Raw genomic sequence first — 112,121 nt, forward strand, 5'->3', positions numbered from 1 at the left:
GCAATTATTGATTCGTTTATGTAGATACATAATTATTGAATTATTGATGTGAATTCACGTGACTTCTTAGCATCGGCCTGGAGATGGCAGCACTCCTTAGTTTTGCTAATATTCGTAACACTGCCCTCCACCTAAGTCTGATCGTCCCGATCAGACAAATCTCCCAATCTAAACGCCGCTAGCATCTCCAAATGTACCACCCTTCTAATCCGTGGTTTCCCAGTGGTTTGTATGCGGTAGATGGTATCACTGATCTTCTTCACAACTTTGTACGGTCCTTCCCAACTGCACCGTAATTTGGCTGGAACACCTTTCCGCCGGTGAGGGTTGTTTAACAGTACCAAATCTCCCGCCAAGAAACCTTCCGAATTAAAGTTCTTGTCATGCCAGTGTTTCATCTTACTGCTCGTTACCCTGGGCCGTTCCTTCACACTCTGTTGTTTGGTCAATGAACCACTTCGTAGAGCTTGCGCTGGACGGATTTGCTTTGCATAATCGGTATCGTTTCCACATTTCACAACAGTAGTGCGCTCCGGCTTGAAACTACCCTCGCATTCTTTCTCGGAAATTCGTTGCTTTGTTTTCCTGCGTCTTTTAGATTTTGTCAATGCCAGTGTTTCTCTCGCAGGTACTTTTGATTTTGATTTATTTGGCCTATTCGATCTATCAACCTTTGCCTTTGACTTTCGTGGTCTTTGTCGAGTCTTTTCCACCAGTACCCGATTACTGCTGAACCCTTTTTCCAAACTAAAGTTAAGTGGTATGTCCTGGTTCTTATAGCGCATAATTTTTCTCCGCATATCGATCCTGACGTCATGGTCAACCAAGAAGTCCACTCCCAATATGACTTCATCAACGATCTCCGCCACAACGAATTTGTGTAGAACCATGACTTTTCCAATTAATACCTCACATACCACTTCGCCTTGAACTTGGTTATACTCGCTAGTGACCGTACGCAACTTTGCTCCAGGTAACGGTTTTACTCTCCCGTTGACCAAGTCAGATCGGATCAAGGAATGAGATGCGCCCGTATCTACAGTCAGTATTCGTTCGTTGCCATCCACATTCCCTCTGACGGTAAGACTGCTCGATTTTCTACCAATTTGCGACACAGATATCACAGGGCATACAATAGCTGGATCTAGCTCGCTACCTCTTACACGCTCTTGCTCATCTCCTCCAGCTTTGCGTTTACGCCCACCCACATTGTTGGAACTATTAAGGCCAAGATCGCAATGACGTGCAATGTGACCGGAATTCCCGCATTTGAAGCATTTGATAACTTTTTCACTCCGCTTTTGCGATCCTTTCAGCGCCTCCAATATTACGTCTACCCACTCTGGCCTTTCTACTTCCACACGGCGTGCTTTGAAAACTGGCTTACACAGAAGCGACGCTGTTTCCTGAATCAGAGCTTGTGGCATCGTTTCTGCGAATGTTGGCTTTGGGTTTGCGTATGTAGCCCGCTTCGTTTCCACATCTCGTATGCCATTTATGAAGCTCTGGATTTTTACCCTTTCAGTGTATTCCACGGGTGCGTCCGCATTCGCTAAATGTGCTAGCCTTTCAATATCCGACGCAAACTCTTGCAATGTTTCACCAGGCTTCTGGAAGCGGTTCAGCAACTCCATTTGGTATATCTGTCTCCTATGTTCAGTTCCGTATCGTCTCTCTAGAGCGCCCATCAATGCTTCATAACAGTTCCGTTCGCCCTCTGGAATGGTTTGTAAAATCTCAGCTGCAGGCCCTTTCAACGCCATGAACAGTGCAGCAACTTTATCTTCCGCATTCCAGTTGTTCACTGCTGCGGTCTTCTCAAACTGAAGCTTGAAGACCTGGAAAGGAACAGAACCGTCAAAAGATGGAGTTTTTGCCTTTGTATTACTCGCTGAAGCAGTCGGCCGATTTAGTTGCAATTCCTGTATACGACCTCTCAACGCATCCACCTCTGCCTCAAATTTTTCTTCAAACTGCATTATTTTTTCGTCCATGCGCGCTTCGAGTTTTGATGATATACGCACCTCTTGTGCTTCTAGTTGTACTGTTATGCGTGTCTCTTGTTCTTTCAGTTGGGTTGCCATATATGTCTTTTGTTCTTCCAGCTGTGATGACATATTTGTGGATATTTGTGATGACATTTCTGTTATACGTGTTTCTTGTGCTTCAATCTTTGATGTTATTTCTGACGACATTTCTGCAATATGTGTCTTCTGTTCTTCCAATTGTGGTGACATGTTGGTAGATATTTGTGATGACATTTCGGACATTTGTGCCGATATTGCAGCCAATATCATGTTCAGGTCTGTGTTCGCCATTGTCTGCGGTGTTTCATTTTTCTCTTCAATTTTTGTTGTCTCCTCGCCATCAAGATGAAAGACATGCTCTTCCACATCAATTCCTTCTGCTTCCATTGCTTCTCGTAGCCGTGCCTGAAGTTCGAGTTTAACGCCGCTTGTATTCAATCCACGGCTCTCCAACTCCTTCTTCAGTTGCGGGATCTTCAATTCACTTAACTTTGCCATGTCCTTGTTGTCCTCTGGAATTTATTCAACAATTCCTCTCCTGACACCAATTGTAACGAATTTGCTTGCAAATCCTCTTATTTGCAATCCTCTGCTAAGTTCGAATCACTAAACTGTTGAATAAATAACTCCAATATTGAATAATGGAAAAATGGCCTTTATTAAAGTACTTCACAATAACACTTATACTTTGCTACTCGCTGGCTTAATAACCAAACTGATTGATAACTCAAATTAAACTCTACTATTGGCCGCCAGATCGCGTGCTTAATCAATAACTCATTGATTGCTCAACTCAAACTGAATTACTTCTTACTCGCCTGCCCCGCTTTTATAGTTTACGCTGCATACTTCTAGGCTCTTCCATTTCCAGAACTTACCAACTATATTCGTGTGTGTATAGTTCTCATATAGTTTCTACTTGTTTACAATTGTCTACTTTTTTAGCGCTTCTCAGATGTACATATGTGAGTTTGTAGTTTACAGTCTCCCGCACACACATAAGCGTATAAGTAAATTCATCTGTGTGTGACATCTCATCTCTCGCTGCCTTGTATGTAAATGTTGCTCGTCGGAATGTGTATATATGTGTAGACGCAATTATTGATTCGTTTATGTAGATACATAATGATTGAATTATTGATGTGAATTCACGTCACTGCTTAGCATCGGCCTGGAGATGGCAGCACTCCTTAGTTTTGCTAATATTCGTAACAATATTCTTGCAACATGGCAGGAATAATAATAATAGATGAAACAAGCGTACTCAGGTTTGGATCGCACAAATGCGGAATATAAAAGGTACTGGCCACTGAAATCCGAGCTATGACGCCTAACAAAAGCTAGCATTGCATACGACTTAAAAATGCACACATTTGTATGACTTAAAAACGAAAACTTCGAGTCAAATATTACTCCCAAGTCCTTAATTTCACTAACCCGCAACAGGGGCGAGTTTGATATTTGATACACGGTATCATCATGTCGAAAAAGTTATTTGAAAGCACTTTTCAAGGTTAAGTGATAACCGATTATTATTACACCAATTACTTAGTATATCCAAAGCTTCTTGCAACAATACCGCATCATGAGTGCTATGAATAGGCAAGTATATCTTAAGGTCATCTGCATAAAGCAAGAGCGGATATCATTAATAAACAAGCCAAAAAACAGCGGACCCAGGATATTACCTAGTGGAACACCGGAGCAAGCAACGACGATTAATTAATTAGGATTCAATCCAACTCAAAACACTTTCATTTTGGTTCGTGGTTTGCCAATGGTTTGTATGCGGTGCACTACATCGCTGATCCGTTTTACAACTTTGTATGGGCCTTCCCAATTACACTGCAATTTCGGGGATAAACCTTTTTTTCGTTGTGGGTTGTATAACAGCACTAAATCTCCTTCCTGAAACCCTTCCGAATTAATTGCTTTATCGTACCTCGCTTTCATCTTGTCACTCATAATCTTTGATCGTTGCCTTACAAGATCGTGTATCTCTCTCAGCTCTTCTTCCAAGATACCAGTGGATTTCTTAAGATTTCTCTCCGCATCGGCATCTATCCCAAACTTCAAATCAGTTCGCAGTCGAAGGTCATTGCCAAAAATTACCTTTGCGGGAGTTTGGCCCGTTGTCTCATGAACTGCCGATCGGTAAGCCATCAAGAATAATGATATATGTGTATCCCACTCCTTATGGTACTTGTCTACTACTTTCCTTAAATGCTCCTCCAATGTTCTATTGAATCGTTCCACCATACCATCTGACTGAGAATGCAATGCAGTTGTCCGCGTTTTTCGAATTCTCAATGATTTACACATTTCCCGGAGCACAGCTGATTCGAAATTCCTGCCTTGGTCAGAATGTAACTCCATTGGTACACCATACTTTGCAACCCAATTGTTTATAAACACTTCTGCTACTGTTTCCGCTTCTTGATTTGGGATTGGGTATACCTCTGGCCATTTGCTGAAATAATGCATAACCACCAGTACATATTTGTTTCCGCAGTTGCTAGTAGGAAATGGACCTGCGACATCCATAGCGATCCTTTCAAATGGCACACCTGAGTTATATTGCTTCATCTGGACATGACTTCGGGTTTTGGGTCCTTTCACTCCGCTGCAAACCTCGCAGTTCTCAATCCACTCAGTGACCGACTGACGGCAACCAACCCAATAGAATCTCTGTTTAATCTTCTCGAGCGTCTCCGTGATTCCAAGATGACCTCCGCTTGCACCATTATGCAGCTCGCTGAGCACGTCAGGAATCCTCTTTATGGGAACAACTATCAGCTTCTTCTTGCATTGACCATCCTCACTCTCCCATACTAGATGCAAGCAACCGGATATCAATTCTAAACTGTTCCACTGTGCCCAATATGAATTCGCAATGTGACTCTCTGCTGACATCTCTTCTCTGTTTGGTCTTTCATTTCGTTCGATCCCTTGCATAACATGTGACAGATCTGTATCTTCTAGCTGACACTTTAGTTGTTCCTTGTCCCGTTCATCCGTACACGTTATAGCCGTTAGTCGGACATCTATAATGTCTTCTTTAGCCTCGGCCTTTGAACAGTGCTTGCATTCCAAACTACATGGTCTTCGTGACATTGCATCGGCATTCCCATGGGAACTACCTTTCCGATGCTCAATGGAAAAGTCATAGCTTTGTAGCCGCTTGATCCACCGTGACAAATGTCCTTCTGGATTACGGAACTGCAGAAGCCATTTCAACGCTGCGTGATCTGTCCTGACGCGGAATCGCTGGCCGTAGAGGTATTTGTGAAAATGTTTTATGCACTCTACCAATGCCAACAGCTCTCTCTGTGTAACGCAATAGTTCCTCTCTGGTTTTCCAATCGAAAGGCTGTAGTATGCAACTACCTTCTCCTGTCCATCGACCAGTTGTGATAAAACGCCTCCTATAGCAAATCAACTCGCATCTGTATCTAGAATAAAGGTTGCTCCTGGAATCGGATATGCCAACATTGGGGCAGTGCACAAACGCTCTTTCAATGTTTGGAAAGTCACTTCTTGCTCCTTCTTCCATTCAAAAGCTTTATTTTTTCTTGTAAGCTCATGGAGGCTTTAGGCTACGCTGGAAAAGTTTGGTACAAATCGCCGGTAATATGTGCACAGCCCAAGGAAACTTCTTAATTCATGCAAGTTCTGTGGTCTTGGCCAATCCTTTACTGCTTCTATCTTTTCATTCGCTGTACGGATACCTTCTGTCGTTACCTTGTGACCCAAATAATTTACTTCCTTTTTAAACAGCGCACACTTTTTGGGACTTAGTTTCAGACCAGCGCCAGCTATTCTCTGGAAAACTTCCTCCAAGTTTTTAAGATGTTCATCGAAGTTCTTGCCCAATACGATGATGTCGTCCAGGTATACCAAGAATGTTTTCAATGCAGTCCTTTCAATACCTGATCCATGAGTCTCTCAAAAGTATCTGGTGCATTACAAAGTCCAAAAGGCATCACTGTAAATTGCCAAAAACCATCTCCGACGTTAAAGGCTGGTTTTTCTTTGTCTTCCTCCTTCACCTCTACTTGCCCGTAGCCACTTTTCAAGTCCAGTGTGGAAAACCATTTCATACCAGAGAGCGAGTCCAGAGTGTCGTCAATTCTTGGCAATGGGTAGCTATCCTTTTTCGTGACGTCGTTCAACTTGCGGTAGTCCACGCAAAACCTCATTTTCCCATCCTTCTTCTTCACAAGTACCACAGGTGAGGTCCATGGACTAGCTGATGGTTCGATGACGCCGCTGTCGCTCATTTCTTGTATGATTTGACTCACAACTTCCCGCTTCGCCAGTGGAGCACTACGTGGAGCTTGACGGATCGGCCTCGCATCTCCAGAGTCAATTTGATGTTTCACAACATTGGTGCGGCCTGGTTTGGACTGCTTCGGATTTTGGTGGTATTTGCTGACTCTCTTCCACCAGCACTCGCTTACTGCTGTAGCCTCTCTCGTAGCCGAAATTAAGTGGCACATCCATGTTCTTATATCGCATCGTCTTGCTTTGCATATCGATCTTGATGCCTTGGTCGATTAAGAAGTCCACTCCAATTATGATTTCATCAGCAATCTCTGCCACCATAAAATTGTGTACTACCGTGACGTTCCCAATTGCGACTTCACCTAGAACCGTGGTGTCTTCTCCAGTGGCTGTACGCAATCTTGCTCCATGCAATGGTCTTATCTTCTTGTTGACTAAATTCGCTCAAATGATGGAATGAGATGCACCCGTATCTACAGTCAGTAAACGTTCCTTTCCATCCACATGTCCTCCGACAGTAATATTGCTTGACCTTCTTCCAATTTGCGAGATAGAGATTATGGGGCATTCAATTGAGGGAGCCAGCTGTCGCCCCTTGCGGCTAACTCGCTTTAGTTTAACGATTGGGTGGATTTGAAGATTTGCTCATCTCCTTCAGCTCTGCGTTTACGGCCACCTACGTTGCTGGAACTGTTAGGATTGGTACTGCAATAACGTGCAATGTGCCCTGGCTTTCCACATTTAAAGCATTGGCGCCACCATCGTTTTTCTGCTGCGTTCCTTTTAATGCTTCCAAAATTGTGTCAACCCAGTGTGGCCTTTCCAATTCGACGCAATGAGTTTTGTATGCGGGCTTACTCAAAAGTGACGCTGTTTCCTGAGTCAGTGCATACGATACCGTTCCAGCAAATGTTTGCTTTGGTCTTGCGTATGTAGCTCGCTTTGCTTCGACGTCCCATATGCCATTTATAAAACTCTGAATCTTTACCCTTTCAGTGTATTCCACAGGTGCGTCCGCATTTGCAAGATGAGCCAATCTTTCAATGTCTGAAGCAAACTCCTGCAAAGTCTCGTTAGATTTTTGGTAGCGGTTTTGCAATTCTATTTTGTAGATTTGTTTCCTGTGTTCGCTTCCGTAACGTCGTTCTACAGCAGCCATCAATGCATCATAACTGTTCCGTTCGTACTCTGGAATAGTCTGTAAGATTTCGGCAGCTGATCCTTTCAATGCTACGAAGAGTGCAGCGACTTTATCTTCAGCATTCCAGTTGTTCATTGTTGCGGTCTTCTCAAATTGTAGCTTAAAGACCTGGAAAGGAACAGAACCGTCAAAGGATGGTGTTTTTACCTTTGGATTACTCGCTGAAACTGCTGGGCGATTTAGTTGCAACTCTTGTATACGGTCTTTCAAAGCATCCATCTCGGCCTCCATTTTATCTTGTCGCTCACTAAAAGCCTCCAGCTGCGATGAGACTTTTGTTTCCTGTGCCCCCAGCTTCGTTGAGATACGCTCTTCCTGTGCTTCCAGTTGTAATGTTATGCGTGCCTCTTGCTCTTTTAATTGTTCTGCAATTTGTGACGCCATGTGTGTTTTCTGTTCATCCAATTGTGTTTCAATCTTCGATGTGATGCGTGTCTCCTGCGATTCCAGTTGGGATGACATTTGTGACGACATTTCTGAAATGCGTGCCTCCTGTACTTCCAATCATAGATGTTAAGTAATGATTAGATAATGCTAATGATTGCTAATTAACCTTTATTTGCGAAATTCTCTAATTCATTAAATAATTAGAATTAGTTCAACTAATTCCCATTAGATACTTGAAATTTTAATTCCAATGGTAAATCTAATTGCAATTAGTGCCATTAGCAAAAAAATTTTGTTCACCTTTACAATTAGAAATCTAATTGTCTTCTACTAATGCAATTAGGTATTCAATTAGCTCGAATTCGAATCAATTAATTCGAGCTAATTTTATATCTAATTGCATTAGCAGAAGTCAATTAGATTTCTAATTATAAAGGTAACCCAATTTTTTTGCTAATGGCAACTAATTGCATTAAATTTACCATTAGAATAAAAATTTCAATTATCTAATGGGAATTAGTTGAACTATTTCTAATTGTTCAATTAATTAGAGAATATAAACCAATTGCAACAATTGCTAATTCTAATTGGAATTTAACATGTATGCTTCCAATTGTGATACAATATATGTTTTCTGTTCTTCCAGTTGAGTTTCCATCTTGGATGTTATACGTGTCTGCTGTGATTCCAGTTGAGATGTCATTGTCGATGTTTGAGCAGATATTGCAGCCAAAATCATGTTCAAGTCTGTGCTCGTATCTTTCTGCGATGTTTCATTTTTCTCTTCAATTTTTGTTGTCGTCTCGTCGACAACGAGATGAAAGACATACTCTTCCACGTTGATTCCTTCTGCTTCCATTGCCTATCGTAATCGTGCTTGAAGTTCGAGTTTAATGCCGTTTGTATTCAATCCATGGCTCTCCAACTCCTTCTTCAGCTACTGGAACTTCAATTCACCCCACGTTGCCATGTCCAAGTTGTATTCGAAGTCTTCGGAATTTATTCAACAATTCCTCTTCTGACATCAACTGTAACGAATTTACTGCAAATCCTCTTATTTGCAACCTTCTGCTAAGTTCGAATCACTAAACTGTTGAATAAATAACACCACTATTCAATAATGCAAAATGGCCTTTATTAAAGTTCTTCACAATATAACGTACTTCACAACACTACTATTGCTCGCCAGGTGGCTTCTTAAATCAAACCGATTATCGCGCCTCTATTGTTGTTGCCTTTTATACTCTCTGATTTCCCCGTTCGCATCTTCTAGGCGCTTCCATTTCCAGAATCTACTAGTGGGCCATCAGCTATCAAATTTCTCAGCTGTAACTACAGATGCACGATTTTATAGCTTCTCTCATTGCATACTTTCGGGAGTATCTCAGATATATGCATTTGGTTGTGCTTTGCTTCACCGCTGCGTGTACGTACATATGTGTAGACATAATGATTGATTCGCTTATGTAGATACAAGTGACTGTCTGCTTTATTGTTGTTGTGACTTCAGGGATGTGAGTATCACTTAGTGTCACTCATATTCGTCACAATATCAAACCTTTTAGTGGTATCAAGACTGTAAACCAAATTATCCCAATTTATTTCCAGCAAAAGATTGTTTAAATTCGAAAACTCGCATCTCTTAAAATTAAAAGAAAAATTAGAGCTGATAGTACTAGCTTCGGCAAAGAACTAATGGAACATGATGCAAATCGGATTTTTTAATAGGAGAAATACATTCAAAAAGAGAAAAATTTAGATTATTAAATAAAAATATCAAATCCAAAGTACGGCCTGGTCTGTTTGAAAAACGATTAATTTGTTTAATATCAATACTTAAAAACTATCTATTAAATATATTTCGCTGGAGCCATTGACCTCACATGCTATTAAAGCTGAGTTTGATAGAGTCTGTGACCATTTAACATTACACAGATTAAAATCACCCAGCACGCAGAGATCACCACCAACTTTGTTCAATGGCAGTGACATAATGTTATAGATATGTGCAGTGTATAAGTCGTAGCTACTATTAGGCCGTATATATGAAGCACAAAGAAAAACAGGGTCTGATGAGCCTCGACTGCATACACATAGCTGGTCAGGTAGCGCACTATTATTTTCCAGTATGATTTCAGAAGCATGATGTTTGGAATGTACCGCAATGAGAACTCCACCACCTCGTGCACAACCAGTAAGGTTTGAATTTCTATCTTTGCGAAAAACATTGTATAAAATAGGATCAAAATATTCCTCGCTGAGAAAGTTTTCATTTAGCCACGTCTCAATGAAGAGGAAAACATCATATTCCTCATGGGAGCTAAATAGCCGCACCAGCTGGGATTCTGTACTAACAACAGCCATATTCTGCATATAAAAGCTTAGGTGATTATTTCCTCCATCTAACCCAACCGATTGCCGTCGGACATCGGTAGGATTTCGTCGTTTTTTGGCTTGAATTTAAACGGGCGCACAACAATATTTGCAGGCCATAGTTCAGGTCGCAACAACATCGAATATGAGTTGGCATTTACACCTAGCTTGAAATTAAGGTGTCTCAAAGAACTCGGATCAACACCTATCTTGCAAAGACTACTGAAAATAATGGAGTTTTCTTCCATACCAGTATGTACAGCAATATATTTTTTGCCCTGGTCAGCTGTTGCTGAAGTCGAAAAAGGAGATATATGCAGTCACTTTCTTCTGACAACAGCGCGTATCTCATTACTGGAGCTCGACCCAATAACTAAGGGTTTAGTTAATTTCCGAGCGTTTGTATTTTCTGGTGGGTTATCGTTGAAATTTGCCGTGGAATCAGCATTGTTACCTGAGTTTGGCAACAGATTTGAATTTAAATCGCTTTGGATAGATTTTGCTGTTCTAGAACCAGAAGACTTATTTTTGCTTTTATTATACCTCTTTTTTTACGCACAGTATTCCAATCACTTTGGTTATCAACAGATGCAGATGGTTCATCTAAATTAGTTGCAATCGTATGCGTTGGAAACACTGGCGTCGCAGTCGGTGTACCAGTAGCGGGAGCAGCAACATGGGGGGACGACAGCATTGTTTTTTGACCAGCAGAAGCAGAAGAAGAGGTTTAAGCAGAGGAAGTAGTAGTAACTTCACTAGTTGACAAAGCAGCAACGAAGGCGTATGGCATATTTGTTGTTGGAACAGAAGCTGTCTCAGCTGCAGAATAAGAAGCATTGACTGCACTGAGCATGCCATTACCATCATCATTACCATCAGACACAATTATTTCCTTTCCTCTCTCTTTCTCTTTGGCCAAAGGGGCCCTAACAATACCACGCACTTCACTGAATTGAGATAGAAAGTGCTACACAATCGATTTATTTTCAACAAGCATAGAGCGCAGCTCAATGATTTCCTTTTGAAGAGTCCCAGCTTTATTGCGAATATTTGGCCTATATCTCGAGAACCTAGTCACCCAGCGGTATAAAAATTACTCTGTACTAAATCACACATCGACAGGTTCAATTTGATAACCATAATGTAAAAACACATGCTAGTGTTACCCTGGTCCACTTTCTGGCCTATATCTCGAGACCCTAGCCACCCAGCGGTATAAAAATTACTCTGTACTAAATCACACATCGACAGCTTCAATTTGATAACCATAATGTAAAAACACATCCTAGTGTTACCCTGGTCCACGTTTCGCCTATATCTCGAGACCCTAGTCACCCAGGGGTACGAAAATTACTCTGTACTAAAGCACACATCAACAGCTTCAATTTGATACCCATAATGTAAAAACACATCCTAGTGTTACCCTGGTCCACGCTTTGGCCTATATCTCGAGACCCTAGTCACCAATAGGTATGAAAACTACCCTTACTAAAGCACTCATCAAAATCTTTCATTTGTTATTCATATTGTATAAACACATTCTAGGGGTACCCGGGTCCACGTTTTGGCCTATATCTCGAGGCCCTAGTCACTAAGCGGTACAAAAATTACTCTGTACTAAAGCACACATCAACAGCTTCAATTTGATACCCATAATGTAAAAACACATCCTAGTTTTACCCTGGTCCACGTTTTGGCCTATATCTCGAACCCCAGTCACCAATAGGTATGAAAACTACCCTGTATTAAAGCACTCATTAAAAGCTTTATTTGTTATCCATATTCTATAAACACATTCTAGGAGTACCCGGGTCCATGTTTTCGCCTATATCTCAAGACCCTAGTCACCCAGGGGTACGGAAAATACCCCGTATAAAAGTATTGATAAACAGCTTCCATTTGATGCCCATATTGTGCAAACACATCCCAGGATTACCCAGGTCCACGTTTTGATCTCCAGACCCTAGCCAGAACGGGATATAAAGTATTCTATGTCCGTCTCCTGGTTCTAACCTACCTCTCCACCAATTTTCAGCCAAATCGGTTCATCCGTTCTTGAGTTATAAATAGTGTAACTAACACCACTTTCTTTTTTATATATACATCACATTAGAAACTTCAAAAAAAACAGTATTTCTCAACTATTTAATGGATGTTATTATACACATAAACCTTCCTCTTCAATCTTTCTATCTACTTAAAAAAACAGCATCAAAATCCGTTGCGTTGTTTTAAAGGTTTAAGCATTCAAAGCGACATAGCTACAGAAAAGGCGAATTTGTTTTATACTATGTAGTGATGTAGTGATAGTGATTGGGCAATTCTCAAGGTCTCCTATTCGCCGTATATGCTTTGCTTTAACAAAATTTTATATTGAAAACCAAGGAAACAACTCCAACCGTAAAATTTTACATCTATACAACACTATTGTGAATCGCCCATATGTATGTGCCTATATAAAATCATAAAATTTGTTTTGATTAACTTTCGAAAAATATTTGCCCCTAAAAATATCTAAATGATTTCTGTACAAGTTTCATTGAGTTTTATCAGTTTATCGGTCTTTTGTAATAGATAATCCCATTTTTCCATTTTTCCAAATTTCCGATATCGTAAAATGGGTGTGGTTATCGTATGTTTTGAATGTAGACAGACCCTAACCGAACTTGCATCGCGGTGTGAGACAGCTGTTGTATGGGTTCAGGTCATATCGGTGTACCGGGGAACTGTGCTGCCGATGAACTAGCGAGGAAGGCTACTGAACAGACAGAGCTAAGCCAGCTGAAGCACATTTCTCCCCCTCTTGCTTCGTGCAGATACTGGCTAACATCATTTTTCACCAAGAAGGAGAATTCTAGATGGACGCTGGAACCTACATGCGAGGTGTCCAAACAAACCTGGCCTCGCATAAATGAGAATCGAACTGGTTCCTCATTAACCTCAACCGTCACTCCTTGCGTCCACAGATCGGTGTACTAACGGGCCACTGCATGGTGGGAATACACGGTGAACGCATGGGAATTCCAACCAACGATTTTTGTCGGAGCTGCAGGGATGAAGAGAAGATAGAAAGCGTCGAGCACTTCCTAAGTAGATGCCCTGATCTGGCCAGTATACGTATGGAATGTCTGAATAAGTATTTCATCGAGAACTTGGCTCTGCGGAAATAGAAAATATTCTACGCTACATCAGGAGGTCAAATTGGTTCAAATTCCTACACATCTAAAGGAGGAAGGGGTATAGTCCACACAGTGGTATCAAAATGGGCTAGCCGGCCTAAGTGTGTCCCTCACATTTCTGGAGGGTAGCCACTTTAACCTAACCAAACCTAACCTACCGTTTGATTTCGCCCATTTTTAATATTAATCCATTCTGGGTCCAGATAAATATACCAAACTTCGTACGTTCGTCGTTCGGACGGACATTCATGGCTAGTGATAGAACGATACGAGTACTGAGTGAGTAGTATCGATAATTTTCCAAGAAACTTAAAAGTTTTGCCAACCGTTATTCAAAATCCGTTGATATCACTTTGCAATATGGTGAAAATATGGTCTTTGCTATTATAAAAAGATCTGATCTAAAGTGGATAAGGACCACGCCTACTTTAAAGAAAAGGGATTAGAGTTAATCTTATCAAAATTTCCAATATATATGTATATGATACCTAGCATTACTACCAGAAGAGATAGACTTAAAAAAGCTTTTGATATGTACAGTCAAGCACGATACGTTAGTGCAAGACTCGCAAGGGTCTCCTCTTTCTCCTTGTCCCAAAAGGTAGACCGCAAATTATCTGTCTGGTCGGCAGGTATCGGTGCAGTTCAAGAACGTAAATTATATACCCAGAAGAATTAAACACGGTGGTGTTCTATCGCCGCTTTTGTTTAACTTCTAGATATCAAAGCTCTCTTAACCACCAGAAGGAGCTAAGTTAGTGAGGCGAAACTACTCCTCATCAGAGCGAGAAATGAAATGCTGAACAAACAGCTTCTGTTGAAAACAAGGACCCCGCCCCTAGGGTCTTAAGAAGTCATCTCGCAAAAAACACTTGACACGATGTACGTCCGATGAGCTGTGAGTACCCTAAATTATTTTGAACTCTAAAAATTTTATGCATAGAACAAATGCAAAATAGCGACAACAATATCTAAAACTGGGGAAACTTATTTTCTTTCCATAAAATGTGACAAAATAAAAAAAATTACAACGGATTACATAATGTCGAGTTCCATCCGAATTTCTCACTTATCAATTTTAAAAAATTTCCAATTTTAGTAAGTCGAAGCCGTTTCTTTAAAAATTTTGTTTAAATAGGACATTTTCAAAGCGGCAAACTTTCTTTCAACCGACCGGGAAGTCAATAAAACGTTTAATAACATAATTGTGCCTACCTCACCATGATCATTAATTGGCGCTTAACGACCTAAGCGATTTTTGCAGAAAATAAATACTTGCGGCGATCGAATTTGGTAGGTGAGGACAGCAAACGATGGATGTACAGAGCTTTCTGTAATTTAATTAATTACCATGTTTGTATATAGGAAAGGGAAGGAAAGAAAAGGAAACGTAAGTAAAGGAAACACTTTAGAAAGTGTATGTCTGATTTATCGGAGTTTCATCGAAGGGCTAGGTTGAGTCCGTAGTGTTACCAGAAGTTTGTTTTAACGACCAAACTGAAAAACCCTATTAAAAACCAGGACCTATGTTATCAAATAACTCCGTCCTCTTAGCAAATCCTAAAAGCTTCCTAGGACTTAAGACACTTGCTGCTTCTAGATCAGACAGCTGTATCACTCCTAATAGCTGAAGTCTTAGCCTCGCAAGTACAGGGCACGAGCACAGAACGTGCTCGATTGTTTCCTCCTCCAACCCGCACTTCCTACATCTGCTATCTCTGACCAAGCCTAATTTAAAGGCATGTGACGCCAGAAGGCAGTGTCCAGTCAGAATACCCGTCATGTGTATACAGTCCTCTCTTTTTAATGATAGAAGTAACTAAGTTAGTCTAATACTAATTTCACACAGACGGCTTATTGAATAATAAAGGCAATTTTCTACATTAAGACGCTTATTGAGCTCAATCTTCCCTACAAAATTCGAATCTATTATTATTTTATTAGTAGCTAATCGAATGCCTAATGAAGTCAAAAGCACAATGCAACTCTGTTGGCAGCGTTCCGCTTCCGTTTCCGTTTCTTAGTTTTCAAAGCAAATGTCATTGTCTGCATGGCGGAACGATACAAGGTGGCTGCATCGAACAGCTTATTATAACCTTTTTTATTTGATTTAATACATCGACAACCGGCGCAGTACGATTTTGACATTTGTCCATCGAATTTACAAGTACATGGAATTTTGTTTGTTTGTAGGTATGTCACCATGCTCCCACCTTGTATCTTTCCGCCATGATTGTCTGTCTCATCCTTCATACTAATCGAGCAGTTACTTCTGTGTGAAAGCAAAAAATTTACGATTTCATTAGCAGGTGAAATGAGATCATTAAGTTTCTGTGTGAAAACAGTATAAGGTTGTGAGACCTACACATAATCTTCGACACTTGACAGCCCCGCGCTTGAACCCACGCCTTTCCCGCTTGGTCGATCATGTGCACCTCTCGCCTTCGCTTAATCTCGCCCAGTCTAATTGGGACGTCTACAGATCAAGCTTCAAGGGATGCGCCCTTTTTAGCTAGTTCGTCCGGTCTTTTCTTCCCATCTATTCCCATATGCCCTGGAACCCAATATAGATGCATGCTTCTCCCTGCCACGATTCTCTCCGAAGACTGCTTACACTCTAACACGCAAATAGGTGCTGTTTTGTACGAGATTATTGCCTTAATTGCTGCTTGACTGTCAATATAAAAGTTAACACGGTTGCAGCTTAAGCTATTCTCTTCCAGGGTTTCTACTGATTTGGTTACGGGTAATATTTCCGCTTGTAAAATGCTACAGTAATCCGGCAGCCTGTAGGATCTGCTTATTTCCGGATCAGCACAGCGCCCGATCCAGCAAAGAACTAATCGTTGGAAGGCACTTTCCACATATGACAATTGAAACTTCATCTGCGTAAGCCGTAAGTTTTACGGGTCCCTCATCGAATCGCCTGAGCAGTTGGTTGATGACCAGCGTCCACAGCAGAGGTGATAGCACCCCTCGCTGCGGCGTGCCCCTGTCCACTGATTTCGTGGCCTCGTACAATCCCCATTGTGATGTAATCTTTCTGCAATTTAACATGCAGCCGATCCATCTGATTAAGGAAGGATGTACTTTAATATAATTAAGGCCATCCATAATCGCCCATTTTGAAACATTATTGAAAGCTCCGGCAATGTACACGAAGACTCCTAGAGCATACTCCTTATATTCCACGGATTTCTCTGTGCTTATTACCACCCTGTGCAATGCTGGGTCTACCGACTTGCCTTTGGCGTACGCATGCTGTGTTGTGCAGAGCAGCTTTTCATCCACGTTGGACTTTATGTACATTTATATCAGCCTCTCAAAGGTTTTGAGCAGAAATTATGTCAAGCTAATGGGTCTATAGTCTTTGGGATACACGTGACCGATCTTCCCCGCCTTTAGTAGTAAAGCTACACGAGCAGTTCTCCAAGAGTGCGGTACATGATTCAGCCTTATGCACCCATCGAATATTATTTTAAGCCATTCCACAACCGCCATACTTGAAACTTGTAGCATGGCCGGGAATATACCGTCTGGGCCCGGCGATTTAAACTTAGAAAACGTTTTGACTGCCCATTCTATCTTGGTATCGGTCACCAAGCCCGGCGCTACCCGCTCCGTGATCGAAGTGTGAGTGATGTCTGCTGGCTGTTCTAAACCGTCTCCCGATGGGAAATGTGTGTCGAGAAGCACCTCAAGGGATTCCTCACTATTACGTGACCATTCCCCGATCTCATGATCTTTATTAGTCCCTGGACTATGTTTCCTCTTGCTAGGACTTTTTCACCCGTGCTGTTTCGCTGGAGCACTCTATGTCCGTACAGAAACTTTTCCATGTGTTTCTCTTCGCCCTGGTAATTTCACGCTTGTAGATCTTCAGTAGATCCCTGTACTTGGCCCGACACGCTTCGCTTTCCGCGGTCTTTGCGAGCTTAAACATTTATTTTACCTGTCTTCTTAGAAGGCTCAGCACATTGCTCCACCATGGCGGCTTTGCTTTTCCTCTGAATCTTCTTAGAGGGCAAGCTCTGTTATACGCAGTCATAAGCATCCTTGTTTGGAATTCATTCGACTTCTCCAGTTCCTCCACATTGGCAACCTCTTTGGGTTGTCCCAGTTTTGTTTCTACATGTTTCTGGAATTTAGTCCAGTTCGTTGACCTAGGGTTTCTAAAGGTTCCTCCCTTCTCTACCCTCTTTAGGGGGATGGTGAAGCTGATATACGCATGATCGGAGAAGGATGGTCTATCAAGAACCATCCAATCATACCTTGATATATCACGCTCGGAGCTCAATGTAATATTCAGAACATTGTTGGATGTTGGACCAATGTATGTAGGTACATTTCACCTGTTGACTATCTACAAATTGGTTTGCAGGATGTAACAAAATAGAGATTCGCCTCTCTCGTTCGCATCTGCTCCTCCCCATGCATTGTGGTGCGCATTTGCATCTGCGCGTATGACCAACCGCCCTTTGCGCCCTTCCTCCTGTACTAGCGTTTTGCACTCCATCGGTGGAACCTCCGCAGCATGGGCCATGTAGCAGGACGCCAGGATAAATGCCTGCTTATCCTTTTGCTCAATGGCCACCGTTGCGAGGTCTTCAGTGGCGTAACTAGGCAGCATATATGAATGCAGCTGTTTCCTTATCATTACTACAGCTCGCACCCGTCCTTCCGTTTGCGCGTAGTAAACGCCAAACCCGCGCGCGATAAGTCCAGAAACCTTTCCTCCCGATGAGAGCCACGGCTTCTGGATCAGCGCCACGTCAAACGAACCCTCCTCAAGGGTTAGGAGGAGTTCACTCGACGCCACTTTACTGTGTTGGATGTTTATCTATAGGACTCGCAGCACCATTGGGCTGTTGGTCCCCCTCCAGCACCTTCGTCGTAACGTCGTCGTCCTCCCTTGCCCTTTTGGTTTAGAGTATTCGAGGCCCCCTTCAGCCTCTAGTGACTGTTGTGCCGGGTATTCCTCTGTGCGAGTCACAGCACAGGCGGTTGGTCCTCTTCTAACACCTTCGCTGTGTCGTCGGGGACCTCCACCTGTCTTTTTTCCCTTAGGCTTTTGAGGTCCTTTTCGTGTTAGGGTTTTTATCCTCGGGACTTCTTTTCCTGAGTCGCATGTAAATTTTGCCATTGCCAAAGGAAATTTTGCCAAGCTGCGTGTACAAAATATCCTCCGCCTGTTTGTTTATTTGGAAGATGTAGAACTGACAATCCCCGGTAGGTGGAGATACAGTAAGTACCTTCCAATCCTGTGTCGGTATGTTCGGATTCTGATACTTCAGAAGTTGCAGTGTATCCTCCGACTTCATCATGCATGGTATCCATACCTTAACTTTAAGTACCGTGGGGATTTGAGCTTTATCCACCACCTCAAACCGCGCGTTCGTGCCTTGTCTTTGGAGGTTTGGAACCCCTTCCTCCAGCCACCGCAAGCTCGCGATGTTGTCGCACGCTATCATCTTCACAACATTATATCATCCCCACGAATCAAAGGTTGGAAGGGGCTTACTTGGTTGTTCCCGCATCATCTTACGCATTAAGCTTATAAGCTCCCTTTCCACAGATCTCCACCTTTCAGTAAACATCTGTCCGAAAGGACTGCTATGATCAACCAGCGCCACAGTCAGTGACTGCTTTGCCACATCACTCATCTTCTCACGAAAAGCCGGAGTCTTAGTGTTATCTCCCTTTGGCACCTCCGAGAAAGCCTCAGTCTTAGCGTTAACCCCCTTTAGCGCCTCCGAGAAAGCCTCAGTCTTAGCGTTATCTCCCTTTGGCTTATCTCCTACTTCCGTAGTTGGAACTTCTCTCTGACTCGCAGCTTTCGAGGTAGTTGCTACCTCGCTATTGGGACCCAACTCTCTTACAGCTTTGGGCCTATTTGTCTTGTCTATGCGACTGCCCTGCCTCGCGGCTCTAGGACTGAGACCTTTTTGCCTCTTGAAAGAAGGCTTGTCGCCTTCCGCCGAACGTTGCCTCTTCATTTTGCCATTCGACGCTTTTTCCTCCTCGTACCGGTTGCAGAACCGAGGGTTTCTCGCAGCAAACCTTTTCAACTGCCTTCGACCTACTTCTACCGCCTCATGGGGCCATTCCAAGCGCTCGATCTCCACTTATGTTGGGTCGACCACTGCTCCCAAGCGTTGTACAATTCTTAGGCGGGCTCAGCGGTTCAGTATTATATACGGCGAAAGAACTGTCCGCTACAGCAGCGCCCCTTACTGTGGTAAGGCCATAAATACTTCCCGAGGTAGCCCGTTATCGGGAAGGCTCCGTTCGAATACAGTCGAATTTATCCCCTGGCTGCAAATCGTCCAATAGGCACGATCCGCATAACACCCTGGATTAGGGGGTTGGCAGTTCTTGGTCACTGACATCCCGCCGCCCTCTTATGAGGCTAAACGGCGTAGATGTCAGTCCTAAACAGCTCCGCCTCATAGTCAGGCGCTATGGAGTTCGGCTAAGCCCTCGCACCAACGACAAGGTGCCTACCCTAGTGAGGGCATCGAAAAGCTATCGGTTTGTTAACTAAAAATAATCGATTAACAATCTACATGTTATCAAAAAGTAATCAATTTGTTATCGAAAAGTTTTCGGTTTGTAAGCGGAATGTTATCAATTTGGTTTGGCGTATTTTCGACGACTCATCGGTTTGTTATAAAAAGAAACCTATAAAACTTCAACATAAAAGCGATGACACATCTGTAACTCGTCGATAATAAATCGTTAAGAACCCAATAAGAAGGCGCTGACTCTGTGATACGTAGCAATTTTTTCTCCAAAGCTCAGATGCAAAAGACATGACTTCGCGTGTCACTTTACTCAAGTTCTCATGTAAGTGAACATTTGCATAGCCTGGCATGTCAATATCGGCGAGTGTGAGAGGCCTCTTACGGGATTTATACAGTGCAAAATTGCCTTTAAGAGCTGAGTTCGGTCGTTGGAAGAGAACAGCTTGACTATAATTGGCGCGCTTTTGCTGTTTTGCTGTTTTGCTGTTTTTCTTTACCGCTTCGTATTCTAAATATGTACATCGCTCAGCGGGGGTGTTTTGTGTTGTGCTACTCTACATAGCTTACCAAAGATCTCAGGCAAATTCTCATCAGAAGTTTGGAAAATATCACTGATTACGACGTCAGTGGCGACTGCTCTATTTTGCAGCTGTAATAATTGAGTGCAAGCCTCAGCTTTCGATAATAAGCCTATAATAACGAAGTCAAAATGCGCCGATTCTTTCTTGTATGACAGAAAGTACTTCTTTTTGTCTTCAGTAGATACCACTTACAGTTAAAAAACTGTACTTTTAAGGTTAAGTTTTAAATTACTCCAGATCAATACCTTTTAAAAATATTTTATTAGATGCCTTAAATCATAGTACGTTTTATGAGTACGATCAAAAAACATCGATATTTTTTATCGTTACACCCTATTGTACTTGAGTACATATGGCACGCCTAGATCGATAGGGAGCCAAGTTGAAAATCTGAAATTTTGAAACTATGTATACTACTGGCCTTTCCAATTCTCCTATCGATCTATAAACTCAATTCAATATTAGTTCCACTACTCACCCAAAGAGGGCTTGGTAAAACTAAAACCTGCAGTGGAATATGTGGGCAAGTCTTTGCTTTCTTTTAACATTGCGATTTTTGAGTTGACCGCTCTTTTGGTCGACGTGTGTGATATGTACTTACAAATTTGTTTCAGCTTAAAAATACTTAATAATAAGGTTGGTAATCGTAAAAAGCTATTTGGTATCTTGGCTTTGGTTATTTACTTTTTTTTATTTATTTATAAAAATACGTTTCCTTCTTTCAGCTTATTGGACGGGCAAGCAAGAAGCAACATACTCGAAGAGTGGAGTACATGTGGCAAATCCAATATATAGGCACGGCGCAACAATACTCTCAAAGTTCAATTCAGCTCTAGCATGAGTTCCATGTGCAAAACTCCAACCCAAATATACAAGCCAAACAAGTATTCCCGAAGCAATTTTCTGTGTACTGGACTTATGACATGCCTGAGCCTGGTTATGCAAGTAATAGGTATTTAGGTACTTGGTTGTAGTATTCAATCATTGTATATTTTTCATAAGACTTCTGACTTTTGACCTCAAATTTTTCCAGCCGCTTTTTATCACTCGCTCCAACAATCGTCATCATCACCATTTCCATCCTCTTTGAAATCGCATAAATTTAAATCTTCGTTGAAGAGATCATCGCTCCCCGAGGACTGTGATTGTCATCTATTTAAATTGACGCGTGTCGGTATGGTAACAACATTATTTGGTGGACGTGGTATACGTATTGTTGTTGTTGTAGCATTTGTATTATCTGCAACACTAGGGATTGGTTGTTCTTGTATACTACCACCACTTTGTTTAAAACAACCACAACACCAGTTATCACATCGTAAAACCATAATAATACCAGCAATGAACCAAACCAATATCGCTGGCCAAGAATAATACGAACTGGCACCAAATAGCACCCCACCAAGCAAAAGTGAGGAAGAGCAAAGTACTGGATTAACATTGATCACGGTACCACTGTGACTTGGAAGCAGCGACATCATAGAACTTATAAGTGTGACGCCTGAAAATGAGATAAGAAGATAATAATTATTAGGTCAACACTAGGACTGTGCTCTATTTTCAAGGAAGGATTACAATTAATCTTCCTAGGAAGTTTTAAATTATATCTCTGCAAACTTGGCAAGTTGAGACCACATTGCCATACCTCTTTCCGAACCTAAAATTTAGCTGATGGCATGGAATCATTGCTGACATCTCGGAGAAACTAGAAGATGTGCCGAAAACCGCACTTTCGATCCCTGGCTGCTTCTAGATACCTTGAGAAAGACTGTCGTAATGTATTCTACAGTAAAGACCCCGACGAGAAAGAGGTAGGCTGATATCCTTTGGTAGCATTGTCCCGAAGTGATTTTCCGCGACACTGGCTGACCTGTTAACAAATAGGGCTATGGGTTTCCTAGAATTTGAAGAGTGCTTTGAACACAAAACAAAAAACACACAGCCTCGATCACGTGGTCAAATCTCCAACGCACTTCCGTACCACACTCCAGGATATTTAAAGTACTTGAAGCACATGGCTTACCGGGTAAAATTAGCAGCGCAATTAGGTAGAACGGCAACTGATCACGAAACAGCTCAAGATGGCAGAGGGCACCTCATCTCCCATAAACATGCATGTGGCAGTACGTCAGGGATTTTCATCGAAACCTTTAGTGCGCGATCTGATCCTGGAGGTCATTATACCGCTCGTTGGCCCAAGAAGGGCTCAGATACAAACACCCTTATTAATGGCTTTATATAAGCCGACAATGTGATGCCAATCGCGGACACTGCGGCCAACATACGAAAACTGCTTGAAAAAAAGAAGAGCGAGAGCTATTGGACTAAGCTGTAATGCAGCCAAGGATGCACCGCTCCAGATACCAGGGTGGAGGAACGATGCAACTCCTACCAACTCTATTTTAAGGTCAGTATATTCAAGCATTGGGGAAAAAAGAGTAATACGATCACCTTTTAATACCCAGTGGCTTCCAGATTAGGCAGACTACGGTGAGCACCTTGCCTGGCTTCTTTAAATGCTGAACTCGAAGGAACACGTCGTCCGCACTATAGAAATATCATCGCCAAGGCAAGGGAAGCCAGCATGCGAGTTACCTTTCAAACGAATCCAACCTGCGCCGCTCAAACAACCTCGCTAATTACTGGACAAAGCGGCGGGAGGCATCAGCCAGAATCAACAGCAAGGTGAAATAAAGTTGAGCACGATCCTCACCGCCTGATCCTGATTTCACTGTTCCCCCTTCCCTCTTCCGCGACTGCCGCTTTATACACAGGGCATGAGAATAAGTGCTGTCACATATGCGGAAGAGACTTGTAGAACCCTGCCCAACGTACTCAACTTTTGCGTTTACAGACTTGAACCCTGGATTTTCGGCGGAGCACGCTATCATACCATGACCCTTCTAGGTCGTCCAACCCCCCGTTTCTCGTCGAGGAACTTAAATAGGCTTGGACATACATACTCAGGTGGTGAACCCTAGTGAAGAGTCGGATAGACCACTACTTTAATACATTTCCTTCTATTCCTCCTTCTTATTCCTGTTCTTCATTTATTCCATTTTTCTCCGTTCCATTCTCACGCCACTCCCACTCCTACTCCTAGTACTCTTACTTATCCAGAATCAACCATAACATACGCAATGTATGTCCTGCAATGCAACCCTGTTGAACCTGCAAGTTCTCTTGAACATCCGTTAGATGATATCGATAGTAACTTGTGAGTAACTGTACCTTTGGACGGGGCGAAGCACAGCTAAATCACTCACTTCCTCGCTTATTATTTACCCAGAAAAATACCGGGGATCACGTGAATCTACTGTTAAAATGTTTATAAGTTGTGGATAAAGATACTAACCGCAACAGTAAGTGAAAATCGCAAACGGTTGCTTTAACGCAACACCCAAGTGAGTCAAAAATACGCTAGAAATAATTAAAATAATGCCGAATGAAGCAAAATGCCAAGATCTGCTCGACGGCACACGCAACACACGTTCCGTTGGACCAGCCGTTGTGACCTTGAATAAAAGTAAAATATTAAGTTAGTAATACGCTGAAAATTATAAAATACTTTAATTACCTTAATTTTCTGTCGATACTCATCAACTATGTCATCAATATCGGTTGAAGTATCTGAGTCGCTCTTTTCAAATTTATCAGGATACTCAAAATCGGAGGGCTTTAAGGAAGCATGTCAAAGTTGGAATTATATTTTAATTGCAGATAAACTTCGTAATTCTTACCGCTGGTTCACTATCCGATAGAATCGTAGATTCCACATCTCTTGACTCGCGCGCAGGACAGGGCGAAGTGGGCTCACCCAACAAAAGCCACTCCTTCTCTAACTCTTTCTTTGGTTTTTGATTCATTCTACCAGCTTGTTTATGTAAACTAATATTCAACAAGCTGCGTTTTGTGCGGCTATACGAAGACGAACTACTAACGCAAGCAGTTGGTGCAGTCGAAAGACGGCTATAGGAAAGTGTGGAATTCGAATCTGAAATTGGGAAGTGAAATTAAATATAACTCTCATTTGAAGGATCGACTACTTACTGCTAGGTTGCGCGAATCGTGGACGATAGGGCGAGTACAATAAATAGAACGATCTAAAGAGGCCCGCACAGAGATGACTAGCCGCCAGTATATAGCTGAGATTTTGCATTGGACATGCAAATGCGAACATGGCGCAGAGGCTGCCTGTAATTTCACAATCAGCACAAACAAGTTCATTATCAAACCCAAATCACAATAAACTCACCTCCAATAAAAATAGCCAATACAGGATTTCCACTCTCTGAGCTTTCATAGCTTATATGACGCGAAAACAATTTCCACTCAGAGGTAGCAAAACGTACGATGAAACCATAGAGCTCGGGAAAGAGATCCAAATAAGCGGTTGAGGAGCATAGCATCAACAAGCAGGCCGCTACGGGAATAAGTTGATGAAAGTCATGTTCGTTGAGCATCGTGAATACTGGAATGGCAATATACTCGCTCACAGCCCTTTAGTTTGATAAACAAATTGCTTAGATTAGCCTATTTGTTACCATATAAGCTTATTTCTATTCATTACCTATAATGTACTAGGCTTGTGTAACTGAGAGCCGTCAGCATCAAAGAAATAAAAGCCAAAAGAATATGTGAAAATGCTGCCAAACATTGAATGCCAGAACGATGAGCCGGATAGTCGCCAGGATAGGTAAAGGTAAGTAGCGCTGCTGCTGTGAGGAACTGTGAAGAGAGAAAAAAGTAATGTACTAAATTGTATTTTATAAAAGGTTTAACAATTGTTTTCTATGCCTAGCATGCAGAGTGGATATAGTTCTGATCTATGAGCCGTGGAGGACGGGCGGCTGAAATCTTATTACAGTAATGACTAAGTCACAACTGTTAGCTTAAAGAGTGGGAATAGGAGGCCATGGCTAACTTCGGCGTATTTGGCTGATGAAGATGTATCGGGGCCGCAAGAGCTAGTAGAACAGGTGGAGTAATTGACGTCGAAGTCGACGATTGCTCGCATTATGTCGTGTGGGACAGCTTGAATACCAACGCAAAAGGTGAGCTGCTTTTTTTAGCGCAACCCTTTCAGAGGGCTATAGGCCCGAGAGATTGAAAAAAATTTCTTGAGGACGCCTGATATTTTTGGGCAGTTGAGGGATATTTGATAGCTATTCAGCGAGAGCGGGATATATCCTTTAAGTTTGTCAATGACAATCACTTTCTCGATGGTCCGGCTGCTGAGAAGTTCGTTTAAGTAAGCCCTAAAATTTAAAAGAGTATGATGGCATAGTTGATGTGCAGCTGCAGGGATACCTGGTGCAGCTTCTATATACAGCGACTACCGTGGAATCGGGCTATTTTCCCAATTCTTGGAATTCGGTCAAAGTCACCTTTATTCTGAAAGCAGAGGAGAGCTCCCACCTAGCTCTGTAGTCGCTGAGTGGGAAAGATAAACTTACAAACAATGAAGATATCGGGAGCTAAATGCATCCCGACCAAGCATCACATCGTTCTCGCAAAGACTAGACAGCTGAGCATAAAGTTAGTGAATGATTCAACCTCTTCCATACAAACCAACGGCCGCTGACTGACCAGAAGGATATGAACACCTTGCAACTGTTGGTGTCAGCCACCTGTCCAGACGCAGTGTGCAAGTGTCTAGCGGAGTCCAGAAGTCTGTAGTGACTGCCCCTATCTGTTTAACACTGCATGCTCGGGTTTAAGAAGATAATTTTACAAATACTTATGCAGTAGGTTTTAAAGCAGGCTGTTCACAACCGCAGCCGAAAGCACGGCGAAGAGAGCACCTCCCTGGATGTACCCCTTCTTGCTATTCTCTAAGTCGTACCGTGTAATTTTTTTGAAGAAAACGAGATATGAGCTTTTCTCGCTACTAAAATATAGGTATCCTTTACTTGGGAACATAGCCTAACCTCAAAAAGTTAGTGTACATGGAAGCCAGCTAGATGCAAGGCCGTCAGTAAAGTTTTGGCTCGGCGGGAGAAATATGCTTACATAGCTCATTAATTATTCATTCTTCTTTGGTGTTTTACCGTTCAGATGACTTTACACAATTTGTTTCAATCACTACTCCTCATTACGGGATTTATTTAGCACTGCTACAACAACAACAACGGGATTTATTTACACATACTAAGCACTTTACTGAACACGACACTGCATCAGTTAATTAAAACCCTATCCTATCATCAAACTGCAAACAATAGAGCAAAGAAAATCGCAATCATTATTGCAAGTTAATTGTTTAATTAAGATATTGAATGCCAGACCCCCATCGACATCAGAGGGAGGTTGGTTGGTTGGTTTATGTGGCAAATCCCATCTAACTACAGTTTGTTCTAATGCGCCGTTTTGACAACACACCATGTGAATTAATTAATGCAAAATATTCTACACCGTCCCACTACAACAAATCCCAAGGGGTTAGAATATTTGAGATGCTAATTTTCTTTAGTTCTGGGAGGTATTCGAAAATGCCTCGTGATAGCGAAGATCTCGGATTAAAACGCGCTCGCTGAGTTCGAAGGACACATAAATATAGACTTGTCCGCTCCGTAGGCCATTGTAAAGTTGGCACTGAGACGGTGAAATTCGGAATAAGCTCCTTGTCCTTCAAATCCTTACTATTGGTAAAGAGAAATCAACTATATTGTTTGGGAGACTGTGAAAAATAAATGCAGATCCTTTTTGTTGCGATATAGAAGTTACTTACATTGAACAGAATACGATCGGGCCATGTATGTGTTTTTCAGAGGTTAGCTGATCAAGTTTTATGGCAATGTAACACGCCGTTTCCTTGTTTTATAATCAGAAGGTCCCGACTGGTATCTATCATAATAGTGGGATTGGATTGATGAGTTTTGAATTTAATTTTAGCTCAACCGGTGCAGATAGTCCCGTAGACTCTTTTGACGTTCTACACCCAACCGTTCAGCTTTCTTACTGATCGCCGACATGATTCCGCTATTTGCCTTGTTCAAAAGTATTACTACAAAGGCAACCACCAATTTAACCCTACTTCCCTTGAGTTCTTTACAACCGAGGGAGATTAGCAGGCGGGTATAGCTACTCGATCGGCACACGATGATCGAAAGATAGAAAATTGCTTTTGATGGAAGTCTAGTATTGGACTAGTAAGTTAGCAAACAAAACTAGGAGCTCTGTACTTTGTAAAGTTTGAAATCAAAGAATAAATTTTCTAAAGACAATTCCATGGCTGATCCTAGGACGTCTTACAATTCTCACAAAAAATTTCTCAGAATCAGTATCGTGATTTCGTTCACTTTACTTCGCATTTTTAAGCAAGTAAATCGTCGCCGCCCCCATCGAACCAATCACCGTAAGGTGCACAGTGGGAAAATATTCATGACCCTGTGATTTTGTAACAGCGACTCTAAGATAAAAAATACTTAATAATAATGGCAATCACAAACACACGGCTCTCGTCAAAGGAACAACTAAAGGGAAAATCTGAAGCAAAGAGCCTGCTGTGCTGTAACTACGTAACACTAGATGCCGTCCTAAATTGCTGCATTAGTATCTATCTACCTAAACGCCCTCGAAAACAATGAAGCCGTGATTTGTGGTATTATCTATTGCTAGATGTCGCAGGAAGCTGCAGGTGATGACGCTTGCATAGTCACCTAACTACGTATTCATTGATTCATATTGCCACAGCTAATTGCTCTACTGTGAGGTGAGCTGAGTTCGGGTCTCTCATTGCGATTATTGATAAGCTCTAGATCATATTTCACTTCTTTCACTGCATAGCCACTTTGCTCCTCAAAAACTTCGGCATTGGTCAGCTCTGTAATGAGCCGATGTATACCGGATTTAGTCCGCTAACATTAAATCAGTCTACTTACACTACTTATCCCATTCGGTCGAAAATAATATCGAGTCCACTCTTGCAAATCGACCGTCCATGCTGTCAAAACACCAGTAAATATAGATATCACCATCAAAGCTACCAGCATGACCATGGTGAAGACTCTTGAGTTCTGTTGATAGAGATACAAAATTGATGTAATATATTGCTTCTGCTTTTTGAGAAAATTCAGGTTAAGTACATATGACTCCTGAGAAAAATATTCCTATATATGTCGGCATTGTCTTTTGGGTATCATGCATTAAAAGCAACCATTCCTTCGCGCGGTATACTGAGTAAAATATAGGTAATTTACTGATGAAATTGAGTCTATGAAAATGCTTACTTTTTGAGCATACTGCCCATAGTGTTTTTTCACATTGCCGGCTTCGTTTCCAGATTTAAGGAAAGCAAAAACTCCAAACGCAAGTAAATGCCTATTGTCAAATTAAGTCTTTAGAAAGCAATTTAAAGATAAGCTCGGCCTATATCTCTTTATTTATTAGAAACACCAGTAATACATTTTCCCCTGGGAGCAAGTTCGTTGAAAAAATTAGACTTTAAATAAATAAATAAATGAAACGCGCGATAATCTCCAGAGGCATTTAAGGCCGAGCTTCTCTTCCAATTCCTTTAAATTATCCCCAAAAATTTGGGGGACGTGACCTGCTTGCTTCATGCCGACTCCGAGCGGCATCTGCAAAGCAGATGAGTTTTCACTGAGAGCTTTTCATGGCATAAGTACACTCGGAGCGCTTGCCAAACACTGCCGAGGGGCGACTCCGCTTAGAAAAATTGTCTTCTAATTGAAAAACCTTATTTATAAATTTCGATGTTGCTTTGCCCGTGGTGTGAACCCAGGGCATACGGTGTAGTAGGCGGAGCACGCTACCATCACACCACAAAATTTTAAAATTCAACATAAAAAGTATTTTGCATAAAAAACATTACTTAACGATTCTAAGGAATATGTTTAAATAAAGTGGAAAAGAGAAGCTAAGGTTCGGTTGTAATGGTTTTACCTCAGCATAGCAGAGGGGTAGAACTATGCCGGTTGGCTCAATACTATTTATCCCCTTTTGGTACCCACACGTTGTATCTGGCGTATTAATACCCCAATCAAAGCACCAAGGAAGAGACGATTAAGATTTATAAGAACCCCAGATCGTTCTTTTCAGTTATGAGGAGACAAGTTTTTCAGTGCAACTCATATGTGGTTTCTCCTGACCATGTGACCATAACTTTCTTGGTGAAAACAAATGAGCCAGTATTTACACGCATTTGGAGGAGGTGATATGTCACTAATTAATTAACTTCTGTTCGTACAGTAGCCTTCCTCGTTAGTTTGAAGACACCACAGGAATCACTATTGCAACCTGTAAATTATTGCTTTTTTCTATAAGGTATTGCTGTCTATAGGGGCGATCTATGTTGTTTGACTGCTAGAGTAAATAGCCCTTGATATGAGACTCTTAGATAGCACACATCGAGCGGCCTGCTTTCAGGCTCTTAATTCCGCCCAAAAAATACTACAATAGCTCAGCGGCCCTGTACTCTAGAAGAAGATTACAAGACCTTCAGAATAGATACCACATCACACATTACCCTTGAACTTGTAGCCGTACATGAAAAGGGCATGGATTCTAAGTCTTGAATAGGTATATCATCCCATTTAAATCTGTGGAATTCTCCCTCTGGAAATATAAAAAGTTTTAGTTAGGTATATTTCGAAAATGATCCTTAGATTGCTGGCATGGCGAAATCTGGTATCAAAACAAGGTAGGGCTGCATGCAATATTTCCAATCTTTCTTCAGCTCAGCATACAATCGATCTAATTTGTTAAGTCTGGATGCACTTCAGTCGACTTCAGACAGTCCATTATAACCCTTTACGAGATATTATTTGAGGGCCTAGCTTTTTCTGTGTTCATACCCTCCTATGGAAATGCGGCCGATTTTGCTTTAGTGTTAGGTTGTTGTGCTGAATAGAAGAGCTTTACCTTTAGGCTTTTAAGAAAAAGAAAACATGCTGAACTTATGGGCCTCAAGTCTTTGGATTGCAGATTACTGATTTTCCACGCCTGTGTTACGAGGACTACATGAGAAGTTCTTCAAGAGTAAAGCATATGGTTTAGTGCTTTATGCACCCGTCAAGGATTATCTCTAGCGATGCTACAATCGTTCTGCCTGCCATCTGCAACTATGAAGGGGATATCCCATCTGGACTTTTCGATTTAAACTTGAAAAATGTGTATATTTTGACACTTGTAACCAACCTTAGCAATGGTTATTCTGTACTTGGAGGGAAGATGTTTTTTTCCATCTCTTTGAATCACCTCTCAATTGGAAATGTTTTTCAAGGTTTGGATGCGCTTCTTCACTACTAAGTGACCATTCTCCGTGCTTTAGCCTTGTTGATTCCACTTTTAAAGATGCTCAATAGATGCATATATTCGCCCCAACATCCTTGGCTTAAAGTTTTAGTGCCTGACCACCAATTTTTATACCTTACCCCCAAGTCGGCTTTGGTTTCTGCTGAATCTTCTTATAGGGCAATGCTCACACGCTGTTTACATGTGAAGAGAAAGCCTACAAGTGTCTAAGCTGGGTCAATCATTTGCTTGTCCCAGGACTCTTTGAAGAAAAAGCGCAGCCGGAGGAGAACATCAAATTTGTCCCATTAATCTTTAAAATGTAAGGCGCGATAACCTCCGAAGAGATCTAAGGCCGAGCTTCTCTTCCAATTTGCGTCGTGCTCCTCTTGATTTTTCCCTACAAATTGGCCGGACGGGACCTACATGTTTTATGCCGACTCCGAACGGCATCTGCAAGGCAGATGAGTTTTCACTGAGAGCTTTTTCATGCCAGAAATACAATCGGAGCGCTTGCCAGACACTGCCGAGGGGCGACCCCGCTTAAAAAAATTTTCTTCTAATTGAAAAATCTTATTTCTAAAATTTTTATATTGCTTTGCCCGGGAGTTGAACCCAGGGCATACGGTGTGATAGGCGGAGCACGCTACCATCACACCACGGTGGCCGCCAATTTATCTTTAACATGGAAGAAAAAAGCCGACAATTTTCTTTCTTTTTACTTTGATACAAAGCTTGAATTAAAAATTCTGATTAAAAAATAATTAAATTAATGAAATTTCATTTAAATTCACTTACTTCCAAGCCAAACATAAACATGCCGGTCACTAATAAGACAACCGCAACACCCAACACATCCGGCCAAGGTTCATTTTCTGATGAATTTCGGCCTAGAATTATGCAATAATTTTAAATTAATAAAATCAATCAACTTGTTGTTGGTTACAGTGTTGCCAAAAAATTGACTACAATTCCAATCACATACTTTTAGTTTTTGCACTTACCCAAAATGAAAATTCGCGCCATTCCACCAGTCATCGCATCCAAACACGTGCTCATTGTACGCGCCAACATCGCACAAGCACACAGCACAGCCAACGCATCCATCCAAGTGGCAAGAAAGAGGCAGGTAAAATCAAATTTATTGCTGGCACGTACGTAAGGTATTTGGAGGGCTCGTAATTTTGTTTTACAGTAAGCTTTAAGGGAAACGAAAATGAAAGCAAGAGAAAAAATGTGTATACGATTATAATCAGCCCCATTCTGTATTTCGACTTGGATTGGAATTTTTTCGTTTTGGCAATTTTGGTATTCTGTGTTCCAACCTCTTTCGATCCAACTTCGAATCGTTCGTGTATTCTGCATTTCGATCGTAGTTCCGTTTTTCTAAGCTGCAAATTTGTTGGCGGAAAAATATTTTTTTTTTATTATACTCAGTTGAGCAGAGCTCACAGAGTATATTAACTTTGATGGCATAACGGTTGGTTGTACAGGTATAAAGGAATCGAGATAGATATAGACTTCCATATATCAAAATCATCAGTATCGAAAAAAAATTTGATTGAGCCATGTCCGTCCGTCCGTCCCTCCGTCCGTTAACACGATAACTTGAGTAAATTTTGAGGTATCTTGATGAAATTTGGTATGTAGGTTCCTGAGCACTCATCTCAGATCGTTATTTAAAATGAACGATATCGGACTATAACCACGCCCACTTTTTCGATATAGAAAACTTCGAAAACCCGAAAAAGTGCGATAATTCATTACCAAAGACGGATAAAGCGATGAAACTTGGTAGGTGAGTTTTACTTATGACGCAGAATTGAAAATAAGTAAAATTTTGGACAATAGACGTGGCACCGCCCACTTTTAAAAGAAGGTAATTTAGAAGTTTTGCAAGCTGTAATTTGGCAGTCGTTGAAGATATCATGATGAAATTTGGCAGGAACGTTACTCCTATTACTATATGTGTGCTAAATATAATTAGCAAAACCGGAGCACGAACACGCCCACTTTAAAAAAATTTGTTTTTTAAAGTGAAATTTTTACAAAAAATTTAATATCTTTACAGTATATAAGTAAATTATGTCAACATTCAACTCCAGTAATGATATGGTGCAACAAAATACAAAAACAAAAGAAAATTTTAAAATGGGCGTTGTCTAGGATACATTTAATGCCATAAGTCGAACAAATATTTACCAATCCTTATGAAATTTGGTAGGCGCTTAGATTCTAGGAGGATAACTGTTTTCTGTGAAAAAGGGCGAAATATTGAAGCCACGCCCAGTTTTTATACACAGTATATCGTCTGTCCTTCCGCTCGGCCGTTAACACGATAACTTGAGCAAAAATCGATATATCTTTACTAAACTCAGTTCACGTAATTATCTGAACTCACTTTGTATTGGTGTAAAAAATGGCCGAAATCTGACTATGACCACGCCCACTTTTTCGATATCGAAAATTACGAAAAATGAAAAAAGTGCCATAATTCTATACCAAATACGAAAAAAAGGTTGAAACATGGTAATTGGATTGGTTTATTGACGCAAAATATAACTTTAGAAAAAAACTTTGTAAAATGGGTGTGACACCTACCATATTAAGTAGAAAAAATTAAAAAGTTCTGCAGGGCGAAATCGAAAGCCCTTCGAATCATGGCAGGAATACTGTTCCTGGTATTACATATATAAATAAATTAGCGGTACCCGACAGATGATGTTCTGGGTCACCCTGGTCCACATTTTGGTCGAAATCTCGAAAACGCCTTCACATATACAACTACCACAACTTCCTTTTAAAATTCTTATTAATACCTTTAAGTTGACACCCATATTGTACAAACGCATTCTAGAGTCAACCCTGGTCCACCTTTATAACGATATCCCGAAAAGGCGTCCACCTATAGACCTAAGGCCCACTTCCTTTTAAAATACTCATTAACACCTTTCATTTGATACCCATATCGTACACACAAATTCTAGAGTCACCCCTGGTCCACCTTTATGGCGATATCACGAAAAGGCGTCCACCCATAGAACTAAGGCCCACTCACTTTTAAAATACTCATTAACACCTTTCATTTGATACCCATATCGTACAAACAAATTCTAGAGTCACCCCTGGTCCACCTTTATGTCGATATCTCGAAAAGGCGTCCACCCGTAGAACTAAGGCCCACTCCCTTTTAAAATACTCATTAACACCTTTCGTTTGATACCCATATTGTATAAACGCATTCTAGAGTCATCCTTGGTCCACCTTTATGGCGATATGTCGAAAAGGCGTCGACCTATAAAACTAAGGCCCACTCCCTTTTAAAATACTCATTAACACCTTTCATTTGATACCCATATCGTACACACAAATTCTAGAGTCACCCCTGGTCCACCTTTATGGCGATATCTCGAAAAGGCGTCCACCCATAGAACTAAGGCCCACTCCCTTTTAAAATACTCATTAACACCTTTCATTTGATACCCATATTGTATAAACGCGTTCTAGAGTCACCCCTGGTCCACCTTTATGTCGATATCTCGAAAAGGCGTCCACCCGTAGAACTAAGGCCCACTCCCTTTTAAAATACTCATTAACACCTTTCGTTTGATACCCATATTGTATAAACGCGTTCTAGAGTCACCCCTGGTCCACCTTTATAACGATATCCCGAAAAGGCGTCCACCTATAGAGCTAAGGCCCACTTCCTTTTAAAATACTCATTAACACCTTTCATTTGATACCCATATCGTACAAACAAATTCTAGAGTCACCCCTGGTCCACCTTTATGGCGATATCTCGAAAAGGCGTCCACCTATAGAGATAAGGCCCACTCCCTTTTAAAATATTCATTAACAGCTTTCATTTGATACCCATATCGTACAAACAACACATTCCAGGGTTACCCTAGGTCCATTTTCCTACATAGTGATTTTCCCTTATTTTGTCTCCATAGCTCTCAACTGAGTATGTAATGTTCGGTTACACCCGAACTTAACCTTCCTTACTTGTTTTTTTATTAATTTATAACAGAATTTTAACCAAAATGTAAGTAAAACTTGTTGAGAAACGTAAAAGGCTTGATGGTGATTGTTTTTTTATATGTTTCCAACACAAGTGCAGTATGAGACGTTGGCTAATATATGGCATCAAAGTGGGGTATGATGACTCCTGGGAAGCCAGCCTTCGCATAAAATGCTTGCTTCGCTTGTATTTTCTCTTCAGTTTGTTCAAATGTTATCCACTGAGGGTAAAATTTTGGTTGCATTACATCCAGAAACGTAGACAGTGACTTTGATACTGTTGACTCTCCCATTTCTACATTATAATCCGCACCTATTCCATGCTGGTAACTGCCTCCTGCAAAAAATCTCAAAGCTGCTACTACAATGTTAAGGGCAGATGTCGATGCCGAAGTCCTTGGACGAATTTGCCCCGCAAAAGTATCTAACACATACTTGAAAGCATCTTTATTAAGTCGAAAGTTTTTTTTGAATCTAAATAAGAAAATGAGTCATTAAACTTTACCACTTTTAAGTTCAATTTCTTACAATTCGTCACTCATCTAAAATAGATTAAACAAATCGCGCAATATTTACCTTTCCATTCTCGCCTGGCCATTTTCGTATGCGTTGCTTTCCAACTCCACAAATAATGCCGCGGCTATTGATTCCATAGACAGCTATAATTTGTGTACGTTCGTTGGGTCCAGCTATATTCCAAAGCAAGCTGCCGGAGTAAAGGAAGGTGAAGCGAAAACGTAAACAATCCTTGCGGAAAGAATAAATAAATCTTCATAAAGTATTTTAGGCCAGTGCAAAGAAATTAGCATCCATAAAATTAAGAAAATGTCAACTATATTCGTGCAGGAATCCGTTTTAACAAAACTTGGTGGCCACGGCGAGGAATTGGCCAAAAGAACGACAAAAACACACTTTATGAAAGAACTTCACTCAAAAAAATATAATACTACGGCAGTATATTCTATTGCTTTTTTTGTACAAAATGGGGTGGATAATCAAATATAAACGTTTTTCAGTGTTTTTTACAAATTTTCTTTATTTTATTTTGTTGCAATGTTCACACATTCCGTACTAACAGCTGATTTCGAAAAATCAAATCTCGTTACGATTCCGTCGTAATGCAGAATAGCCAACTTCGATTAAAGCGGAGCGTAGAACGGGAACGCAATCGAAATGCAGAATAGCAGGCATGCTTAACCAACGAACCGATATCATTTCGTTTCGTTTATTAACGTTCATTATCGTAACGAAATGATATCGGAATAGGGGTGAATATTAAATGTAATTAAAGGGTGCCACTTTACGTTAAGAGCTTAGAAGCCTAAAAGCTTAGAGTAGCTGTGATTAAAAATATTTTTGAACATATATATGTGTGTATGTATCCACTTCTTACCTGCCATGGCACCATAGACGAGTGCCAAAAAATTGGCAAACAAAACAGCTGTGGCACAAGCCTCATTGTAAACGATCAGACTGACAAGGATGGTGCTACCGACCACCAATCGACCGCCTGTAAAAGTAGGTTCACTGAAAAGGAAATGAAATATAAAGCAATTTTTATCTTACCTAATTCATACAGCTTTGGTGCTTTTATGCGTCATGTTTAAATATACATATATTAAGAGAAAAATCATTTCCATTTTGAAGAAAACTCAAAGATGAGATAGTAAAATGTATGAAAAATGTAATCCAGACATGCCAAGGGCCTGTTTGATTCTCGAAACGGAGATATATTTTTTTCATAAATAAAGACTTGACAAGGGACGTGTGGGCATTGGAGCGTTATCGAGACGAGAGTAGTAAGTAAATCTCGCCAAGTACTTTCTTTGTTTAATTAGATTTGGTATATGGTATCTTGCGAAAAAAAAGCTTTAGAAGTTTTTACGCAAAGCCCCTTTGTGACTACTTGGTTCCTTTGAGACGCTGTAAGTTTTTATTTTAGATTTACGGCTGAATTCTGTAATTCAGTCTCATCTCAAGTCTCTAAATTTGAGATTTTCCTTTATAGACAATTTTTGTGACTTGAGATGATTTCGGTATTCAGTAAACGAAAGTCACAAAACCAATTCACCATATCAACGAAATTGACCAAAATGACAATTTACTCATACATTGAACAAATAATATAGCATTGCATTTTGTCAACGAAATGTTGAGTGGTGTTGTGGCTGAGCTCGATAAGACGCCGTTCACAACTTTTATAGAAAAACCCAAAGTGTGTAGGTTCGAATCTCAGCGGCGCCACATAGAGTTCGATGTTTTCTTAAGTATTTTCTGTTTTTTTAATTTTTTCTATGTTTATTTTAATTTGAGGAATAAAAAAAAATATATTTAAAGCGTTTTTCGCAAATAATTTTCATACTTTTTCTGAAATTTTCACGTTTGTGATCTGCCCCGGCCCAGCTCACAAATTAGTGATTGCTTTTGTGAGGCTGGAGACACGAGACAGCTTACAGAATGGCAAATTGTCTCAAAAGTGATTTTCACCCCAAATTGTCTCTAACAGTGACTAGAGACGGCTTACTGAATTCAGCTATTAGATTGTATAAACAATCACAAGACGCCAGAAATAAAAGAAGTAGTTGAGCGTGGCTGCTCACGTGTACAATCCGTCGCATAACATTTAAAGTTTGGAGGCATCATTTGGCTAGATTTTCTAAGGTGGCACTACTAACAAAAGGCAATCTATGTTGAAAATACGGTAAAAATTTGACTAAAAAGCTGCTGGCCTTAGCTATCTTATAGGTTCAAATATGCCCTCCAAATTTGTGTATATGCCTGCAGGAAGTGACCTTACTTACTATCGCTTAATATTCAAATAGGTACAGGAAGAAAAAACAAATTTTATATATTTCTGCCCTATTTTGAAAAAATTATGCAAAATTTGTTTAGAGCCCTTTTAATCTTTTTCTAAGGAATTTTTGATGTTAGCTATCCCGTCACTTCAATATGAACCCTCCGCACATTACTATATCAGGGAATAGTTGAATGTTGTCTCTTTTTTCTCTTCCAACTTTTCTTTCTTCCCCTCTTCTTGAACTTCTAGTTCTCATTATTATCATCAAGCCTCCTAAGCCACTACTTTTCGTTTCTTTTAATTTTTTCATCTTTTCCTTTTGTTATACAAATATGAATATCTTGTAGGGCCTATTACCCAAACACTCTCATTGGGTGCAGCCACACAAAAAAGGCTGCGTTAGCCAGTGCAACAAGGCTTAATGTCTCGGGACAGCTTGAGTGCTAGCCGTATAGCGATAGCAGTATAGCGCCATCTAATGCCTCTAATGTTAGGCAAACGGAATATATGGTCCCGTGCCTGAGCTTGAAAAGAGTTCTGCGGCTCACAATTTAGTCGGAGGGTTACCTGAACGTAACGGATCTGCATCCGGCAAAGGACCATCAACAACGATGATACTCCCCAAGGCCTTCGGGGTGTGTCCTTATCGCTACAACAACAACGACAATAACAACCTTGGTAACCCTCCTCTTACTCAAAATGAAACACATTTTATATAAATATGAATGTATATGTATATTAAGACGGTCGTTTTAAATGAGATTAACGATTTTTTACAGTCACACCCCTTCACATAGCAATACATATGTAGTCGAAAATATCGGATATAAATTTTGGTTCAAATTGTAGGTGGTAAAGGGAAGTTGCAAGGCTAAGATTGCTCTAAAGTATTAAAACTTAAATTTATAATACCGTAATTGGTCATACTATCGTTGGCGATATCACATATAAATCTGGTGCCCATAAGAAACGTTTAAGGGGTTGTAGTTTCCATAGAGGAATCTTAACTTTGCCCATGTACGACACCCTCTAACCGCCTTAAGTCAGAATCAAAATTTTAAGAGAAGATGAGACTGGTCAAAATCGTTTGTTAGATTTATAAGGACCACCTTAATGTACATTAATAAATATTAATATAATCAAGTTCATAACAAAGTGGCCCCATTCAACTGCCTTACCTAAATCCCCCAACATTGGCTAGTATGAATACTTTATTACGCTTTTCATAGCATTTCTTTATATTTTCACACCCTCTTTATGTATGTATGTATGTATGGTTATGATGAAATTTGTATCATTGTTTATACTTCGCTTTTTCACCCCTCAGTTTCATAGTATCATAACGGATTTCCGTAATTCTCATGAATACATATCCGCAGCTCAGGTTGCTCATACGACAGGGAGAACACTTGAACGAGTATTGTGAAAACAAACAAACTGCAAAGGTGAGTAACCACCAGTGTTGCCAGGTGATGCAAAAAAAAAGAAGCTAGATTGGCAAAAAAAAAAGGTTAGAAAAGGCTAAATTTAGAAAAAAAAGAAGCTAAAAAAAAGGCCATACATTTTTTGGTTAATTCATAAAATTTTTGTTATATTTTAGTTTACACATTTGTAACTAAAAACTTATAAACATAACTTAAGCATAACTTGCCGTTTCAAAACATATCAGGCACATTTTCTTTGACTAGCATATGGAATTACTTTAAATGATTGCATATGTGTATATACATAAAAAAAATATTACAAACTAATTATTTATATTGTAACGAATTTGCTTGCAAATCCTCTTATTTGCCTTTTTGCTAAGTTCGTATCACTAAACTGTTGAATAAATAACTCCAATATTGAATAACGGAAAAATGGCCTTTATTAAAGTACTTCACAATAACACTTATACTTTGCACCTAACTGGCTTAATAACCAAACTGATAGCTTAAATGAAACTGACTTTCAAAATAATGCTGCTATTGCTCGCTAGATATCGTCTTAATCGAAACTCAAATCAAACTGAACTCCAGCGCCTCTACAACTGCCGCCTTTTATACTCTTTGATTTCAACCTTCGCATCTTCTAGGCGCTTCCAGAATCTACTAGTCCAGCAGCTCTCAAACTTCTCAGCTGTAATTACAATTGCACAATTTTATAGTTTTTCTCATTGCATACTTATAGGAGTATCTCAGATATATGCATGTGTTTGTGCATTGACTCTCCGCTGCTCGTATACTTACATGGTACATATATGTAGACGCAGTTATTTTTTCGTTTATGTAGATATATAATGATTGAATTATTGATGTGCATTCACATCACTGCTTAGCATCGGCTTAGAGACGATAGCATCGCTCAGTGCTGCTAACATTCGTTACAATATAAAACTAGCAGACCCGGCAGACGTTGTTCTGCCCCAAATTTGGCCTATCTGCATACATGCGACTAAATCGAATATCACAATGAACTTCAGAGCTCTAAGCAACAGCTTTCATTTGATATCCATAATACACACACATTATAGGGGTATCCGGGTCCATGTTTTGGCCTATTTTTCGAGACCGTAGTCACTCAGCGGTGTAAAACTTACTCTGTATTATAGCACACATCAACAGCTTTCATTTGATATCCATAATACACACACATTCTAGGTGTATCCGGGTCCATGTTTTGGCCTATATCTCGAGACCGTAGTCACCCAGCGGTGTAAAATTTACTCTGTACTAAAGCATACATCAACAGCTTCAATGGGTATCAAACCATAATGTAAAAACACATTCTAGGTCTATCCGGGTCCACGTTTTGGGCTATATCTCAAGACCCTATCCTCCCAGTTGTATGAAAATTATCCTGTACTATAGCACTCATCAACAGCTTTCATTTGATATCCATATTGTATAAACACATTCTAGGGGTACCCGGGTCCACGTTTTGATCTCAAGACCCTAGACACGTAGCGAAAAAAAGATAGACGTTGGCCGATTCTCAGACCTACCCAATATGCTCACAAAATTTCATGAGAATCGGTTCAGCCGCTTCGGAGGAGTTCAGCCTCTAAAACTGTGACAGAAGAATTTTATATATTAGATATTCCCCGTCTGAAGAATCAGAAGAGGGTATAAAGTTTGGCTATTTACCATAGATATGAGATCATCGGTAATTTCAAAGTCATTACAACATTTAGATAAGCGTTTTAACGAGCATCCAATATTAAGCAGCGCATTAAGCATTTTAATTTGACTTAAAAAAATGTTTTTTTTAAAAGTGGGCGTGGTCGTTCTCCGATTCTGCTAATTTTTATTAGGCATACATATAGTAGTAAGGGTAACGTTCCTGCCAAATTTCATCATGATATCTTCAACGACTGCCAATTACAGCTTGCAAAACTTCTAAATTACCTTCTTTTAAAGTGGGCGGTGCCACGCCCATTGTCCAAAGTTTTACTAACTTTATATTTTGCGTCATAAGGTCAACCCACCTACCAAGTTTCATCGCTTTATTCGTCTTTGGTAATGAATTATCGCACTTTTTCTGTTTTTCGAAATTTTCGATATCGAAAAAGTGGGCGTGGTTATAGTCCGATATTGTGCATTTTAAATAGCGATCTGAGATGAGTGCCCAGGAACCTACATACCAAATTTCATCAAGATACCTCAAAATTTACTCAAGTTATCGTGTAAACGGACAGACGGACGGACGGACATGGCTCAATCGAAGTTTTTTTCGATACTGATGATTTTGATATATGGAAGTCTATATCTATCTCGATTCCTTTATACCTGTACAACCAACCGTTATCCAATCAACGTTAATATACTCTGTGAGCTCTGCTCAACTGAATAGAAAATTAGTAAAATTTTGGACAAAGGGCGTGGCACTGCCCACTTTTAAAAGAAGGTAATTTAAAACTTTTGCAAGCTGTAATTTGGCAGTCGTTGTAGATATCATGATGAAATTTGGCAGGAACGTTACTCCTATTACTATATGTATGTTTAATAAAAATTAGCAAAATCGGAGAACGACAACGCCCACTTTTAAAATTTTTTTTTATACTCAGTTGAGCAGAGCTCACAGAGTATATTAAGTTTGATTGGATAACGGTTGGTTGTACATATATAAAGGAATCGAGATAGATATAGACTTCCATATATCAAAATAATCAGGATCAAAAAAAAATTTGATTGAGCCATGTCCGTCCGTCCGTCCGTCCGTCCGTCCGTCCGTCCGTTAACACGATAACTTGAGTAAATTTTGAGGTATCTTGATGAAATTTGGTATGTAGGTTCCTGAGCACTCATCTCAGATCGCTATTTAAAATGAACGATATCGGACTATAACCACGCCCACTTTTTCGATATCGAAAATTTCGAAAAATCGAAAAAGTGCGATAATTCATTACAAAAGACAGATAAAGCGACGAAACTTGGTAGATGAGTTGAAATTATGACGCAAAATATAAAATTAGTAAAATTTTGGACAATGGGCGTGGCACCGCCCACTTTTTAAAGAAGGTAATTTAAAACTTTTGCAAGCTGTAATTTGGCAGTCGTTGAAGATATCATGATGTAATTTGGCAGGAACGTTACCCTTATTACTGTATGTACGCTTAATAAAAATTAGCAAAATCGGAGAAGGACCACGCCCACTTTTAAAAAAAAAATTTTTTTAAAGTAAAATTTTAACAAAAAATTTAATATCTTTACAGTATATAAGTAAATTATGTCAAGATTCAACTCCAGTAATGATATGGTGCAACAAAATACAAAAATAAAAGAAAATTTAAAAATGGGCGTGGCTCCGCCCTTTTTCATTTAATTTGTCTAGGATACTTTTAATGCCATAAATCGAACAAAAATTAACCAATCCTTTTGAAATTTGGTAGGGGCATAGATTTTATGGCTTTAACTGTTTTCTGTGAAAATGGGCGAAATCGGTTGATGCCACGCCCAGTTTTTATACACAGTCGTCCGTCTGTCCTTCCGCATGGCCGTTAACACGATAACTTGAGCAAAAATCGATATATCTTTACTAAACTCAGTTAACGTACTTATCTGAACCCACTTTACCTTGGTATGAAAAATGAACGATATCGGACTATGACCACGCCCACTTTTTCGATATCGAAAATTGCGAAAAATGAAAAAAATGCCATAATTCTATACCAAATACGAAAAAAGGGGTGAAACATGGTAAGGTAATTGGATTGTTTTATTGACGCGAAATATAACATTAGAAAAAACTTTATAAAATGGTTGTGACACCTACCATATTAAGTAGAAGAAAATGAAAAAGTTCTGCAGGGCGAAATAAAACACCCTTAAAATCTTGCCAGGTATTACATATATAAATAAATTAGCGGTATCCAACCGATAATGTTCTGGGTCACCCTAGTCCACATTTTGGTCGATATCTGGAAAACGCCTTCACATATACAACTACCACCACTCCCTTTTAAAACTCTCATTAATACCTTTATTTGATACCCATATCGTACAAACTCATTCTAGAGTCACCCCTGGTCCACCTTTATGGCGATATCTCGAAAAGGCGTCCACCTATAGAACTATGCCCTACACCCTTTTAAAATACTCATTAACACCTTTCTTTTGATACCCATATTGTACAAACAAATTCTAGGGTCACCCCTGGTCCACCTTTATGGCGATATCTCGAAACGGCGTCCACCTATGGAACTAAGGATTACTCCCTTTTAAAATACTCATTAACACCTTTCTTTTGATACCCATATTGTACAAACAAATTCTAGGGTCACCCCTGGTCCACCTTTATGGCGATATCTCGAAACGGCGTCCACCTATGGAACTAAGGATTACTCCCTTTTAAAATACCCATTAATACCTTTAATTTGATATCCATATCGTACAAACGCATTCTAGAGTCACCCCTGGTCCACCTTTATGGCGATATTTCGAAAAGGCGACCACCTATACAACAACCACCAGTCCCTTTTAAAATCCTCATTAATACCTTTAATTTGATATCCATATCGTACAAACACATTCTAGAGTCACCCCTGGTCCACTTTTATGGCGATATTTCGAAACGGCATCCACCTATAGAACTAAGGCCCACTCCCTTTTAAAATACTCATTAACACCTTTCTTTTGATACCCATATTGTACAAACAAATTCTAGGGTCACCCCTGGTCCACCTTTATGGCGATATCTCGAAACGGCGTCCACCTATGGAAATAAGGATTACTCCCTTTTAAAATACTCATTAACACCTTTCATTTGATACCCATATCATACAAACGCATTCTAGAGTCACCCCTGGTCCACCTTTATGACGATATCTCGAAACGGCGTCCACCTATAGAACTACGGCCCACTCCCTTTTAAAATACTCATTAACACCTTTCGTTTGATACCCATATCGTACAAACAAATTCTAGAGTCACCCCTGGTCCACCTTTATGTCGATATCTCGAAAAGGCGTCCACCCGTAGAACTAAGGCCCACTCCCTTTTAAAATACTCATTAACACCTTTCGTTTGATACCCATATTGTATAAACGCATTCTAGAGTCACCCCTGGTCCATCTTTACGGCGATATCTCGAAAAGGCGTCCATCTATAGAACTTAGGTCCACGCCATTTTAAAATACTCATTAATACCTTTCATTTGATACCCATATCGTACAAACGCATTCTAGAGTCAACCCTGATCCACCTTTATGGCTATATCCCTAAATGGCGTCCACCTATAGAACTATGGTGCACTCCCTCATAAAATACTCTTTAATGCCTTTCATTTGATACACATGTCATACAAACACATTCCAGGGTTTCCCTCGGTTCATTTTCCTACATGGTTATTTTCCCTTATGTTGTCACCATAGCTCTCAACTGAGTATGTAATGTTCGGTTACACCCGAACTTAACCTTCCTTACTTGTTTTAAGTCAAATTTTAACAAAAAATTTAATATCTTTACAGTATATAAGTAAATTATGTCAACATTCAACTCCAGTAATGATATGGTGCAACAAAATGCAAAAATAAAAGAAAATTTGAAAATGGGCGTGGCTCCGCCCTTTTTCATTTAATTTGTCTAGGATACTTTTAATGCCATAAGTCGAACAAAAATTTACCAATCCTTGTGAAATTTGGAAGTGGCTTAGATTCTGGGACGATAACTTATTTCTGTGAAAAAGGGCGAAATCGGTTGAAGCCACGCCCAGTTTTTATACACAGTCGACCGTTTGTCCTTCCGCTCGGCCGTTAACACGATAACTTGAGCAAAAATCGATATATCTTTACTAAACTCAGTTCACGTACTTATATGAACTCACTTTGTATTGGTATAAAAATTGGCCGAAATCGGACTATGACCACGCCCACTTTTTCGATATCGAAAATTACGAAAAACGAAAAAAATGCCATAATTCTATACCAAATACGAAAAAAGGGATGAAACATGGTATTTGGGTTAGTTTATTGACGCAAAATATAACTTTAGAAAAAAGCTTTGTAAAATGGGTGTGACACCTACCATATTAAGTAGAATGAAATGAAAAAGTTCTGCAGGGCGAAATAAAAAACCCTCAAAATCTTGGCAGGAATACTGTTCGTGGTATTATATATATAAATAAATTAGCGGTATCCAACAGATGATGTTCTGGGTCACCCTGTTCCACATTTTGGTCAATATCTGGAAAACGCCTTCACATATACAACTACCACCACTCCCTTTTAAAAGCCTCATTAATACCTCTAATTTGATACCCATATCGTACAAACACATTCTAGAGTCACCCCTGATCCACCTTTATGGCGATATCTCGAAAAGGCGTCCACCTATAGAACTAAGCCCCACGCCCTTTTAAAATACTCATTAACACCTTTCATTTGATACCCATATCGTACAAACATATTCTAGGGCCACCCCTGGTCCACCTTTATGGCTATATCTCGAGAAGGCGTTCACCTATGGAACTGGGGCCCACTCCCTTTTAAAATACTCATTAATACCTTTCGTTTGATACCCATATTGTACAAACGCATTCTAGAGCCACCCCTGGTCCACCTTTATGCCGATATCTCGAAAAGGCGACCACCTATACAACTACCACCACTCCCATTTAAAACCCTCATTAATACCTTTAGTTTGATACCGAAATCGTACAAACACATTCTAGAGTCACCCCTGGTCTACCTTTATGGCGATATCTCGAAAAGGCGTCCACCTATAGAACTAAGCCCCACGCCCTTTTAAAATACTCATTAACACCTTTCGTTTGATATCCATATTGTACAAACGCATTCTAGAGTCACCCCTGGTCCACCTTTATGGCGATATCTCGAAAAGGCGTTCACCTATAGAACTAAGGCCCACTCCCTTTTAAAATGCTCATTAGCCCCTTTCATTTGATACCCATATCGTACAAACAAATTCTAGGGTCACCCCTGGTCCACCTTTATGGCGATATCTCGAAACGGCGTCCACCTATGGAAATAAGGATCACTCCCTTTTAAAATACTCATTAATACCTTTCATTTGATGCCCATATCGTACAAACAAATTCTAGAGTCAACCCCGATCCACCTTTATGGCGATATCCCTAAATGGCGTCCACCTATAGAACTATGGCCCACTCCCTCTTAAAATACTCTATAATACCTGTCATTTGAAACCCATGTCATACAAACACTTTCCAGGGTTACCCTCGGTTCATTTTCCTACATGGTTATTTTCCCATATGTTGCCACCATAGCTCTCAACTGAGTATGTAATGTTCGGTTACACCCGAACTTAATCTTCCTTACTTGTTATTATTTTTTGTTTCTTTTTGAGGATGTCCTACTGAACGAAATGAAAATGATTACCTGTTTTATGAGTGAACTTGAATTATTTTTGCTAAAGAGAGAAATTTGTTGTAGACATTTAACGATTTGCTTAATTATTTTTTGTCATCTATTATTATTTGTTACCCGCAAATATTACAGTTAGTGTTGGGTGGAGTGCTCATTCGTGTGTACTCACCACACTTCCACTCGACAACAATTATCCAGAAAAAAACCCCCAAATAACCCCGGAATAAGCTCCAAGTGATCGGGAGAATAATCCAAAGTGCTCCCTAAGTAAACCATGATACCATATCTCAATTTCCCTTAAATAATCTCAAAATTACCCCAAAATGAACCTGATATTACAAACGCCCCATGGAACATTTATCAATAAATTTTTTTATTGCTCTATATAATAGCACAGCCCTTTTCATGTTCAGGCCCAGAGCAGTAGCAGAAAACTCCAGAATATAATAAAATTTTCAATCAGTGGTGTGGTGTATCCATATAAGAACCCACCTTTGCTAGAGGAGGGTAGAAACCGCCGTTTGGGTACCGGATACTACCTAATTTGTCTTCAATAAACCACTTGATTTTCCATATGAACTTAAATAGGAGCAAACGATCTACTTTCCTTACCTCCACCGGACTGTCGAAAAACCGTGCGTCCAGAAATCGGAGTCATATTGTACGCATTACTGGGCATCGGCAACGAAATCGATAAATCTTCTCCTATTCCTTCTTCTTCCGACCACTTATACAGAGGGATCTTGTTGGCTATTATAGAAACATCGGTGAAGCAATACAGTAAGCTCTGATGACAATCAAGAGAACTCTCACTATAGATATAAAAGTAACAAAAGGAAGGTTGATAGATTCCTATCTATACATGATCTCAAGAGGTATGGGCCTACCCGACTATTAATTAATATTCATTTGGGAAGATTCTCTGAAAAGGAATTAATAAAAAAAAACACAGAGGTAAATCCCGCAATAAACTTGTTTTCGGCACCTGCGTACGATATTTGATTTCATCAAGTTGGATTGTAATGTCTTTAGGATCGTTACATTGATTTATGATAGTATACTGTGCTGCTGCATTCTAGCTTTTCATTATATGACATCTACGATCGTCATGAAGACAGTGCAAGAGTCAGGAAGTTTATAGGACTGATTGATCCACCGCTGCTACGAGTACTACTTAATCCAAGTTTCATTTACAGTTTTTTATTCTTCTAAATAAACTATAATGGCGGTACTACTGTCGCAAACTTACTTCATTTCAACAAAACAGTCGAAGAACTGTATAATGCAGCAAATAAAATCGATTTCGTTTTCTAAGTCAGGTTATACGATTGAATTAAGTACCTGCTGTCTTGATAGTGTTGCTATAGTACCTAGCTGTGGCAATGGTGGGAGAAAATGCAGTTGAGGGTGATCTTTCTTATTTCCAATTGGCTTGGGTCCCCTTTCGATCCCGGGCAGTTGACATTAAAACTTTAATTCTATAGATGGGTCAGGTTGAATTGGCCTGTGAATAAAAACCTCGAATAGGCTGCACGTGTTTATAATGTCACCAGAATTTGTTCCATTATCAATCGGAAGAGCTCAATAAGGTATCGGGACTTATGTTATAAAAAATTCCCCTTCCTCTTGGCAGTCCCTAGAAGTTTTCAAGAATCCAGCTTAATAGCTGCCTCGAAATCTGGCAACTCTGCTGCACCTAGTAGCTGGTGCTGCTATTTTATTCACGGCTATGTTTTTCGCCTGAAAGACACTGCAGAAATCTGGAAGGCTGAAGAGTTCACTCATTTTAGGATCGACATAGTAAACAGCAAACTCGACCACTCCCGTTAATTTGAAACCACCGGTTTAGCCTAGATATGATGATGCCAGAATCCCGGATTCTCTGGATCCTGGTCTGTTTCAAATCCCCAAAATCTTGGTATAGCATTTTTATTAATTAAAATTTCTTCCACAAATATATTATATTAATTTATTTAAGTTGAGTCTTTGAATTTATAGATTCTTACATACAATATTATGCAAATTTTTACATTATTTTAATGCTAAGAAAAATAAGATCTTGAAGAAATTGTTAATTAAAGCAGCGTAAGGAAAAGTACAGTTAGCATCTGAGAAGTTAAAAAACATATTCAGATCAGCACAAGCCCTATAAATAGGACCATTTACACCATAAATAGTCCTGGAAACCCCAATTTTTTAGGGTTCAACTGTCGGAAATTTCTGCATGGTACATTAAACTGAATTTTATCAAGAAGTGATGGACAATCAACGGTCCAATGACAAATCAGCATTTTGAGATATTCGAATCTAAAAGTAAAACAAAAAACAGTTTTGAGGTCACTCCCACTTAGACAATTTTTTTGTTTTTGGATAGTTATTCTACCTGCTAGCGGCCTCCGTGGTGTAGTGGTATGTTCTGCCTACCACAGCGAAGATCCTAGTTTAAAGTCCCGGCTAAAGAAACATCAACATCAAGATTTTTCAATTAAAATCCGAGTTTATTTCTTCCATGAAAAGCTTTTCAGTGAAAACTCATCTGCCTTGCAGACGCCGCTCTGAATCGGCGTAAAACATGTAGGTCCAGTCCCTCCAATTTTTCGGAAAAATTAAATGGAACGAGATGCAAATTGGAAGAGAAACTTTCCCCTAATCCCTTCTAAGGTGTATCGTGCCCTGTATTTATTTTTATTCTACCCGAAAGTAATACCCCTACTCTTCAAAATGCATTTCAAGTTTTTAGAAAATCTTCTTTATCTTTTTAGAAATCGTCCTTTGAAATTATTAGTTTGGCAAAATCGTAAATGTATGAATTTTTTCTCGAAACGTGCGCAAAACTAAGCTTAAAATTTTGAAATTGTTGTTTATCGGCCTATTTGATTTGCATGGTCTTTGGTTCGAAACGAGCTTAAGGTTTAACAATCATTTTTTATCAATCCTTGCAGTCAAATCAACTAGTTGTATACTAGAAGAATACAGGTTTGCCAAAAATCTCAGCTAGTTAGAGTTCTATTTTTTCAAATAGCAAATGGTATTTTTAACACGCCAATGTCCTAAGAAATATCCATTCCCAGAATCTACAACAGCATCAAACTTCTTAACAAACTAGTCATTATATACATCAATATGATATCATATGTCATACTAGTTAGTTTATGCAACAGTATATTGATAACAGCGTTCACCGGGAGTGACTTAGCGAAAGTATTTGCTTACTCAGTGGGGATTAGGCTAAGGTCGCCCTTATGTTTATTTGGATCAACCGTCTGAGTTGATAGGCGCCGTATCTCATCGTAGTACTTACGGAGATGTTTCCTTATCCCTCTGGGAGACGCTAAATAAAGCAGTTGTTTTCTCAGATCAGGCTCGACGAGAGGGGTGGGGGAAAGGAGGATGCCCACCCCGGGCCCGGGGTTTCCCGGTTTCCGGCCGAATAATTAGGCAATGCACGCCAAGGCTACCCTCCACCCAGCCCCTTGTTTATACATATATATATATATATATATTTATTTATTTACAAATTTTGTTATTTATGTATGTATGTATATTAGAGTGGCCCTTATTTGTATGGAAAAAATTTTTTTTAATTTTTAAGGTCTTACCTGAAATGATTATATATAAGGAGCAAATAATCCTCACAAAATTTTGACTTAATTGACCAACGTAAACTCGTGTCACAAAAGTGTTGAAATAATGAGCCAAGCCATTGACCACGCTTGGGTGCTGATATGAAGGTGATTCAACAAACATATATGTTTACATATTACAGAAATTAGATCCTCTCAACTTTTCATTTATATAACAACAAATAACTCATGTACATATAGGTAAAAAAATGTATAAAATAATTAACTTAAATCCTGCTGAAGCTTCATTGAAAGCGTTTGTTTTTGATAATTTGGATACTTTTTTCTGTAATCCGACGGCTGAGTCATTTACAACCTTAATTTTTTATCAATTTTTTTCGCCTCTCTATACTCTTTATTCTACTCCCATCCGAAGGCTGATTCATTTAAAAAAGAGGCAGTTATACCAAATCGATTAAAAAATAATTTTGTTGCTGGACAAGTAAACTGATGCGGTCCTTTGTTTATAACGTCTGTTACATCCGAACGTGTAATCATTACTCTTTTAGGTGGCCGCATTTCTTCTTCCGGTTCAACTACATTATTTATGTTTGTTTGCATCTTCTCCTTCGTTTCAAAGTTAATTTCATCATCAAATAAGGAAAATGCCATTGCTTCAGGACTTAGATACCATAGGTGATTAAGCAATTTACCTAAAACTGTACACGGTAATTCTTCATCCACATTTCTAAACTCATGCAAATCAATAATAAGCTTAAAGTCAGTTTGTGGCGCTTTCGTAGAAAGTTGACATAAAAACCAATACTCCACATAAATTTTTAATATGAAGATGCAAAGGTCACGTAACGCTGAAGAAGTAGAAGCATTCATCTTAAATTCAGTTCTAAGTAGATATGATTTTAAAGTATAAATGGCCATGGATATCCACTGAGCGTGATGCATTGCTCCTGACTTAAAGCTTATATTTTTCTTTGGAAATTCGCCCAAGAAAATCAAACAAAGCACAGAAAATTCTTCATAACCATTTCGAGTAAAATTGTGTAAGGATCTCAAAAACTGCACTGCCGTGCATTTATCGACATTGAAAATATCAGATATTTGTTTTTCTTCAACTACAGGTAAGAATTTGCTTTTGTCAATATTTGGCCAGGCATCTTGAAATCTTTTAAACAGTGGAACATTTGGACCAGACGATTTGGGAAGTTTACACTGAAAAGCTGCTCTTAACAATATTTCACTTATATGATGTCTACAGGGCAGGTAAAGAAGTTGTCTTTCTAGAGTGCACCAGTGTTGGTCGCAGTTGTGTCGAAACAACAAGCTTTTACAGAACTATCCAAACCCCAGTCAGACAAGGCGTGAAATACAGCTTCTGCTTGCATTATCCCAGTACCATTTTCAAGAGACGACACATGTAGAATTTGTTCTATATCCCCATTAGTTATAATAACCGAAAGTCTGTCAACTATTTCACGACCCATTAATCCAGGTAAGAGCTTTCCATCCCAGTGAACTACTGCCGCATTCAGATCAATGTTATTGAACATCTTTTTTATTTTTTCAGCTTTTTTCTTTCGAAGTGCCCGCCGGCAGCTTTGAAAGGATGTTCTATTAAACTCCAAAGTATTCAAATCATGGCCCAGCGCATCAGCAATAGCGGAAATTAAGTGCATTGCTTCTCGATCACTTATTTTCTACTTGTCTAGGGCACAAATCACACGTTCATTGATCACCTGCTTTATCCATGTCTTCTTTGTGGAACATATTCCTCAATTTTGCTATCTAATGGTTTTCTGACACAAATTATAGCTTCACTTTCGCTTGTATCATAAAGGTCAACTTCTCTTCTGCTAAAAAATTGTATTGCGTCATAATCAGAATAAGACTTATTTGTCACGGAAAGCCGATACAACTTACCTGACTCCTCCAATATTTGATTCCACCTCTCATTATTTTCAATAATTTCAGCTTGCTCTTGCCTTGCTAGTTCATGGTCAATTCCGTGCATATAACCTGGACATCCCTTTTCCCACTGTTTTTTCACTTTGAGCAGGTATTCTTGTTTTTTCCCAAAACAGCAAAGCTTCTCGTATCGCTTACCTCGCACTGTCTTTCAATTTAGATTTTACAACTCTTAAATTAAAAAATAATACTTTCAGTACTTGTCTTTTTGATGGTAATTTGCTACCAATAATTTGGGAAGAAAATGTTCCTATAAACAATATCTCCGAATCTTTGCGCAAATTTCTTCTTGAAGATTTAACAAAAGGCACTTTATGTTTCAACGCGCGCACTTTAAGTCTCACAACAACGCGTACTGAGCAACCATTGTACAGGTTTACAAGTATGATATGTATGAGAGGGAAACAATTTCTTTCCCTTTCTAACACACGGCAGTTTGACACTTCGGTCAGTGTCAAACTAGCGTGGAACCCAGTGGAATCTGCGTGGAACATGAGTTTTGACACTGAACGAAGTGTCAAAAGTACCGGGGTTGCTTCGTCGAAAGCGACACAGGGAAGCAAAAAAGGGATCGGAATATCAGATATGGGTTGCTGTGATGGTAAATTTCTTTTAACGAATTTAGTAGGAAATTTTAAGTGCACCCATGAGGGTCCTTCAGAAAATTATAAAAAAGTCTTTAATTGGGGTATCTGAGGACGCGTAGTTATTTCAGTAGTAAGAATACAAACACGGGAGTTAAGTTTTTCTACCCGTTTAAAAGTTCTCCGCGAAAAACAGTTTGAAACCGAGGTCGACTGTAATAAACCGTCCAAAAAAGCGGAAAGAAAAATGAATAGACGCGTTTTGTCCTGTTGTCAATAGTCCGAAGAGAAAAAGTATTCGAATTATTGGAAGCGAGGCAAAAACGCGTCTATTAATACTTCCCCCGACGGTTTTGGTCGTGTTTTAGCAATCGTCCCCGTAAAAAAGTATCACAATTTGTTAATTAAAATTGTCCAAAATATATGGTTATTAAAGAGAGATGTAATTAAGTGTTCGTTTGAAAGTAAATAAGTATATTTCATTGTAATATAAGAAAAAAAAATTTTAAGCAGTTTTCGATAGCAGCTACTAAACTTTGTTTGGTCCTAAGAAGTACAACAGTGCCAAATAGCATCCACAAAAAAAACGAACAAGAACAAGTATTTTATCAGGTGAGCGTGGCTGTGTATGTGCGTGCTGCTACATATCCTACTTGTAGACCTGTACAATGCTGAGCAACGACTGAAAGTTAATTTCTTAAGCTGTAGTCATTGTTGCCGTTTGTCGCATCGCTGTAGTCGTATCCCTAACGTAATCAGCTGTTTATCGTTACGACGGTAAACCAAAACCCAATGGGTTGGCTACGATACGGTTAAGCCGGAGTCATTGGTGCCGTATGTCGTATCGCTGTATCCGTATCCCTAACGTAATCAGCTGTTTATCGTTACGACGGTAAACCAAAACCCAATTGGTTGGCTATGATATGGTTACGACCTTAGCGGCACCAATAATCGATTGCATTGATTCTCATAAGGTTGGTCGAATCAGCTGTTAAAAGGTTACCGATACGGTTACCGATAAAGTACCAATGTCTCCAGCTTTACGACCTTAGCGGCACCGTCTTAACGATAAACAGCTGATTACGTTAGGGATACGACTACAGCGATACGACATACGGCACCAATGACTCTCGCTTTATAAAGAACTCAGCGTTTGTTTTGCATGCAGTGTTACCATTTTGGTAGAAATCTGCCAATATTGGTAAAAAAATTTTAATTTTGTAGAAAGATCAGATATTTCCATTTTATAGATTTTTTGTAATTTTACAAAAAGAATATTACAATAAGTTTATACGATATGGATTAAAAAAAGCTGTTTTCTTGAATTAACCCATTAATGCACGGCATCAAATCTGCCGGCAGGAATACCTTTTTACACAGTTAATTAACTTTTGGTTAAATAATAAATTAAACACAAAAAATATATTTTTTTCCAATTTCCAGCAAATGGGTGTTCCCACAAAGGGTTCAGGGGCATCTGAAACTGATTAATTCACCTGCGTTCTAAGCCGTTTATGTCATAGTTGTAGCAACATTATATGTCTTCGAAGTTTAAAATGCAGTTTTCGATATTTGAAGAGGTGTGCTCGTATGGGTACAATGGGCGTTAATAGGTTAACTGATATATAGATACGGCTAGATTTTTTCCAAATTTGAAAGTTTTTTTTCATGAATGATAGATCATTTTTCTTTACAGGCACCCCTGTTTGCAGCGAAATGTTTGCGTGACTAGGCAAAACAGCACTTACTAGAAGTGATGCAGCCAATGCTCGAAATTCGGGCGGTTTGTGGTACGGGTTAGAGTTGTTCAATCGGGTGGAAATTTTTAGAGAACTCTTCTTTTATCACATACAACCATTTCAGGGGGTAAGACCTAGACATTTCCGATTTCGCAAAATAAGAGCCACTCTAATGTATATATTTATGTATGAAATATGCAATATATAAAAAATCAAATATATTGTTACGAATGTTAGTAACACTAAGGGGTACTGCCATCTCTAAGCCGATGCTAAGCAGTGACGTGAATGCACATCAATAATTTAATCATTTTGTCTACACCCATGTACGTACACGCAGTGGAGAAGAGATGTACAAACACATGCAGATATCTTATCTGAGATGCTCCTAAGGGTATACAATTATAATTGTGGAAGTGTCGCTCACACATACAAGCACATGGGGTATAAGAGAAGCTATAAAAATTATACATCTGAGTTGTAGCTGAGAAATTTATAACTAGTAAGTTCTGGAATTAGAAAAGCCTAGAAATATGCAACGAGGAAGTCAGACAGTATAAAAAGGTGACAACAGTAGAGGCGAGAATCAGCTTCCTTTAAGCTATCAGTCAGCTTGGTTATTAAGCAAGCTAGTTGCAAAGTATAAGTGTTGTTGTGAAGTACTTTAATAAAGGCCATTTTTCCATTATTCAATATTGGAGTTATTTATTCAACAGTTTAGTGATTCGAACTTAGCAGAAGGTTGCAAATAAGAGGTTTTATAGTAAATTTGTTACAATATATTGCATAAATATGTTCCAACGATTCAAAAACACGCCTTTTCTATATCGCAAAAGCTGATGCTATCAGAAATATGTAAAATGTGAGGATTTTTGAAATAGGAGCAGCTAGGATTTCAAATGCAACGAATTCTTCAGCTATTATCTTCACCAAATACAACTCCGCTTTTCTTTTTTGTCGCCATTTTCTTGCAAGCTATCGTTGCTTCCTGCCCACCGTGTGTAGCTAGTGCAGAACCTTCCTTCAGTGTCCTTTCAAGAATCAAAAGCTTTCATAGATCGTGTTCATCTAAAGAGCGAGTTTGAGAACTTGCCACGCTTTGTGTTGAATCCGTTTTGGGAAGACATATTTTGATATTATTATAAAAAAATTTGCAGCGAAAAAAGCAGGAAAAGACACTCTTTGATATCCTTCTATATTGAATAATTAAAATTTATAAGCCTCATTAAATTTATCAGAAATGTATTAAAATATTTGGTAACACAGATTACTAGAAAAGATTATTTGAAACAATATGTGGCTATTAAAAGAGAATTTTATTTCTACGTTTCAATAAAACAGTATAAATAGTAAATATTCTGTGTTAATTTTATTTTCAGCTCTTAGTCCAAAAATCATTTAGTTGATGTGGCAAACATTTTTTTTTTTTTTGTAATCCATCAATAATCAATCAAATGTATTAGCGGATTTTTCATAGGGGTCCGTAAATTGTTTAGTCCCGGGTCCGGATTTTCTCTCTACGGCCCTGGCTCAGATGTCTTCAGACTTTTCCAATGTGTGTGTAATAAGTCGGGCAACCAAACAAACGACGCGTAGTACATGAGCGGCCGATCAACTGTTTGTTAAGTTGTGCTGCCGGCAAGCGTTCTTTGTGTGACTGACAGTTGGTAGCGCAACACCATCGAGTTGAATGCAGAAGTAACGGTGGGGTTTTATGTGTGTGTTTATGTGCCCGTCGATTTGTACGGCATCTTAGCTTTTGAACTAAAGTATGCATTGCAAATTGCCGGCGGAAAGCATTCGCGCATTTCATTGAATCGATCTAGGCATCCATTGTACAGGTCTACAAGTAGGATATGTAGCAGCACGCACATACACAGCCACGCTCACCTGATAAAATGCTTGTTCTTGTTCGTTTTTTTTGTGGATGCTATTTGGCACTGTTGTACTTCTTAGGACAAAAAAAGTTTAGTAGCTGCTATCGAAAACTGCTTAAAATTTTTTTTCTTATATTACAAAGAAATATACTTATTTACTTTCAAACGAGCACTTAATTACATCTCTCTTTAATAACCATATATTTTGGACAATTTTAATTAACAAATTGTGATACTTTATTACCGGGGACGATTGCTAAAACACGACCAAAACCATCGGGGGAGTTATTAATAGACGCGTTTTGGCCTCGCTTCCAATAATTCGAATACTTTTTCTCCTCGGACTATTGACAACAGGTCAAAACGCGTCTATTCATTTTTCTTTCCGCTTTTTTGGACGGGTTATTGCAGTCGACCTCGGTTTCAACGGTTTTTCGCGGAGAACTCTTGAACGGGTAGAAAAACTTAACTCACGTGTTTGTATTCTTAATTCTGAAATAACTACGTGTCCTCAGATACCCCAATTGAAGACTTTTTTATAATTTTCTGAAGGACCCATATGGGTGCACTTAAAATTTCCTACTAAATTCGTTCAAAAAAATTTACCATCACAGCAACCCATATCTGATATTCCGATCCCTTTTTTGCTTCCCTGTGTCGCTTTCGACGAAGCAACCCCGGTAATTTTGACACTTCGTTCAGTGTCAAAACTCATGTTCCACGCAGGTTCCACTGGGTTCCACGCTAGTTTGACACTGACCGAAGTGTCAAACTGCCGTGTGTTAGAAAGGGAAAGAAATTATTTCCCTCTCATACATATCATACTTGTAAACCTGTACAATGCTAGGCATCAGCTGAACACTGTTTGAATACTAGTCGAAACATATATCAGCATCTAACTAGTTTTTGGTACTATAGTCCTTTTTATTGAAAAATTACACGAAAATTGCTAAATTAGCTAAAACTAATTTTGCTTCCAAGTCAATTATGAAATATAAAACATGTATATCAATATATCCTCAAAACTCTAGTCATTAAACTATTCAAATACTAACTAGTATGAATAAGCCCACGCAATTATAATTATTAAACCCGAATATTTGTTGATTACTTTTGCTTTTGACTGCAGTGTTATGATTGTTGTGTTTAATTTTTCCTGATGGAAAATATTTTTAATTTAATAGCCATAGCTGGTGATATCAAAAGCGTAGTGCGGGGGGGGGAGGTCATCTTGCAACGGGAGGTACTCACAGCGGGGCCCCAAATGGTCCGCAAAGCAGAACTTCCTGGATAATTTGTATTTTTATTATAACTGATTTCTGGAAAAGGTTTCGATACTAAAAAATCCATGCATATATCCAGAACACTTGCGACAGGTTGTGGAATAATTGAAAGCATATATCTTTTTTCTCATATTGAACGTTACGATAGAAATTACTAAAACATGCTTTAACAAAAACTGTCAAACGTGAATCTGAAATTCTAGACTTTCTGTAAAAAGCAATAGAAAAAGCGAAGTACCTTTTTGATAAATGGGATATTGACATAGTAAAACGTGTAAGATGGCGCCGCAAAATGCCTGGATAATCGGCTAGAGATGTTGGTCTTTTCGCAGAATGTGATTTCTCGCGTCATGAAAAGTGTTCTCGATCGTCTCCAACGAAAAATACATACAAGACTTACACGACTAAATTATATTTGGATTTCTCTTAGAAGTTGGAAATTTGGTAAACAGGGATAATAACGACGAAATTGTAAGAACTTGGGTGAATTTTATAATACATATTTCGATGTAACAGAACTTTTTATCGAAATATGGAGAAGATGTTTTTCCAATCTTGACTATCTCAGTATTACTAATTTATTTTATTACTAATGTATTATAATCATATTATTATGTATTATAATTATTATATTATTATTAAATATGTATTTGAGTCTACTCTCAGGCTCGGTGCCTCGGGGCAGCTTGAGCGCCGACCATATGGCCATAGTTGTATAGCGTCATCAGTCACAAGACGAACAGACTACCTGATTCCCTATCTGCGCTTCGAGGGAGATCTTAAGGCCACAATAGAGGTGGACGGTTGGCGCAACGGCACGCAAATGGCGGACGAGGCGATACATATGTACACAGATGGTTCCAAAGTAGTGGAAGGAGTAGGGGTTGCGGTATACTGTGCTGATCCGGAAATAAGCGGATCCTGCAGGCTGCCGGATTACTGTAGCATTTTCCAAGCGGAAATATTAGCCGTAACCAAAGCAGTAGAAACCCTGGAAGAGAATAGCTTAAGCTGCAACCGTGTTAACTTTTATATTGACAGTCAAGCAGCAATTAAGGAAATAATCTCGCATAGCACAGCATCTAAATGCGTGTTAGAGTGTAAGCAGCTTCAGGAGAGAATCGGGACAGGGAGAAGCATACATTTATATTGGGTTCCAGGGCATATGGGAATATATGGGAATGAAAAAGCAGATGAACTAGCTAAAAAGGGCGCATCCCTCGAAGCTTGCTCCGTAGACGTCCCAATTAGACTGGGCGAGATTAAGCGAAGGCGAGAGGTGCGCATGATGGACCAAGTGGGAAAGGCGTGGCTTCAAGCGCGAGACTGTAAAGTGTCGAAGATCATGTGTAGGCCTTACAACCTTAGAATAAAAAAGTTGCTTCTATCATTAAAAAGAGAGGACTATAGACTCACGACGGGTATTCTGACTGGACACTGCCTTCTTGCGTCACATGCCTTTAAATTAGGCTTGGTCAGTGATAGCAGATGTAGGAAGTGCAGGTTGGAGGAGGAAACGATCGACCACGTTCTGTGCTCGTGCCCTGCACTTGCCAGGCTAAGACTCCAGCTATTAGGAGTGATACAGCTGTCAGATCTAGAATCAGCAAGTGGCTTAAGTCCTAGGAAGCTTCTAGTATTTGCCAAGAGGACGGAGTTATTTTATAACATAGGTCCTGGTTTTTGATAGGGTTTTTCAGTTTGGTCGTTAAAACAAACTTCTGGTAACACTGCGGACTCAATCAATCTATGTGAGGTCCTCATGGACCAGCCAGTCCAACCTAACCTAACCTACTCTCAAAAACTTTGTGGAAATGCCAAACCAAAGGATACAAACTAAAATTTTTGCATATTTGACCTTTGCAAATGCCCTATAAAAATAAAAATAAGAGATCGAAAATTTGGTATGAATTTTTTTAGTTCGGTTCTTCCATCATTAGAGATGTTACAGGTCTTCGCAGCTGGACGATTCACCTAGTCCAACTGGGGAATATTAATTTTTATAAGTTTAATTTTTCCGATACCTTTTTCCTTCATTTTGGCGTTAAGTGATACATCCGGACTTTGTTCTGATGACATGCAGAGAACAGCGCACATATACATTTTCCTGTTTATCATCGACAGAACTAGGCGGCGTAGTCTTTTTCCAGTCCGTCCATGTATGGTTTTTATTTTCGTTGTACAAATCCTTCGCCTGGGTTAATAGGCTAGAGCACTCAAGGAACTTTACATAAATTCCTCGGAAGTCCAAGGAATCGAGCAATTTCAATATGGTTTTAACAAAAAAATTGCTATTACAGATATTTGTTCCACATTACGAATACATGATTTGTGCTATTCGCAAGGCTGGGGCCATACATAGAGATAGAGGTTGGGGCAGAGTAACGCGCATATCCTTCGGATGTGTGCATTCTTCTTCGGTGATGTCTGCAAAAGCGGGAGCCTGAGTCTGAAGGAAATCACATACTCTGCGTTCGTGTTGCTATGGATTCAGATGTCTTATCTACCTTGGAGGCGCAACTACATCAATCAATTGTCTTTTGGTATGCCTCGGTGCTCAGACGTCTTAAGAAGATATTCCGTGGCAGTTCTAAGTGGGAAATTTGGCAGCCCTTCAACTTTCTCCGTTGCAGTTCTTGAGGACTTTGATGCATCTTCGTGCATTGTAGGCAATTTCAGATGCATTTTTATTGAAGCAGAGACTGTGTTCGAACGTCCAACCAAAAGTTGTTGGGGTTCCACAGTGGTAACGGTATGCCATCGAAGTGGCTGTCCAGTTGTTGTGTTATGTGCAAGGTCCACGTCTTGAACAATATGGCCGTATGTACATTAAATCAGTACCAAATCCTGTGATGAGAAAAACTTGAAGAGACAAGGGATAGATATATTTATTTTGCAGCATAGGGTTTTTATATTTTCTCCCAGGCGCAAGAAAACCTCACTACCGCACTGGGTGATATAGATCCATTTCGAGGGTTACAAACCCCAATTCGTCAGGCACTTTTAAGTTTCTCTGCCTAACCATTCTGCCATCACAACCGCGGTTGTTTAGACTCAAATTTTTAACCGTGCGGCTGTCCTATGACAAAGGAAACCATAAATCAAGATCAATTGAAGATAAGCTATTTAGTGAAGGGCCGCATGAAATCGTATACAAATAACTTTTTGTCAAAAGGATGTATGGACTAACTATGCATATTGTTGCTACAGATATATAAATCATATTTGGTTTCAGTGCAGGTTTCATTTCCACTACCTTTTTTTGTAGTGATAATGAGAAATGTTCTACATGTTCCGATGCATTCTAATGTGCGTTATGAAGGGGATATTACACAAAAAATACTTTAACTCTTCAAGATCCCAATTTTTTTCTCGGTCTTGTTAATCAAGTGCTTTTGTGTACTAATGCAAATTTATGACTGAATTTTTCTTTTGTTTTATGAATCAATGAACCTATCAAAATGGAATCAATGAAGCACATCAAGTTTCATACGAATCACACTTTTTCATTTATGAAATACACACGTAAAACTCGTTTGCACAATCTTAAATGCAAAAATCAATTTATCGATTAGCCATTCAAGCTAACTGCAAATGCAAAATGTTGATCAAAAGCAAACAAATAACCATTTGGAAAAAATAAAATAAACAAAAAAAACCATTTAAAAAAGAACAAAATGATAGCAGTTAAGCGGTTAGAATAACGACACGAAAAATGCATAGCTTTGCATAAATTTGCGGTTGGAATCTAAAGTGCCATGCTAAGGTTGCTTACAAGCATCACGTGCACTTAAGCGTTGATGAAGATGATGATGATGGCAATCAGCATATTGAGAAAAAGATCATTCATGAAGCACTTTTTCACTACACAATTTCTATGAATAATTGTTGGCTTAGTACAATGTATGTATGTACATATGTATATATCTGTACATATCTGAATGTAGTAGCGTGTCCATTGCTTTCGAAATTTTTTATTTTTTTGACAAAGCCTTTCTTCATGATGCAATTACAGGGTGACTGACGTTGGCAGCTTCTCTTTCTAATCCGCCATCTTGAACTCCCACTCTGAAATTCAATTTGCCTCTTTTCGAAACTACTTTTTCATTCAGAGGAAAAATCGTACTAAAAACCACACAAATAAATTTTCCTGGAAAATTATGCATTAGGCATCACTTTTTTCTCTAATTCTGTTTTGTGTTGACTTTTATATGATTCGAAGTTGTGACAATTTTCATAATACTATGTTCAAACAGAAAAATAAATTGAGGAAATTTCGATTTGAATTGAGTGCTGTTCATACAACTCGATTTAGCTTACACAATAGTAATTTGATAGCTGGTTGGCTCATCTCTACAGCAAGAACATACCTTTGTTCAGACTGGCAAAATGAACACGCACATTATTAGGCGAATGAAATGGAATGAAAACATAAAACTTTGAAATTTTTGTGTGTTGTAAGAAAATGTGTTCAATGTTTTGGTTTCATTTTGATTTTGCCATCTTCTTTTGAAATCCGTACTCCAGTGAAATGAAAGACATAAAATCAGCTGATTAGATGAGCCAACCATATAGTTCAGCCATGCGTAACTGACGTTTAAGTATACTCAATAAACACACTTTACAATGTTGCATTTGCAGTTTGAAACAATTTATTACGCAATTTTTTTTTAATTGGCAATTTATTATTACAATTTATTATATGACAAATTGCGTAATAAATTGCCCAAATAGTATAAATTGCCAATTTGGTGTGTGTTTGAACCTAGTATTAAATAATTTTGTTTATCTAACAACTTTTTTGATAAAAAAAAATGAAGGTATTTTGTTTGAAATAATAATTATAATACACATTAAAATGATTCTCCTAACTTGGGTCATTTGCCTTTTCTTTCCAGGTGTTTTTTTTTCTGTTTTTGCCATTCTAAGGCGTCTTCCGAAAGTTCTTCTTCTTCAGCCTATCGCAACATGGTCGGAAGACGAAACTATCGCCTTGCCAATATCTCAGAGGTTGGAAAATTGAATTGCCAATTTATTGGGTGATATTCGTTTTAGAGGCTTTAGTTTGAATAGGCCAGGTACACCTTTGTTAACCCTCGCGTTGAAGTAGAAGTGGTGTTTTGTACCTAGTGGCATTGCAAGCGCTTGTACAATGCAATATTCTTCATCGGCAGTGCGTAGATTAATCTCATAAAAAAGTATCCCCGGATCCGACACCAAATTGGAGCATATCTACCTCGGTCTGCGAGCAATAGTGTTAGATTACACATTGTAATGCAGCCCTTCAGAAAACCTTCAAATAGTTTATGACTGAATGACCTTGCCTGGTTTTAGCCTTAAACACATCTTTATCCAGTTTACCCGTAGGTTATTCGATGGTGATGACGTTTAGAAAGTTTCATACTTGTGTGCATTTTATATTAAGGTTCAACATTCTTTAATTTTTAGCCCCGCAGATAAGGGGTTGTTGTTGTTTTTGTGCTTCGGGGCGAATCTCAGATGGGGCAGTGAGATGTTCGCCAACGATTCGATGCTCCGCTCGACATGGCAAACTGCAATGATCGTATTGGAGCCGGCTGCCTGAGTAATTTTGGTAATGCCCTGGTTACCGGGTAATTGGAGAGCCGGATATTATCCCAACTTTCTGGTACTCCGTAATAACTCATGCTCGGATTAATTTACAAATACATACCGTTCAGAAAGGCCCAAACAATTTGTCGAAACTACATTGATCACAGATTTTGCGTAATGCTCTGGTGTCTGAGTTTTTTGGTACTCGAGTAATACCCGGGCAGTTGGATCCCGACACCTGAGTACCCGGGTACCTCATTACTCACGTAAAATTATCAGCCCTACCTCCCATCAGACGCATTGGAAACTATAGAACCACACTGGTATTTTCATCGTAAGCGCTCGGTTTGGAACCTTCCCCCACTGCATCTACAATCATACGTCATCTTGAAAAGGAGCTCTCGTTGCTCTTTTAAACGTCCGAGATAGCGAAAGTTATTTCGGCAAAGTAGCTGCTTATTCTACGACCATCTAGCGCTAATATTTAAATTAAACGGCAGCATTAGGGCAGGAGTGTGGTCTTCATTAAGTTGCTCCATAGAGTGCGCTGTTTATTCTTCTTATAATTGACTAGCAGACCCGGAAGACGTTGTTCTACCCTAAATTTAGTCTATCTGCATACATTTTAATAAGCTTTTTCCGTCTAACTCTTCCCTCCCCCTTTTCACTTTTTCCTAATCCTTTTATTCACTCCTTTCTCCGTCTTTTCGCTTCATCTATCCCTATCTTCGTCTCATTTTATCACTTTCTCAGTCTCCTTCTTCTCTCTTTTCTCCTCTCTCTTCTTCTCATTCTTCTTCATCCCTTATTGCCAGTCCCAGAGGGTGGTACGAATTTTGTTCCAGTCCCATTCCGAGTCCCAGTCCCACTCCGAGTCTCAGTGCCAGTCCTAGTCCTAATCCCAGTCCCAGTCCGTCTCTGGTCTACTTCCCGGAAAAAAGGATCGTAAATACTAATATAAGCAAATTTATATACCAAATTTCAAGCAAATCGAATAGGAAGTATGTAAATAGGTATGTTGGTATTATTAATTCATATCTTTATTTCGGCTTCGCCTGCATATTTATCAGTTTTGCCAGGTTGATGCGACTAAATGGAATATTACAATGAAAATTGCTTTGAAGCTCTCGGCAACAGCTTTCACTTCATTTCCATATTACACACACATTCTATGGGTATCCGGGTCCACGTTTTGGCCTATCTCTCGAGACCCTAGTCACCCAGGGGTATGAAAATTACCCTCTACTAAAGCACTCATCAACAGCTTTCATTTTATATCGCGAGACCCAAGTCACCAAGGCGTACGAAAAATACACCATATCAAAGTTCTCATAAATACCATATTGTACAAACTCATCCCAGGATTACCCAGGTCCATGTTTTGATCTCAAGACTCTCGCATTTGTGCGTCAATCGCAACCAAACCTTTGTCATAACCACCGCGTGAGGTATACGCAACTTATGTGAAAGTTTGAACAAAATCGACCGACGCATCTCTTCAAACACCGGCTACCAACTAACACACATTTTAGCCTTTCTTTTTATATATATAGATTTTGCCCTTCGGAACACAAGCTAAGCGACGCATCTCTGGTTTTGCTATAAAAAGTTTCTGAGCGAGAACTTAGCAGGCCTAGCAGATGCAGTTTAGAGTTTGCATAAAACATGTAAGGCCGGCCACTTATATCTCTATCATTTCTTCTATCATTTCTTGCCTCTTGTACCTAATATTCTTGAATTCATGTGTAGTATGGCAAACGTGATGTATATTCGGAGAGCCTGTCATAAAATTGTATTAATATTTTAATGAAAAATGTAAAAAAAATGCACTTAGTGCTTTGATACAAAAAAGTACCATATTTAATACTATTTCACAAAACGGCCTCTTCTGTTCTTGCCCTTTCTCTCATCATTCGTATTGTATGGGAGTTTTCAAAATGAGCTGTCACTACATATACCACCTTGTCTTTATTACATCGTGGCCTTTCTTATTGAGTCGTTTTGCGTACAAATATGTATCAGATCAAAAATTTAACCAGCTTCAAATTTTGTTACTGCAGGGAATACCTGAATATTCCGAACAGGGTTATTTCAAAACTAATCAGATGAGATCTGCGGCATACTGTGTTGATCCAGATGACTGTAGTGTTTTTTGAGCGCAAGTAGTAACCTTGACCAAAGCAGTAGAAACACTTTAAGCAAATTGCTTAAAGCGCACCCGCAGCATTAAAGTAATGATCTCGAATAGCGTAACATCTAAGTGTGTGTTAGAGAAGCATACATCTACATACATTGGGTCCCAGGATATATGGCAATAGATGGGAATAAGAAAGCTGATGAACCAGCTAAAAGGGCCTTCGAAGCTTGCGGACGTCGCAATAAGATTGGGCGAGATTAAGAGGAGGCGAGAGTTGCACATGATCGGGACTAAGAAAGTTGCTCGGATTATTAAAAAGAGATGACTTTCGGATCATGACGGGTATTCTGACTGGAATCTGCCTTCAGGCGTTACATGCTTACAAATTATGCCTAGTTAGTGAACGCAGATATAGGAAGTGCGGATTGGAGGAGAAAACGATCGAGCACGTTTTCTTCCCATGCCCTACGCTCACCAGGCTAAGACTCCACCTATTAGAAGTGACACAGCTATCAAATCTAGAAGCAAAAAGTGCCAGAGGTACTAGAAAGCTTCTTCGATTTGACAGAGGCAATCAACAACTTAGGTCTAGTTTTTGCTTAGGTTTTTCAGTTAAGTCGTTAAACAAACTTCTGGTAACACTATGGGTTAATTTAGCCTAAGTTAGGCCCTCACGGACGAGCCGGTTTAACCTAACCTCACATAGTTAGAAGTGATAACAACAAATGCTTGAACTAATCGTTATACAAGTTTCACTCTCATTTTCACTCCCACCCTCACTCTCACTTTCTTTGCCATTCATACTCTTACCTTCACTCCAACTCCTATCGCTGTTTTATAAAGGAACTAGAGGTTAATGTACATTATCAGCCCTCGGCCATTCTTCGAAATTTTACCCAAATAATTGTTATGAAAGCGATATTTTTACTGAATTTCGTTAAGACCGGCAAAGTGTTGTTCAACCCTTAGCTGTAAAAGATTTACATGGGTTATTGACCATAATTTTTTTCATTTTCGAAAACACAATCATTTTCTATTAATATCTTGTTTTGTCGAGACCGATTGCCGCCTTATCTGTGTTCTGTTTTACCAGGATTTGGTACTGTTAGGATGTTGGGATTTGGTCGTGCCTGGATTAATATTTGTCAGGATTTATTTGTTTGATTTGAGATCAAAATTTTCTCGGCATGCTTTTCGGAACTCAGTGGAGGCTTCGCCTTTATTTCTATCCCTCCTAAGGCCAGTCTTATGCTAATGGGGGCAGGAATTTCCATTATGTTTACTATAATGTCACTTGCGTGCACAGTAAGTTTGGTGGGTTCCTCGTCGAACCACCTGAGCAGTTTGGGATGACACATCAAATGCCTGCCTAGTATATAATAAGGCAGAATATATAGTATAACTGTTTTCCTATCATAATTGTGGCTCTCCGCCTTCCGATTTGACATACTAGAAGCCAAATCCGTGCCTGCAGATCTTAGAAAACTTTCCTCCCGAAGAGAGGCATGCTCCTAGATCAGCGCCACGTCATAGGTTAAAAGGAGCTCGATCGACGAAACTTTACTGCGTTGAAGGCTTATTAAACTGTTGGATACCTCCAATTTCTTCATAGTGACGTCAATGCCAAAAATCGTGGGGTTCTGCGCTCTACTCACCATAGCAATCGTGCGCTCGTGTCATACTGTTGGAGGTTAGGAACAACTCACACTAACTATCGGATGGCATCAAGGGACGCGAAGTTTGTAAGCAGCTTACACGTCCAACCTTATAGCTCTATCGATTTTAGTAGCCTCTTATGACAGAATATTCTGAACCCCTGAGCCCGCCAAGGGTTGGCTATTGTTGGAATATCCTCCCTGGTCCCTCTTTCTGACTTGTGGCTGTCCAAATATTTTGGTGCCTTTAACCCTAGACTTGTATGTCTACATATCTTATTGATGCCGCTAATCTGCCCCGCGGCTGTGCTACTAGATCCATACTGCCTCGAAAACCAGGCTTATTATGTTCAATCGATCGCTGCATCTTAATTGGCCCGAAGTGTATTCCTTCTGATACCGGTTACGGTAGTGGGACCTCCTCGCGGCAAACTTCTTGTCAGCTTGCTACCTTGTACCTCGCGGAACCATTCCAACTCTCATTTGATTGGGTCACCCACAACCCCTACGGGGTGGTTTTAGTCTACCCCCTGCCACCTGCCCGACAAGGCGGGTTGGGCGGTCTAATATAAAAAATGGACGGACAATTTTTTATTAGGGGCTGGCAGTTCTTGATTATCGACATATCGCCGTCCTCCTGTAAGCCGTAAATGCAAAAATGCGGGTCTTTTAACCGCTCACACCCTCTACAAGGTATCTTCCTGGTAAGGGCATTTTCGAGATCGAAAAAGTGCGTGTAGTTAATAAGAAATAAAGTACCGAGGCGTGTTTATTGTAAACTCAATTTTAGTGCGAAAACTTAAGTTTCGTATTGGGCAATAATGGACACCTTAATACCGATTAACATATGTTATTTGGTTTCAGTATGTAGGTGTGTGTATGAGTAGCCAACTAAGCTTTGACTTTTGTCCGCCGCCACGTTTAAGTGGCAAAAAATAGTTCAAATCTGTCTGCAGTGCTTTCCACCCGCAACTTATACGCACCTACACACACACACTCAGGCCTATATGAACTCACCTTGTACTAGCCATTTAGTGTATTGTATTTAATTGTTGACTTGTCTTATTTTTCTGCTTTGTTTATTATGCAGTCGTGTTTTACTCAGCGAGCTCGTGGCGCCCGCTTTTTCTATGGCACTAAGCCAAATATTGAAGTTTCCCTTTTGTATGTGTGTGTGGTAGTATGCACATTAGTGTGACCGCAAGTTATATGGACACTTTTTTTTTCGTATTTTCACTTGGCAAACCCCTTGGATTTTTTCCAAATTAGAAAAATACTATATATAAAAATTTTTAGATCATTTGCATAATTATTGGACGTGCCTTGAGCCCGCAAAGTTTGCTAAAAATGCTATTTTTTCACCATGGCTCGCTTTAAGTATTCTTAACTTCAGTAATATTTATTTTATAGAAAAACTTTATTCACAAATATTCTAGGGACATATCTGACGAACAATGTTGCTCTGTATTAATTTTCTTGGCTTAAGTGTAGAATACATACATTTGTCAAATTAAAAAAATTTATATGAGTAGTCGTGTTTATGGTGAGTTCAACCGTATAATTTTTTGTTGGTGCAAATAATAACTATAGGGGTAATTCCACGTCAAAAGGTAAATTTTACATTTTTTAAAACAAAATATCCTTCAAAACATTGAGTCAATCTATATATCTTTATATTAGAGGGTATAACTTGATTATTTAGGGGCGAAAAACAAAGAAGGTGTCATATGAGTTCAATTATTTTTATCGATGTAGGTATATATATGATGTTATTTATGTATGTATGGGTTTATGCATTGTATTAATTAATTGCAAAAATACATAATGTATAACATTGCTAATTTTTTATTGCTAAAATATACGTCAAAGGTAAACTATTTAAAAATTTTCATTCGTGAACGAGCTGATATTACCTTATAACTCTTATGTTTATTGTTATGTTAGCCGAAGGCCGCCTATGCAGAAAGGTGTTCTACGCAGAATTACTGAGCATGGCGCAGCCGGTGTTTGATCGAATCCCCACTAGAACCAAGCAACACTGCATAAAAAAACTTGAAGATATATAAAATGCATGGAGGAATGTGCGTGGACGTCGAAGTTAGATAACTTATTTGATATAGCAAGTGCAAATGCACTGGACCTTATTATAAATTTAGAGGACAAATTATTTTTGGAGAATCAAAGAAAGAAAGGTAGACCGGGGTTTATGTATGGCATCGATTACAAAACAACAGTAAGTAAAGAAAGAATGGAAGAACGTCAACAAAATCATTTAAAACGGAAAGAACAGAATGATCGTGCATTAGCTGCTTCTAGTAAGAAAAATTGTATATTATTTTTAATATAGTATAACATATATTTATTTTTACTGTCTTTATTCAGATGAAACAGCTGAACTTTCTTCCTGCAGTTCGGAGAGCGATAACAGCGAAATCGCTGCTAGCTATGAGGTAAGTTCAAGGTTATAAATTATAAGTAAAACGTGAGAATGAAACTGTATAAAACGTAGATGAGAAATAATTGAAACACACAGGGTTACATTACAAAACTATAACTAGAACACTTAATTCCTTTTTAACAGGTCTTGGCAGCAGAAGCTGTAATGCCAACGCCAGCCAAAAAATTTAGAGGATTTAAAAATATAATGACTCCAAAACTTGCAGCCGCTTTAGATGTTTGCAAGGTCGGTGATCGAAAGGCCGTGCATTTAATTATATCTGTGGTAGAACAGTCGGTATTGAAGTACAAAACTATATTATAAATAAGACGTCTATACATAATGCTAAAATACGAGCAGAAGAGTTCAAAAATATAAAAGAACGTTTCAATTAGAACGAACTTGGAGCAATTTGGTTGCACTGAGACGGAAAGCTGTTACCAGCTCTTACTGGGAATGAAAAAGTTGACAGACTTCCAATCATAATTTCATGCGAACGTACGGAGCAACTACTTGAAGTGCCCGCACTTAAAAGTGGAACTGGCAGAGAGCAGGCGTCTGCTTTTTGTAAAGCTATATTTGAATGGAGACTTCAAGATCATATAAAAGCCTTGGTGTTCGACACAACTGCCGTAAATACAGGCCATTTTAATGGAACCTGTATGACTATTGAACACAGTCTTCAAAACCAGCTTCTTGGGCTACCTTGCCGCCACCACAATTTGAAAGTCGTATTAAAAAGTGCCTTTGAAATTAAGATGAGCAAAACCGAAAGCCGAAATGTAAAAATATTTGAGCAATTTAAAAATACATGGGGAAATATTAACCAAAATAATTATCAATCTGGAATGGAAGATAATGATGTCAAAAAATATTTAACAGTAGATAAAGATAAAATAATTGAATTTTTGAACGATGCGATCAAAACTAAACAGCCTAGAGATGATTACAGAGAGTTTCTTGAGCTAACACTAATATCTCTTGGCGAAAATTTAAATGTTATGCATGTTATTGAAGGCGGGATGGAGCAGTTCATTTCTTCTGGGACAAACAATTTTTTTTTTCGCTTTAAAATCAATACAGCATTTTTGAAAAATGATCCAAGTTTATGGCCTGCGGTAGTAATTTTAAAACTGCTCTTCAAATTGTTACTGGCATTCAGGTGGTAAACGATACAGCTGAACGAGCGGTGAAATTGATGTAGTCTTGCATCCGATGCTCACAAAAGACGAGGAACAATATATATTGCAAGTTGTCAAAAACTATCAAAAACAATTTCCTATGAGCACGAAGGAGATTTTATTACACAATTTTTTATAATTACACCATTTAATAAAATAAATAATCATCAGGCAAAGAATGCGAAAATATGTGAACATTTCGCTGTAATTTTTTAATTTGGTTTGTTCTGGATTAAATATTAATGTTAAAGAAAACTAAAACAGAGCAATATTTTTCATCAGATATGTCCCTAGAACATTTGTGAATAAAGATTTTCTATAAAATAAATATTACTGAAGTTACTTGAACAACTATAGCGAGCCATAGTGAGAAAAAATAGCATTTTTAGCAAATTTTGTGGGCTCAAGGCACGCCCAATAATTAAGAAAACAATCTAAAATTTTTTATATATAATTTTTTTCTAATCTGGAATAAATCTAAGGGGTTTGCCAAGTAAAAATCGAAAAAATTACCGGTCACACTAATGCACATAGTACTTGTAGAATTTTTTATAATTCGATTTATTGCATTTGCAAATTTTCTTTTGGTGCTATTTTTTTATAAATTTATAAATTGAAATATATTGTCTTCATTAAAATTTTCGTTATACCATAAACTTTTAATAGAAAAAAATGTAATATCTTTTCATATATCACTGCACAATCACTTTTTTTGTAGCGCTGCAGAAACCATTCAGCTGCACTAACTTGGCTAATTTAGGCAAATTTTTTTCCTATGGACTATTTTTAGTTTCGCGTAATAGCTAATCATTTTCACATGATTGCTTTCATTAGCTATACATTTTTTTTTAATAATGCGTTTCAATAATTTTTTTATTTGCAATAACTCTACACACAGCACACGCTCCTCTCATACTCTGCGAAAGCAAACTCACTCATACTTCTTTTTTTTTAGAAATTTTAAAAATTCGCTTCTCCTTGTATCGTTATTAGAAAAGACATGCTCTGTTGCGAAGCTCATTTAACGCACTAAATTTGTCGGTGCAGCAATATTGTTGAACTTTCATTTGTTCATAGACAGAGCGACAGGGCTCTCACGAACATGACTTTCATTGTTGGTACCATTTCACTGGGCAGCACTGACACAATTTTCTAATATTATCTATTTTTTTTTTGCGTTTGAAACAAATTCTGTTCCATCAGCCTCACTTATGCGCATGTCGTGCTCTCTATTTTCTCTCTTCGCTTTATGCTGTTTTATGTATAAAAAGAGGGTACTAAGAACGTACGCCTTAAGCTGGAGACATTGGTGCTTTATCGGTAACCGTATTGGTAACCTTTTAACAGCTGATTCCACCAACCTTATGAGAATCAATGCAATCGATTATTGGTGCCGCTAAGATCGTAACCGTATCGTAGCCAACCAATTGCGTTTTGGTTTACCGTCGTAACGATAAACAGCTGATTACGTTAGGGATACGGATACAGCGATACGACATACGGCACCAATGACTCCCGCTTTAGTGGTAATGCAAAATGTTATATGTCAGTTTTGAATTTATTTGTTTAATATACGACTACCTGTGATTTGGTGTACATATATTAACGTAGTCAATCGCCCTAAAACAATATCTGCTCTATTCCTTTTTAAATTTTATAGTTGAGTGTTAGAAAGAAATCGTCGAGAAGAAATGTCTTTTTGTTCTTTTCTTTTCTCTTCTTTCTTACCTTTCTTTGGATCATGGACTTGGTACCGCCTCTTTTTTACCTAGCAAAATATTTGCTTAAAATATTACGTTAAAAGCTAAGTTACCAAAACGCAATTATATAAAACAAGAAAAGGTGTTTAAGTTCGGGTGTAACGGAAATTATATACTCAGCGTGAGCTTCAATTGTACATTTCATTTCAGATAAATTACTTTTCTACATAACACGTGGCACCGCCCGTTTAAAAAAAATGGTTCCCCATTTCCTCTTACAATAAAACTTGATAAGTGAAATATCATTGATTCAAAACTATTTTTTGCTAACAATTTTTTTTTTATATCAGCCTACTGATATGTAAGATCGCGGGTTCGAATCGAGCTCAAGGCCTAACAATAATTTTTTATCATTATTATTGTTATGATAAATTTTTTCTTAATTGAAAAAAATTTTTAAATTAGAATAGAAGAAAGAAAAATTTTTTTTTTAGACAACTGCCAAAGCTCGTTGTATAGATCCATTTCGGGAACTGCTAAATTCCTTCATCGGCAACGATTAGGCGCCGCTGCTATAACCATTCAGCCATCACAGCGGTTTTTTGTTTGTCTTCATTAATCCTACTTCTATTCTGGTTCGTGCTAATTGATATTAACAACACTGCGACATCTGTTGCAGAATGGATGTGAAAATTGGACTTGTTTGATGGCAATGCTGCCATAGTGTTGACACTATTTTCCCCGTGCTCTGGGATGTATTAACAATTTTTGTTGTTATATCGGCCTACTGATTTGTAAGATCGCGTGTTCGAATCGAGCTCAAGGCCTAACAATAATTTTTTATCATTATTATTGTTATGGTAAATTTGCTAAATTCCTTCATCGGCAACGATTAGGCGCCGCTGCTATAACCATTCAGCCATCACAGCGGTTTTTTGTTTGTCTTCATTAATCCTACTTCTATTCTGGTTCGTGCTAATTGATATTAACAACACTGCGATATCTGTTGCAGAATGGATGTGAATATTGGACTTGTTTGATGGCAATGCTGCCATAGTGTTGACACTTTTTTCCCCGTGCTCTGGGATGTATTAACAATTTTTGTTGTTATATCGGCCTACTGATTTGTAAGATCGCGTGTTCGAATCGAGCTCAAGGCCTAGCAATAATTTTTTATCATTATTATTGTTATGATAAATTTTTTCTTAATTGAAAAAATTTTTAAATTAGAATAGAAGAAAGAAAAAATTTAGACAACTGCCAAAGCTCGTTGTATAGATCCATTTCGGGAACTGCTAAATTCCTTCATCGGCAACGATTAGGCGCCGCTGCTATAACCATTCAGCCATCACAGCGGGTTTTTGTTTGTCTTCATTAATCCTACTTCTATTCTGGTTCGTGCCAATTGATATTAACAACACTGCGACATCTGTTGCAGAATGGATGTGAAAATTGGACTTGTTTGATGGCAATGCTGCCATAGTGTTGACACTATTTTCCACGTTCTCTGGGATGTATTAACAATTTTTGTTGTTATATCGGCCTACTGGTTTGTAAGATCGCGGGTTCGAATCGAGCTCAAGGCCTAACAATAATTTTTTATCATTATTATTGTTATGATAAATTTATATTATATTATATTCTGCAACAGATGTCGCAGTGTTGTGAATATCAATTGGCATGAACCAGAATAGAAGTAGGATTAATGAAGGCAAACAAAAAACCGCTGTGATGGCTGAATGATTATAGCAGCGGCGCCTAAACGTTGCCGATGAAGGAATTTAGCAGTTCCCGAAATGAATCTATACAACGAGCTTTGGCAGTTGTCTAAATTTTTTCTTTCTTCTATTATAATTTAAAAATTTTTTCAATTAAGAAAAAATTTATCATAACAATAATAATGATAAAAAATTATTGTTAGGCCTTGAGCTCGATTCGAACCCGCGATCTAATTTTTTGCTAAGTTATAGCTTAATATTCTAGTCTACGACCCTTTTAAACTTGTTTTATATCTAAGTTGCCGTGGTCTTTAGCCGATCCCGTCCATTTTTACTAGAAATATTTTTTGCTATAAGGAAAATATGTGTACACAATTTCATTACGATATGTTAATTTTTCTTCGAGTTATCGCTCCCGAGACATAGAAAATTGCTTAGTTATAAAAGGGGTGGTGCCACGCCCATTTTTCAAAATTTGAAGGTTTTCCTCTTTATTGTTATAAATCCACTTGGGAAATGAAATACCATTGATATAAAGCTTTTTTTTGCCAAGATATAGCTTATTTTATTCGTCCACGATCCTTTTAAAAATCTTTTATATACAAGTGGGCGTGGTCCTTAACCGATTTCGTTAATTTTTCTTTGAAGCATTCCTTATAGTAAAGTTTAACGATTTTTGAGTTATGATTAATAATATTTGTAAAATTTATTTTATTACAAGTGGGCGGTGCAACGCCCGTTTTAAATTTTTTTTTTTTTCAAATTTTTATCAAGAGTCTCAGTATCAGTCCACATCTCAAATTTCAACATTCTATGTCTATTATTTACTAAATAATCAGGTTTTTTGTGTTTTCCAAAATGTTATATATATAAAAATTTTTGGGTTTTGTTAATAGCCTTATACGTTTATTTTAACTTTCTGGTTAATTATTGAGCTCAAGGCTGCAAGGATAAATAAAACGCCATGTATTTTGTGGTATTATAATTTATATAATTGGTCGATATTTCGGTTTCAATCTGAAACCATCATCAGGACTAAAAAAACACAAAATATAATAACAAACATTAGGCAAACATAAAAATAGCAGGTGGATATTTTACATATGGGCATATTTCGTAAACAAATACAACTTACACAAATGAACGTATGCAAAAAGGTATATGTTGGTACAACTAAACAAAAATTAAAGACACAGGTCTAACATCAAGTTAAGGAACAATGTCTCGGACAATAAGAAGGCCTTGTCATCCCATTGCAATGATACTGTAAATTTCCCTGATTTTGAAAATGTCGTCATTCTGGACAAGGAAAAATTTTATAAAAAGCGTTTTATTTTAGAAATGCTACATATTAAGAACACCCCTAATGAGAAGCGAACGAATTATAAATCTGGCACAGAAAGCTGTGCGCACGTCTATCGAAATTAAGTGCTGAAACAACAACAACATACAATGTAAGTTGAGCAGTGTTCATCATACGACGGCGAATATACCGCCACCCACATACTTGGCGACAACAACAAAATAGCAAGAAGATGATTTGGAAATTTGTTCTTATTGTTTGTTGTTACATATTGTAACGAATGTTAGCAGCACTGACTGATTCTATCGTCTCTAAGCTGATGCTAAGCAGTGACGTGAATTCACATCCCTAGATCAATCATTATATATCTACATAAACGAAACAATAATTGCGTCTACACATATGTACCATGTACGTATACGAGCAGCGGAGAGTCAATGCACAAACACATGCATATATCTGAGATACTCCTATAAGTATGCAATGAGAAAAACTATAAACTATGCAATTGTAGGTACAGCTGAGAAGTTTGAGAGCTGCTGGACTAGTAGATTCTGGAAGTGCCTAGAAGATCCGAAGGTTGAAATCAAAGAGTATAAAAGGCGGCAATTGTAGAGGCGCTGGGATTCAGTTTGATTTGAGTTTTAGATTGAGACGCTATCTAGCGAGCAATAGCAGTATTATTTTGAATAGTAGAGTTTCATTTGAGCTATCAATCAGTTTGGTTATTAAGCCAGCTATTCGTTGCACAGTTTGAGTGTTATTGTGAAGTACTTTAATAAAGGCCATTTTGCATTATTACAAATTGAAGTTATTTATTCAACAGTTTAGTGATTCGAACTTAGCAGAGGATTGCAAATAAGAGGATTTGCAAGTAAATTCGTTACAATTGGTGTCAGAAGAGGAATTGTTGAATAAATTCTAGAGGACAACAAGGACATGGCAAAGTTAAGTGAATTGAAGATCCCGCAACTGAAGAAGGAGTTGGAGAACCGTGGATTGAATACAACCGGCATTAAACTCGAACTTCAGGCACGACTACGAGCGGCAATGGAATTAGAAGGAATTGATGTGGAAGAGTATGTCTTTCATCTTGATGGCGAGGAGACAACAAAAACTGAAGAGAAAAACGAAACATCGCAGACAATTACCAGCACAGACTTGAACATGATATTGGCTGCAATAACTGCTCAAACATTGACAGTAACATCCAAGATGGAAGCGCAAGAGGCACGTATAACAGAAATGTCATCACAAATATCCACCAACATGTTATCACAACTGGAAGAACAGAAAACGGATATGTCATCACAGATGGAATCCCAAGAGACACGCATAACATCCAAGATGGAAAAACAACTAGAATCACAGGATAACCGTATAACAGCGAAGATTGAATCACAGGAGACACGTATCTCAGAAATGTCGTCAGAAATAACATCTAAAATTGAAGCGCAAGAGGCACGTATATCAGAAATGTCGACACAAATTTCAACACAGGTATCATCGCAGATCTCTGCAAAACTAGAATCGCGTATGGAAGAGAAACTAACGCAGTTTCAGGAAGGGTTCAGTGGTCGACAAGATAAAATGGAGGCCGAGATAGATGCTTTGAAAGATCGGATTCAGGAGTTACAATTGAACCGTCCAATCACTTCAACGTCTACTCTGAAGGTAAAATCCCCAACGTTTGATGGTTCTGTTCCATTCCAGGTATTTAAGCTCCAATTTGAGAAGACGTCGGCAGCGAACAACTGGAATGCTGAAGATAAAGTTGCAGCTCTGTTCGTGGCTTTGAAAGGGTCAGGAGCCGAAATCCTACAGACGATTCCCGAAGGAGAGCGGAACAACTATGAAGCATTGATGGCCGCTGTTGAGAGACGTTATGGAAGCGAGCATAGGAAACAGGTATTCCAAATTGATTTGCAAAACTGTCACCAAAGAGCGAATGAGACTTTGCAGGAGTTTGCCTCGGATGTTGAAAGGTTGGATCATCTCGCAAATGCGGACGCACCCGTGAAATACACCGAGTGGGTAAAAATCCAGAGTTTTATAAATGGCATACGGGACGTGGAAACGAAGCGAGCTACATACGCAAACCCAAAGCTGACATTTGCTGAAACGGTATCACATGCATTGACTCAGGAAACGGCCTCACTATTGAGTAAACCAGCATACAAAGCTCATCGTGTGGAAGTGGAAAGACCAGAGTGGGTAGACACAATTTTGGAAGCACTGAAGTGATCACAACAGAAAACTTCCGGAGTTATTAAATGTTTCAAGTGCGGCAACCCAGGACATATTGCACGACATTGCAGCACCGGGGTCAATAGCTCCAACATTGTGGGTGGCCGTAAACGTAGAGCTGAAGGAGATGAGAAAATCTCCAAGTCCACTCTATCGTTAAACTAAAGCGAGTCAGCCGCAAGGGGCGACAGCTGGCTCCCTCAATTGAATGCCCCACAATCTCTATCTCACAAATTGGAAGAAGATCAAACAATCTTACTGTCGGAGGACATGTGGATGGAAAGGAGCGTTTACTGACTGTAGATACGGGTGCATCTCATTCCATCATATGAGCGGATTTAGTCAACAAGAAGATAAGACCATTGCAAGGAGCAAGATTGCGTACAGCCACTGGAGAAGACAGCACGGTTCTAGGAGAAGTATCATGTGAAGTCGCAATTGGGAACGTCACGGTAGTACACAATTTTATAGTGGCAGAAATTGTTGATGAAATCATAATTGCAGTGGACTTCTTAATCGACCAGGGCATCAAGATCGACATGCAAAGCAAGACGATGCGATATAAGAACATGGATGTACCACTTAATTTCGGCTACGAGAGAGGCTACAGCAGTAAACGAGTGCTGGTGGAAGAGAGTCAGCGAATACCACCAAAATCCGAAGCAGTCATCTGGACAAAAGTTGATGGAGATTGTGGGACAAACAAATTGTGGGTTGTCGAATCAGCAACCAAATCAGCACTGAACATACTTGTAGGAAAAACCCTGGCTATGACAAAACAAGATGGACGTATTCCGGTAAGAGTACTCAATGAGTTCAAGTAACCACTCAAACTGACTAAAGGAGCTATTTTGGGAAGATGCCAAGAGGCTGAAGTAGTTATTAACTGTGAACAGCTCCAGGAACACGTTTCAGCTAGTAATACTGATCTTTCAAATGACATCACGGAATGGACGCAGGGGCTAGAGGAAGCATATCAGAGTAAGGCAAAACAACTGCTCCTAAAGTACGCGAACATATATGACCAGGATGTTTCCAAACCAGGCCTTACCAATGTTGTGAAACATCAAATTGGCACTGGAGATGCGAAGCCGATCCGTCAAGCTCCACGTAGTGTTCCACTGGCAAAGCGGGAAGTTGTGAGTCAAATCATACAAGAAATGAGCGACAGCGGCGTCATCGAACCATAAGCTAGTCCATGGAGCTCACCGGTGGTACTTGTGAAGAAGAAGGATGGGAAAATGAGGTTTTGCGTGGACTATCGCAAGTTGAACGACGTCACGAAAAAGGATAGCTACCCATTGCCGAGAATTGACGACACTCTGCACTCGCTATCTGGTATGAAATGGTTTTCCACGCTGAACTTGAAGAGCGGCTACTGGCAAGTTGAGGTGAAGGAGGAAGATAAAGAGAAAACAGCCTTCAGTGTCGGTGATGCTTTTTGGCAATTTACAGTGATGCCTTTTGGACTTTGTAATGCACCAGCTACTTTTGAGAGACTCATGGACCAGGTACTGAAAGGACTACATTGGAAAACATGCTTGGTGTACCTGGACGACATCATCGTATTCGGTAAGAACTTTGTTGAACATCTTAAGAATTTGGAGGAAGTTTTCCAGAGAATAGCTGGCGCTGGTCTGAAACTAAGTCCCAAAAAGTTTGCGCTGTTTAAAAAGGAAGTAAATTATTTGGGTCACAAGGTAACGATAGAGGGCATCTGCACAGCGAACGAAAAGTTAGAGGCTGTAAAGGATTGGCCAAGACCACAGAACCTACATGAATTAAGAAGTTTCCTTGGGCTGTGCCGATTTGTACCAAAGTTTTCCAGTGTAGCCCATAGCCTTCATGAGCTTACAAGAAAAAATAAAGCTTGTGAATGGAAGAAGGAGCAAGAAGTGGCTTTCCAAAATTTGAAGGAGCGTTTGTGCACTGCCCCAATGTTAGCATATCCGATTCCAGGAGCAACATTTATTCTAGATACAGATGCGAGTGGATAAGCTATAGGAGGCGTTTTATCACAACTGGTCGATGGACAGGATAAGGTAGTTGCATATTACAGCCGTTCGATTGGAAAAACAGAGAGGAACTACTGCGTTACGCGGAGAGAGCTGTTGCCATTGGTAGAGTGCATTACACATTTTCACAAATACCTCTACGACCAGCGATTCCGTGTCAGGACAGATCACGCAGCTTTAAAATGGCTTCTGCAGTTCCGTAATCCGGAAGGACAATTGGCACGTTGGATCGAGCGACTACAAAGCTATGACTTTTCCATTGAGCATCGAAAAGGTAGTACCCATGGAAATGCCGATGCAATGTCACGAAGACCATGTAGTTTGGAATGCAAGCACTGTTCAAAAGCCGAGGCTAAAGAAGACATTATAGATGTCCGGCTAATGACTATAACATGTACAGGTGAATGGGACAAGGAACAGCTAAGAAAGTGTCAGCTAGAAGATACAAATCTGTCACGTGTTATGCAAGCGCTCGAACGAAACGAAAGACCAAACAGAGAAGAGATTTCAGCAGAGAGTCCCATTGCGAAGTCATATTGGGTACAGTGGAACAGTTTAGAATAGATATCCGGTTGCCTTCATCGAGTTTGGGAGAGTGAGGATGGTAAATGCAAGAAGAAACTGATAGTTGTTCCCAGAAAGAGGATTCATGACGTGCTCAGGGAGTTGCATAATGGTCCAAGCGGAGGTCATCTTGGAATCACGAAGACGCTCGAGAAGATTAGACAGAGATTCTATTGGGTTGGTTGCCGTCAGTCGGTCACTGAGTGGATTGCGAGCAGCAGAGCGAAAGGGCCCAGAACCCGAAGTCATGGCCAGATGAAGCAATATAACTCAGGTGCGCCATTTGAAAGGATCGCTATGGATATCGCCGGTCCATTTCCTACTAGCAACGGCGGAAACAAATATGTACTGGTAGTTATGGATTATTTCCGCAAATGGCCAGAGGCATACCCAATTCCAAATCAAGAAGTGTAAACGGTAGCAGAAGTGTTTATAAACAATTGGGTTGCAAGGTATGGTGTACCAATGGAGTTACATTCTGACCAAGGCAGGAATTTCGAATCAGCTGTGTTCCAGGAAATGTGTAAATCATTGGGCATTCGAAAAACACGGACAACTGCATTGCATCCTCAATCTGATGGTATGGTAGGACGATTCAATAGAACATTGGAGGAGCACTTAAGGAAAGTAGTAGACAAGTACCATAAAGAGTGGGATACCCGCATACTATTATTCTTGATGGCTTACCGATCAGCAGTGCATGAGACAACGGGCTAAACCCATGCAAAAGTAATTTTTGGCAATGACCTTAGACTGCCAGCTGATTTGAAATTTGGAATAGATGCCAATGCGGAGAGAAATGTCAAGAAATCCACTAGTGATTTGGAAGAAGAGCTAAGAGAAATACATGATCTAATAAGGCAACGAACAAAGATTATGAGTGACAAGATGAAAGCCAGATACGATAAAGCAATTAATTCAGAAGGTTTTCAGGAAGGAGATTTGGTGCTGTTATACAACCCACAACGTAAAAAAGGTTTGGCCCCGAAATTGCAGTGTAATTGGGAAAGCCCATACAAAGTTGTAAAACGGATCAACGATGTAGTGTACCGCATACAAACCATCGGTAAACCACGAACCAAAATGAAAGTGGTTCATTTGGAAAGGCTGGCAACGTTTAGATCGGGAGATTTGTCTAATCGGGACGATCAGACTTAGGTGGAGGGCAGTGTAACGAATGTTAGCAGCACTGAGCGATTCTATCGTCTCTAAGCCGATGCTAAGCAGTGACGTGAATTCACATCCCTAGATCAATCATTATGTATGTATCTTCATAAACGAAACAATAATTTCGTCTACACATATGTACCATGTACGTATACGAGCAGCGGAGAGTGAATGCACAAACACATGCATATATCTGAGATACTCTTATAAGTATGCAATGAAAAAAACTATAAAATTGTGCAATTGTAGGTACAGCTGAGAAGTTTGAGAGCTGCTGGACTAATAGATTCTGGAAGCGCCTAGAAGATGCGAAGGTTGAAATCAAAGAGTATAAAAGGCGGCAATTGTAGAGGCGCTGGGATTCAGTTTGTTTTGTGTTTTCGTTTGAGACGCTATCTAGCGAGCAATAGCAGTATTATTTTGAATAGTAGAGTTTCATTTGAGCTATCAATCAGTTTGGTTATTAAGCCAGCTATTCGTTGCACAGTTTTAGTGTTATTGTGAAGTACTTTAATAAAGGCTATTTTGCATTATTACAAATTGGAGTTATTTATTCAACAGTTTAGTGATTCGAACTTAGCAGAGGATTGCAAATAAGAGGATTTGCAAGTAAATTCGTTACAATATATTGTTAATTTTGTTTATACTTGACTGTACATGCTTTAAGAAAATTTGTTTATACTTACTGTACTTTAATTTTGTTTACCTTTTCTCCTGTTTTGTCTTTGTTCATTCATCTGTTCGAACATATGATCAGTCGATCAAGTACATTCATTTGTGTAAGTTGTATTTGTTTATGAAATATGCCCATATGTAAAATATCCACCTGCTATTTTTATGTTTGCCTAATGTTTGTTATTATATTTTGTGTTTTTTTTAGTCCTGATGATGGTTTCAGATTGAAACCGAAATATCGACCAATTATATAAATTATAATACCACAAAATACATGGCGTTTTATTTAACCTTTCGGCCTTGAGCTCAACAATTAACCCGAAAGTTAAAATATATATAAAAAGTGAGCGTGGTTATCATCCGATATCACTCATTTTCAATACCAATCTATTCTGGGTCCTGATAAGCTCGTGTACCAAATTTGGTGAATATATCTCTTTATTTACTCAAGTTATCGTGTGAACGGACGAACAACCAAACAATTTCAAAAGGGTCGTAGACGTAGATTATTCTAATAAGCTATAACTTAGCAAAAAATAGTTTTGAATCAATGATATTTCCCTTATCAAGTTCTATTATAAGAAGAAATGGGGAGACATTTTTTTAAACGGGCGGTGCCACGTGTTATGTAGAATAGTAATTTATCTGAAATGAAATGTACAATTGAAGCTCACGCTGAGTATATAATGGTCGGTGACACCCGAACTTAGACACCTTTACTTGTTGTAGTGTAAATTTGTATCTGTGCCTATGATTCAGGGCAAAACAAAAACAAAATGGCTGTAAGTGTATAGGGGTTGAGCAGCTCTAATTATATGTAATGGTAATCGAAAAATTTTTTGTTTGCTATTTAAAAAATATTTGAGTTATTCACGTGGGTATCCTCAACAGGTTACCTGCTTATGGGCTTATGTATTTTAATCTATTAGAAAAACGAAATGCACTAGTCAGAAATAATTTTGAAACAGATAAATTGTTAATCATGATGGCATGAAGAGACCAATTGATTTGAAAATTTCTCGGAGTGTTTCCGAATTATCTGCATGCTATCGCTTTGTTATAAACGAGTCATCAACTTGTTGCCGATAACAACGCTATGGGCGACTCAGCCGTTTGATCCCGATAACTATTTGTTGTTCAATCGATAACTCATTTCGATAGCAAGCCGATTAGAAATCAATAGCATGCCGATGATTCGATCCAACGATAATGTCGGTATTGATATTAACCTAATAACAAAACAATTCAATCTCTCTACAATAACAAATCGATAACATATCGATTCAGTTTTAATGAGTAATCGATAATTTTTGATAATAAAGCGAAAAGCTTTAGATAACAAACCACAAACTCGCTGTTGGAAAATCGATAATTCATCAACATAATACTTCGATAACAATTCTATAATTCTTAAATTTAAGAATTCATGAGCTTAACACCGGCTTATAATAATTGAATTTCAATTATTATGTTTTCTAAGAGAAACTGAAAAAAAAGAAACATTTACTGGCATATTGCGATGGACCCATTGAAATTCAATTATTATAAGCCGGTGTTAAGCTCATGAATTCTTAAATATAAGTATAAACTGAACACACCATTAAAGAAACATACATAAATACTATAATTCATTGATACCTCGCCGAGAACATACATACCTATAACAAACCGAAAACTCGTCTATACTTTCCTAGCCTTTCCATTATTATCTGTCTGTCTTACATCAACTCAACTACGTACATTGTTGCCACATTACGCTGCAGTGTAGTCACTCCACTTACGCTCACATTCTGCATTGTCACATACAGCAAACCGATTCCCAAGTTACGCCTATAATTGCCTTACGCTTACAATACCGTGAGCAAAGATCTTTACACATCGATAAAGTTGAGTGACAACCTCAGTAACCCTTCTTAAAAGTAATCCTATTGAAAAGCTGAGTAAAATACCTTTAGTTGAAAAAAAGTCCAAATAGAATAGTGGCAACACTGCCAAAGCTCCTAAAAACTCACAAACTTTCACGTTATACTTAATATAAAGAAAAATTTATCTTTTTCTAATAAAGGCCGTGGCACTTTCCAAAATTGTATTTAGCCGTTAAAATCCTGAGTGACCAGGAGAATCTACAGTAAAAATTTCTTCGAGATCGGTTGACTACTCCAAATGCATGTAAGACATGTACACGTACATACATACATCCATTTTTATACATAACATATTTGAAAAATTTGTTTTCTCAAATGGTTGTTTTTTTTAAGATAACTACTGAATTGAATGTGGTCAGCAGGAAAATACTTTATAAAATATGCTTTGTGCTCTACCGACATCTCTCTCTGAGCGCGATATATATCATTTGATGGCTCTAGCAAGACCCTCCTTCTCCGACCATGCGCATATCAGCTTGAGCATCCCCCTGAAGAGGGAAGAGAAGAAAACCCTAGATCACCAAACCGGACGAAATTCCAGGAAAATGTTGAAAATGTGGGACTACTCAAACAGGTTGCCAGTGTGGAGGAACTGGAGGAGTCCAATTACTTCCTCACAAAGACGCCTATGACTGAGTATAACAGAGGTTGCCCTCTAAGAAGATTCAGGGGAACACAAAGCCGCTTTTGTGGAGCAATGAGCTAAGTCTTCTTATAAGACATGTAAAAGAAATGTTAAATCTGGCAGGGCTGCGGAAAGCGAATCGTGCCGTGATGAGTATGAGGATCTGTTGAGATCTACAACCGTGAAATTTCCAGGGCGAAGAGGGTCTCATGAAAAACTTCTGTGCGGACATCGAGTGCTTCAGCGAAACAGCGCAGTTGAGGAAAGGGGAAACATATTAAATTGGCAAATTAAGGAAGAGAACGGGGAACAGTCACGTAATAGTGCGGAGTTCCTTGCGGTGCTTTTTCCCATTGGGAGATGATTCAGAAGAGCCAGCCGACAGCACTTACACTTCGATAACGGAGGGTGTAGTGCCGGGTTTAGTGAACAATACCAATATCGAATGGGCGGAGAAGACTTTCTCTAAGTTTAAATCGCCGTGTCCATATAGTATATTCTCAGCCATGCTACAAATTTCAAGAAGATCGGTCATGGAATGGCTTAGAATAATATTCGATGGGTGCATAAGACTGAATCATGTACCGCACTCTTAGAGAACTACTCATGTAGCTTTCCTACCAAAGGCGGCGAAGATCGGTTATAAGTATCCCAAAGTATACAGGCCCATTAGCTTAATTTCATTTCTGTTCGAAGCCTTTGAGGGGCTGATAGATGTGTACATAAGTCCAAAGTGGATAAAAACTGCTCTCCACAACAGAACATGCGTACACCAAAGAAAATTCGGCAGATGCTGCACTGCATAGGGTAGTAATAAACATAGAGAAAGCCCGGGATTATAAGGAGTATACCTTAGGACTCTTCTCAGATATTTCCGGGGCTTTCAACAATGGATGGTCTTAACTAAATTGAAGTACATCCAGGCATGACCAGATGTTACGGCTGCATGTTAAATTACAGAAAGATTACTTCACAATAGGGATTGCATAAGGCCACGAAATCAGTGGACAGGTGCACGTGGGGTGTTGTCACACCTGCTGTGGATGTTGGTCATCAATCAATTGCTCGGGCGGCTCGATGGCAGACCCGTCAAAATTACGGCTTAGGCAGATGACATTGCAATTTTCACGAGTACAAAGTGCCTTCCTGGTATATATATCTGGGCATCTAATAGCGGCTTGACAGCCAACGCACGGAAGGCGGATATGATCTTCTTTACTAAGGAGTACAAGGTCCCAATTTGGACCAGGCCTAAGCTAGGACGGGTGACCCTGCATGAAAAATCTTGCACAAAATATATAGAAAACATTCTGGACAGTAAGTGGATGTGAAAGAGAGTGAAGTGGCGGAGAGAGTGAAGAAGGTCTCGACAGCATTTTATCCCCCAGCGGGTTAGGGGATCAGAATATACCCGCGGTAGGTATGCCTGTCGTAAGAGGCGACTAAAATACCAGATTCAAGGGGCTGTGTATCGCAACCCTTCAAGTTTCCAGCGCAATATATAGCTTCTCCAAACCCAATTGTCAACCTCACCTATCCGCGGCGAATCCTGTTTCACTAACAGACGACGCTCTGGCGACCCCAATCTCCTCATGGAACTTGGGTGTGGGGAGGGAGGGAATGGCCTGATGGTTTAATGTGGCCACATAAATCGGTCCCGAGATGGTCGGGCTAGCACCTTAATGGTGATGTGGTACCGAAGCGTACCAGATCTGTATCCGGCAAAGGACCATCACATCGATAACACTCCCCAAAACCTCGGGGATCAACCTTATCGCTACAACAACAATAACAACAACGGCATTTTATGCATGTAAAAGAATGCTGGGGTGTACGTGGGGCTTATCCCTCTTTCTCTCGCAACTTAACCGCAGACCACACGGCCATAGTAGTATAGCGTCATCAATTACAGGACGAATACATTACCTGATTCCGTACTTTGCTTCAAAGGGGATCTTAATGCCAAAATAGAGGTGAATGATTGGCGCAAGGCAGCCCAAATAACGGAAGAGGCGATACATGTGTACACTGATGGTTTCAAGGTAGCGGAAGAAGTACGCTCTGAGTTAAACTATGCTGATCCGGAAATAAACAGATGCTGCAAGCTGCCAGATCACTATAGGGGTTTTCAGGCAGAAGTAATAGCCGGAGCCAAAGCAGTAGAAACTCTGGAAGAAAATAGCTTAAACAGCAGGGAAAAGCACCTATCTATATGGGGTTCCAGGTCATATGGGAATAGATGGGAATGAAAAAGCGGATGAACTAGCTAAAAATTGAATGAAGCTATTGAAGGCTTCTTATGTGTTCAAGAAAGCTGTCAGGGAATTCTCCAGCTTGTAGATCAGTTCATACAGCGCAGTCTCTGTTGAGTGGTATCTCAGAGAAGCATGTTGGGTTATTGACAACACAGAGGCGTCAAACCTTTAGTAGTAGTTTTTAAGTACCCTTTCAAATATGAAGCATTTTTTAAAAACATTTTCCCCATTCGACAAGAATCTTTGGATGATTACATAGCTAAGCAAAATACCGTCCAGCTTTGCTCTTTTGCGTTTTGAACAGCTTTATTTTACATCCTTGTACGGTCCTCTGTTCCGCGTAAAACGGCTCATATCGAATAAAATGCGAGAATCTTTCCTGTGTATAAATACTTACATTAAAATTGGAAAAGTTTTTTGTAGAGTAGGTCCCAAATCCTTCTCGAGTATGTTAGTAGAAGCACTAAGGTCGTCCCCAAATGACATTTCTTATAAAAAAAGTTTACTTAGCTTATTACTTACTAATTTGGCGCACTTTCGCCAATTGTTCCTTGCTGGATAACGATACGAAACAGAAAAGTTTTTAATTTGGGCTGTTAAAAAGTATATAGCAATAGTACTGATACCCTCCAGTTATCTACCTAACTGGTCTAGATCTTTGTTTAAATTTTACTGCACGTTCTAAGCTTACCATCCTTGTCCATGAATGCTCCCCGATCAAGAATCCTGAAGGAGGCTACATCGACATTCTTGTGCGTTAGGAAGAGGGAAAGATTGTCCATGGGTCAGCTGGAGTGCTGGAGATTAGTCTGACTAATTAAATGTACGGTGACGTAAATTATAATTGGTCGACGATCTGCAAAGCATGTGCATATTCGGAGCACTTCCGACTTGGTCCGCCGAGTCAGTGGTGAAGTCCGATTTTGCATCGCAAAAATGCCGTCTTCGTTTATGGGGAGCACGAGGGAAATTTTTTTTCCAATAAGTCATTGTGCTCAACGTAATTTATCACACTGTAGTCGCGGACAAACAACGGAGCGTAGAAGGGGGGGAAATAGACCTCTGGCATGAACAACACATATTCGATGGTCATCTGAAATTACCTTGCTTTAATCTCTTTCCCTTCCTAAGATATGTTTGTCGAGCAACTTTCAGGTTATTCCTAACCGCTTCTAAAAAAGTTGTTGGGATGACTCAAAACGATAATTTATTTAGAATTAGTTAATAATCAATTACACACATACATAAACATATAAATATGTGCATATATCTTCATCCATTCCCACTTCTTGTTCTTACGTAGTGTACAAAAGCCGTTTAACATTCTTTCTAAAAAATGTTAGTTGGTTTATGCCCCGTTTTTTTATTGCTGCGCGTATTTGGTTGTTATACTTTATTTAAATGATTTAGCACTTTTTAGCAGTTAAACGTTCTTGAATATCGAATTGTGCTTATTGTATCGTCAATGACTCAGCAAAACATGTGATTAGTGTGGACTGCATACAAGTTTGTAGCAGGAAATCAGGTGCTTTCTATTTACTAATTAACACCTACCTTCACATTTTTCCATATGGAATCAACTATTATCTCGAGAATGTAAAAAAACATCAAATGAGGTTACATGTGCAAACGCAGTGGAACTCAAAATTATTGATGATTGCGGTTTTGATGTTGAATTTGACGTACGATTTTTTAAATTTCTGACATAATTTTAGTCTAGAGAAGCTTTCTAATATTTTCTCCTGTCCTTTTGCATTATGAATTGTCAATACAAGGGAGGTTAAACTGTCGGAATGCAAACAATTAAGCGATGGTTCTATCCATGGTATAAATATTACAAGGTAAAACCGGTTAGAGCCAAAATTACGTTTAAAAAAATTGTAAAATTCTCACTGCTCTCACATTTTTATTTTTTTATTTTGCTGTTCTTTTCATAACAAAAATATAACAAACTGTAATATATTTGGTAATTCTATACGAAAGCTTGACACTCTTAATACACGTCCAAAAATATCAAGAAGGGTATCAAAAGACGCGTTTTGGATCCAGGATCGCGAATCCGAAAGCGGAGGTAAAGAATTTTGGGTCTGTCAAGAGATATTTGCAAAAGAAATTTTGTAAATTTTCATGTGGTTGTTGTAATTTTGATGATTTTGTGGTACCCACAGAAGAAATTGTGAACATAAGTGTTTTTCGCGGATATCGTTTTGGTCTCCAAACCGGTGTTGAACCCACCCAATGTACTTTTTTATAAGCAATGCAGAAAGGTGTTCTGCGCAGAAATACTATGGATCCCACCTTCGGTTTCGGAGCACTCCGGGGTCATTTTTCGGTTTTTCGTTAATACCTTTTGAACGATCTAAAATTTTTATTTTCCGCCTTCGGATTATTGTTGTCGAGGTCAATACGAGTCTTTTGACACATCTCTCGGTATTTTTGGAGGCGTATTACCGGTGTCATGCTATCGTATAGAATTAACATATATTTTTGCGTTCTAACAATTATATTATGATATTTTATCCAAGACCGAATTTTTTATTGGTGGAAATAACCAGAAAATAAAGAATATCAACTGTCAACCGCATTGCAGAATTTTCAATTCAAGAATTTTATTGTGGTTTCCCGCAAAAGGAAGAATTTGGCCACGATCCTCTTCTGAGGAATTTTCTTCAACAAATTGTTTAGAAATGTATCATACTCCAAACTGGACGATGATGTTTAGCTAAGCCCCGAAGAGCTACAGCGTTTTTGCTGACGTGGGCAAGTTATGGGAAGATCTCCACTGGGTTCGGAGGAGCAGATGGGGGAAGATTTTGATCTCTCTTGGTGCCCCCTGTTGGCGTCAGTTATCGCGAAACAGAGTTAGCTGGAGTGACTTGCTACGCAACGACCAGCATCTACTAAACGGTTAAGCCCCAATTAAAAAATGTATCTTCCAACCGCGAGGAAAAGGACCAAAACAAACCAAAGAATATCTCCAAGATCATTTTTTCCGCAGTAGCGAGGATACTTGAGACTGTTGATATCTTATAAAGTGAAGTTTCAGCATATTTAAGGGTTAAAGACGTATCAACCAAGTGAAGAAGGATGAATGAACAAGTAAGGAAGGTTAAGTTCGGGTGTAACCGAAATTACATACTCAGCTGAGAGCTTTGGAGACAAAATAAGGGAAAATCACCATTTAGCAAAATTAACCTAGGGTAACCCTGGAATGTGTGTGTGGGTTTCAAATAGAAGGTATTAAAGTGTATTTTAAAAGGGAGTGGACCATAGTATTATAGGTGAACGCCATTTCAGGATACCGCCATAAATGTGGACCAGGGGTGACTCTAGAATGTGTTTATACGATATGGGTATCAAATGAAAGGTGTTAATGAGTATTTTAAAAGGAGGTGGGCCTTAGTTCTATAGGTGGACGCCTTTTCGATATATCGCCATAAAGGTGGACCAGGAGTGAGTCTAGTATGTGTTTGTAGGACATGGGTATCAAATGAAAGCTTTTAATGATTATTTAAAACGTAGTGGGCCTTAGTTCTATAGGTGGACGCCTTTTTGAGACATCGCCATAAGGGTGGACCAGGGGTGACTATAGAATGTGTTTGTGCGATATGGGTATCAAATTAAAGGTATTAATGATCGTTTTGAAAGGTAGTGGCCCTTAGTTGTATATGAGAAGGCGTTTTCGAGCCATCGACCAAAATGTGGACCAGGGTGACCCAGAACATAATCTGTCGGGTATATTATTTATATATGTAATACCACGAACAGTATTCCTGCCAAGATTCCAAGCGCATTTGATTGCGCCCTGCAGAACTTCTTCATTTTCTTCTACTTAATATGGTAGGTGTCACACCCATTTTACACAGTTTTTCTAAACTTATATTTTGCGTCAATAAACAAATCCAATTACCATGTTTCATATCTTTTTTCATATTTGGTATAGAATTATGGCACTTTTTTCATTTTTGAGCTCGGCAGCCGTTTTCCATCAAATGCTCAGCTACTACTCTTTCATATGCAAATACGCAATTAAGTCGATGGAAAAATGAAATAAGGTAAACGGCCATAAATTCAGTTGATGTTTTGAACGTATGAAATGGTCAAATTTCAAACTTCAAATGGTTACAATGGAGGTGACATAAGGTCAACGGACACAACGTCAATTGAACCTGTGACCACTTCAAATAGCCACAAAGCCAATTGAAATTGTGACCATATAAAACGTTCACAGCGTACAATTTCAAATGGTACCAATGTCGACGATATTATGACCATTCTGCTTTTCTGATATAGTCATAAGGCAACTCTTTTATTTTCAAGTGGTCATAAGGTCAATTATTTTGTTTTCCACGCATTAAAATGTCAACGACTGCTGAATTACAGTTACGTTTTACTATTTTCGCTATACTTTTTTTCAGTCGAATGTTAGTCTATCTCTATTGAAAAATCGGATAACAAACTAGCTCAATGAGTTTCGATGATCTATTCAACTAAAAGTTTTAAATAAAAAGTTACGCGATTTTATTCCAAATTTTCCTTTTCTCGGTCTCGTTATAATGCAAAACACCTTAAGCTTGCGTTTCCTTAAAAATAATAACTTATTTATGTGTTTAATACCACATTTTCGCCAGAGGCTCTATTTCCCTAACTAAAATTAGGAGCTGGCGGGTAATGATTCGTTTGCAATAAGAACATATTGAGCTAAACGGCTAACCAATCCTGCCAAAGTTTTTATACCTTTCATGAAAATGAAATGGTATATTAATTTCGTTACGAAACCGAAAATTGTAAGTCCTTAAAGGAAAATAGATAGACCCACCATTAAGTATACCGAAATAATCAGGTTGAAGAGCTGAGTTGATTTAGCCATGTCCGTCTGTCCGTCTGTCTGTTTGTATGCAAACTAGTCCCTCAATTTTTGAGATATCTTGATAAAATTTGGTGAACGGGTGTATTTGGCTGTCCGATTAGACATTTGTCGGAACCGACCGGATCGGACCACTATAGCATATATCCTCCATACAACCGATTTTTCAGAAAAAGAGGATTTTTGTAATATCTTACCCAATTTAACAGATTGAAGCTTCAAACTTCACCATATACTTTCGTATATTGCACGTATTGTTGCCTGAAAAAATTGATGAGATCGGTCGTATATATAGTATATATCCCATACAACCGATTGTTCAGATAAGGAACTTTTCGTAATTACTGCCCTATTTTAAGAGCTAGAGGCTTCAAATTTCAACGAATGCTTACCTATATAGCATATATTGTTGTCTGAAAAAATCATAAAGATCGGTGGTATATATAGTTTATATATGGTGGTATATATAGTATATATATATAGTATATATATATATATATATTTTCGCAAATTTTAGCCCCATTTTAACAGCTAGAAGCTTCAAATTTCACCGACTGCTTACGTATATAGCATATATTGTTGTCTGAAAAAATCATAGAGATCGGTTGTATATATAGTATATATCTCATACAACCGATTGTTCAGATAAGAAACTTTTCGCAATTTCTACCCCATTTTGACAGCTATAAGCTTCAAATTTCACCGATTGCTTACGTTTATAGCATATATTGTTGTCTGAAAAAATCATAGAGATCGGTTGTATATATAGTATATATCTCATACAACCGATTGTTCAGATAAGAAACTTTTCGCAATTTCTACCCCATTTTAACAGCTATAAGCTTCAAATTTCACCGATTGCTTACGTATATAGCATATATTGTTGTCTGAAAAAATCATAGAGATCGGTTGTATATATAGTATATATCTCATACAACCGATTGTTCAGATAAGAAACTTTGCGCAATTTCTGCCCAGTTTTAACAGCTAGAAGCTTCAAATTTCACAAAATGCTTACGTATATAGCATATATTGTTGTCTGAAAAAATCATAGAGATCGGTGGTATATATATTATATAGTTCATATAAACTGTCATTTTTGCCCCTTTTTTACGGCTAGAAGCTTCAAAATTCATCAAGTTTCATCAAATAGTTACGTTTACGTCATATATTTTTGAAATACGTGATTCGTAGTCATAGTTTTTACATGCAGACCACAAAAAACGTGAAGCTTTGCACCCTCACACAGATTACCTACCTATTTTGTATTTTATATTTATCTTAAAAATCGTTTAGATATGATCAAATTTCACCAAATGCTTACGTGTATAGCATATATTGTTGTCTGAGAAAATCATAGATACCGGTGGTATATATAGTATATATCTCATACCATAACTTTGCGCAATTTCTTCCCCATTTTAACAGCTATAAGCTTCAAATTTCACCGATTGGTTACGTATATAGCATATATTGTTGTCTGAAAAAATCATTGAGATCGGTGGTATATATAGTATACATCTCATACAACCGATTGTTCAGATAAGAAACTGTGCGCAATTTCTGCCCCTTTTTAACAGCTAGACGCTTCAAATTTCACCATATGCTTACGTATATAGCATATATTGTTGTCTGAAAAAATCATAGAGATCGGTGGTATATATATTATATACCCCATATAAACTCTAATTTTTGCCCCCTTTTTACGGCTAGAAGCTTCAAAATTCATCAAATTTCATCAAATAGTTACGTTTACGTCATATATTGTTGAAATACGTGATTCGTAGTCATAGTTTTTACACGCAGACCACAAAAAACCTGAAACTTTGCATCCTCACACAAAGTACCTACCAGTTTTTTATTTTATATATATCTTAAAAATCGTTAAGGTATGTAGATCTGCTCACTATATATTTCTTATCTTGCACAGCCGAAGACAGTCCCGTTCTTACTTGTTTTTCTTTCGTATTGATCTTAAATTGCTGTATATGGTTATGGTATTTTCCCCGAAATGGTCATACAGTTAAACGAAAATGTCCTAAATAGGCACAATATCAATTGAGGAAATGTCATAAGGTCAGTTGACATTTTGACCATTTGAAGTGGTCATACAACCATTGTATCATATGGCCATTTGAAGTACTCATAACGCCAATTGACCTTATGTCGTACCACTGGTTGCAATGCTGCTTTTCTGAAATGTTCATAAAGTTATCCCTTTTATTCTCAAGTAGCCCTAAGGTCAACTAAATTTACAACGGCGCTCCTTTTCGTATATTTTGGTTGTATTCAGTGAAAAATCAGACAAAGAACTAGTACAATGAGGTCCCCTCCGAGATAAGAGGAACTTATTAAATTAAAAGTTTAACGAAAGTTTAGAATAAAATATCGCGCAATTTTTTACCAGAAATTTTTCCCTGCGCTGCTACTTTTCCTAATTTGGTTTCATTGCAGTGCAAAATAGAATTGAATGCTGGAGTGGTTTAGATTTCTTTAAAATAAGAAAAACATATTCCACTCAAAGTCTAGCCAATCCTACAGAAAGTTTTTGCTTTTGCGGTGAACTTAAATAAATGTATGTATATGCTTATAGTCTTTTTTGCAAAATGGCCATAAGATCAAACGAAAAGTTCCTAAATGGACATAAAGTCAAATTAAGAACAGTTTGAAAGTCAATTGACCTAACTACCTTTTGAAGTGGCCATAGGACAAGTCGATCTTGTGGCCATTTGGAAAGGTCATAACATCAATTGAACTTTTGGCCATTGTCCTTATGTCTTCCCACCACTTTAGATACTTTAGAAAGCCATATTTTTGTAAATTGTATTCCACACTTCGTGTGATTTAACAGTGAACAAGCTTTTCTTTTGCCATACTTTATATAAAAGTTGTTATCTTTTCTATATAATATTTTTTGCACAGAGTAGAGGCTGAAGCGGGTTGGGCTAGTATGTCACTATCCACATACTGAATATATTTTTAACAACAATACAAAATAACTCGGATTTCTTAACAGGTTCAATTATAATTTTGTTTTAATTTATTGTGTTAACCAAATAATCCTTAAACTAAAATTGAACGCGAAATAATAAAATATGTATTTATTTATTTAAATAACAATTTTGTTGAGTAAATATTTGCCGTTAGCAAAGAAGTTTTATTTAATATAAATAGCGCAATGATTTTTATACTCAGCGTGCTTTGCACACAGAGTATATTAACTTTGATTGGATAACGGTTGGTTGTACAGGTATAAAGGAATCGAGATAGATATAGACTTCCATATATCAAAATCATCAGGATCGAAAAAAAATTGGATTGAGCCATGTCCGTCCGTCCATCCGTCTGTCCGTTAACACGATAACTTAAGTAAATATTAAGATATCTTCACCAAGTTTGGTACACGAGCTTATCTGAACCCAGAATAGATTGGTATTTAAAATGAGAGAAATCGGATGATAACCACACCCACTTTTTATATATATAACATTTTGGACAACACAAAAAACCTGGTTATTTAGTAAATAATACACCTAGAATATTGAAATTTCATCTGTTGACTGATATTGAGACTCTTGATAAAAATTTGTAAACAATTTTTAAAATGGGCGTGGCACCGCCCGCTTGTGATAAAATCAATTTTACAAATATTATTAATCATAAATCAAAAATCGTTAAACCTATCGTAACAAAATTCGGCTGAGAGGTTGCATTTACTATAACTTTGAAGAAAAAGTAACGAAATCGGTTAAAGCCACGCCCACCTTTATATAAAAGATTTTTAAAAGGGTCGTGGACGAATAAAATGAGCTATATCTTTGCAAAAAAAGACCTTTATATCAATATTATTTCATTTCCCAAGTGGATTTATAACAATAAATAGGAAAAACTTCAAATTTAAAAAATGGGTGTGCCACCGCCCCTTTTATGACCAAGCAATTTTCTATGTTTCGGGAGCCATAACTCGAAGAAAAATTAACATATTGTAATGAAATTGTGAACATATATTTTCCTCATAGCAGAAAATAGTTCTAGTAAAAATGGACGGGATCAGTTAAAGACTACGGTAACTTAGATGTAAAACAAGTTTAAAGGTCGTAGACTAGAATAATAAGCTATAACTTAGCAAAAAATAGTTTTAAATCAATGATATTTCACTTATCAAATTTTATTGTAAGAGGAAATGGGGAGACATTTTTTTTTAAACAGGCGGTGCCACGTGTTATGTATAAAAGTAATTTATCTGAAATGAAATGTACAATTGAAGCTCACGCTGAGTATATAATGTTCGGTTACACCCGAACTTAAACACCTTTACTTGTTTAAATATAAATTGATTTTTTGGTTGATATCTATAAGCAAATCAATGACACAAATATACAAGCGAAGACTCGAGGGAGTTCAAGGCCAATCGATAAAGTTATAATTATATTTATTTAATTAATAATAATAATTTTTATATTTAGATTGACGGAAACACAATTGGTTTGGTTAACTTGTAAGTATTTGCACCCACACCCAGAAATTTTGGAAAATTTTTCTTAGCTTATTTCACCCCAGCAGTGATCTACATATGTATATAGAAATGAAAATCGCGCACTATGGGCCACCTAACCGGTTCTGAACCTTCCCAGAAGCATTTTTCCTTTTATCTGATGTTGCATGGCCAAAACTCAGTTTTAAAAAACTACCTGCAATAGAAGAGCCTGTAATCTTCATAGGGTAGAGCATAATTATTTTGTATATAAAGGGTCACCTAAAACGAGTCATTCAAAAAAACCCTATGTATGCCATACTCCCCAGTTCTTATTGACTCCGAGTGTGTTGATTCATCCCTGCCTGAACAACCAATGACTCTCTGCGCCAGCATTGAATGAACCGACCAATTCCGCTAAGCAGACTATCCAAAGACGTTCCAAATGAGTGTACCTCGTAGGTATGTTGACGCGGAGATAGAGAAAGTAATGACAACGCCTTCTTTCGAATACGCTTCTCAAGCAGTTTATCCAGACATTTCAGCAAGAACGACATCACATTAAAAGGACTAAAGCATTTTTTCGTACTTTGGGATTAAATACAATTAGATCAACTATTGGACTTTTTTACATAACACAAGCCAATACAAAGGACCCTATGTAAGCATTTCTGAGATTAAGTACTCAGAGTGCAATATGTGGGATGCCAATAGAACTGGACGACCTGAAACTGCTTACTTTGAATTTGTGATTCTCACATTTTCGCTCCCTATTATCGGGGAGTAAATACGGTTTCATCACCTAATTTTCTAGGAAATGAGGCTCTAAAAAATTAATGGGTCTCACTCCACGTTTCAGTGAAGGAGTGAACCTGGATTTTTACTGTCGGTGTCAGTGTTAAAAGTTAACGCTTGAATGCACCCAGTCACTTGCCATTTGCATGTAATGTGAGGCACGCAATGTAATCCCACAACATAAACACCCGATGCATCAGTAACATACAACGTAGTATTGGTCCCAGTGATTAAGACTGTTGTGGGATAGAGTTTTTCATTCTTTCCCTGTATGCAACGGTTGTCAGCTTTCATCACTGGATAATACATTTTTCTGAAAAATAACGAAATTGTTGCTGTCGTGGTGCGATGGCCGACTACACCGAAGGTTTATGTCCCGCAAAACAACACGAAATCACTTAAAAAGTTGTTTTCTAAACGGGTTCACCGATCAGGAGTTGTTTGGCAAAAACACCGAGGTATTTCTGTCATGAAAAACTTTTCCGCAAAAACACATTTGCTTTGCAGATGCAAATTGGAACAAAAGCTAGGCCTAAATCTGGCCCGAAGTATATGGCGCGTAATATTTTAGAATAGGTCTGGACTCATGCTGAATCAGTCTTGGAATGATGTACAAGGCTTTCCGAAATCCGGAAATGATTTCAAAACAGTCGCGGAACTATCGTTATGATTTCCGAGTGGATTTTGGATTCGTCCACATTGCAACAACATATTGAAACTATCCCAATAGAGTTACGGAAAAATATAGAAATTAAACCAAACTAGTCCTGGAACGACTTACCTAAATTATCCCAAAAATAGTTCCAAAATAAGCCCAAGGCAATACACAAAGTGCTCCAGAGTGATCTCGTAACAGTGTGGAAATTATCTATAAAAGATCCCAAATGTATCCCTAGCCCAACTATGTACAAAGTTTAGAAGTGAAAGTCTGGATCCCTCCAAGCCGTCATCTCCATTTCAGGTCTGCCATCATATTCTCTATTTAGTGGCTTCACTTGTATGTATGTATATTTGTTTGTAACTCTATATTTTAAAAGAACTAAAAAACACGCTTTAAAAAAATATCGAACTAAAAAGTTAAAAATAATTTTCAAAATAAGTTTAAAACAATAATGAACGAAAAATACTGGTATTATTGTGAAAAAAGTATGGGCGCTTTGTGCCTTATTTTTCGCGCTCTCATTCAATTCGAGATCTTACTTACTTACTTACTTACTTAATTGGCGCTTAACTGTCTAAACGGTTATGGCCGTCCAACAATGCCCGCCAGTCGCTCCTTCGCTCCGCCAACCGGCGCCAATTGGTCACACCAAGGGAGTTTAAATTGTTTTCCACCTGGTCCTTCCAACTGAGTGGGGGCCGCCCTCTACCTCTGCTTCCATAGGCGGGTTCCGATAGAAACACTTTCTTGGCCGGAGCATCATCTTTCATTCGCATAATATGGCATAGCCAGCGCAGCCGCTGCGTTTTAATTCGCTGGATTATGTTGATGTCTGCGTATAGCTCGTACAGCTCATCATTAAATCTTCTTCGGTACTCGCCATCGCCAATGCGTAAAGGTCCATAAATCTTTCGAAGAACTTTTCTCTCGAACACTCCCAAAGCCGCTTCATCTTTCATCTGCTGTTGTCATGGTACATGCTTCTGCCCCATATAGCAGGACGGGTACGATAAGTGACTTGTGACAGTGGCATTCGATTTAGTTTTTCCCATGAATAAGTTTATACTTTTTAACTCAGCTCTACATTCATACATACTCTTCTATCTTATTTAGTTTTCAGTACTTACCATAGCTTACTAAGTTAACTCAAAACTTGCAATTCATTTATGTTTATATCCATAACAATGAGTGTTTTAAGCTTACTATCAGCTCTACGCAAATTACAAATTTAATTAGCTTGCATTTGAATGTTTAGAGATTGTCTTAAGCTCTTCGCCTTTGGCCTTCTCAGGTTTTTTATGACCGCTCATATTACATTGTTTTATACATCCCTTCCAAAAAACTGTTTATAATAACAGCACAAAAAAGATAAGTAAAAATAGCTAAAAGTTATACAACAACGTTCTTTTAAAAAAAAATATTTCGTCATTTGTGATCTTTAACAGTGCTGGTCAAACCTGCCCAAAACTAAAATGTGCTAACTACTCAATCTTGATTACAAAGTTGTTAAGTTTGTTAATTGAAAAATGACTTACTCGCTTACCATTGAGTATAAATTAACAAGTATGTATGAAATACGTGCCAAATGGACCGGATTAACAAGTAGGCAGAATAGATAGTTGCCTGGGGCCCCCGATTTTAGGGGGCCAGAAAAATAAAAAATACTTCTAAAATTTTCTTACAAACATAGAATTCTACAAAGTGAAATAAAAATGTAATCAGAACTGAAAATAATGTTTACTCATTCAAAAGGTGACTACCGACGAATTAGACAAGGTTCCTAAAAAGGACATTTCCGACTCATTTGACAAATTGTATTAGCGTGCAAAGAAGTGTATCGAAGTAAAAGGAGAGTATATTGAATAATAGGTTAGGTTAGGTTGAACTGGCCGGTCCATAAGGACCTCACATAGACTGAATAAGTCCGTAGTGTTACCAGAAGTTGTTGTAGTGTTTTTAACGACCAAACGACTGAAAAACCCTATCAAAAACCAGGACCTATGTTATAATATAACTCCGCCCTCTTGGCAAATACTAGAAGCTTCCTAGGACTTAAGCCATTTGCTGCTTCTAGATCTGACAGCTGTATCACTCCTAATAGCTAGAGTCTTAGCCTGGCAAGCGCAGGGCACGAGCACAGAACGTGCTCGATCGTTTCCTCCTCCAGCCCGCACTTCCTACATCTGCTATCACTGACCAAGCCTAATTTAAAGGCATGTGACGCCAGAAGGCAGTGTCCAGTCAGAATACCCGTCATGAGTCTACAGTCCTCTCTTTTTAATGATAGAAGCAACTTTGTTAGTCTAACGTTGTAAGACCTACACATAATTTTCGACACTCTACAGCCCCGCGCTTGAACCCACGTCTTTCCTGCTTGGTCGATCATGTGCACCTCTCACCTTCGCTTAATCTCGCCCAATCTAATTAAGACATCTGCGGAGCAAGCTTCAAGGGATGCGCCCTTTTTAGCTAGTTAGTCCGCTTTTTCATTCCCATCTATTCCCATATGCCCTGGGACCCAATATGTTTATTTATTTATTTATTACGACTCTTAGAGCCTAGATCAACACTTAAAAATATTATTGCTTTAATTAACAATATGTACTATGTATGAGATTGACCTTGAATTTGTATTTGAATTTGAAACATGAATTTGAATTTGTTATTGAAACATGTAACACAAATCTATTCGAATCCTAATATTTATTTTATATTCATTGACTTCGCGTGAGCATATAATCTTTTCTTAAATAAGTTATTATCACAATTCTTAATATTTGCAGGTAATTCGTTGAAACATTTTAACCCTTTGTAAAAAGGGTAATTAGGTAATTTAAAATCATTTCTCTGCCTCGTATTTCTGTCATGAACCTCGTAGTTAAATTTAATATTTATTTTTAGACAATCAGGAAAATTTCCGGTTTTTATGTTGTATATAAACTTCATACTGTGGAAAAATATTTGCTGTTTTACGCTCATCCAATTCAAACTTTGTAGCATATCTTTAATGGGGGTATCAAAACGTTTACCTAATATAAAGCGCATAGCTTTATTCTGCATTTTTTGTAGTTTATCAATTTGCGAATCTTTCAAGATAAAAAAAATAGTAGAATAATATATGAAGTACGACTCAATTATGGATCTATATACTTTTGCTTTATAATAACTATTCAAGTTTCTACAGGTTCTTTGAATGAAATAAATTTCTTTAGCTATTTTACCTGTTATATAATCAACATGGCCATCAACTTTTAGTTTACAATATATTTGAATGCCGAGATATTTAATCATCTGCACCGTTTAAATTTTAGTATTATTTATTTTAATAGTTTCAAAATGAGCAATATTTTTTCTTGTTATTACCATATATTTAGTTTTTTCAATATTAATTTTTAGTCTGTTACCACACAGCCAAATATAGAGAGCATCCAAATCACTTTGTAGTTTTTCTCTTATTTCATGTTCATTCCTACCATTTATGGAAATTAGTGCATCATCCGCGAATAGTTTTATGGTACTGAATTTCAATATAGACTTAATATCATTAATATAAATATTAAATAAAATTGGAGCTAACACAGAGCCTTGGGGTAAACCAATCTTAACGTGAACTTCGTCCGATCATGCTGAACCAATTATTGTTATTTGCTTACGATTTGTTAAGAAATTATCAAATCAGTCTAATTCAAGGTATTTAATACCAATGCTTGATAATTTTTCTAATAATATTTTCTGATCGATAGTTTCAAAGGCTCTTTTGAGATCAATGAAGACTGCAATGATCGACATTTTGTTATTAAGTTCTTCTTTCCATTCAGCTATAACTATGTTTAAAGCTGTTTCGCAAGAATGATTTTGTCGAAATCCTGACTGTTGAGGAAAAGTACCTAATTATTTTCTAAATATTGAACTAATTGATTTTTAACTACCAGCTCTAAAATTTTCTCATCACTGGACAAAGTATTTATTGGTATCAGCTCCTCTGCTTTAATAGTATTTGCAACTTTTTCTATTGGGACTATAGCCGAGGTTTTCCAAATGGTTGGAAATATGCAACTGCTTAAACTCATTTATAATTTGAGCGTAGAAGTAACCTAAATATGGTATTACGTCTCTCACAACACCATCTGATAACAATTTTTTTCCACCTCTTTTGGCTTTAAATTTACTGACAATTTTTACGACGTCGTCCGTGCTAACTTGGTCAAATTTAAAGACACAATTAGTTAGACTAGGTAATTGGCATCTCTATCAAATACTTCTATATTACTACAAATGTCTTGGATGCTATCTACAAAATATTTATTTAAATTGTTGGCAATTTCCGATTCATTATCATGTATTAAACCATTTATTACTATTTTCTTGATAGATGTAGTTTCATTTCCCACACTTCTGGCCTGTTTCAAATGTTTCCACATCATTTTACTATCATAACTATTACTATTTATTTTATGTTCCATATATTTGATTTTTTTAATTTTGACAAGCTCTTTGTATTTTTTTAATGTTTCTGTACTCATCCCATTCTCCTGAATATTTATTCATATTGGCTAACTCATTGTCATACCATTTATTCATTAATTTTAATTGAACTACTTTTTTATAAGTTAGATTTTGCATAACTCTCAAAATATTGGTATTAATGATAGAAACTTTATTATCCAAATTAACTCTGTCAAAATTGCTAAAATCACATATGCGCAATTGATTTGTAAGTGATTCAATATTATAGTACTCCCATGACGTAATTTTTATAGGGCTCCTCATTCTAAATTTAGGGCTTATTTTTATCTTAAATTGTATTGTTTCATGATCGGAAATTTGGTGATCGTCTAACCTTTCACACACTATGACTTTAGTATTCGAAAAAAGTAAATCAATTTTTGTTTTGGATACCTCGGTTATACGAGTATCAAAATCAACTGTTTGATACATACAGTATGATTTAAAAAGTTCAACTAGTTGTATGCTATACGTTGACATATTATTTAAGTTATATTAAAATCGCCTACAAGAAATAACAGACAGCTCACTAGTACTACCTAAGACGGTACGTAAGTAGTTTATGAAATCTGCATCGCTTGTGCTCGGTGAGTGATAAACCACACCGATTTGCCACTTTGGATTAAAATGCTTCAATTTAATAAAAATACACCACATGTTTTTAGCTATTGCTTTATTACACTTAATGCTATATTCGATGGATTCATGCACAAACACCAGAACACCACCAGTATGCCTACTATATGAATCACATCTGACTAGGTTATAAGTTTGTATGCTCAACTCAACTCAACTAATTTCAATCAGTCTTTCCAATTCTACTTTGTTCCCTAAAATACTATTTATATTGAGATATAGACAATGATGTATGCTTCTCCCTGTCCCGATTCTCTTCAGGGACTGCTTACACTCTAACATGCATTTAGATGCTGTGCTATGCGAGATTATTGCCTTAATTGCTGCTTGACTGTCAATATAAAAGCTAACACGATTGCAGTTTAGGCTATTTTCTTCCGGGGTTTCTACTGCTTTGGTTACGGCTACTAGTTCCGCTTGGAAAACGCTACAGTAATCCGGCAGCCTGCAGGATCTGTTTATTTCCGGATCAGCACAGTATACCGCAGACCCTACTCCTTCCACTATTTTGGAACCATCTGTCTACACATGTATAGCCTCGTCCGCCATTTGAACACCCTTGCGCCAACCGTCCACCTATATTGTGGCCTTAAGATCGCCCTCGAAGCGCAGATAGGGAATCAGGTAGTCTGTTCGTCTTGTGATTGATGACGCTATACTACTATGGCCGTAGGATCGGCGCTCAAGTTGCCCCGAGGCACCGAGCCTGGTTGCAGTTGTTAACGCTATGTTCTTTGCTACCAGGTCTACAGGCGAAATGTACAGAATGGCATACAGTGCAGCTATCGGGGTTGTCTTCAGGGCTCCCGTAATGCTAAGCATTGATAGTCTGCATACCCCCTCTAATTTTTTGAGGTATGTTGTTTTTGTGTGTCTTTCCGACAAACAAGAACTCCATAGTATAGAAAAGGGCTAACAATCGCTGTAAAAACCCAATAAGAAAGAGAGGGCGATAAGCCCCACGTACACCGCAACATTCTTTTACATGCACAAAGTGCCGTTGAAGCCTTCTTCACCCTCTCCTCCACGTTGAGCTTCCATGACAGCTTACTCTCTAGGATGATTCCTAAATATTTTCTGCAAGGGTTCTCCTGTAGGGTCTCCCCTTCCAACTTAGGCCTGATCCAATTTGAGGCCTATTTCTAATTATCTCAAAATGTACACTGGTTATTTTTATTTTGAAAAATTTCGGTTATTTTTGGAACAGACGGTGTAGAAGCCTTCAACTCTATTTTGACTGCTATGCGTTCAGTGAGTAAGTCATTGCAAAGTGAAAAAGCAGATTTGCAAACGTGTGCTTTTTGTACGGATCGTTAGAAGAAAGTTTAGTTTCATTCATTTATACAGAAATCGTAAAACGTACTCGTCGTAGGAAAAAACAACCCAATGACGGAAATGCTCCAGAAGTAGAATTTTCGCCTCGCGATGATTTTAAGACAAAAGGTTTCTTGAAATCATCGACAATCTTCACAGTGAAAGTATATGGAAATTTGAGACAGATTTGCATTTCTCGTCAACTTTTCTCTAAGTGATGAAGACCTCCACGAAGCTATAAATAACTTAGTTATTTTTTATTCTACAAATTTGGAAGAATTTTTCATTGAAACAATTACGTGAACTCCAAATACACTGATGCACAAAAAACTCGTAGCCGTTTCTATAAGATTCTAATGGAAGATCAATTAGCCGATGTATTTTCTAACACAGAAATAGCTCTTCGAATTTTTTTAACATTAATGATCACAAATTGTGCTGCCGAACGGTCCTTCTCGCAATTAAAAAGAATCAAAGCTGCTAAAAGAGTTACAACCGATTTATTGAACAAATCGATATTGAGGATATACATATTTGATAGATTTGCAGAAAAAATGTAGAAAATGACATGTTTAAAATGTAGATAGTAATTTCATTGATATTATTACATTGTGACATTAAAATTTTTATGAAAGAAAAGAGTTTGTATTTTTTAATCGAAAAAAGAAGGGAAAGGTCGTAAAAAAAGGGCCCCAAATTGATGGTTGCCTAGAGCACCGCTGAGGGTTAATCCGGCCCTGGTGCCGAAGCATATGTTTAGAGTAATGGCCACGTCAGAATGAGCTTTTTCATATCGATGCGTTCAACGCAAACTTATGCATGACAGTAACATCGTCACAATCACGCAAGATGTTGTATTTGTATATATAAGGGAACTTCAGACTTAGCAATTGAAACTTATTTCAAATTTCTCGAAGCACTTTTGTACACGTTCCCACTATAAAAAAAACAACAACTAACATATTTTGCCTCCCATTCTTTTGTTTAAATGCAGTTTTTAATTGTGAAAAACGCTAGAAATGTACCAAAGAGTGGAAAAAATAATTTCACTTGCAAATTGTGAGAGAACTAATAAGTTGAAGATTTGCCAACTTTTGTATGTCAGAGGGCGATACGGTCGCTTTCTGTCGTTCTTCATAAAAACATGTGCACTCTACTCATCATGCATAAGATTGGGTTGAACGCATCTATATGAAAATGTTGATTGGGACGCGGCCATAATGGTTCGTAGATAAAATATAAAAATTATTTTAACAAATAAAAATTTAATTTAAAGTAAATGAAATAAAATGACATTAACAAAATTACAAATATGAAATGAAAGAAATTAATTCAAAATTAGCAAGCCCATAATTTTATAAAAAAGCTAGGAAGAATTAAACTTGAAAATTTTATTGAGTCATAATTAATAACAACGCTTTATTATATTTTAAGCTATAAAATATAAATAAATATTGCGTTCTCGCCGAATTACAAGTTTTGGCTAACAGAGGACTGATATGCAAGAAAAGAGAAATATTAAATTTTTTTTATTTGCGTGCCTACTAATGAATTTTTAAAAATTTATTACATGTAAATAGACATGTGACATGTTAATAAACATCAATAAATTTTAAATGGAATTTACAAAAAGCGTAAAAATTTTAAAACGTGTTTGATATTTACTAAATTTTCCATTGTGGATAAGACAAGCATAAACGTCAAATGAACAAATCGACACGATCACCTGATTTTCAAAGATACTATCGTGGTCTCGTCTTGCGTCTCTTTCTATCACCTGCTGAAAAAATCAGGCCATTTTACAGAAAATGTGTCTTTGATTTTATTTTAAACAAGATGGATAGTCCTTTTACGCCTCAAATACTCTCACGATTTAAATTTCTATATGGCAATAATTTATTCCGAGGATAAGAAAGGAATACAGCGATTATATGCCAAGGATTTTTTGAAATCAGTTTGACCTTCATTGAGTGGAAGTAATGGGATTTTAATTTCGGGAAAAAATGTGGTACCCTCGCTCTTATTGTGAATTACTTGGATTGAATTTGTTGGTAATTTACTTTGCTTACTCATACAAAAGTTCCGAAGATGACAGATAAATGGTAATTGCTTTGAAGGTAAAACGCAATTTTTTAACATGGAACTACGTTTTTGTGAGGCGATGTTCATAACGTGACTATAGAGTCTGTCATTCTGTCGCTGCAATCCGATGAGTTTAAAAATGCACAGAAGTGAGCTAACGAGGCACCATAATATACTGATCTCTTAGTTCTAAGGAATCCGGTGTTTATTTTCAGGAATAACCATAAGCAGTTATGAGGTGGGCTTTATCGAAAGCTGAGGTAGCACTCAGTCAATCCAGGGTCGAGTAGAGGTCCCACGAACCCCCACTTAATAAGAACACAGTATTTATATGTTAATGACGAATGCACCCGCACACACACGGCTTGAAGGGTGGAGAGGGCAGCAGCTTTCCGTACCCAGACAATGGTTGGAGTGAGATGGCCTGACGTAGCAGTGCGTGGTTGGCGGAGTAGGTGAAGATGGGTAGGAATGGCGTTTTCCTCGGCAGGTACAAGTTAGGAGCTCAGCCAATAGCAGCGGCGGCGAATTGGCACAGCAACAGCCGGACGGCGAAGTGGCAGCGCTGGTGACAACAGGGCGATGGAGCGCGTACCATTGGCTTGGCCAGGGCGAGGTGTCGGTCCGAATGTTCTGCTTTATTACCTTTTTACGGAGGGTTACCAGTAGTGGCTGTCGATGGTGGCCTTCCTATGATGACGCTGTCTCAGTGGCGGCGGCGAGGGGGACCTGCGAGGAATGAATCTAGTTAGTTCCGGCTCGCTAGCTGGACACCACAGCCTCCATGCCCGCACGATGGCAGGGCTGGGTGCGGAGTTGTACCAGCTGGATCTATAGTGCACCCTGGCGGCACAGCGGTAACCCATTTAGCTGGTGAATCGGTCTACGGCCGGAGTCGCGGCGGAGGGAAAAAGGGCCGGGTGGTCGTAAGGCGGGGACCCCCCTCGCTTAGCTTGGGCCCGGACGAGAAAACCTTAACGGCGCGATCCGTTGCCCCCGCAAGCGGATGGGAACCCGTTCCATGACGGTTCCCCTTTCCACTCCGGTGGTAAGATTAGCTCACTCGCTGGGTAGTTAGTGCTGACTCGCTAGCTGGGTACCACCGCCTCCATGCCTGCACGATGGCAGGGGTGGAAGCGGAGTTGTACCAGCCGGAACTTTGTGGGCTGAGGGGAAGTGCACCTTGGCGGCACAGTGGTAGCCCCTTTAGCCGACGAATCACTCTACTGCCGGAGCCAGGACTGAGGGGAAGGGGTCGGTTGGCCGAACGGCGTCGAGCCCTCACTCTCTTTGCTGGGGCACGGACGAGATAACCTTAAAGGCGCCATCCATGGCTCCCGCAAGCGAAGGGTGACCAATGCCGTGGCGGCACTCCCCTTTCCCTCTGGAAGTGGGATTGGCTCGTTTGCCGTGTTCGCACACTACAGTAAGGTGCCGGAGACCGGTGCACCAGCTCTGTCCTTGCCGGTTCGTAGGCTGCGAGGAGAATCTGGTCCCGAAGGCACCACGCCACGCAGCTTTAGAACCAGGTCGGCTGGAGCCTTGGCTCAGGAGAAGGGTTGGGGTAGCAATAAGGCGGCGAGAAAATATTTAGAAAATATTTAAAAGATTTTTATTTTCAATAATTCTTTTACATTTTCTTGTCAAATCTATTACTTTCTGCCACAAATTTCTATACGATAGTGAACGTATGTCGCAATACCAATATAGTCGGTCTTACGATCAGTAGCGTAAACTTTTTCAATACGATTGCCGATGCGATCACGGAAAACATGATTCGGGCCCAGAAATACTTTTTCCAGAAAAGAAAACTTTTTTACTTTAGAGAAATTTCTCATTTTTATTTAAACCCGCATTTTTAGCACTTGTCACTTTTTGCAATTCAATCTCAAAATTTTGAGGGTGTGTTGACTAATCAAAATTCGGAATCAGCGCCCCAAAATACATACATATAAATACATTGTTCTAGGTAAATGAACAGTGCAATTTGTTTGCTGAGGTTAATGACCACCGCATTTGTGGTAGCAGAACTTAGGTTGTCCGCTTGTCAAACGTATATGTTTATAGGGATCAGAGATCAGTTGTATTTTGTTGTTTTATTCTTTGATTTATTAATTTTATATTTTCGAGGTCTTAAAATCTGGAAGGCGTTGAACTCGTCTTAGAAGCGTCATTTAATATACACAATAACATCATTTAAATAATTTTGCCAAATTAATTATAAATCTAACTGCTTATTCTATTTACTATAATTTTTGCTCTTCTCATTCCCCTTAATTCTCAAGGCGCGATAAACAATCAATCGAATGGTTTCTGCCAAATTGCTCTGTTGATAATATTATATGACGAAACCAATTTAGTATTTTTCACTAACAGTTTCAAAGCTTCTACACTTGTATCTACATACATATATAAACAAATACTGTTTGACTAATAACTTAGAAAATATTCTAACCTATTAACGTACAACCAAATTGTGTGTTTATTTACGTGTGTTTATATTAAATTTTCATTCGGCTATGAAATCATTTCTAAAAAAAAACAATACCAACACTATAAACTGGATTTACAATTTTTTTCTAAGTATGCTGACCAAGGTTAAATTGAAGCCTGTGCAAAATTGTGTTCCTTTTTTATTTTTTTATACATCTTGAGATTTAAATAAATTACCGGACATTGGCTGGTTCTATGGATCTACGTGTCTGATATATGACGTACATGAGTGTGGGGTTTATAATTTACTAAACCTATTTTTACTTCCTTGTACGTGCATATTAAATTAATAGCGAATCATTTAACAACTTGCAAAATTTTATAAAAAACTGAAAACAAAAACAAATATAAACGAAGATGCACATTGAATAAATTTTGCTATATTCTTTTGCTGTGAAAAGCTGCTATGATAATTTGTCTGTTAGAGCTCGGATTTATTTTTGTTTATTTTCTCTGACATAATGCAGAACTCTGCGTTTTGGTTCTGTGCTATTTAGCACAAATTTTTAATTCTCTGTTTAAACTTTTCATGCCTGTAACTCTTTGTTTTGATTCATTAATGCTTTCAAGAAATTAGCGCCCAAATATTATTAACAGCCTTTTGGTTGAATGCTTGAGCGAAGGGTTGCCAATATTTATTTCTTTGAGTGTGAATTTGATATTTTTGTGATATTAGTTTTTATAATTAATACAATTTATTAGTAACTTAAGTCTTATAATCAACACTAGTTTACAAAGTACGCTTTAACTTCATTCAAAAAGTAGCTCGCATGTTTGCGCGCAAATTTTAGTGCAAATTACTAAATTTTGAATTTGATTTTTGAGTAGCTAGACCCGTGTCGAATAAATAACTCAAATATTCAGTATAGCAAATTTGTTTTATTTACGCTACTTTGGTAGTCGTACTTCACAATTGTAATACTCTCGTACTTCACAAATAGCGTGCTAAAATCTAACGGACTTATTATTCCTCAGCTTTCGCTAATTTTATTCTCTCAGTTAGTTTGTTCGCCTATTTCTCCTATGGTCTAGACTTTTCGAGAATCGCCTACTCGCATAGTTATATCTCAGAGATGCTTATTTAGCTACATATATACATGTATGCATTTCCCCTCTTAGCTGCTGCTTACATGTATGTAAGTGAAACATTCTCTTCGGTGCATGGATGGAGATATTTAGAAAATTCATACAGAACAGGGGGAGACTTGTTGCAGGGATGGAGATATTTAGAAAATTCACACAGAACAGGGGGAGACTTGTGGTCGATTCTTTAATAACTTCTTATTGAGTTAAAACTTTAAACCATCCATTTATTATACCGAGAAATTACACAAAATGAGACAAAATATCCGCTAGGTGGCTCACGGTCCAAATAATTTGAGAATTTATACTGCGTTCGGATTATTAGGAACAGTTTTAAGGGTTTGTTTAAGCGACTTAAACTATGAACATTTTTCGTTCGTTTGTTTCAGTAGCCATTGAGTGTGCTTGTAATTCTCAACTGGTTAGTGAAATATTCTAAAGACATAGTTTGAGTTTTTTAATTAAAACCGAGGTTCTTCGGATGGTGTGCTAATACATCAGAGCCCAGTGCTCGCCTCCATATCACACTTTGAAGGGTTCTTCAAATAGAAGATGAGGTGGCTCATTAGAGCGAAACCTCAGAGTACCCAACGCTCGCCCCAAATTAAATAAATAGAGGTTCTTCGGATGGTGTGCTAATACATCAGAGCCCAGTGCTCGCCTCCATATCACACTTTGAAAGGGTTCTTCAAATAGAAGATGAGGTGGCTCATTAGAGCGAAACCTCAGAGTGCCCAACGCTCGCCCCAAATTAAATAAATAGAGGGTTTTCTTGTAGAAAATTGGGTGCCAATACCTCAGATCCGTCCCGTGCTCGCCTCCATATCACATTTTAAAGGGTTCTTCAAATAGAGGATGAGGTGGCTCAGTAGAGCGAAGCCTCAGAGCCCCCAGTGCTCGCCCCCAAATTAAATAAATAAAAGGTGTACTGATGATATGCATCCTCCCATGACTTAAACACACCAATAACACTAAAACTACCCAACTTAATAAACTGAATCCCTTAAAATAAACACAGATAAGTAAATAAAGGTGTACTGATGGTATGCATCCTTCCATGACTTAAATACACCAATAACACTAAAACTACCCAACTCAATAAATGGAATAATTAAATCAAAACCCCATAAACTCAATACAGTCCATTAATAATAATAATTTATAAATTAAAAAAAAAGGAATGCTTGGTGGGAGTTGAACCCGCAACCCCGGGCGTTTGGTCGGGTACGTCAGCCACTGTGCCACGACTCATACGCTTACAAGCACATAAAATTACTCATTTATAACTCTTATTAAACTGCTCGCCCTCAATTGCCCAAACCTTAGACAGGGTTGTTATACGAAATTTTTATAAAAACTTATAAGAATCAGCTAAGTTTTTCAAAGTTTTTGACTTTACATACATATATTGCCAACACTACAATGGCTTTTTGACACTCAAATTTATAAACATTTGAAGAAGAAAATTTGAAAATTTGTAAATACGATATTAGCTCATGTTCATTTCCCTTTTTTGTTGAAATTGCGGAGGCCTATTAACTAACATCTGAATCTAGTGAACAAGTTAACATCCAAATATTCTCGAAACAGGGCAGTGCAAGCCTCGAAATGAATTTTAAACATAGGAAGGCCGTATTTCCCAAATGCATACGAGTTAAACTACGGAACGTTCATTTAGCAATAGAGAATAATGCCCTAAATCTAAATTCATCACAATCATGTCTAGTATGTTTAAGGACACATTTTCGATGCGTTTTGATCCATCTATATAAAGGAAAGTGTTTAAGATTTCTGTTCTTTTTTTAATTATTTAAAAAAATCTATAGCTGGGTGTATAATACTCAATACACAAGCTTAGACTTTCCTACTTTATATTTGTCATTGCTTAATTTTATTGTTATTTAATAAATCCCGCGTTCCAATGGTCCGAGATCCTGATACCGTTAACAATTTAATATGCAAATGCTGCAACACATTGATCCATGTTAAATTTGTATAGGGATCTGGATCACTGTTCATTGGAACGCGGGGATTAATACCTACCCTGCAAAAATCGCGTGTACTCCATGCATGCATGTATGGAGTACTCGCTATGGACCAAGCGAGTGCTCCAAAATTAACCACAATTCATACAAAAAATATGGTCCAATTAACATTGCGATGTCCTAGGACCGGACATATACTCCAGCTCCGCATTACATCAGAGTAATCCATGGAGTACCCACAGTCAAATAAACATCGTGTAGTGATTACAATCGTTAAAAACGAGCAATGATCGGCTTACAACATGTTCGTGTAGAAACATGAGTTGGTCCATAGCTGCATTACAGTGAAGTAGAATGGTAAGTACTCCAGTGGACCACATGGTCCCAACGATTTTTGCAGGGTATTAATGCTTAATGGCCGCGTCACTATGAATTTTTTCATATAAATGCGTGATAAGTAGATTGCACGTATTTTTATGGAGAACGGCTAATCGAGCGGCACTAGCGTCATCTTTCATACAAAAGGTGAAAATCCTCAACTTTTGCTACATGCAAATCATAAGA

At 38.5% G+C, this 112,121-nt stretch overlaps 1 protein-coding gene across 10 annotated transcripts; it reads right to left on the bottom strand.

Moving 5' to 3' along the window:
- Positions 1-20,798: 20,798 nt before the first annotated feature.
- Positions 20,799-108,887, bottom strand: tadr (torn and diminished rhabdomeres). Of its 10 annotated transcripts, XM_067766871.1 has the most exons (14): positions 70,981-71,482; positions 67,867-68,008; positions 51,959-52,174; positions 36,230-36,363; positions 31,818-32,012; positions 31,612-31,703; positions 28,440-28,574; positions 25,127-25,284; positions 24,812-25,056; positions 24,607-24,750; positions 24,297-24,550; positions 24,134-24,232; positions 23,912-24,071; positions 20,799-22,057 (listed from the first exon to the last, which is right to left on the bottom strand). In XM_067766871.1, the coding sequence occupies exons 4-14, from the start codon at positions 36,234-36,236 to the stop codon at positions 21,705-21,707; spliced, it is 1,842 nt and encodes a 613-aa protein (XP_067622972.1). In that variant the 5' UTR covers positions 36,237-36,363; positions 51,959-52,174; positions 67,867-68,008; positions 70,981-71,482; the 3' UTR covers positions 20,799-21,704. The 10 variants fall into 10 exon arrangements, with proteins under 10 accessions (XP_067622972.1, XP_067622970.1, XP_067622969.1 ...); XM_067766869.1 differs by lacking the exon at positions 51,959-52,174 and having other exon boundaries at positions 71,409-71,525; XM_067766868.1 differs by lacking the exon at positions 51,959-52,174 and having other exon boundaries at positions 71,403-71,484.
- Positions 108,888-112,121: the final 3,234 nt, after the last annotated feature.

This window comes from Eurosta solidaginis, chromosome 2 (genome assembly GCF_040869045.1).
Source record: "Eurosta solidaginis isolate ZX-2024a chromosome 2, ASM4086904v1, whole genome shotgun sequence".
NCBI lineage: Eukaryota > Metazoa > Arthropoda > Insecta > Diptera > Tephritidae > Eurosta > Eurosta solidaginis.

Coding starts and splice junctions, on each gene's coding strand:
- tadr (XM_067766862.1), bottom strand. CDS start 108,716: ATGTACGTCATATATCAGACACGTAGATCCATAGAACCAGCCAATGTC. Junction 36,364..108,666: donor ATAGAACCAGCCAATGTCCG/GTAATTTATTTA, acceptor TTTCCTTTTCAG/TGAACCTACTTTTACAGGCG. Junction 24,751..24,811: donor ATTGGCTATTTTTATTGGAG/GTGAGTTTATTG, acceptor GTGAAATTACAG/GCAGCCTCTGCGCCATGTTC.